This window comes from Chanodichthys erythropterus, chromosome 10 (assembly GCF_024489055.1).
Source record: "Chanodichthys erythropterus isolate Z2021 chromosome 10, ASM2448905v1, whole genome shotgun sequence".
In the NCBI taxonomy this organism is placed as follows: domain Eukaryota; kingdom Metazoa; phylum Chordata; class Actinopteri; order Cypriniformes; family Xenocyprididae; genus Chanodichthys; species Chanodichthys erythropterus.
The window spans coordinates 38344287-38474860 of NC_090230.1; the positions used below are offsets into that span (position 1 = coordinate 38344287).

Below are 130574 nucleotides of genomic sequence, written 5' to 3' on the forward strand. Positions count from 1 at the left end.
TCTGTCTGTCTGTCTGTCTGTCTGTCTGTCTATCTATCATTTGTCTGTCTATCTATCTATCTATCTATCATTTGTCTGTCTATCTGTCTATCTATCTATCTATCTATCATTTGTCTATCTATCTATCTATCTATCTATCATTTGTCTATCTATCTATCTATCTATCTATCTATCATTTGTCTGTCTATCTATCTGTCTGTCTATCTATCTATCTATCTATCTATCATTTGTCTGTCTATCTATCTATCTATCTATCTATCTATCTATCTATCTATCTATCTATCTATCTATCATTTGTCTGTCTATCTATCTATCTATCTATCTATCTATCTATCTATCTATCTATCATTTGTCTGTCTATCTATCTATCTATCTATCTATCTATCTATCTATCTATCATTTGTCTGTCTATCTATCTATCTATCATTTGTCTGTCTATCTATCTATCTATCTATCTATCTATCTATCTATCTATCTATCTATCTATCTATCTATCTATCATTTGTCTATCTATCTATCTATCTATCTATCTATCATTTATCTATCTATCTATCATTTGTCTGTCTATCTGTCTATCTATCTATCTATCTATCTATCTATCATTTGTCTGTCTATCTATCTATCTATCTATCTATCTATCTATCTATCATTTGTCTGTCTATCTATCTATCTATCTATCTATCTATCTATCTATCTATCTATCTATCATTTGTCTGTCTATCTGTCTGTCTATCTATCTATCTATCTATCATTTGTCTGTCTATCTATCTATCTATCTATCTATCTATCTGTCTGTCTGTCTGTCTGTCTGTCTGTCTATCTATCTATCATTTGTCTGTCTATCTGTCTGTCTGTCTATCTATCTATCTATCATTTGTCTGTCTATCTGTCTGTCTGTCTATCTATCTATCATTTGTCTGTCTATCTATCTATCTATCTATCATTTGTCTATCTATCTATCTATCTATCTATCTATCTATCTATCTATCTATCTATCTATCTATCTATCTATCTGTCTGTCTGTCTGTCTGTCTGTCTGTCTATCTATCTATCTATCTATCTATCTATCTATCTATCTATCTATCTATCTATCTATCTATCTATCATTTGTCTGTCTGTCTATCTGTCTGTCTATCTATCTATCTATCTATCTATCTATCTATCTATCTATCTATCTATCTATCTATCTATCTATCTATCATTTGTCTATCTATCTATCATTTGTCTGTCTATCTGTCTGTCTATCTCTCTCTCTCTCTCTCTCTATCATTTGTCTGTCTATCTGTCCATCTGTCTATCTATCTATCATTTGTCTGTCTATCTATCTATCTATCTATCTATCTGTCTGTCTATCATTTGTCTGTCTATCTATCTATCTATCTATCTATCTATCTATCTGTCTGTCTGTCTGTCTGTGTCCGTCCGTCCGTCCGTCCGTCCATCCAACCGTCCGTCCGTCCGTCCGTCCGTCCGTCCGTCCATCTATACATTCAAATTTGAAATGTAATTCTGCATTCTATATGCTTCTGTACATTTCTCAAATCATCCTTAAAATGTTCAAAGCAGAAAGTGCATTTATCGAAACAATTTGCACAAACAGCACCACACCATGGATTACCTGCAAAAGCCTGTACGTTTTTCAAAATTCTTAGTTATTATCTCAAAAGTAAATATTGTGCCATATCAGTGCCATCAGAACGAGAAGTCCTTGAGTCATTGTTCACAAAGTCAGTCAAAATGCTTTGCCAGTTGTACTGTTAGTATTTCCTGATGTATAATATGAGTATTGTTTTGATGACAATATCTGAAAATGCACAAGATTGCACATTTTCTGTGACATATGTGGGATATTGATTGGACAGGATTCACATTTACTATTGGTAAACTTTTACTATTGGTCTGTCAGCAAGTTACAGTACAATGACAATGTAATACAGAAAAGAAAAAGATAAGACTATTTTACAGTACACAGAGAAAAAAAATAGAAAGGTAAACTTATGCCCCTAAGGCAGAACAGATTCTCATCCACATCACAACCTTGCAATGCAGCGCGGAAAGCATCATTTAGAATGTCTAATCGGCCACATTCCCCTTCTTTTGTGAAAGTCAAGATTAACTGAGAGCAATTCATCGATTCAGGACACATTTACAAAAAAAAAAGTCTAATAGGAATGTATAGACATAGATCTCAATTCAAACACTCATCCACGTGCGCACGATTTATTAATTAGTTCCCTCGATTTATAAATCATGCACATGATTTATAAATTGAGGGAATTAAATAGTAAATCGTGCGCAGAATTTAGTACATCAAGGGAACAAATTAGTAAATAGTGTGCACGATTTAGCCTACTATTTTTTTTCCTGTGTGTCATGTGTAGGGCTCTATAGATTTGAGATCTGAGAAATGTACCTAAGCGACTGAGAAAAACTGTAATTGATCTGAAAGAAACTGAAGGTAACTCTATCGCCCCCTTGAGAACTGGAGTATATTACTGCCACAGTAAATAAGAACAAGTATGCAAAACATTCAGCCTTAATATTAATTATGTTGCTCAGCAACATTTAACAGTCCATATTTAGGCTAATGAATTATATTAGGCTACTTTGCAAAAGCATTTTTGAAGGGTTATTTTTTGAACAAGAACCTATGTTTGGCATTAAACTGAAGTTGCAACAGTCTTTTCTTCCGTATTGTGATGTATATCCGAGTTAAACAGCTTCTCGAACAAGAAAAAATTTAGACTTAAATTTTGTCCATCTGGAATTGATTGGATTATTGATTGTGGTTTGTGACAGGTTGCCCCGGCCTCACGCCAGTAAACACATGATCAGAAAAGAGAAAAGATGAGCTGCAAGAGGGAGGGAAAGTAATTTTGATTAAAGATTATGTGGGAACATTCATAAAAAAAAAAAAAAAAAAAAAAAAAGATGTACACAGATAAATCGCTTTTAATAAATACTGTAATTTTCTCTAAAAAAAAAAAAAAAAAAAAAAATGATGACTGAAACTTGCTTTGCTTTGAAGCAATTGTGAAAAACACTATATAAATAAAATTGACTTGGCTTGATTATATGAGCAATAAGCCACTAGATACTGTGCTTTACAGAGGTTTTTCCACATCTAAAGAGGTTTTAGGCATTTCTCTGCACATCATGCCTAACAAACGCCCATTAACTGTGGTAAAATCACTATAACACATGTCTTCGTGTGGCCTATTGCTTTAATCAGTGCTGTGTGCTGGAGATATTCTTTGTTTCCATTGTTTTACCTCCTCCTCTGTGCTGGATGCTGGTGAAGGTGAGCTTCTTGAAGTCTGTGCCAGTGCCTCAGGGGTTGTGACCTTTGTCTCTCTCTGACATCTTCAGCTCACTCACTGCGGTTGATCTGCAGTTGCCCTGCAGCTGTGACCCCCCTCCCATTTCCCAGCAGCCCCCTCTTCAAAGGCCACCAGAAATGTGACAGCTGGCAGAAGAACTTCTCCTTTCATTAAGAGCGCTCACTGAGCCTGTTGTTGATCGCGGGCAACTGGTGGTGTGTTGACCTCGTGCCACAGAGCATAAAAGAGCTTAAAATTGATTCACACTTAACTTATGTTGGAGTTAACGTTTCATGGGCTAATGACACGATAAATGGACTGATATTTCAAGTTCAGTGCTGGAACAGATGTGGTCCCATGACCTTTGGTAATATAAGGGTTTTGTGCATGATCTGAGAAAATCTTGAAAATGCAAGTTTAATAAAACTAGTTTTAGTTCTCAGTTTCACACATTAAAAATAAAATGTGTTCTCTGTTCATGGATGATTTTTTTCAATTAACTTCAACAAATAGAGCAATTAAGTGAATTTTCATTGTTTTTTTTTTTAATTATAATTTATATTATTTATATTTATAATTTATATTCTGTATTATAAAATCTTAATGTAACTATGTAACTTTTATTTAAATCTGGAAATAAAATGTTAGAATTTAAAACATATTATTGCATTTTATATTTTGTCTTTACTTTGTACAATATTAATAAATTAATAAAAACAATAGATTTTTTTAAAAATTCAAATTATAACAAAACTTAATATGTATATATATATATATATATATATATATATTTTTTTTTTTTTTAAGAAAAATTAGAAAAGAAAAACAAACTTTTTCTGCAACCAAAAAAAGAGAAACATTTAATATATATATATATATATATATATATATTTTTTTTAAAGAAAAATTAGAAAAGAAAACCAACTTTTTCTGCAACCAAAAAAAGAGAAACATTTAATATATATATATATATATATATATATATATATATATATATATATATATATATATATTTTTTTTTTTTAAAGAAAAATTAGAAAAGAAAACCAACTTTTTCATACCAAAAAAAGAGAAACATTTTATATATATATATATATATATATATATATATATATATATATATAAATATATATATAAATATATATATTTTTTTTTTTTTTTAAAGAAAAATTAGAAAGAAAACCAACTTTTTCTGCAACCAAAAAAAGAGAAACATATATATATATATATATATATATATATATATATATATATATATATTTTTTTTTTTTTTTTTTTTAAAGAAAAGAAAATTGAAAAAGAAAAACAAACTTTTCTGCAACCAAAAAAAGAGAAACATTTAATATATATATATATATGTTTCTCTTTTTTTGGTTGCAGAAAAAGTTTTTTTTTTTCTAATTTTTCTTTAAAATAATTAAAGTATAATATAATTTATAACTATAGTGTATAGTATCTAATTTGAACTAAACATAACCCATGTGTCAAAAATATCAAAAATGTCTGAATAATTTTTGGTTTGACTGTATGTATATTAGATATTTTGTAAATTGTACATTCAAAAATGTATTTTTGTGAGTTGATATGCATTGCTAAGGACTTCATTTGGACAACTTTAAAGGTGATTTTCTTAGTATTTAGATTTTTTTGCACCCTCAGATTCCAGATTTTCAAACAAACCATACATCAATAAAACATTTACACTTATGACTGGTTTTGTGGTCCAGGGTCACATATATACATACAATATTTTATATATACTATAAAACTATTTTTTCTTTAAATATGTTCTATGCATGACCAGCTCAAATCCAGCTTCATGGGTCATGGACCTTTAGTGCAAACATTTCCACAAATCACTTTTAAATGTGAAAGGGCACTTTAGTGTCAAGCAATCTCACTGAGGCCAGATTGAGATTAGAACTATCGGTTCTGAGGGCAAAGGTCAGAGAGTGACCGCCGTAACTTACGCATTAGTGTGGAATATTGCCAGAGATTCATTTCCACTCCCAAAATTTTTAAGAGAGCTGGGAGAGGGGTAGAGGTCAGATTTATTTAGTTTGATTAAAATGAATTCTTTACTGTGGATTCTTTGTGAGTAACATGCTAAGTGAGTGTTATTTTTAATTTAACCTCACAGATAACAGCTGTAACATGAACTCACATGTGCTTGCCATGGTGGAGCCAAACTACATTATAATCTCATCACATTTAGTGACCTCTGACATGTAAATCTATCTTGTGTAATCAGAGAGAGCTGTGCTTAATTACTGTGCAGGAAACATTTTTGATATTCCTCAGATAAATATTATAGATACACACATGCAGTGAAATATATATTACACACTATAACTATCACGAGAGACCAAACTCCATATTTACACAGCGTTCCAGGAAAAATCTAGAACAGGGATACAAAACAACACATTCAGCGTCATGGTGTTGGTAAATTGACACCTGGAGTAAAACCCTAGTGACGCAGATACTGCTGTTTAGGTCGTGTTCTCATTTGGGAGACTCATTGAGTGACTTGAAAGGAGAAAAGGGTAAATTCACAGCAAAAATGTACTAAAAACCTCTGATCGGTGACTTTTTTGTGTCCTTTACTCTGCTGCCTGGGTCAGAGTTTATACAACTTTTAATTGATTGAAAGCATGTACAATAGCGCCACCTGCTGGCACAGCATTATCTATCTATCTATCTATCTATCTATCTATCTATCTATCTATCTATCTATCTATCTATCTATCTATCTATCTATCTATCTATCTATCTATCTATCTATCTTAACATCTTAATTAACAACTGAGGTTTTAATATTCATAAAAAGGATCAATAACAACCAATATTAAGACGCAGAGGCGAGACTGCACACCATGTTTAATTCATTTAGTATTTCACACTCAGTCTCTGCAGGTTCTTACTTGCACTTTCGCTGAACTGAAACAGTTTCTTCTGTGAGAAAACTTTCACTTTCGTTTCATGGATGTGCGTTCAAGTCATGTCGGAAAGATCGTATTTACGAGCAGAACTGACATGAATGCCACCACAATGTCGTAAATACCAGTGGGAAGCTCGTAATTTTCTTTAAGCTCCGATCTGTACGAGTTGGGGGCGTGTCAGTCAGAAACATGGCGAAATACCACAATATTACAGGTATTTAGCAGTGAATTGTCAGGCTTTTCTATTTACAACAAAGTAAGCTGATTCCCAGCAAAAAATACAATAGCATCACAGTATAAAAATGTAATATGCAACAATAAAGTTTACAACAGCTTCATAAATTAATTAAAAAACATAAAAAAGCAACATACAACTAATGTACATTATTTGCTCTACATTTTCTAGAAGCAGAAGTGTTGTAATTTTGTGTAATTAATTTAGAGAAGGCACACCGCCATCATACTCCGACGAAAGTGACTTGAACGCACCTACCGTCGTACACACGATTTCCCACCTCGTAAATACGAACTTCCCAGGAAGACTTGAACGCACCACAAGAACTCACAGTCAGCTGACTTTGGCCTGTTTGTATGTAGCATTGATGCTATCACGCTATTATTACATGTTATCGCGTTAAAAAGCAATACAATTAAAATAGACTAATATTTGTTGGCCAAAAAAATGTATATTAAGTGTTACATTTTTGTTGTTTCGTAAATTGTTTTGTGTTTTATAATCGTTTTACTGTTTACGTTTGCTGGTTTCCATAACAACATAACGTTACTCCACACAGTATATATAACGTTATGCTATCTGTGTGTATTTTATTCTTGGTAAACAACAATGGATTTTTTTTTAGTCAATTATTTATTAATTATATATTTTATTGCTTTGTTTATGTGTGAATTGTTTTGTTTATACATGTTTATACACTTGTTTCAATGTGTGCGTGTTTACACAATCACTATGACGTAAGGGCGCGCGCGCGCGTGTGATCCAGACCCAGCTAATGGATGTCAGAGATGTCAGATGTGCTGCTCGTGTTCGTCATGGCGCCTTTGCAGAGCGGATGAGTACAGGGTTTTTCTTGTTTAAACTCTCCCGTATTCTACTCCTCTGACTCCTGTATGCTCCGTTTTTACCCTCGAACCTGAGTCCATTTCGTCTGGATCGGAACCGGCCATGACCGTGGAGCAGAATGTCCTGCAGCAGCACTCTCAGAAGGTAACGCGCGCGCACCGCCCGAACACACAGACCCGGTTCGGTCCGGTTCGGCCCAGCTCGGTTCGTCTCGGCTCGGTTCGTTCGGTGTCATAAGGCGGTTTATGGTGGCGTTGAAAGTGCCAGTGGCTCAGTTTGATTGCTGCGGCCTAGTTATAGCATCACATTAGCCGCGCCTCACGTTTTAGTGTTTGTTTTATTTATTGGTCCATCTTACACACTTATGAGTTTTAAATCAATGAAACAGTTTAGAACAGTTAATAATTGTAAATAAAACAACATAGGCCCGTATAACTTACAAAAGCTGCGAAACAGTAGCGTTTGTGCTAACAGAGCTAAACCTGCTAAACTTACCCATCAAAACACACTGAAATCTCAGTGAAACTCTCTTAAATCTTATTAAATACCCCGCAGAGTCTCTGTTTGAGTGTTCAGAAGTGTAATGATACCTCTTGTTGGGTTTGTGTTTGGTGTAGCGTGTTTGTTTATGGTCTGACACCCACACAGCTGCTGTAAAATGTGTTTGTAAACATTAGGCATTTCATATTCATTTGTGCCATATATTTGCGTTTTTGTTAATTGTTTTCATCTGTTTTTAAACATTAAACTTTTTCTTGTTGGGTTGTGTTTATGTGGGATTCACCTTCATCTGATGGGTATGTGATATATATTTGTGCTTTGTTCATAAACATTAGTTTTTGTTTTGTGGGATTATTTCCTTTGTAAACATTAGGGCTTTCTTGTTCTTTGATTTTAATCTGTTTTGTGGCATTTTAGCTTTTGTTCGTTTAATATATAAGGTTTAGATGTTTTAAATAACATATGCTTGTAAAGAAACTCTTGAATTTTATGGGTTTTATTCAATCTGTTTATAAATATTAGGCTTTTCTTCTTAGTTTGTGTTACATATTAGCCTAGTGTTTTTGTAGTTTGAAATTGAATCTGTACATTTTTTTTCCTACAGGTTGCTTAATATGATACATCTTAAGTGCACATTGATGTGTTGTTTTGGCTTTTAATAGTATGAGGATCACTTTAGTTAAATAGGCAGATTATTCATCAAGTTAATATGCAGTAACTGAAGAAGCGATTTTGTGATCTTAATTACACAAGATGAGTTTTCAAACCAGAGTTGCAGCAGGTGGTGGGGAATATAAAACTGTGTATTTCACATAAACTGAAAGTGAACTGGCTATAAGTTTCAGCAGCTCTTGTTTGGCATAGAGCTTGTGTTGCTTTATCATGTTACTGTTGAGATATGTGTGTTACTTAGCCCAGCGCGTCCATAGTATACCACGGGCAGGGAGGGGTGTGCCACCTTCAGAGTGTTGGGACGTGCGCGCTCTGCACATACCACGTTTCATGTCATATCTTGAACGGAAAGGCATGCAGTGCATTAGAAGGTCAGTGCAGCATCCCTTAGCCACTGGCTGTTAGTTTATGTAATGCTGTCAGTAACTCAAGGCTTATTATGAGGCAAGCAGAAGAACATTTGTAAATGATTCGGTAGAGCCCAATCTAAAATGGTCAAATGAGTAGAAACAGATCAGTCATACTGCGTTTCGGTCTTGGGAGGAGCGCTGTTCCTCCCTCTTCGGCTTGGCACAGGTTATGTTTGTCTCATGCCATTCCTGATCAGAGCCAGGACTGAGATAAAGGGCCAGTACTCTGTGTTTCCCTTCCAGAGGTGTGAGATGTTGTTCTGTTTGCAGTGTGTCCTGATGCTCCTGAGTGGTGCTGATCCGTTTGCCACATTATTTATGCCAAAACCTGCCCACATAGACAGGAAGAGACAAAAAAAAAAAGTAAAATGACCAACTGCAGGTCGCTTTTCTTAATATGACATTTAATGTTGGGTAAATGAATATCATGTTTAGGGCTGTTTAACGATTAATCGCGATTAATCGCATCCAAAATAAAAGTTTGTGTTTACATAATATATTTGTGTGTACTATGCATAATATTTATTTTGCATTTATAAACATACACATGCTTGTATATATTTAAGAAATATTTACATGTGTATATATTTATATATAATTTAAATAGAAACATTTATTGATATAAATACAAAATAAATATAGGCTACGCAGTACACTCCTATATTTATACAAACTTTTATTCTGGATGTGATTAATCGTTAAACAGTTTTGATAACACAAACAACATACTAATATTTTGATGTTATGGTTCTGAACTGATATAAGCTTGATATTAATATTCTATTAAATTTTGTCTAATTAAAAAATAAAACCAAAAACTAAACCAATCAGTATTAAGTGCTGCACGTGAATTTAGGCGTCACAACAAACAGTATAAAATTGGATAAACATTTAGAGATTTGTTAAAGATGACATTTAACAGTGTTATTAAATTATTAGTGTTATTAAAGATTAACTTTAAGTGAGCGTTAGATGACTGCAAAGCTAATCTCAGTGTAAAAATAGGGGAAATAAGCACACAAAAAATAAACGGTATCAATCGATATGAAGTAGTATAGAGAGGATGTATAGTCATATGAGTACAGGAAAGATTAATTTTGATTCACTTAACAATTGTTAAATTTTATAAACCCATACATACATGTATATATTTAAGAATATATATATATATATACTGTGTGTATATATATGTGTGTGTATATATATATATATATATATATATATATATATATTTTTTTTTTTAAATATAAAAAAAATAAAGATCAATAAGTATTCACATATAATTTAAATTATACATAAATATATACATGTAAATATTTCTTAAATATATGTATGTGTATATAAATACAAAATAAATATGCAAAGTACACATACTACATAAACACAAACTTTTATTTTGGATGCGATTAATCGTTTTTAATCATTTTCTTTCTCAGCTGTTTATGTTCACTTAAGACATAACCGACTGTTTTCATGAATACTCACCAAGACAGGCATTTTGACATAATTTTGTGTTTTTTGGCCATATAAGCTGCGGAGGAGAACTGAATTCGGGATCAGGTGCTGTCCGAGACGCGGCTTTGTGTGCGTGCGAGTACCACATTGAGTTCTTTTCCGTGGCTTATTGTGTTTTTATATGTGCGTCAACCTAAAGTTTAGAATTTACGCAACTTTTTGAAGTATTAAAATCATTCATTTATCGCAAACCATTGTGTATATATGTACATTTGCGATATTTCAATATATTGTGCAGCCCTAGTTCCCAGTTTCTGTTTAAAAATGTGTTTTCTCTTGTGTTTTCCTCACAGCACCAGCAGACATTACTGAACCAGCTGAGGGAAGTTACTGGAACTACAGATGTTCAGCTGTTACAGCAAGCACTGCAGGTGAACTATCAGTTTCTCTATAAACAGTATAGTATGACTCATATGCTTTATTTGCAGCTGATTTGATAGATGGACTTTAAATGTTATTTGCTCAAAGACAAGTTAGTTTCTTAGTGCATGCAATGAAAGGTGTTTGTGTTCAGGTCAGTAACGGCGACCTAGCCGAGGCGGTTGCCTTTCTCACCGAGAAGAACGCCAAGGTCCCGCAGCAAGATGAAGCCACCTATTACCAGACGGCCCAAATCACCAATGATAGATACATCAGTGTGGGCAGCCAGGCTGACACAAGTACGTATTTAAATCTCAGAACAATGATTGGCCGAAATCCAGGGAAAGATTATGCTGCTCTGTGATGAAGCACAATGAAATGCCATGACGCAAAGGAAAGCTGAGTGTAGAACCAGCTTTAAATGCTCTGTTCCCAACAGCTAGCAAAACTGATTTCTAAGCAGTTCTAAAAAATACAATTTCTTTTAGATTTCAGTTTGTATTTCGGTGCCTGAACTTGATAAGTGGATTGATTCATTAAATTCTAAACTGCAGTGAATTAGCACTGCTGTGTCAAACCAGAAAATTAATCTTTTTGCCACACATGCTGAAATTCCTCTTTAGGAAAGAGATACTGAAATGAGAGATCATGTGACTCATAACAGTGGGAGTTCTGGCAGCTCTTTTATAAATGCATGCACATCATCTCAGAGAGCCAGAACTTTAAAGATCCAGCCTGCTGATCCTCCCAGCTTGTTTTAAATGATGATGACACAAACTCCAGTCCTACTGCTGAGAAAATGCTGACAGAGGGAATGTTAGTTTGGCATGCCGCCTCATGTTTTTATTTGAGCTCTCGACATGCGTTTAAGAGATATTCTCTATATTCTCTGTCACTATGACAGTTTGTTGTAACCTGTTGATCTGTCTAACTAACGAAATATCAAACAGGCTGATTAATCGGTATTTGAGCATTTTGATATTCTTGGCAGTGGCTGATTAACAAAAGTGTTCAATGTTACACTGTTACACAAACAGTTTGTGTATATTTTATTTGATGTTAAATTTTAGTAATTAATAAATTGTATTATTTTAAAATATTACATTTAAATTTGGCCTGTAAATATTCAAATATTATTTATTGTATTATGTAATATAGGTTACATAGTGGGTTATATATATTTGCCTGGCAAGGCCAGACTGATTTATCTTTTACAAGATATATCAGTCTGGTCAGTCCGCCCTCCGTCGCGATTCGAGTCAACTCCAAACTGTACCGTGCGATCAGATTCGTTTATTTCAGTGACGCAAAAAGCGTCACTCTAGTGCGGCGAAAGTCCCTTCAATATCAACAAAGATTGTGCACGGGAGACCCGAGAGTTTGTTCTATTCAGTCGTGAATTCAGTTTTAAATGACCAAAAACACATTAATTATTTACTTTTCTCTGTTGACTCTCTTGTCGCTTTGCTAACGTCATATCCACCCTTCTCTGATTGGTTTACTCCGATTTGTCCTAAAACCTTCCTAGGACAGCTTAGTTCTTAGGACAACTTTGGTGAACTTTTTTGATCTACTTCAAATGTTGACTACTGTGTGTATATATATATATATATATATATATATATATATATATATATATATATATATATATATATATATATATATATATATATATATATATATATATATATGGGTCAGGGATGTATAAGGATTTTCAACAGGCTAATTTTAAAATACAAAAAAATAATCTATTGCAATTGTTCAAACATTAAGAATGTAATGTACATAAATACATATTAAAATGTTAAATTAAGTGATTTTAGTGTTTTAACATGCTTTTTTTTTTTTTACATGTTCTCAGTATTTAAAGTGTTAGAAACAGAGTATTTGCAGTTCTTCTGAGATTCTGTAAAGAATGACTTTATATTTTTGTTCCATAACTTCTGAGTTGCCTTCTTAAATGTAGTTAAGAGACTTATTTTTCCTGTAAATTGCATAAAACTGATAAAAAGTTTTAAAAATACCATTCATTTAAGCATACTGTATCAGTGATTTATATTTCAGCCACAGAAATTAAATATTTTATTTTTAATTTAATACAGTTATTGCTATTATTGGTTGCACAACATGATGTATATATGTATGTGGTCACCCATTAGGACATCCATCGTTTGCTAGTAACCCACTTTTGAATGTTTCTGTGATCGTTTCAGATGTAATTGATCTCACTGGAGATGATAAAGATGACCTTCAGCGGGCCATCGCTCTCAGTCTGGAGGAGTCGAACAGGGCCTTCAGAGAGACAGGCATCACTGATGAAGAACAGGCTATCAGCAGGTGGGGTTTTAACTGTACTTTTAACTTTTTTCCTGCTGAATATTTTGTATTACTGTAGATTTCAGTATAAAATTAGTCACACGACAAGCAGAGTTATAGCAGAACTCTTTCATACCTTGTGCGACCAGACAGAAGTGATGTTTGGTGTCTTTGTGCTTCAGAGTCCTGGAGGCCAGCATCGCTGAGAACAAGGCCAGTCTGAAGCGCACGCACACAGAAGTATGGAGTGATTCACCCAACCCTCACGACAGGAAGAGGATGGACAACTGTCCTGTAGGGCTGAAGAATGTGGGCAACACGTGCTGGTTCAGTGCAGTCATACAGGTCAGTGTCAGCCGCTGTGATTACTTTGCAATTACAAACACATTTGCTTAATTAATGAACTGAAAGCAACTAATGACAGTTTAATTCATTAATTTTAATTGCGTTTTATTTGATTTTATAATTCCCCAGACAGATTGATTATGTTAGTCTCACATGTGTTGCAGATCTAAATGAAGCCGAGTGGACTTGCACTGCAGTTATTTAATAATGAAGAGCTATCGCTGTAACAATGCTATATCAATGCATCAGTATATTTAATATTTATTTATTATTTATTAAGAAAATATATAATGAATAAACACTAGTTTGGGGTCAGTAAGATTTAAAAAAACAAAAAAAAAAAAAACTTTTATCCAGCAAGAATGCATTAAATTGATCAAACATGTCAATAAAGACATTTATAATGTAAAAAATATATATATTTTAAATAAATGCTGTTCTTTTGAACTTTCTATTATTCAAAGAATTAAAAAATGCTATCAAAGTTTACACAAAATTATTAAGCAGCACAACTGATTTTAACATTGATGATAATAAGAAATGATACTTGAGCCCCAAATCAATCAGCATATTAGAATGATTTCTGAAGGATCATGTGACACTGAAGACTGGAGTAATGATGCTAAAAATTCAGCTTTGCATCACAGGAATAAATTACATTTTAATATATATTCAAATTGAAAACTGTTATAATATTTCACAGTAATACTGTTTTTTTACTGTGTTTTTTATCAAATATATTGGTGAGCATAAAATCTTACCAACCTTTAAACTTTTGAATGTTAGCATATAAAAATATAAAAAACAACCACTTTTCCCTTTATTATTCAAAAGAATGTGTAATTATATTGTTCACAGTACTGTCCAAGACTTATGTTACCATCTCAAAAACGACAATTGTAACGTCTGACCTCAAGTATTTTATTGCTTGTTTTACATTTTATTGTATAAATTATTTATTTATTACATTTAATATTGTTTACTAGCCTAACTGTAGGCTATTTACTATTACCAAGCAACTTGATGTATTAATATAGCCCTCATTTTTATGTGCTTGAATGTGACTTCAGGTCCTACTAAGGCCTGATTGTTTGTGTCTGTTACATGATGTCAGAACATGAACCATGTAGAGAGCTGAGTAATGATCGCTGAGTACTGTCACATGCTGTTTACCTCTTGTGTGTAACCTGATGCCTGAAGAAGCCCCCGCTCATGTAAGAACCGCAGCCGCTCTGGCGCTCAGCGCTCTGTGGATTTATAGATCTGGACAAGGAGACTCTAAATGTGTGAATCTGTCACCAAAAACAATGCGTCAGTCATTCACACAACGATACTGTAGTGACACTTCAACTAAGCATGAGAAAAACGCTAAATGTGTTTGTGGGAAAAATGTGCAGTCTTTTTGTGTCATCACAAGGTTGTGCTGACATTCAGTGCTGGTACACACTGTTTTCAAACACTGATATTTATCTTTTTTATCTACATTTTTCAGTCTCTTTTTAACCTGCTGGAGTTCCAGAGGCTGGTGTTGCATTATTCCCCCCCTGCACGGATGCAGGACTTGCCCCGCAATCAGAAGGTGAGATTGCCGCCCGATACCCATGTCCACCATGGTTAACAACAACTCGCATGCCATAAGAGCTTCCATTTCTCACCGAGACACACTTCCAGCAACTGTGACCTTGCTTGACCTGGTTTGAAAGCCTCAGTTGCATGCTGTGACATTATCGTGCTGTTGCGAGCAGTGATTTTCACCCATCTGACTGGCCTGTGACCAGAGGAGGTGAAGCAGAGGAAGTGCTTTATCAAAGTCTCTGTGTTCTAGCTGTTAAACTGTCACATGAGCTGCTCCAGACTGCGTTTTAAAGTGGAAAAAGTAGTGGACGGTGTCCGGCTCAGCAGGCCAACTGCTGTCTGTGTGATTGCTGTCTTCGGGTCTTTCTCTGAGGACCCTGAGCCTGCGAACGGGGTCAGCAGACATGGCCGCTAATCTGAGCTTAACCTCATCCACTGATAGAAGACCACAGAGCCCCGGATTCATTCTTTTCTCTCTCCTTATTGCTTGTACTTTTCATCTGCTGGGTCGGCGGAGAAGCTCTTTCTAGACTTTAATCTATTATTATTTAGGACTGAGGAAGAAAATCCAGTTGATGTGATCAGGTGAAGGTTTTTGACCTCTGTGTGGCATTGAGATGTTTTTAAGGCAAGGATCTCCTTAACTGATAGCAGACAGACCTAACTAATCAACTCTCATCATTCAGGTTCACTTAAAGGGATAGTTCAATTAAAAATGAAAATTCTATCATTTACTCACCCTCATGTTCCAAACTCGTAAGACTTTCGTTCATTTTCAGAACACAAATGAAGATCTTTTTAATGAAATCTGAGCGCTTTCTGTCCCTCCATAGACAGCTATGCAACTGACACTTTGACGCTTCAAAATGTTCATAAAGAGATCGTAAAACTAATCCGTATGAATTGAGCAGTTTAGTCCAAATTTTCTGAAGAGACTCGATCGCTTTATATGATGAACAGATCTGATTTAGGCTTTTATTCACACATAATGCAAACATGTTTGAGCTTCTGTTTACCACAACTGTTGTTTGAGTTTATGAATGTTTATATGTGAAAAAGAGCCTAAATCTGTTCATCACATAAAGCGATCAAGTCTCTACAAGAAGTTTGGACCAAACCACTCAATTCATATGGATTTTTTTTTACGATGTCTTTATGAACTTTTTGAAGCGTCAAAGTGGTAATTATGTAGCTGTCTATGGAGGGACGGAAAGCTCTCAGATTTCATTAAAAATATCTTCATTTGTGTTCTGAAAATTAACGAAAGTCTTGCGGGTGTGGAACGACCTGAGGGTGAATAATTAAAGGGATAGTTCACCCAAAAATAAAAATTTGATTTTTATCTGCTTACCCCCAGCGCATCCAAGATGTAGGTATCTTTGTTTCTTCAGTAGAACACAAATGATGATTTTTAACTCCAACCGTTGCCGTCTGTCAGTCAAATAATGGGAGCGAATGGAAACTCGATCAATAAGAGTCAAAAAAACTTGCACAGACAAATCCAAATTAAACCCTGTGGCTCGTGACAACACACTGATGTCCTAAGACACGAAACGATCGGTTTGTGTGAGAAACCGAACAGTATTTATATCATTTTTTACCTCTAAAACACCACTATGTCCAACTGCGTTCAGCATTCGCTTAGTGATGACTGATCGTGCTCTGACAACGGCAGTGATGTCTTGCTCTCATTGAAGTATATGCGCGAGGCATCACTGCCGTTGTCAGAGCAGAAGAAACAAAGTCACCTACATCTTGGATACGCTGGGGGTAAGCAGATGAACATCAAATTTTCATTTTTGGGTGAACTATCCCTTTAATGACAGAATTTTCATTTTTAGCTGAACTATCCCTTTAACAATTTGCCATCATGTCTGATCAGTTAACAATTTATGCATTTGGCAGACATTTTATCAGTTGTGTATTCCTTGGGAATCAAACCCATGACCTTCGCATTGCTAGCGCTATGCTCTGCTGTTTGAGCTGCAGGGACACTGTTTTTTCTCTGTGCCATTAAGAATTTGTTCTTCATTTGCATTCCCACAGGAGCACAGGAACCTGCCCTTCATGCAGGAGCTGAGGCGCCTCTTCTCCTTGTTGGTGGGATCTAAGCGGAAGTATGTGGACCCGTCCAGAGCCGTGGAGATCCTTAAGGATGCCTTCAAGTCCAGTGAGTCTCAGCAGGTAAGACACTAAAAAGACTTGCTCTTTTCAAATAAACTAGAGGGCTTCTGTGTAGACATATTCTAACTACAGAGTGCGAAATTTGGGGTCCGTAAGGTTTTGTAATTATTCTCTTATGCCCACCAAGACTGCATTTATTTGATCAAAAGTACAGTAGAAACAGTAATACTGTGAAATATTATTACAATTTAAAATAACTGTTTCTATTTAAATATATATTAAAATGTTGTTTAGTCCTATGATTGCAAAGCTGAATTTTCAGCATCATTACTCCATTCTTCAGTGTCACATGATCCTTCAGAAATCATTCTAATGTGTTGATGAAAAATGATTATTATCATTGTTGAAAACTCTTGTGCTGCTTAATATTTTTATGGAAACTGTGATACATTTTTTCAGGATTCTTTGATGAATAGAAAGTTCAAAAGAACAGCATTTATTTGAGATCTAAATCTTTTGTAACATTATAAATGCCTTTAATGCTTCCCTGCTGAATAAGTATTACATTTTTTTTTTTTTTTTAGAAAAAAATCTTACTGATCCAAAGCTTTTCAATGGAAGTGTACAATAGTCAGTTTTGACTTCAAAACAATTAACATGTTAGCATATGCCCTCTGACATTTATTATTATGTTATTATTAATATTTATATTAATGCATATTCTGTATTCAGCAATTTGACTGGAGTCGTTACTTATATCACTTGCAAAGAGGATAGCTAGTAATAACAGAACTTATTTACATAGAGTATATAATATTAAATGTACAGTACATCTTAAAGTCTCAGAGAAACACTAGCAAAAACAGTCTCTTTCATTCTAAGGTTCAGCAAATGGGTCATGAAATTGTGACATTTTTACAAGAAAACTAGATTAACATAAGTGGGCTTTAGGGAAAAACTAAATGCTACAAAAATAGGGACCTATTTATAGAGGTCTAAATATTTGTGTCAAGGGTCAATCTGTTTTATACCCTCTCAGCATCACAGATAAGCCTGACCTTTTGATTAATATGGTACATGTGATCGTTCTTAGTTTGGACCCATTTTTGGCACATTTGCACTTGGTAAGAGAACAGACGTGGGCAAAATTGTTTTCTAGGACCAATTGAGACCAGTTAAAACTTGAATACATTTGTTCACGATTTGAATTGTTTTGTTTTTACAGCAGGATGTGAGCGAGTTCACCCATAAACTCTTGGACTGGCTGGAGGACGCGTTTCAGATAAAGGCAGAGGAGGACAGGTGAGATCCTGTACATCCTACCAAAAGATTCTCTGTAACTCTGTGTTCCTTGCTCATATCATTCAGAATGATGTATGACCACATGACAGATTCAGCTGGAACAGGCATTAATGATGATTAATGTGGTACATTAACCTGCGTGACTTCAATTAGCACCGTTAAATACCTGCTGAATACAGTCCCTGTGTGACTCCTACAGCCAAAGGACACTGACTCCTCTAGTCCTGAACATTTCCAGCCCCATGCAACTCCATGTTTGCTCTTGTTCTACACAGGGAGGGAGAGAAGCCGAAGAACCCTATGGTTGAGCTTTTCTATGGACGTTTCCTGGCTGTGGGCGTCCTGGAGGGTGAGTATTCATCGGCTGTATGAGTCCTCTCTCCTAGTTAATGAAAGTGACCTTGTGTTAATGTGATGTGGAGTACCCAAGATGTAACGGTCATTGATGTGTGAGTGGTGTTGGGTTTATTAAACATGACAGCACTGATCATAGCTGGTTACATGCAGACTGTTTATTAGGTGACCTTTTTACCTTCTTTTGCTCATTTGAGCACCAAATTAATCAAAATATCATTATAAATCTAGTAAAACCTCACAAAAAATGTCTGATTTCTTATTTAAAATGCAAACGTTTAGTGTTAGGAGGAGTGTTTAGTATATATAATTAGAGTCCATTAATAAGTACACTACCTAAATTTCATTAAACTGATCAAAAGTGACAGTAAAGACATTTATAATGTTGCATTTTTTTTTTTCAAATAAGTCTTTATATTCATCAAAGAATTCTGAAAAAAGTATCACAATTTCCACAAAAAGAATAAGCAGCACAACCGTTTTCAACATTGATAATAATAAGAAATGTTTCTTGAGCAGCAAATCCGCATATTAGAATGATTTCTGAAGGATCATGTGACATTGAAAAAAGAAATTGAAATAGAACACAAGTATTTTAAATTGATTTGATCAGTATTTGTATGTGCGAGTGAATGTAAGGCCATAAACATATTCTGTGCAGGTACATTAATGCAGATGATTCATGTAGCTCTGCTGTCTTGATTTTGCATGCATTACGAAATATTTCAGAATGCAACTCAAGCACTCATTCCATTCTCAGAATTGCCACAAGGGGCACTCTTGCATACATTAGTGTAAACCTTCTATGGTTAATTTTAGGCCCACTACTTTTATGATGATGCAAGATTTTAAACTGACCAAGTTAAAGTTTACTTAACTACTTAGCTACTTGAATAATAACACATCTACTGTAATTCTAGTGTGGTAAAATTCACGTTAAGTATGTACAAAGTCCCTTTAAGGCAAGTCATTTCACTTGGCGGCCATCTTTTTTTGTTTTTAAATGCTCGAATCATGACAAAAAACTGCATTTTTCAGGCTGGATACGCAGTCCTAAGTGCTTGTCTCTATAGGAAGTGCGCGTCTGAGCTTCTGAAGTCAGCTGAAGTGACGCGATGACTTTAACAGTTGCCAGTTGGCTCTTATTGTCCCGCCATATTGTGTGTTGCACTTTCTCCCATTCATAATAATACAAGTGCACCGTCTTTCTATATATAAAGTCTTTGGTATGTATAATGGGACCACGTGGTTATTCCATAGCCCACGTTTCTGGCCTAGCCTGGTTCTGGCAGATTTGCATGTTTGTTGGTTTATTTTCCCTTGTGCATGACATACTTTCACTGTGGTGTATCCATATGATGCCCACTAAATAAAGTGGTTACATGGATAAGATAAGAGATCGTCATTATACGGAGCACATTACGGAGAGTTTTTAAAGTCAATGATGTGAGCATGTGTGTGTCCACAGGAAAGAAATTTGAGAACACTGAGATGTTTGGGCAGTACCCTCTCCAGGTTAATGGCTTCAAAGATCTGCACGAGTGTTTAGAGGCAGCCATGATTGAAGGAGAGATCGAGTCTTTGCATTCTGCCGAGAACTCCGCCAAATCAGGGCAAGAGGTTTGTAGAGACGTTTTCTTTCCATCCGAGTGCGCCACAATACCTTCAAACATCTAAACCCGTTCCCATATTCCTTCTGTTGGCTGTCCAATCACAATCTTTGAGGTGAAAGGAAAAAAAAAAACATGTGACCTCTGACCGAGATGTTACATAATGGCTTTTCAGTCATCAGTGCCGCCCTGGGCAGATCCCTTTGCAGCTGCTTCCTGCTAATTACTTCAGCTGAGTGCAAATAAAGGAGGAGATTCTCTGGTGTACATTATTCTGGGCACCAACAGGCTGGGATGTTAATGAAAGCCCAGCACACTGTGTCTCTCTCAGAATGTGATCAGGTCACCAGTGTTCATTCCAGCTGTCAGCATGGGAGGGCGGAGCTGGGATGGGTCACATGGACGGGCCTCTCATTGAGCACGCTGGGGTTAAAAGACTACTACAGACAGATTTTTGGAAAATACTTGATATCAGATCAATCAAAATTCATTTAAAGACTTTAAAGCCATTTTATTCACTTGTTTCTCACTTATGGGTAAATGAGAAATGAGGCTTTAGTATTCTTATATGCCAGGGATGGACAACTCCGGTCCTGGAGTGCCAGTGTCCTGCAGAGTTTATCTCCATCCCTGATAAAAACTCACTTGCCTGTAACTTTCTACTAATCCTAAGGACCTTGATTAGCTGGTTCAGGTGTGTTTGATTAGGGTTGGAGCTAAACTCTGCTGGACACTGGCCCTCTAGGACCGGAGTTGTCCATCCCTGCTATATGCAAATGTTTGCTGTTTTTTCCAGCACTGGTTCACAGAACTCCCACCGGTTTTGACCTTTGAACTGTCGAGGTTTGAGTTTAATCAAGCCTTAGGCCGGCCTGAAAAGATTCACAACAAGTTGGAGTTTCCCTCCATGCTGTACATGGACAGGTTAGTGCTATTTACTTTTTTCAAACTACTTCAAACTAAAAACCTTCAAACTTGCAGTTTTTAAAACTACTTCAGACTTTCAGGTCAGGCTTTCTCAAGCCAACATCAAAGTTTGTTTTGGCAATTTTTAATCTAATTTCATAATATTCTTTTTAAGAGATTATAGTTTGTTTGTTTTTTTAAATATAGCCTGCATTTTCTAAAATGGGGGGAATTTCACATTGACCTGCATTGTTCCCAATTCAAAATATAAACAGTATCAATTACATCATTGTAATATTTGATAACTAATTATTTTTCTTGCATTTATTTCATACTGAATTGTGATTCTTTCTTGTATTTATGTTGTATTTTGTGTTTTGCTTTGCTTTGGGTTTTTGTTTAGTTTTGTTTCATTTTGCTTTAAGTTGTTTCTTGACGCCACATCAAATAATAAGGATTATATACAAGCAACACAAATTATTTCCAGTTTTCAGTGAAACTGTGTGATATGCGATTGATTTCAGGTACATGGACAGGAACAGAGACATCACGCGGATAAAACGAGAGGAGATCAGAAGACTGAAGGAGCACCTGACCGTCCTCCAGCAGCGACTGGAGAGGTTTGTTAACTCTATTTAACCTCTGCTCTGATCTAGAGATAACCTGCTGTTAACTTGCATAGCAGGAAAATCTCAGCTTTCAGCATGAAGGAAGCTGTTAAGGGAAAGATGAAAGTCACATGCTTAGTTTTGGCTGTTATTTGCCTGAAGAATCAGTAAGAGGATACCAACTGACTTTCTTTATTCCTATTTCTGCTCTCAGTCTAAAAGACAACCAACACTTTTTCTTATTTGAGATCTATTTTTCCCAAAACGTTCTCTGTGCCAGGTACCTGAGCTATGGCTCAGGGCCCAAGCGGTTTCCTCTGGCCGATGTTCTCCAGTATGCCATGGAGTTTGCATCCAGCAAGCCTGTGTGCACGTCGCCTGTGGAAGACATTGATACAACAGCACCACCTGGTGGCATGACTGCTCAGCTGCCACCTCCAGCAAGGCAAGTTTTTTTTTTTTCCAACTATCCAAAGAGGGAAATATTATTTAGAATAGTTCTGAGATATTAAAGTGTTTTCTGCTTGGATTTCAGCACAGGGGATCAGCCGGATGCATCTGTCTCACCCGAGAGCTCCTGCTCTGGTATACAGGCCCAGCAGCAGCAGCAGCAGCGGGTTTCGATCCATAAACCATTCACTCAGTCTCGCGTGCCGCCGGATCTACCCATGCACCCCGCCCCACGACACATCACAGAGGAGGAGCTGCGGGTACTGGAGGGCTGTCTGCACCGCTGGAGGAGTGAGGTGGAGAACGACACCAGAGGTACAAACATCCATCCATCCATGCATGCAAACAAACATGTGCTCATATTGCATACAACCTGATTTCAGTTTCCTGTTGCTTTGGGCTTTGTAAATTTACATGTTTCTGCTTGATCTGTGTCAGATCTGCAGGCCAGCATATCCAGAATCCACAGAACCATCGAGCTTATGTATTCTGACAAGTCCATGATGCAGGTAAGAAGCTTTTTGAGATCTCTGATTGTTTTCTGTATACCTCAGAAATTACCCCAGAATGAGTTCATTTGTACTTGATGCTGTGTTTTAGGTGCCATACCGGCTGCATGCTGTTTTGGTCCATGAGGGTCAGGCTAACGCAGGTCACTACTGGGCGTACATCTACGACCCACATCACAGACAATGGATGAAGTACAACGACATTTCAGTGACAAAGTCATCCTGGGAGGAGCTGGTGCGAGACTCGTTCGGTGGATACCGCAATGCCAGCGCATACTGCCTCATGTACATTGATGATAAAAAACCCTTCCTTATTGAAGGTAACCTCATCTGCATATGCTAATTTTTGATACTCCTAGGAGTCAACACAGTTGAGCCAAATAGTGAAATCTAAAATCTTTTATTTGCCATTTAAAAATAAAATGAAGAAATCAATTATAATTAAAAAAATACAAAAAATAAATACTTTTGGCAAAAATGGCAAATAAATATTTTTATGTAACTCATTATTTAGTTAATATTTAAATAAAAAAAAATAAAATAAAGGAATCAGTTATCAGTTCATTAATTCAAAAGTGAAATATACAGTAAATAAATAAATTTGCCAAAATTGCCAAATATAAATGCATTTAAAACTGTTTATTGAATTACTGTTTAAATTACATTTTTATAAAGTATTTATTTATACATTTATTTTTGTTTAGCCATTTGCCAATAAACTGGTCTTTATTATGGCATTATTTGAAAATCATTTGACAGTCGCATGATAAGCAGTTGTCTTGCATTGTGCAATTTAAACCACAAAATGTTTTATTAAAGGTGCTAAAGAGGATCTTTTCGTCAACCGAGAAACTAAAGACTGTTAGTGAGTTTTTGAAATGAGCGCATGCGTAAGAACAACCCCCCTCCTTCACAGCTCATTTCGAGGGAATGCCTCATGCACGAGTATTGGAACACGAGTGTTTACCACCGGCATTCGCTGTGTCATGTTAAAGGCATCTTTACACAGCCAATTTATGGCTGTTCTGAAGCGGGTCTGTACCTGGTCAGAATTCAGTGTAAAGACGCAATGCCGTGTTAAAGAAGACCTAAAATAGCCGGGTCTGACCCACCTCAGCCCCTAGTATCAAAGGCGACGCGACGCTGTTTTGATTCAGTGTAAATGAAACGCGAAACAGTGCCGTTTTAAGCAGCGTCGTTGTCATGACAACCCAAAGGACGCCTGTCAGTTCGAGGCAAAAACATATAGCCTACAGCCAGCTCCATTTGTTTTATCTAACGTTAATTTAAAAAATGTCTACCAATAGGGGAAACAACTGGTCCGACATAGAAGTAAAAGAGCTTCTTTTAATAAGAGCAGAGGAAGAAATTAACCGGCAAATTGACGGAACTGTAAGAGACAGCAATGTGTACTGTACTATTGCTGAGAGACTTAATCTAATGCCGTTACATTTAAAATGTCTTGTTTTTATTTATTTCGTGTTTTATGTTATTTGTTATATTTCTTTTTTATATTTGTTATTTAATTTTATAGCATTTGTTTTTGTTAAAACTAATTTTAAAATTGTAGTTATTTTAAAAGGTATATGTTTCCCGCAATTTTATTTCCTGTGTAAATGCGTTTATGCCGCTTCAGAACAGCATTAAACGTTCTGTGTAAATGCACATTTTTGTGATTCTATGCCGCTTCAGAATTGGTTTCTGTGCCGCTTTTTCTGTGTAAAGATGCCTTAAAGGTGGATTCATTATGTCGGACTCACCACAGGTAACTCATAATCTGCAGTTGTTACTCCTGTCTCCTGACAAAAACATTGCATGCAGTGCCTGTGGAGTGTGGAAAGAGTGTGGAAAGCCGCGCTCGTCTCTCACAAGGAACGTCACGGCAGTGATTGACAAGCCAAAAGGCCAATCGTTTACGCGATGATTGGCTGATGTTTTTAAGGCCCTACCTTGTGCACCGATGATGTACATTAATATTATTCCCTTCAGTGCATCTAATAAATAGTCTTTTATCAGTTAGTAAAGACAGTTTCAAGTAATATTGCAAAAATGTATAAAACAAAACATCCTCTTTAGCACCTGTAATGTATTATTTTATTGTTACGGATAACATTTTAAACATGAATTAAACTGTTTTAAATGTTTTTATTTTCTTCAATTTGAATAGTGAATTATTAATTTATTATTTTTGTCACATTGCCAGTTTGAGAAGTATTTACATTTTTATTTTTTAATGAATAAATTGATCCTTATTTTTAAGTGGCACTCCAAGTTCTCTATATAGTTTGTTTATTTAGCTGTTTTTTGAGTACAGAATTGTCCCCAGAAGTTTGCTAGATGTGACAAAACATCCCGTTTAGTTTGTTTTCAAAGAAAGAATATATATTAATAGTTTTTTTTTCCCATTTAGAAAAGTCTTGAATGTGTAGGGATCAGTTTCAAATAGTCTGTCATACTTGTAATTGACTTTATATGAATAAAACCACAGGTAAGATATGTTCTCATTTAAATAGATGGATGTGTGTGAAATGCTGACTGTCTACTTATGTGTATCTCAGAGGAGTTTGATAAAGAGACAGGACAGATGCTCAGCGGCTTGGACAAACTCCCCCCTGATCTAAAGGAGTATGTGGAGGCAGATAACAAGCTCTTTCAGAAGGAGATGGAGGAGTGGGACACTCTACAGGCCCGCAAACTTCAGCAGGAGAAATTGGCTCTGGCCGCTGCTGCCGCCAGTGTGGCCGCCCAGCCCATGAGCACTGAACCCAGCCCTCCAGACAATACTGGTGAGCCTAGTCTGTGGACATACCGTCTGAGACAACTGTCCTTAATTCAAGGAAACTCATTCTCTGCTCTCTCAACAGCCCCTCAGCATGACCCAGAGTACATGGAGCAGCAGTCGCCCACCGGAGACTCCAAACACCTGCAGGAGGACACGGAGAGAGCCATCAGCAAAGCTGCAGCTGAGCATGATGAGAAGAGTCCAGAGGCCCTGCTCAATACAGTAAGACATACACAAACTCATGATGAACCAGATCTGGGTCCTTCAGATGATTCTGGAGACTAAAGGGTGTGTTTAGAAAGAGCTCTTTTCTAGTTGGATGTAGGGCAATCCTTCATGTCTACAAAAGTCATGGCAGTAGGTCTTATTTGTGTGGTTTAGTTTCCAAGATGTGAAATATGTTAGTTTTCATCTCATACTATTTGTGTTTTTTTCATCTGTCTTATGAACACATTGGACTTTGGGTATTTGGTTCTGATCACTCAAATATCCAAAAAAAAAGCTCTTTATATCCATGTTGTGTTGCATTCACGCTTAGCTTCATCCATCTGAATGTGTATTTTCTTTTTTTCTACGCTTAAGTGCTTTCCTATCCAAGTTTAATATGCAGAGTTTAATAGTCAAAGGTTGTACACTCTGAAGGTCGCATGTGTTGGCCACATATGTCAGAGCATGTCTCATTTCAGATAAATTAAGATTTATAAAATGGATTGTTATTCTTCATGAGGTGTAAATTACTGTAATTTCTTTCTTTGGAATGTAATGGTTACTTTTCTGAATCGAGGCAGCCCAAAAGACATATTTGGCTGACAAATGTGACCTCCGGAGGGCGCAGCCTTTGAAATGAGACACAGTGGTACTTTCATTATTGCTTCTATTGTTCTCCTCAGTTCAAAGTCGCTTTGGATAAAAGCATCTGATAAATGATTACATTTAAATGATTTCCCTGAAAAAGCAAAACTGTTTGGGTGGAGCTATTTGTTTGCTCGGCCGATCACAAACATAATCCCAATTCAGTTTGGTGACACTAGTGGCTAAGTGTGCCCAAAGTCCCTTTCAAGGAAAGTCTGTTCACTCGGCCATATTTGCAACGCCCCTGGATAGCTATTTCAGGCATCCAAGACCAAGTCCTATCTATTTGAATGGAGGAATCCTAAAATCTCAAAAACTGCTTGGCGAACTCATAATTAAATAACATATTTCAAATCAGCAACAAAATCTGACACGAACTGTCCCATAAATGTTGTTTCTTATGCTCAAATACGTAAAAAAAACCATATTTTTCAGGCTAGGTGAGCCAATGCGCATATGCAGTCCTAAGCGTGAGTCTCCGTTTTCTATGGGAACCTTGGGACTTTATCAATCAGCTTTATCAATCGGCGATTGGCTCTTTTACTTAGAAGGGGGGACGTATTCTGCCATATTGTGCGTCGCAGTTTCTCCCATTCATAACTAATTGGAGTGAATTGTCTTTCTATATCTATAGTCTTTGGTGTGCCACACACGTCCTGAAAAGTGAAGCCAAATCATTTATTCTCCCCCTGCAGTATAGGTCATAGACCCCGCCCTCTCCATGTAATCGAAAGGGACACGAGCCAAACTAAAAAATCCAATTGCACTTAAAATATTTTTTCCCAGAGATGGCTTCTGTCCTTTTGGTTTTAGTTATTTGATGCTATAAAAACGGGGTGTAATGTCATGATTGACAGCTGTGCTTGCGATTGAGTCTGCGGGAGTGGGAGTGTGGACGGGACCTTGTGGCTCCACCCCATACTGTGCACACTCTGGCTCTAAATTACATAATCGGCAAGGACTATTTCTGGGATATTTTGGCTTCATTTTTCTACAGTGAAAGGCAGTGGAGACCCGTCGTACATCTTTTTTTACAATCTATGCTAGTGGTGTATAAACGTCACACTTTAGCTTTAAGGTAAAACATGTTCTCACTGAAATACTCACTGATTTACTCACAAGTACATGCTCTGTCAGTTCTTCTGGTCCACTTTCTTTTGCGGCAAGCTTTTTTCCCCTCTCTCTGTCTTTCTTAGTCTCAGTCATCTCATCCCGACAGCGAGGTGACCTCTGACCCCTGCCCTCCCCCTGACCCTGAGCAGGACGACTCTGCCTCTCCGCCCGCACCTCAGCGGGTGGTGGAGGTGGCCATTCCTAATGTAGGAACCTTCGTCATTCAGTCGAAGGAGGGAGGTTATGATGATGAGGTAGAGTTCTTGGAGGCGTTTGGTCATGAGAGTGCAGCCCTAAAAATCCCAGCATCTCTTTCACAACCTGCTCTGGCTTGCCAAACCCATTTCAGATTATCATTATTTGCAGTTTACTCCCACAGGACTCCCAAACCACTAACGTAGTCCCCTGTAAAATGTTACAGAATAGGAAATATCCTTCCATTTTGCCTGATTTTTGTCCTTCGTGAAGCATGAAGCACAAGCTTCAGATCATTGTGCTGTTTATTTTCACTTTAATTTAACGTCTACACAGCTGACTATGGTGTTCGTAGCTGATTTAAAGAAGCAAAAGACACATTAACCTGCATGATGGTCCTGTTTTGTATGTTTAATCATCCTCAAGTGCTGTGGGCATGTTATCGAATTAGCTTTTCTGTACCAAGCTAATTTGTTTACTTTAATGGGTTGGCTCAAATTCTTTCGCTGGTGGCTGAGCTGTGGTGTGATTGGCATGCGGACTGCCCAATGAGACTTTTGGAGGTGTGGCTGGTGTAGTAATATCCTTCCCTCCTTGGGCAGGCAATGATGACCCCAAACATGCAGGGTGTCATAATGGCCATTGGCAAATCCAGGAGTGTTTATGACAAGTGTGGGCCTGAAGCAGCGTTCTTCAAGGTACATGACCTGCTGCATGCCACACCCCCTGTGCATCTCATTAGCTATTTGACCACACCCCCTCCCCCTGAGCATCTCATTATCTTTGTGAGCTCACTTTTTACACCACAGGCTATGGAAAAACCCTCTGCATCCTGTTTTAATATGCAAATTAGGTTCTTTATTCTTTATATTACTCATTGTCCAGTGTAGATTTGCGTCTGAAGTGTGTGTGGTTTTGCTGATGAGGTTATGTAGGTGATGCTGACATATAAGATTGGATAGATACAAGCTTCAAGTACTAGTATCGATACTGATGAAATTACATTAGTGCTGTCAATATATAATTCAGTGTAAATTATTCATTATTAATTTATTATCATCTAGGTGATTAGCACAGTTCTGTTTAAAGAGAAACATAAAGTAATTTGTAAGAACTTGTATTTGTTGGGTTTGGCAATTAATTTTTAATTAATGATTAAATTAAAATATTTATGTAATATTTTAATACTAAATAATATATAAATGTACTAAAATAAATACTTTTTATATAATTTTTTATTTATATTATTTAAAGGGGCTATATGTAGAATTGTTATTGGCAACACCGGTGGCTGTTAAGTGAACTGCAGCCAGCAACTTGGAAAAGACTGAACGTGATTCGTTCTTTGCTTAGAAGTAAAAAGAAGTTCCCTTTACAGCAATATTCTTTTAATGAACATCCAGAAGCTGTAGATAAATTAAAACAAAACAAAAATGACAGTGGTGAGAAAACATCAGTTAATAAAGCATCTGATCATAGCAACATGTCGACAGAGTTATGATAGTTTGATTGTAAAGTGTACTTGAAACTATAGACTATATAGATCAGACTATGTGAGATAATGTTTAAATTAATCCCTTTACATTGCATGATACATTGACATTATACAGAAAGCATTCATTTCATCTGTCGTTGAACGGAAGAGACGCTCTCGGGAACGCGTGTAAACATCACGTTCTTTTGAATTTCCCGGCAAAAATGTCCTGGGTCCTTCACATAAAAATCAGTACAGGTTTTCATAGTCAACCTAAGAAGTCGGGGAAGGTCTCGTTTTTGAATTTTGTTACAAGCTTTTCACACATTGGCAATAATTAAATAAATATATGAAAAATCTTACATATAGCCTCTTTAGTAATTCATATGTTTATTTGTTCTATTATTTAATAATTTTTATAATACATGTAGCAACTTCCCTCACACTTTAATGTGTTAAATGCTAACGATATACATGTATAAATATATATTTAATGAATTCCATATCATTGCATTATGCTTCATGTCACACTGCACAGTTTGGGTAATGTACTGACATTTTTCAAAATGATGATATTGAGGTAATGCAGTACTTTTTTTTTTTTTTTTTTGCTATCAGTATACTGTGCAGTACTACTGTCACCATCTGTTGTCAGCTAACTGTAATTGCTGCTGTGTGTTAAGAAGAGTTTTTGTTTTATAAGCATCAGTTTTGTTATCTTAGGCAATGCTGTATTGTGTACTTCACACAACATAGCAAAATAAAGTGAGTACTAGTTAAAATCTGTGCTTTTAATTCCATTAAATGATTTAAGACAGTAAGTGGTAAGTGAGAGTTTTTTTAATTTTTTTTTTATTAGCAGATCTCTGTTGGCCTCTGTTGTTTTGTGTCTTCACTAATGTCCAGCTGTGTATTTTCACTCTGCACGCAGGCTGTTATTTCTACAGCTAAAGATGTTTGGGCCACATACATTACAGTCACATGCGCAAAATCTATCTTGGCACATCTCAAACTCTGGTTTTATTTCTTTCTGGCTTCTTTCTCTCTGTAACAGGCAATGAAAGTAGAGTACACACGTTTACTGAGGTTTGCTCAGGAGGACACGCCCCCCGAGAGAGACTACCGGCTACAGCACGTCATTGTTTACTTCATACACAACCAAGCACCCAAGAAGATCCTGGAGAGAACTTTGCTGATGCAATTCGCAGACAGAAACCTTGGCTTTGATGAGAGGTACAAGTTATATGAACCATCTCTCTACGAACTGCAAAGAATCTCTATAAAATACAAGCAAATGCAAAATGAAATAACTGCTTTTTTGATTGCTTAATTTAACACAATAGCTGGGTAGCTCTTAGAGAGAAGTTTATTTTATTTTATTTTCATTATGTTGTTGCTTGATTCCACATTAAATCATAAGGATTGTATACACGCAACACAATATTTGCATTTTACTTAATTTAAATTTAATTTACTCACCCCCATGTCATCCAAGATGTTCATGTGTTTCTTTCTTCAGTTGAAAAGAAATGAACATTTTTGAGGAAAACATTCCAGGATTTTTCTCCATATTGGGGACTTCAACAGGGTTCAACGGGTTGAAGGTCAAAATTACAGTTTCAGTGCAGCTTCAAAGGGTCCCATGCCGAATAGGGGCTGAATAACAGAGCAGACGAGCATTTATGGTAAAAAAGTATATACATTTTTATTTTATTTTTTAGAAAATGGCTGATCGTTTCGCTAGATAAGACCCTTATTCCTTGGCTGGGATCATGTAGAGTCCTTTGAAGCTGTTTGAACTGTTGAAGTCCACTATATGGAGAAAATCCTGGAATGTTTTCCTCAAAAACCTTAATTTCTTTTTGACTGAAGAAAGAAAGACATGAACATTTTGGATGACATGGGGGTGAATAAATTATCAGGAAATTTTAATTCTGAAGTGAACTAATCCTTTATTGGAAGTTAATAAAATCTGAAAAAGACATGGACATTTAAAGATGCCCTAGAATTAAAAATTTAATTTATCTTGGCATAGTTGAATAACAAGAGTTCAGTACATGGAAATGACATACAGTGAGTCTCAAACTCCATTGTTTCCTCCTCCTTATATAAATTTAATTTGTTTAAAAGACCTCCGAAGAACAGGCGAATCTCAACATAATACTGACTGTTACATAACAGTCGGGATCATTAATATGTACGCCCCCAATATTTGCATATGCCAGCTCATGTTCAAGGCATTAGACAAGGGCAGCCAGTATTAACGTCTGGATCTGTGCACAGCTAAATCATCAGACTGGGTAAGCAAGCAAGGACAATAGCGGAAAATGGCAGATGGAGTGATAATAACTGACATGATCCATGATATCATGATATTTTTAGTGATATTTGTAAATTGTCTTTCTAAATGTTTCGTTAGCATGTTGCTAATGTACTGTTAAATGTGGTTAAAGTTACCATTGTTTCTTACTGTATTCACGAGAACGAGCCATCGCTATTTAAATTTTTAAACACTTGCAGTCTGTATAATTCATAAACCCAACTTCATTCTTTATAAATCTCTCCAACAGTGTGTAATGTTAGCTTTAGCCACGGAGCACAGCCTCAAACTCATTTAGAATCAAATGTAAACATCAAAATAAATACCATACTTACGTGATTAGACATGCTGCATGACGAACACTTTGTAAAGATCCATTTTGAGGGTTATATTAGCTGTGTGAACTTTGTTTATGCTGGTTAAGGCAAGCACGAGCTCCGGGGGCAGGGAGCATGAGATTTAAAGGGGCTGTGGCCTGAATCGGCGCATATTTAATGATGCCCCAAAATAGGCAATTAAAAAAAATGAATAAAAAAAAATCCTATGGGGTATTTTGAGCTGAAACTTCAGACACATTCAGGGGACACCTTAGACTTATATTACATCTTTTAAAAAGATGTTCTACGGCAACTGAATGCAGTTTTAAAATTTTTTTTTTTTTTTTTTTTTTTTTTTTTTTTGTTGTTATGCTCAGCTCTAAAATATTTTTCTCTTCAGTCTTTATAAAATGTGTTAAATACAGTAATCATTTGCTACTTATAAAAATCCTGGAAATTCATTGGTCAAAGGATGTGGAAACTGATTAAAAAAAAAACACAAAAATAATTTTTGCCTATGTTTTTATTCTGTTCAAAGTAAGACAATAGGTACATTGATATTTTGTGCAAAAATTAAATTTAAATATTTAAATACTTTTGATGCCACTGTATTTCTAACAAGTTTGGCTCTAAATGCCCTATAACTTCACTTATTAACGGCGATTGTATTCTACAGCTATTTGAGCATCACATCGACATATATGATAGACAAGCATTAGCCACACACAATGCCGCAGCTTGACAGAACCGCCTCACTGATAACTGATTGATTTTAGAAGAAGGGAACCCTATTCCAAAGGCCAGTTCCATCTCAAGCCTCCCAGACTGACACAGAGAGTGATTATCAGCTCGTCACAGCAGTCGCTGCCGTTTCTGATCATTGTGTTACCAAACAGCTTCCTGTCTGCACGCCCGAAAGGCTTTTGTCTCGCTACACAGTCTTGTGTCTCCAGAGCAGACTGCACGCTCCGGTGAGGAACGTGATCCATATTCATAAGCAAATTGATTTCTTTCTCCTCTATTTTGAGCGAGGTAATTAGATTGATGTGAGCGCGGCCCCAGATGCGACGCTATCTTTCCATTTTGTTTTGGGTAATAAAGTATGATTCATGGGCAGAGGACGCAGCTCGTTCCTGAGAGCATCTCATGAGTCACGCCTGAGCTCTAATGTGGCGGCCCTGTTCTTCCCTGCAGGTGTAAGAGCATCATGAAGGTGGCACGTGCTAAACTGGAACTCATTAAACCTGACGAGGTGAACATGGAGGAATACGAGGTGAGTAAAATGTTTCTTAATCAGGGTTGGGCTCTGTTTGGAATTGAATTGTGAGTGCTAAGTCAGTTTCTGAATTAAATTGAACTGAGGTGGTAAAACAGGACACAAAATCATCTAATTTAAATGATGTACTTATGTTTTGTCACACAACTTGTTGGACTAATGACTCTTTAATAAGTCATTTGTGTGACTGTTGAATTTCTTTAAAATTGCAATTTAGTGAATTCCTCTTCCTGTTGTTCCAATTACAATTCCACTTCAGCTTCCTGTGGGGTGTAGACAATTCATTTAAAAGTCGTTAGAATTAAAAATAAATATAAATATAAGTATAAATAAAAAAAAAAAAAAAAAAAAAAAAAATATATATATAATATATATTATATATATATAATATATATATATATATATAATATATATAATATATATATATATATATATATATATATATATATATATATATATATATATATATATATATATATATATATATATATATATATATATATATATATATATATATATATATAATATATATAAAAAATAGTATATATATTTCTTCTATTCTTCTATAAAATTCTACATTAAATTTTCTAAAATGACTTGCGACAGGGTTTGTCAAATAATGTGATGTTGAGGAGAAGGAAAAGTTTGCATGTTTTGCTGACTTTCTTTTTAACCATATTTCATCTTTTCAAAATGTTATTTATGCCCATTTTTTGGACACAGATGTGGCATCAGGATTACAGGAATTTCCGTGAGACGACAGTGTTCCTGTTGATCGGCCTAGAATTATTCCTAAAGAAAAGGTGACGCTTTAGTCATTCACTTCTTGTCTTTTCTTTTAATACACATTGTCTATGAAAACAATCGAAAAGAAGAAGAGAAGAGCCCTTACCAGAGACCTTTTCTACAATATCTCCACTAGATGGCAGCATATTCTGTTTTATCAACTTTAGCTTGCCACAAAACAGTACATGCTTCAAGAAACATTTAGCATGTAACCTTATAATTATTTCCTTACATATTATTATGATTGCACATGTATTATTTTATATATATTTCAATTACAATTCCATATTGTGCAGCATTAAGATGCTCTTTTCATTCTTTACTGCAGTTACGTGGAAGCGTTGATGTACCTGATCTACGCCTATCAGTACAACAAAGAGCTCCTGGCGAAAGGGCCGTACAGAGGCCATGATGAGGAACTGATTGCTCATTACCGCAGAGAGTGCCTGCTAGTGAGTGAATTAACCACCACCTCTTAACCCGCATCTATGACCGGATCAAACTGTGCTCCTAACAGCTCCAAGATCAGTCTAAAACACAACGATGCACACGCTTTCCTGTAAACGTTGTTTCTAACGCCAGTGACTGGAACAAGTCTGCTTAGCTTTTCAGTTCAGAGTGCATTAACGGCAGTAGTTTGCATATGTGTGGTTTTGCAAATACAATTAGGAATAAACATTTTATCTTTCAAGTCCAAAATGCTGTTTTCATTTCCTGTCGAATTTTCAATTAGGGGAAAGTTTTTCGTACTTTTATGGCATTTGGATTCACTTAAGATTTAAATGCAGAAAGCTGAAGCTTGAAATAAAAGTTTGCTTTGACTTTGCCGTTCACTGCCCTTCTCCCCGTCTAGTACGGCTGTACCCGGTGACCCCCGCACGGCCATTGTGCTCGTAATATAATCATCAGTCCTGGAATAGGAAGCATACTGCGCTCAGTGTGTAAACACATTAGCGGGAAGCACGTCGCTGTCCTTGTTTCACCTTTTGCGAGCGCTGCAGAGGCCTTGACTTCATCTCAAGCTGTGCTGTTTACCCTCTGCTCGCTTTAATTGAAAATACTGCTAACATTGACATAGCTAATGTACTGCAATGCCTTTTTCCCCCCGTATTCTAGCTAGTTGCTAATTCCAGCAGTATGGTGAAAGGGGTTAGAGAGTTTACCCACCGTGTAGTTTAAGAGCGTTTAATTGCTGTGGCAAAGAACATCAGCTTTTTACATCAATAAAAACAGTCTGGGATGTGGAGGATGTTTTTGTCGAAGGAACAAGGTTTTGCACACTGTGTTGATTTTTTTTTTTTTCTTCATTTTTTTGTGTGTCCCGCAGAAGTTGAATGAGCACGCAGCCACCCTGTTCGAGACAGGCGAGGAGACGGAGGTGAATGCAGGCCTGAGCATCATGAACGAGCTGGTTGTGGCATGTATTCCACTACTGCTGGTGGATGAGATGGAGGAGAAAGACATGGTGGCCGTGGAAGACATGAGGAACCGATGGTGCTCATACCTGGGACAGGAAATGGAGCGTAAGTCTTCAGGGTGGGATCGTTTGGAATCTTACGATTTGACTAGATTCCTGGGGGTCACAATCGAATCGATTCTCGATTTTAAATCAAATTTCAAACTTAATATAGTGACTATTTAGTACAAAAATAACATTTCTAGAGGTTTTTGTTCCACGTCTTTCATTTTTGGATCTTACCGTTTGATCCTAGTCTCAATTTTTTTCTAACTTCATTAAATGTATGCATCATCTTTAATGTCAAATTCTTACCTTTAATCAATTAGTTCAATTACACTAATAAGAATCTAGTGCTGCTGACAAATCTAATGAAACTAGTATTAAAAAGCAATCTTTGGCATAAAATCTGTAAAAGCCACATCAGGTGCAGCTTCTAAGGCAGGAACACACCAAGCCGACGGTCGGCTGTCGGGCAGTTTTTGTTCATCGACCTACTAAGTTTTCTCAGTGTGTTCCGCACCGTGGGCTAAAGTTGGTCCTCGTCTGCCTTTTTCCAGCCGATTCGATTTTTTTTTCTTCCTTTTTTCGAGCTTGTCGGGCCATCTGATTGGCTGTTCAGGTACTGCCACCTGCTGGTACGGAAAGGCATTTCTTCTTGTGCAGGCACAGAACGGATGTGCTACTTGGCCGTCGGCTGTCGAGCGTAGGTTTGGTGTTTTAGGGCAACTTTGGACCCAGACGCTGCCGACGTGAGCCAACCCCGCAGTCTGCTTTCGTCACCACTAGTTTGTTGGCGTCGGCTTGGTGTGTTCCTGCCTTTAGGGGTGTGATGAGATCTCGCGAAATTAAAATGTGACGAGATTTCTCATTGAGGTGAAAAGCTGTCTCGTGAAATTAGGATAGAATACATTATGGCTCCACTGTTTTTTATAAAAAATAAAAACCATTTAATTCATTCGGATAACGGTCACTTCAAACTCATCCAGCTCATCCAACACGAGCTACGTAGTGCAGTAGGAATTAGAGTTCACATGAAAAGAGTAAGTGAGGAGATGACTGACAAGACCATGGCGGAGGATTCGTTGCACAACAGAGCCTAAGCGTCTGATAAATGTCTGATCTTGTAGAATGCACACAATCACGGAAGCAAAAGTAAAACGTAAAACACGATTTCAATACCCCGCAATTTGAAAGCGGCTCCCCGATGCATGCAAATATCTCCCAAAATGAAAGCTATCTTAGGCTGGGCTATGTAACCGTCTTAGCTCTGTATCATGCTTGAAGAAAAATTTGGTCTCTATTTGCACTTTGAATATTGAGAGAGTACTTTGATTATGGGTTGCACTTATTGTTTGCACTTAAGAGAAAAGGTGTGTTTTTGTTTGGTTTTTGCAAATCTGCGAGGCGGATGCTGGACTGCGGTGGACAACATTATTAACTAACTAACATTTACTTAATCAAATTTTTTAAATTTGAGAATTTTCCTCCCTACCCCTAGTAAGTCCACCTTACAGATACTGTCTGAGCTTTTTATGTGCCACGCGCACTCAAACTCGTGTCCTTTTCTTCACCAGCTAATCTGCAGGAGAAGCTCACCGACTTCCTTCCCAAGCTGCTCGACTGCTCGACCGAGATCAAAAGCTTTCACGACCCGCCCAAACTCCCCTCGTACTCCACGCTGGAGCTGTGCGAGCGTTACGGTCGGGTCATGACGTCACTCACCCTGAGCCGGACCCCTGCAGACGGCAGATGAGCTGCGCAGACTTCATCTCTTCTCCACTAACACATGCCTTTCTTAAAGCAGGGCTTTCCCGAACCTACCGACCTTTCCTTTCTCTTTTGCTGCTAGAGATTTTAACTTTATCCTTATTGGTATTATTAATATTATTTTGAGGATTCTGTTATATTTTAAAGCTAATGCAACTGCAAGGACGGTGTGAAACTGAGCAGAGACAAAGAGGTTTAGTTCACACAAAAATAAAAGTTTGGTCATCATTTAATCACTTTAGATATGTAGCAGAAGGTTAAAGTGGATGGGGACCAGACACAAGCGTGGCCACCGTTTACGTTAATTGTATCGAAAAGAAGAACGTCATACGGTTTCTGAATGACATCAGAAATGATGGCAAAGTTTTCTTTTTGAGTGAACTATCTTTTCAAAGCAGTTCTTTAGACATTGGTGCATGCAGCTTTAGCTTTGTGAAACGAGGTTGAGGATTCATTTCAATATTTAGTTTTATTTTAGTTTTACTCCCCCACCCATCATCCCCTTTCACATCAGAAGCAGATCAACCTGCCACGCCGCCCTCAGTTTGTTACAGTGTTACTGCATTGTTTGGTTTTGTTTTTCTAAGGACAGTGAGACAAAAAGCTGGAGGTTCTCGGACGGGTCTGTGGACCTGACAACTGGGACTTTAACACAAGTTTTAAGTGCTGTGGTTGGCAGCCATGGGACATACTGTGGCTTGTTAATACATTGAGAGAATAAAGTTTTATTTATGGCTCTTTAGGCCAAATACATATTTTTTTAAATGTTCCTAATCTTTATTGAACTTCGCATTGATGAAATGAAACTGTGCTGTGCTACTTTGGGTATCTCAAAGAGAACAGAGTATGTTTTGCCCATGGACTCGGATAGATTTGACTGCACCTGAATCCTTTTTAGACTTTTCCTGAGTTTGTTTTACCATAAAGTTTCATAGCCACAGAAAAAAGCCAGTTATTGAGTAAAAAGGCACAAACACTATTGCTATCCCAAAGAAAACCGATAAGAACACAGTACTATACTATACTATACTGTACTATACTACAGTTCATTGCTGTGCATTCATGGTATAATGTGCAGAGTGAACATGCTTTGTTGCATTTTTTCAAGATCGCTTTAAGGGGGATTTGATGCCAAGCATCAACTAGAACTAAAAGTTTAGCGTTCACACTGGTGGAAAACTCCTGGATGGATGCACTCAGCATTACCATTGTACATACTTACACCTTTATGTTTGTGTCAAAGAGTGTGATTTTCTTTTTTTTTTTGATCAGAGCAGCTTGTTCAGTGCATTAAAGGCTATTAAACAAAGCTGACACAAATAAACAAACCAAAACTCACTGTAAATGCATGATTTTCTCTGATTTAATGCAGTGATCCACAAGTGAGTGATTTGGGGGAGGGGTGTATACAGTGACTTCACGCCTGCAAATGCCTGTTTAATGCCATTTTTTTCTTTTCATAGCTATTATTCTTATTCTGGACAACATTGTACAATACATTTGCACAAAATGGGTACAATTCTGAGAAGCCATCCTTAAAATCTAGGTTTTCTAGGAACTGTTTTATTGTATTAGGGTGCTTTCACACTTGGTTCGATTGCCTGGTCCGAACCCGAGTTCGATTGCTCTTTCTGCCAGAACTGTGTGTGCACCCAGTGACCCACTTTAGAAATAAGGTCACTGATGGAGAGATGCGGAACAGTCCTTATCACGAGGCTAGCCAAAGATCTGCTTGCTAAACAGAAAGGAACGAATGGAATGACCAAAGGCACTAAATACGATTTCTTCTAATATGTGGATTGACAGCATAGAGTAATCCGTCACCCAAATCCAGGCTTAAAAACCTGACTACTTCATGAAGGTAAGAACAAATATGTGTTCGGAGGATCAAGTTGGATTATTAGTATTATCTGTAATTTGGCGATGCTTTTTACTTTATTCAGGAAAAAAATAAATAATAATAAAATACACATAAACCCTGATTTCGATAAACTCATGCAGCGAGAATATAATTTCGTGATAATATTTTTGTGTTTGTATCGTGTTGTAGAATGGAGACGTTGCGCGTGACGTTCAATTTAGCGCGAATCGGCGCTCGCGGCACGTTATGACGCCTCTGAGCTCGCGCTCAGTTTTATAAATTCTTACAATGTTTGTTGTTTTGTGGCAACAAAACCGTTTTTAAATCCTTTCTAGACCATATTTAGTCCAAACGAGGAACAGTTCTGCCTTGATGTGCACATGAATTATACAAATAGGTGAGTGACATTTGACGTTTGTTTACGTCACATCAAACTAAACACTGATAACTTAATTAGTTACTTAACTGAATCATATCATTTAAAGTCCGGTCATTCACAAATATGAATATCACAAATATTATATTATTGTCATTCGGTGTTTAAAGACATTAATTTAAAGTCTATTTGCTGCTGTCATAGGATGCTAACGACACTTGAAGACTCGTTAATCTGTCACTCAGGAGAAGCTGGTAAGTTTGGGGCCAAATGTTGGTTTGTAGTTATTGATGATAATATTTTATCATTTTTTTCTTTCAATAACTTACTGCTAACAGGGTTGATTGGATGATTTTGAAGAATGAGATTAGCTACTTATCATATTTGTGGAATTAATAATAATAGTTTAAAAAAAACCTAACGTACACTTAGACATGAGACTATATGAATTTGCTTTAAAGGTGCAATATGTAAGATTTTTGCAGTAAAATATCCAAAAACCACAAAGCCAGTGTTATATATTTTGTTCACTTGAATACTAACAATATCTTAAATGTTTCCAACAATTTGTAAATCGTAAGAAAATTGCAATTTTAACCAAGGCTCTGGGACGTGTGAGGAGTCACCTGACAATTGCGTCATAACCTCGGTTTCCGGTTTTATTTTGTAAAAACCATGGAAAAACCAAAGATGCTTTTATATTACATGTTTTAATAAACAAGGCAACAACTGTTTGGTTACATTTATAGACAGAAAAGTAACTGTTTTATATAGCTCAACACGTTTACTCTTATTGTTTAAATCTAATTTTCTTGATTTTTTTGCGAGTACCATGCTTTACCATGCCTCGGAGAAAAACACAATTTTGTCAAGTAGCTAACATGGCATAATCAGATGCAGCTTTATTTTTAGTAACAGTAATACATCATTTTCTCTATCTTACAATACGTTTTAAAATTTTATCAACACAAGCCCTCCAGCATTAAATATAATATTCTAATATCGATCTCACTGCAGTGTGTCTCAAACAAGTGTCTCACAGCAGCCGCGGAATGAACGCACTGAGTAACATTGTAACATCATTTTCAACACACTCAAATGTATCTATTACTCAATGTATCTGCCTGATTGACACTATTCTTTAAGAGCTGCTGTGCAGCCAAAATAATGTACCAGTTATCAATGTAAAGCTGCTTTGACACAATCTACATTGTAAAAAGCGCTATATAAAATAAAGGAAACTTGACTTGACTCATAGCTGGAAAAGCGGAAGCGGTGACTGCAACTGTGGCATAATAAATGTTCCTCTGCTCCCGGCGTGTGTTGTGCAATCGCCTCGTTCAGCTCCCACAACACTCGGTCCTGCTCTGCTTCATACTACAGTAACGTTAATAATCGCATCCATGAACATGATTTCTTCCCAAGTCCTATCCCGATTATTTCCACCGGCTGTGATGTGAATACCACATGTCCCAAGATTCAGCGCTCAAACTTGCCTTCATCAAGCTACGCCTTTGTTTTGAATAGGCCTCTAGCGACCTCTAGCGAACAGAAAATCTTACATATTACACCTTTAGCATTATATAATGTAATAATGTTTATTAATATAATTCATTAATCATTAATGTGTTACCCTATTCATTTTTTTTTCCTGGACAGCAAGTGTAGAAAACATATACATTTCTGCTTATTTTTCCCCCTTATAAGTTTTGCAGTTTTGCTTAATGCCATTTTAGGTATGGATTAATCCAGGGCCTTAACCACCATACATATTCCCCCAGTAGTATTCATAATAGTGGTCGACCATAATGGGTTCAGTAGTTGATTCTTCAATTATTAAATTTGTTCACTGCTGATCCTGAATATGTGCGTTCAACCTTGGATTAGTCTTCAAAATGAATTTCCTGCAGAGCTGGTTTACTGAGACCATGTTAATCTGTGAAGGGATTTATCTGCTTATGTCTCATTATCTAACCACGTCCAGACAACCGGAACTGTTGCTTAACTTGTAATTGAGTTTTTGTCCGCTCGTCTTTCTTCTTCACTTCAATGAATCATTGCTTTCTGATGCCTTAGGGGGATTTTTTTTTATTAGTTTGTCTTCAAAAGGTCAGGCGGTGTATCTGTTAAACATGACTTGTCCCAACTGTTGACTGTCACACTCCGCTGATAACAGCCTGCCCGTTTCCATGGTGATATTTCATTGTCTGACTGTCTAGACACCCAGTGACACCTGACACGTTGAGCCCGGGGGTCGCGGTTGGCCGTGCGAGTCAAAAATCGAAGGCTCAGCTGCCCTCTGCGTCTGTTGTAGGTCCACAGAGACATTAGCAAATACATCACAAAATGCAGGGGCCTGTTTAAATCACTGCTTCTTTTAATAATGTAAGGCCATTTTTCATCATTTTACTGAATGATGTGGTTGTTCTTTTGTGTTTGAATAGATTTTTATTGTCAGTTTAAGTTTTATTTTGTATTTTTGTCATTTTTATTAGTTTTTTTTATTACATTTCTGTATAGCTTTAATTCATTCTTAGTTTGATTTTAGTTTTAGTCATTTTAGTTTTTTTAAACTTAAATTTATTTCAGTTAGATGCCAATGTAACATTTTTAAGTTTAAAGTAGTTCTGCATGATTAATCGAAATTAAATCGCATGCAATTTGGCAGTTGCTATTTTTTTATGCGCAGCTTGTCAGTGAAGTACGCCTAAATGCTGCTCCATCTGAAAGCCAGAGGGCGCTTTCGCACAAATATGCCCCTCAGGAGAAAGATAACACAGGTCGTTCCAGGAAATTCCTATGGGCATCGCTGTAGCCGAATAAACAGAAGATTGAAATGCTTTGATTGATTAAACATGACTAATAAACACAGGACTATCAATATATCGTTTATCTGAGTTCTTCAAGCCCTCTTGGGTATTTTCATGATAATAAAGTATTTTTATAATGCAATGCTAATCGACATAGCCTTTATCATTGTATAGAATAATATGAAATAATATGTTGTAAATATTGAATTTATATTGGCATAGTTGAATAACAAGAGTTTGTTTAAACATTTGTTTAAAAGACCTCCGAAGAACAGGCAAATCTCAACATAACACTGACTGTTACGCAACAGTCGGGATCATTAATATGTACGCCCCCAATATTTGCATATGCCAGCTCATGTTCAAGGCATTAGACAAGGGCAGGCAGTATTAACGTCTGGATCTGTGCACAGCTGAATCATCAGACTAGGTAAACAAGCAAGAACAATAGCGAAAAATGGCAGAAGGAGCAATAATAACTGACATGATCCATGATATCATGATATTTTTAGTAATATTTGTGAATTGTCTTTCTAAATGTTTCGTTAGCATGTTGCTAATGTACTGTTAAATGTGGTTAAAGTTACCATCGTTTATTACTGTATTCACGGAGACAAGAGAGCCGTCGCTATTTTCATTTTTAAACACTTGCAGTCTGTATAATGCATAAACACAACTTCATTCTTTATAAATCTCTCCAGCAGTGTGTAATGTTAGCTTTAGCCACGCAGCATAGCCTCAAACTCATTCAGAATCAAATGTAATACATGCAAATAAATACTATACTTACATGATCCGATGAAGAAGTTCTAGGGCACCCAAAAAATAAGCAAATGGATCAGCATTTACTACTGATCACAGAGCTGGGCTTCAGTAACAAGCTGCGCATAAAAAAATAATCGCATTAAGCCAAACGGTTTAAGCGCAATTTCAGGTTAAAGGGATAGTTCACCCAAAAATGATCCCATGATTTTCTCACACTTAAGCTATCCTAGGTGAATATGTCTATCTTCTTTTTAGACGAACACAATCAGAGATATATTTAAAAATATCCTGGCTCTACCAAGCTTTATAATGGTAGTGAACTGGGGGCCTCTGCAAACGTTCCTGAGCATGTTTACGACAGTCTGCAGTGCGAGCTTCCTGTCACGTAATGACGTATGCACAGGAACTCAAATGTTGGGAATCTTCCTGTCAAAAAGTTACAAGTTACAAATTCCAATACGACTTAAGTAAAAGTCTTAGGCCTGGTCTCACAGACAGGATTTAGATTAAGCCAGGATTTGGCCTTGATAGCTTTTATAAGTATGCCTTAGCAAAAAAACATTACTGATATACGACTTGAGACAAAACAATGGCACTGACATATTTTAAGATATGTCAGTGCAAATTGCTTTCAGTTAAAACAGCTCAAACATGCATTTTAGTCTGGGAGTACAGGCTTAAGCCTTGTCTGTGAAACCCTGGGATAGAGTATCTGATTTTAAGAGTACTTGAGTATTTTACTCATACTGAATGTAGGCTTAAAGATGCACCAGTCCTTAACCCCTAATCGACATGCCAGAGTAAACAAGAAACAGTTAATTTGTGAGGAGAGCAATCACATTTATGAAAATCAAAATAAAACTGAACAACTCAAAATTGCAATAAATCAAGGTCAACACAACAACCTTTTAACACTTAGTTAAGCTCAATTGCTCAAAAATGGAATAAGTAAACCAATATCCTTCAAAAAGGTCTCATTATAACAGATAAATAAAATAATGTTAAGTAAAATTAAATAGTCAAAGGCTGCTTGCACTGGACGTGCTGGTTTCAGTTTCATCACCAGCTGCAGTCATGTCCTCATCTCGTATATAAAACACCTGCGATTCACAACTATCAGCTGATGCATTTGCATTAAAGGGTTAGTTAATCCAAAAATGAAAATTCTGTCATTAATTACACACCCTCATGTCTTTCCAAACCCGTAAGACCTTCCTTCGTCTTCGAAACACGAATTAAAATATTTTTGATGAAATCTGAGAGGTATTGTTTATTCAACAATATCTTCTCTTCTGTGTCATTCTCATATGTTCTTTACGTTCAGCACTACTTGGTTCTACGTCAGAACCAGTGTTCGATAGGGTTGTAACGATTCACTCGTTTTCTCGATGCATCGATTATAATTCCTGACGATGCATATGCATCGATCTTGAAACATGTTTTTTGAATCGTGAATCGGATTAATCGCGATTATATATTGATTTAGTGCTTTAAAATATATAAACATTAAATTACTACATGCGCGATTTGATGGAGACGTTGTGCGCTGTCATTTTGCGCCTTCCCTCACAGCTCTCCTTCACAGACACGCGCTGCACTCTTTACCGCCTCTCACTAGACTGCGCTCGCGCTCAGTTCGTAGTCCACGTTTGAGTTCTCCTCAGGACGACCACTGCTGTTCACATGAGCATAGGACAGTTCTATATTAAGACAACAATAGTCCTGAGTCAGACTGCTCAAGCCATTGATAAAGCTGCCAAGTCATTGCGCGGTCACTATTGTTGAAATAAAACGCTTTTATTGCATGGTTCATGCCATGGTTCATTGACATTACCTGAGCAGTTTCAAGGCGCGCATTTATTGCATGATCGGAGCAAACACATAATGTAAGTGTCTAAATGCATACGCACAGTTCAATGAATGATAAATGAAATGATTAACTTAATGTCATTAAACTGAATGTGCGAGGAAACTGCTGAAATAACTACAACACTGACATAAGAGCGCGCGGTTTATCAATCAGATGCACGTTAAAGTTGCGTTCGTTACTATAGCAACAGAACTATAGAAACCCAGCGCGTTTTCTTTCAGAATTACCATAAGGAAAATGTTCCATATAAAGAGAACAAAGATGGCTTTTATAACTAATTCCGTGAAGAAAAGTTAGTTTAAGATTAGTTGGGAAAGTGCATGATAGTCTCTCCATGTAAGCATTAGTATGTTTAATGTACCTGGAACAGTTTAATAAGGTTGTGTAGCCTTTAACAATATCCTCCACTATATTTAACATGAACTAGGCCTAAAAATACTTTTAAAGCCCTTTTAAAGTTTTTTTTTTATGTAAATTTCCACAAATGCCAATTTTTATAGGCTGTTAAAATAAAGTTATGTTGCATCATTGAGAACTAACATGATCCAACATTAACGACAGACAAAAGGGTTTTTCTGTTTGTTTGTTTGTTTGTTTGTTTGTTTGTTTGTTTTTGCCCTTACTCTCTGACCCCCTGAAGGCTGCTGTGTAATTCACACCCTGACTAAGACACATTGAGGGAAGCATTTCAATGTCATATGTTCAATGTCATATCAAAAAGCAGAATCGAATCGTGAATCGAATTGAATCGCTGTCTACCCAAAGATTCACAGCCCTAGTGTTTGAACTATACCGTGGACATTGGGCGAGCCCACTTTTTTTTTTGCATGTGCGCTTGTGCTTAACTTACAGCGAGTTACAAAGATACATAACAGCTACGACTGTGTACACTACTTGCTTTATGCAAGTATTATATAGGATAAATCACTATACAGGATTTGCCCTGTTATACCTTATTGACGCAAATTGATAAGTGAAACAACAAACAGCTACCCACACTATTTAATAGTCTATAAACAAAGAATCAGGCTGTCACTGTTACTGTCTTTACTGTCGGTTAAAGTTATTCGTCAGGCTACAGAAGAATACCAAAATTCCTCTGTTCAATTGGTCTAATACATCGAGAGTCACGCAGACCTATAACAACTTAGCCACAACACGTAATTGCGAATAACATGCGTTACCTTAACACAGGCCTGAGGTCAGCTTCCTTTGCTGTTCGAATTAACATGTACTAAACATGAGTGGAATTTGCACCTCAGCCCCCCACACCTTGATGCTCATGACAAGAATAGCATGTATAGTTTTCTTTATCGAAGTGAATTAGGTTTAAATTGCTGTCATGCATGAATGAATGATATTTTTGCAATTTTACACATAATAATCCACAATGATAACATTACACAAAACTGAAATTGCATGTCAAAATAACACATTGTCAAATTTTTTTTGAGACCCCCCAAAATCTCACAAATCACTTTTTCAGGGGAGCCCATGTCTTATTAAGCTGAGCCGAGCTCTTCCTAGCTTCCCCATATTTCGCACCCTGGTCATAACGGCGACTCATTATTGGCCGGCTCCTGCGTCAGCATCACACGCATGCATCGTGCTGCTCTCGTGATCAGCTTTGGCCAATACTGAGGTGGCATTCAGGTGTAAACACGAAGCCTTCACTGTGCTTACTGCGTCACCTGCGTAAGGATAATGACAGGGAAGAGAATTGTTGTTGAAAAATTATTGAATAAAGTCGTTATTTTTGTTTTGTTTCTGCGCACAGTATTCTCGTCGCTTCATAACATTAAGGTTAAACCACTGAAGTCACGTTGACTGTTTTAACAATGTCTTTAATACCTTTCTGGACCTTGTATCTTGTTGAAATGTTGGGATGAGTAAGCAAAACACACAAGATATAGTACCTTCAATGCCTTATTGATTGTGATATCACTTCTTTTGTGTCAGAAATAAACTGCTGCAGAAAATGTTAAGTGTCTAGTCCCTTTGACAAAACGGCAATATGATTTTTTCTACTGGCTTTTGGATGATTGCAGTAAATAAGCTCTGTAATCAACAAAATTGTATGATACTTATAAAGTTTTGTTCATAAAAGTAAGCTTCACAAATTAACACAACTTGAATTTTGAAGCCTTAATACAATTGTCAAAATAAAGCTAAATTTAGGTTATAAATGAACGATACCACATTTGTAGGAAAGATTGACTTAGAATACTGTAAGAATGCGAGTATAAACACAAACGAGGCTGCGAAAGTAAACTTGAGTTTTCCTGTTCGGCTTGATGATGTTTATTGTCCCAGGCAGCCTCTGTAGTCCCATCTAGCCAGTTGTTACTGCGATATCTCTTGTGTTTTTTACGTCACAGAATAAACCGTGAACATAACTTGAACTTGTGTTATCCAAAGACTTTATTTCAAGCATTTAAAGTCAGTATGAAGTTGCAATAGTTTTTTCTTCTCTATTGTGACGCATTGACAAGAAAAAATGTAGGGCGGGACTTGATTTTGTCTATTAGAATGTTGGATCGTTGTGATTTGCTATTGCTGTGATGTCATGTGAGTGACAGGTTGTCCCGCCCTCACGCCAGTAAACTTGTCATCAGAGAAAAGAAGAGATAAGAGTGAGATGATGTTTTCAGATAAATCATTTATTATAAATACTGCAATATTCCATAAAGACTAAGAATTGTTCATTTTGATTTCATGGTGACTTCAGCTAAACACACATTCAAAAATGTAATTGACTTTGAGACAGTGGGAATGGAAGTTCAAAAATACTAACTTAATTTCCAGGTTTTAGGACAAATTCCTGCAACACTCTATTTAATAATAATTTTTATCCAACAAAAAAAAGAAAAGAAAAATAATTTATTTTTTGGGGGAAACTATCACTTTAAAAATTTGGCCTAAATGTTTTTGCTTGGCTCTTGGTCTTCAGCTTTTATTTTATTCAACTCATTCGTCTTTCTCAGTGCCATATGTCTAACACAACCCCCGATTGTCTTAATTTGCTGCAAATCTAGTGTTTTGTTGTTAAAAATTCTGTTTAGGTAGAATTCTTAAGATTTGCTTAATGATCTCACTCTGAATCAGCAGTAAAAAAGAGAACTAAACAAATATGGCCGCTCTATTGTCTTTTTTGCTGCACTGAGTCCCGTGTGATTGGCCGATTGTCGCAGCACACAGTGTTAGATTTACTCTTTGTTCTTTTCACTGGTACAGTCTGTTTCGTTTATTATTATTTTATTTCAGACTGTCCAGAATGATCTTGTCTGACAAAATTGAGGACCAGGAGTGGATTCAGAGCATAACCGTCTGCTAAAATATCCAAGGTCCCTTGAGGCAGCCAGAGGCTGTTCTCTGAGAACCCGGCAGAAGAGGACATTCTGTTCAAAGCTATTCAATGGAGATATTTTTTGTTCAAGAGTTTTTTCCCTTCCTGAACTGAATATCAATCAACGGTCGCCTCTTTAGTGTGCTAAAACTTGAGAAAAGTATCACGCCACTACCAGAAAAAAATAAATAAAATAAAAGCATGAAAGAGCGAGAAAAATTAGGTGATATTGCCAGCCATCGTGTTTAATGATGCTCTCTCCGAACTGCTGCCGTCTAGAGACCGAGATTTTACCACAAACACTGCAGCCCAGCGGGGTGCACGGTTATAGCGAGACGGGTCGGGACGGGGGCAGTCAGGTTGAGAGGGTTAGGGGGGCTCGGGGTGGTTTTGGGACCCTCTCAAGGTGCCTCTTCCATGGAAACGCAGCTGGCTGAACAAGATTCCCATCAGTCGACAAATAAGAGACAAGCTGGTCTCTTTCTCCACACGGGCCACACTGTTACCAGGAGCCGACAGCCAATCACAGCACCCCAGCGGCCTCGTTTCGACAAACGGCTCTTTTCTGCAACCAATCGCAGGTGAATAGCATTGTGACATCACACGATAATGAATTAGACTCATCGTAAAGCTTTTCAAAGGCTGATTGGCCCTCCAAATGAGTGATTCTGCCTCAGGAGTCAAAGCAGCATCGCTGATGGAAGGCCATCTCTCTTCACTATCTTTGTCCTGGTTACGGGATTGCACGGTTGGGGCCTTTTGAGCGGTCCCCATGTTTCCCAGCTCTGCATTTGGTTTTATTGTGCATTAGTGCTGACCCTGACCAATCACTTTCAATCACCATAATTCTCTGATTACAGGAAATATGCCATGAGATGGATGAATAGCTCTTAGGTCATTTCAACCCTGGACGGGTTCCAGAGTTTCACTTACCTCTGACATGCCGTCAATCTCTCACTCTCTCTCTTTGTCTCTCTGTCCCTCTCTCTCTTTTTCAGATGCATAGATGGCAATCGATTTTTCACCAAATGACACTAGAGAACTTAGGGACACTTTATATTGGCATCGGCCAATATCTTTACCTGTTTGCAAGTTTAACAGAAGTGGTAGTTTCCCCTTGAGTCAATTTCAAGAGTGAATAATGTGCACTTTCCGTTTTTTCAGTACTGTTTAGAATATATATTGTGTGTATGTGTTATATCAGGCATACTGTTCTCTATATGCATTGTTTATTGAAACTTACATCCATCATCCGCTACTGAACATCCTAGTTTATAAATGTATCTGGACTTGGATCTTGTCTAAGCTATCAGCTAATCATAAAAACATAAGCGTAAACCATAAATCTTTACCTGATTTCTGCAAAACATCTGTTTTGACTAAATGACAATGTATGTACTAATGCATGTCAATTTAATGTTGAAACTGGTATGCTGAACAACTTGTTCAACAAAGGATAAAGGGGTTATTTTTTGTGGCATAATTTCCAACTTTTTAACATAAAATCAATTAAAAATAGCATACTTGGAAGTTGGGATTGGATTCGAAGACAAAATCTAATCTGGCTAGATAAATTGCATGAACTTCCGGATTTTCTAATTCTGTGATTTTCTTTTTCCTTTTTGCACCTCGTTTAAAATTTGGCTTTAAGGATATTTTTCAAATACTTGTCAAGTGCTTGCATGGCATGTCAGTGAGCAAAGCTGTAAATTTTACTGAGAGCTACATCAGGGTTTCTGATCGTTGCTCTGCAGACTGCAGTCTGAATAACCCTTATCTATATTATTCTGACAAATGCAGCAGAAACTAGCTCTGGCTCTTAATATTTTAAAAAGTGGTTTGAAATTAATGTATCCAGTCCTGCAGTCTAGAGGAGTAGAGCTTGAACATATATTAGATGTTTATCATGTATTAGACATATATTAGATGTTTTGGTCCTTAAAAATAGTTTTAACTGTTTTATGTAAATGTTGGTCTTACCTGCAGATTTAAGTACAAATGGTTTTGTATTTAATAATTATGGTGTGGTTTAAGTAGTCTGTTTTAAGATGCTTAATTCTCAAAGTTATCTCATTTTGTTCACATTTTAACTTTTTTGATTCAATCTTTATTACCTCAGTTCTGTTTAATTGTCTCTAAACTGACCATATATAGGTAAGGGTTCAAAGTCAATTAAAATTATTGATATTAAAGGTGCCCTATAACTTTAAAAAAAAAAGATGTAATATTAGTCTAAGGTGTCCCATGAATGTGTCTGTGAAGTTTCAGCTCAAAATACCCCATAATTTTTTTTAATTCATTTTTTTACTGCCTATTTTGGGGCATCATTATAAATGAGCCAATTCAGGGCTACTGGCCCTTTAATTCTCGTGCTCCACGCCCACGGAGCTCGCGCTTGCCTTGAACAGTGCATAAACAAAGTTTACACAGCTAATATAACCCTCAAATGGATCTTTACAAAGTGTTTGTCATGCATGCGGCATGTATGCGTCGGATTATGTGAGTATTGTATACTGTTATATTGTTTACACTGATTCTGAATGAATTTGAGGCTGTGCTCCGTGGCTAACGGCTTATGCTACACTGTTGGAGAGATTTATAAAGAATGAAGTTGTGTTTATGAATTATATAGACTGCAAGTGTTTAATAATGAAAATAGTGACGGCTCTTGTCTCCGTGAATACAGTAAGAAACGATGGTAACTTTAACCACATTTAACAGTACATTAGCAACATGCTAACGAAACATTTAGAAAGACAATTTACAAATATCACTAAAAATATCATGATATCATGGATCATGTCAGTTATTATTGCTCCATCTGCCATTTTTCGCTATTGTTCTTGCTTGCTTACCTAGTCTGTTGATTCACCTGTGCAAATCCAGACGTTAATACTGGCTGCCCTTGTCTAATGCCTTTCATAATGTTGGGAACATGGGCTGGCATATGCAAATATTGGGGCGTACATATTAATGATCCCGACTGTTACGTAACAGTCGGTGTTATGTTGAGATTCGCCTGTTCTTCGGAGGTCTTTTAAACAAATGAGATTTATATAAGAAGGAGGAAACAATGGAGTTGGAGACTCACTGTATGTCATTTCCATGTACTGAACTCTTGTTATTCAACTATGCCAAGATAAATTCAATTTTTCATTCGAGGGCATCTTTAAGATATTTAGCGTTAAAGCTCCCTTTATTTACAGCACTCTTTCAAGTTACTTCACGTGTTTAAAACTGGTTTTGTGCCACAAGTGTCAGTTTCAGTTTGACTAATTTGTCATATACGTAATGCTCTGACTTCAGAAAAACATTTTAATTTTTTTTTTGCTGCAGACACTTGAAATGGTGATGTGAGTGAAAAGATCCACAGCCTCGTTAAACATGATTTGAATTCTCCACATTCTCAGCTCGCCTCTCCTCAAGTGACTCAGCCAGCGCAGCAGCTGATATCTGGAGTTTAAAAGCTTCTGGAGAAGGTGACAAAAACACTGAACACATTTCCTCCACTGTTACGTTTTTACTAGTTCTGTTAATTTTATAGTTAACATGAATGGTGGCCCTTCTTACTTCTGTAATGTGTTGAATTTTCAAGTAAAACAGAGAATGTAGGCGCAGAACTTTTATCCATTCTAAAATTTATGGGATTTTGAAAAACTATGTGGCTCTGTTCAGAACAGAATGCTAGCATACTGAATACTGCACAGTATCTTATACAATTTTTTGAAAATAGTAAATGAAACGGTAAACATTGCTCCTCTATAAACTTTTTAAACAGTGGAATGGTACAATGTAATCAGGTGACCTCATCAAATTGCAATAGTGTGTTCCTGTAGCTCAAACAGTAGAGTATTGTGCTAGCAACGTCAAGGTCATGGGTACCCAGAGAATGAATGAACTGTTGAAATGTTGAATGCAGTGTAAGTCACTTTGTATAAAAACGTCTGCTGAATGCAATTTTTTTTTTTTTGTCATTTTGCATTTTTAATCCAATTTGGTGTAACGTTTAGCAGTCTGTCAATAAAATAATGCCAAGAAAGAGTTTAAAATCACAGCTGATATTACTTGCAGTTCATCTGTCACATTATTCAAGTGCACAATATTCAGTGTTGAATACTGCTCATTTTCATAAACGTAGTAAGCAATACTAGGAGTAGTATGATAGTACAGTATTCTGATGGGTGGTTGAAGAGGCGGAGTATAAAAATAAGAGGGCTTGTTGTCAGTTGAAAAGAAAACTTGTTTCAGAGGCAGAGCAAGTTGATTTTTGATAAAAGTTTACAATGACCAATTTTCACAACAAGATGAATTGGTCACAAAAAGAATGTATTAGAAAAGGAAATGTTGTTTTCATGTTGATTGTAATGTTTTATAGAAGTTATCAAAGAAGAGTAAAGCAAATTCTTATATACACAAATCTTTTAGGAATGTTAAAGGATTAGTTCATTTCAGAAGTAAAATTTCCTGATAATTTACTCACCCCCATGTCATTTTTTTCTTTCTTCAGTCAAAAAGAAATTAAGGTTTGTGAGGAAAACATTACAGAATTTTTCTCCATATAGTGGGCTTCAGTGGTTACCAACGGGTTGAAGGTCCAAATTGCAATTTCAGTGCAGCTTCAAAGGGCTCTACATGATCCCAGCCAAAGAATAAGTGTCTTAACTAGCAGAACGATCAGTCATTTTCAAAAAAAAAAAAAAATGTATATACTTTTTAACCACAAATGCTTGTCTTGCGGTGCTCTTTGATCTGCCACACATTGCGTAATCATGTTGGAAAGGTCCTGCTTGACGTAGGTGGAAATACAATTTTTTTTTTTTTAGAAAATGACATTGTTTCACTAGATAAGACCCTTATTCCTCGTCTGGGATCATGTAGAGCCCTTTGAAGCTGCATTGAAACTGCAATTTGGACCTTCAACCCGTTGAACCCCAATGAAGTCCACTATATGGAGAAAAATCCTGGAATGTTTGCCTCAAAAACCTTCATTTCTTTTTGACTGAAGAAAGAAAGACATAAACATCTCAGAAGACATGGGGGTGAGTAAATTATCAGGAAATTTTACTTCCGAAGTGAACTAATCCTAATAATGAATAGCATAAAATCACAAATGATTGTCTCTCTCTTCTCTGCTTTCAGCAGTGTTGTACTTACTCTAGACACACGTCTGTTTAGTGGTTATGCCTGCTTAAACACACACACACACACAGGCTCTCTTACACACACTTGCCGTGTCTGACCCCCAGGTCACGCTGAAGTGACTTTGTGCCCTGTTTGTAACTGGGCCTCTTTGAAAGTGGGCCTCGCATTCCTGCTCCCTCGGACGGGGGATGTCCTGCTTATTACAGCAAGTAGGAAGTTTCTGCCGTTAGGGATTATGTGCCGTTTCCTCGCCCAGAAGCTTTCGGCTTGTCCCCTCCCACTCTTGAAAAAGCAGCGAGTCCACAAACTAGACAACGGTGCAAACTAAATACCTGCCTCTCTGACCACCAGCCTCAGCCTTTCAGCCCCGCTCGTCTGCGCTTGTGCGATTGCTGGGAGGAGGCATCCGCGTTCTGTCCGCTTTTGTGTGGTTGTACAGAAGTGCTGCGGTTGGGAGGAGGAGGAGGTGGAGGGGAACAGCTGCTCCCCACACAGAAGCCGGTTTCCTAGCCTGACAGGCAGTGAGAGGCAGTCAGCGCCGGGGCTTTTTTCCCGGGGGCCCTAGGGTTGGTTCACCAGTCTCCGCAGCTCCGGCTAGGAGGGAGATTTTTATGGCGGCGGCGAAACACGAAATGGACCAGAACAAGTAGGATTCTGTCCTTCACAAGGCCGGCGCTCGTGTTCAGCGTGAGTACTCTGCTGTTTTTTTGTTTTTTGCTAAAGTTGCATGGACAGAAAGGATCGTACAGTCCTCGATGTCCTTTTTGTGCTGTTTTGTTTGGCTTCTCTCTGTCTCTGTGAATCGTCAAGAACTCAGTTTCCTGTGAGAAACAACTCGGGCAGTTTGTCACTCGCGTTGAGCTGCAGGTTTTCGTGAAAAGAGAGCTTTGTGCTTTTGAATTGCAGCTGGGCTAAAGGGTCACGGCCAGAGGCATCGGTGCTGTGTGTGTATGTACATACCAAATACGGATTAGGATCTAATAAAGACCGTTTATGAATGTTTGTAAATCCTCTGGTATTGCTTTTGGAAGTTATGGAACTCGACAGCATGCTTTGAACTTGGCAGAGAGTGAGAAACTTTGCGTTAACTGTTGGAAGGACTGTACGGAGAGACGCTCTCACTGTTACATACTCATGGCTGCCGGGTTTTGAATCAGTGTTGCTTTCACACAGCATTTCACAAAGAAATCTCTGAGCTTGTTTATTCATTTTGTTTGCCATAATGTTTTTTAGGGAGTAGCATTAATCTTAAAGAAATTATATATATTCTATCTATATATCTACCTATCCATCCATCTATATATATATATATATATATATATATATATATATATATATTGTCTAAATCATATATTGAGGCCCTTTTGTTTACCTTTCTAAGCAGCGATTTCATTAACAGAGGCTAAATTAATAGACAATATTTAGCGGAAATGGGCAATTCGAACCTCTAAAGAAAAAAAAAACTTAGTTAATTCTGGAACTTTGGGAATACATCAAATCTGCTTTAGTATAAAATACATATTTGTACTAATGAACGTCTGCTTTATTATGTGAGGTGTTTTCCAGTATTCAGTAATTTCTTAGTCTAATTTTTTTTTTCAGTCAAAAGTATCTTTTGTTTGGTTCTTATGAATCTGAAACCTGGTGGTTATTCACATTATTTAGTTATTTTTTTTGTTTTGTTTTTTATATACAACCTTCTGATGCTATGGTACCTGTTCTTTTAAAGCCGGAGTCTTGTAAAATATCTTTTTCTTTAAGAAAAGCCTCTGTTCACCTTTTCTGTTGCCCCCGTAGACGACCTTGTGTCACAGGAATGAGATGTTTGGACAGGCATTATCGTACGGCTTTCTCTTCTAGAGTGCTTTTTCAAAGCACGGCCAGAGGCATGGAAAAGACGGAATGCACAAAAAGAAATAAGCAGGAGGACAAAAAGGCAAAGGAGTCGAGTAGTTTTGGCTTAGCTTGGGTTATGGTGCTGCTTACGGTTTCCAGGGCATTTTGTGTGTGTGTGTAAGGTGGGATATTGCTGTTTAGTTGTCAACTTAGCACAGAGAGAGAGAGAGCGAGGGGCCACCACTGAATCTAGTTCTCTATTTTAGGTATGTAGGTCACTATCCTCTGAAGTAGCAGATCTGCACACCTTCTTAATGAGGGCTTCTGAAGTCTTTGTGGCAGATGGTTTATTTTTGGTTCTTTGCTGTTCTATATTAAAGTTTCTTCAGGGCACATCAAGTTGATGGCCTGGCTTTTAAAAAACACAGAGATCTCGTCTCTGATCTCCTCTCTTCTCCAGTACTCAGTTTAGACCAATCTAATTTGAGGTTCATCCTGTTTCTATTGGCTTGACCTTTCAGTCACCTGTAAAAAAATATTTTCATAATTTATCACACATTTTTTCTTTTGTCAAATCAAATTCAGTTATTAATGTGGTTAGGTTAACATAATATTTTGAGTTTCTGTTGATTAAACCATTCGCCTTCATTGTTTTAACTCTAATTTTTTATTTCATTGAACTCAAAATTGTAATTAGTTAACTAACTTTTTTAAGTTAAACCAACAATTCATTTTTACGGTGCAGAAATACCTGCACAGCAACTACATACCTAGAAACCTAAAGGGAAAAATACATGTACAAAAAAAAGATGTACAATATCAATTTTTAGATAGAATATATCATGTCACACCCTAGGAAATCTATTTTTTCCCTAAAGTATTTAATGTCGGCTTTCTTTATCTATATCTGTGTCCTTTGATATCTATATCTATATTATATATAGTCTAACTATGGCAGGATGATATGCTACAGTTATAGTATGTGGTAGCATTATTGCCTTTGTTTTTGTTTCGTTTTATCATGATAACTTTTGAGTTGAGATAATAGCCTATAAAAAAAGAGAAGAAAAAGAAAGTGCATGACCTCTGTGGGCTTCCGTATGTTTAGAGACAGTCATTACTTTTGCAGTTTTATTTTGTACCACTATGAACTTGAACTCTTCACACTGTGCTTTAAAGGATGTAGTCCTTGTCTCATGAATTAGCTAGTTTCCACAAGATTTGTAATGACTTTAATTTCATGCTCAAATTGAACTGTAGAAACAATGTCCAATTGTACAGCCCTTGTTTTAAGTCTTTTGTCCACACATTTTGTTCTGGTCTGCGTTGGAGCAGCATCAGAAGTGGCGCAGCTCAGAGAGAACATTGGTTCAGCCTCTAATGAGCAGTGCTGCTCTTAACTTAGTGATTTTGACAGGAAGGAAAGGAGCACTGTTATTTTGTGTGTGTGTGTGTTCTCATCGCTCTGCTGCGGTTCTAACGGGCTAAAAGGTGGATGCATACTTGCTCTCGGTTGACAGGCAGAACGCCGAGTGCCGAATATGTTTAACTGCCTCGCAGGCTGTAAATTTGTGACACTGTCATTTGCCCAGAGGAGAGTGAAAACCGCAGTTTGCCACAGAGCTTTATGAGCTGTGAGTTTCCAGATGCTGTGTGGTCAGACGGTTCTGGTGATCAGGATCCGGGCCTGAGACGTGTTTTTCTAGGTATTAGGTTTCCTCAGAAGCTTATATTATAAAGATCATAATTGGATGGATATGCATTGTGCAGTTTTAAATCTTTTTGATAGAAACTCCACCGTCTTCAGATTAACTTTACTTTCTGTCTGCTTCTTCTTCTTATTATTTTTTTTATATATTTCTTTAGTTTATTATTTATTTATTTTTTTTAGTTTTCATATTTTTTTCCATAACATGGATTATTATTTCACTCAAATGAATAATACATTTATTTTAATTAAATTAAAACAATTTTAGGCAGACTGTCCAGCTTTGATTCTATCACATAGAGAATTTTTATGATTTAATAGATAATATTTTTTATTTATTTATTTATTTATTTTATTATGTTTGAAATATTAACATGTATACATTAATATTATAATGATACATTTTTATCCAGCATTTCTTGGTTTAACTTAAATATAATTCTTTATGTTTTAATTTAAGATTGCAAGTGTCATGACATTGTCTTTTAAACATAAATCTTTCCCTCATTCCTTCAGGCTTTAGTTCATTAGTTTAGCCGGATTCTGACACTCCACAAATTATTAGTTTGACTACAGTTGTCAGTGTAAATGTTTTCAATCCCTGGTTTAATGTGATTTATAGAGGGAAACACACACACACACACACAGGTTTTGTTACCAAGAAATGCCACTAAGAATCTTTCTCTCTCTCTCTCTCTCTCTCTCTCTCTCTCTCTCTCTCTCTCTCTCTCTCTCACACACACACACACACACACACACACACACAAAATGTGTCCTGGAGAGCCATAAAAGAGATGATGTCATGTCTGAACTGGAGACTGTGTGTGTTTGCACTGATCCGTTTCTCATTCAGAACCATTGAATGGGCCAGATCGCTCTGAAAGAGGACCAAAAAAAGCCCTGAAATCCCCAGCAGACAGCCTGAAAGTTCCCTATTCTAGTCTAATTTAATTTAACTCAATCTTCTATAAAAACGTAGACCAGCTTTTTTGTACATTTAAGGGTTTATATACCTTTTCCATGAGGATTTATGATGATTGTAAAACTGAACAATAAAAGAATTTGAATGAAATATGTCATAATCCCTCAAAACGCCTATTGGAAGTGTTTTTTTCTCTGTTCAGTTTGCTTTTTGTCAGGTTACTTATTTTAACATTGAAAGGCTACATTTGACTTTCTGTATGGAAGGAAAACGTCTATAATAAAGTTATGTGATTGTATTGCTATTACAGTATTGTTTTTGTTTCAGGGAGATATTTTGTTTGACAATATTTTCTATAGGCAATATGATAAATCTATTGTGAAAAGCAGCGGAGGGCTATTATGTCTGTGTATGCATTTTTATCTGTTTCCACATATTCTACATAGAATCCTGACAAACTGTTTGTGCAGGTGTGATAGTTGTGAACCTTTTACTGATATTTTTAGTGACCTTTCAGAGTGTGTGCATGTTTTACAGAACAAAAGAAACATATCGTGTTTGGTTAATGTTCACTACAGTTCCCGAGTTCATATGGCAGCACTGGTGACAGTGCTGTAGAGGTGAAACCCATATCCTTGCTTTTACGGCTGCCTTGTTTTGTCCTTGTTTACTTGTTAAATGTCCAGCAGTCTTTCATTCTTGCCTTTCTGATGTCCTAAAGGGACGGGGTGGGACTGCGTTGAGAGCTGCTCTTCATCAAGGGCTTTTGACTGCAGTCTGAAGAGAGGGGACTATTTCAGGCACAAAAGGCAAACACACATATTTAGTGTGAGACAAAGGCTGTCCTGGGCAACTCGGTGAGGGGTTAAACTCTCCTTTTGTTTGCATGCAATTAGAAGATCACTAGCTTGTCTTGTCCTGTCATCATCAAGACTTTAAGGTTGATAAGAAATGTATAAATGTATAAGAAATGAATTATTTGACATTTTCATGAGAGTTAAGCACATTTTACCCCCAAATTCCTACTTACCAATTACTGTACTGCAAAAAAATCTCACGACTATAATGTGAAAACAATAATGTCATATTTAAATTGTAAAATATTTATAGATCATGTTTTTTTGTAATGCTTAATATTTTTGATTTAAATAAAAATAGCTTCATGAAATTTATTTTTTGTAATAAAGTAAAACATTACTATAATGAGAATCACCAGAATAATGGGAATTAAAATCAAGTATAATGCCTGGAAGCATTACAATTATTGGAATGTAGTTGTAAAATCTGACTAATTGACATTATTTAATGTCACAATGCAAATTATGATTTATTATCCTTTTGTTTTTCTGGTGAAATGTGACTCATGAGATTCATTCTCAAATACAAAGCCGCTGTAGGTTTCAGAAGCATGTCAGTCTCTTACAGTTGTTAATGAATGTTTGAGTGATTTACTTTCTCTCTATTATTGTACAACTATTGTGTTTTTTTTTTTTTTTTGTTTTTTTTTTTGGCTGTCTAACCTTTAATTTTCTTTCTTTTTTACCATCTGTATCTTCAAAACCAACCTCTATTGAGTTGTGAAAATGAGAATGCTAACAAATATTTAACATCTTTTAAAGAATGGGAGGATCCCTTTGTATTTTGAGGAATTCTCTTTTTCCTCTCAAAAATTCAAATCTAAAATATGCTTAACTATTTTAGATGTGAATTTTTGAGAGGAAAAAGAGAATTCCTTAAAATACAAAGGGATCCTCCCATTCTAGGGCAGACACAGGGGAATGCATGACCAAAGTGTGTGTGTGTGTGTGTGTGTGTGTGTGTGTGTGTGTGTGTGTGTGTGTGTGTGTGTGTGTGTGTGTGTGTGTGTGTGTGTGTGTGTGTGTGTGTGTGTGTGTGTGTGTGTGTGTTTGTGTGTGTGTGTGTTGGACTAAAGCGCCCTTGAGAGGCAGGTTTAGAGGCAATAAAGGGAGATCTGGGAAGTGGAAACTCAATAGCGGCAGGGGCTTGTGTTGCTATTGTGCTCATGAAGTCTCCAGCATCTGTAGACAGCAGCCTGTGAAGTAATGAGTTGTCTAGGTTTATATTGACCGGTCTGGTGCGGTGGCCATGGGGACGATTACATTTGCTATTGAGAGTGAAAGGATTACACATCTAAAATAATTGAAATGCAGGGAATGAATAGATGGAGGTGGAAAATGAGGCCATCGCTCTGCTAACCAGGCTCCCTCCTTCTCCCTTTCTGATTTTTTTTTTTCACCCTTATGTGACGTCTCAAGATTCAAGAACATGACAGTGGAGATTATAGCTTTTTTCCCCCCACTTTTTCACAAGTGCAGGTGTTTTACCAGAAAAGGCACAACTGAACTGGCTTATATTATATTATATTATATTATATTATATTATATTATATTATATTATATTATATTATATTATATTATATTATATTATATTATATTATATTATATTATATTATATTATATTATATTATATTATAATTTAGTGCTGTAAAACAATTAATCGCATCCAAAATAAAAGTTTGTGTTTACATAATATAAATATATAAATATATAAATACACACACATACATGTATTTATTTATAATTATTCATTTTGATTATTATTAGAATTTATTAATAGAATAGAAATTTTGCGAACATTTTACAATAAGGTCTTATTTGTTAACATTAGTTAATGTATTAACTAACAATAACTAACAAAGAGCAATACATTTGTTACAGCATTAATCTTTGTTAATATTAGTTAATAAAAATACAACTGTTCATCGTTAATGTCATGCATTAACTATTGTTAACAATTACAACTTTTGATTTTAATAATGTGTTAGCATATGTTGAAATTACACTAACATTAATAAATGCTATAGAAGTATTGTTCATTCTTACTCCAAGTTAACTAATGTAGTTAAATAATTAAACCTTATTGCAAAGTTTTAACGATTTTTTAAATTATTTGACATTTTGATGGTTAAACTGTCTACATTGCAAGACATGTCTTTGGTTTGGTTGCAATGCTCAACTACTGCAAAACATATATATATTTTCTATGTAACGGGACATAAACAAATATAAATTGTTACTTTTCATGATAGTTCATTGTACCATCTGTAATCTTAATCTTAATTATTTATTTGATTAATTGTGCAGTCCTAATATCCTTTTATTCATTTTAAATAGCAATGATCTGGTGAATGTGCCAATCTTTAATGATTCTCTGACTTTACATTTTAAACTGCACAGAATTGGATTCCTCTACAGATGAAAATCCTCTCCACTAGGACGATACATTAAGGCTTTCTCTGTGAGCGGGAACCCGATCTGGGCTGGGACCGGCCTTCAGGGAGCGGGGTTGGGTCTCTGTTTACAGCCTCCGTGATTGGTTTCACTTACGGTCGGCCGGAGAGGCAAACATATGCGTGCGCTCGTGAGACAGAAAGCTCTTGAGGGGTCCGACGGAGCAGAGGGCGAGCGGAACACAGCTGAGGGATTCAGAAGTATGAACCAGAGCCGTCTGCCAGCAGCCGAGCGCGGTGAACCCTGTGCCCTGGTGTCGGGGGGGGGAAAGGAGGGGTGTGGGATGCATCGGTCGAAATCCCCAGACCACGCTGTAATAAGATCAGACCTTAATGGTGGTCAGGGTATATTTGAGCTCGGGTCCATATTGGCTCTGTCTGGAGTGTCAGTTGCATAAGTCTGGGCTTTTGGGCAGCAGAGGTTTGAGTTTATCTTTGGAATAACCGAGCACTGATGTCATGTTGTTATTTTGTTTTTGTATGCAATATCGGACCTGTTCCACATCAAGCTCAGCAGAATATTCAACACAATCTCAGGTCTCTTTTCTTTTGGAACGGCATCTCCACAAATGTTATTAATGTTCCTAGACCACAGAGCTGCCTTTGGGATCATTTACTATGATTCAATTAGACATGCATTGTGTTCTGGAATTCTTGATTGTATCTCACGTTGATTAGTTTGGTCTGCTGGTTACATTCAGCATTTCGATTAAAATGGAATAATTCTAAATATTCCGAACAGAATTATTCCACAGTTGTTTGTTATGCTTAAAGTTCTAAAAAAGAAAAATGTGAGCATGTCATTGTGAAATTCTTAAATCTGACATCTTTTGCAAGGTTGTTGTTGATTTTAATAATATCTTTATTAAAATTTCTTATAGTATCTAATTTAATAAGCATAAAAATTTTTGGCAGCTGAACAAAGTTGAATTGGATGACTATTATAGTATTTAATAATGTGAGTTTCAGTCAATTATTTCTTACCTCATACACACATATATTAAGTGAATTCAGGTAAATCGGGTCACTTTTGACAGTCATCTCAATTTCAAAATGTTCCTCAATTTACTTAAATTCTTCCTCTATAAAATGTATGTTTTTTTATTCTCATTGTATAGAATAATAAATATGTACTTGGGTGCATTTTTTTAGAGGGAATCAAAAAATTGGATAATTAGAGGCAAAGAGAATGTTTGGTCAGAAGAGTGAATAAATATGCAACAGTAAATATTGAGGCTTAAAGGGATAGTTCACGCAAAAAAGAAAATGTTGTCATCATTTACTCACCCTCAAGTTGTTCCAAACCTGTATGAATTTCTTTCTTCTTCTGAACACAAAAGAAGATATTTTGAAGAATGTTAGATACCGAACAGTTGATGGACCCCATTGACTTCCATAGTATTTTTTTCCATACTATGGAAGTCAATGGGGTCCATCAACTGTTTGGCTACCCACATTCTTCAAAATATCTCAGCAGAAGAACAAAATTCATACAGGTTGGAACAACTTGAGGGTGAGTAAATGATGACAACATTTTCTTTTTTGCGTGAACTATCCCTTTAATATATAATCCCTGTGTGAAGGATACTTAATTTTTTTTTATATATATTAAATATGTCACAGATTTACAGAATAGAACTGTTTTTGCTTCTTTTATAATTGCTATTCTTTTTGAAAATTAACTAATGGTGTGACAAATGTCAGTAAATCAAAACTAAATGAAAACAGAACATAAAATGTCTACACATATAAATGTGGAGATATCTTAAAATTGTTATATTGTCATATTGTTTTATATAAAACTTATATAATTTCTAAATGTTTTGAATAAAAATGAGATGTCAGTTTTTTTAGACCTTTTTTCTTAAGGTATACATGCTTAAACACTAATTTCTTGCTATTGTTGTTTGAGCTCTGTGTGTTTGTTTGTGTGTCGATCCTCACTGTAATGGCATTCAAGCAGCTTGTCATCTCTGTTTAATGTGGACGTATCCCGTCTTTCAGTTCCACCTCTCCTGCTCCATTCTGTTTCCATCCTGCTCTGGATGGGGTCCATGGGTCCACCTTAAAGAGCAGAGGCTGTGTCTGTTTTGTTTTTTTATCTCTGCATCCCCGTGTTTCCGGGTCTATGAACGTAGACATGGCGTCACAGGAAATGAGGTGTGTTTCGTATAACCCGGACAAGCCCACCAGATCTGTGATGGTACAGCCTGGGTGGAATATCAATCATGTGTGTTTGTGTTTGCACATGCGTGTGCACACGTTTGTGTGCATGTGTGTTTGGGTTGACAAGCTGCTCTGCTTGACATTGGGGTTGACCCGTGTGTGGCAGGCTTACATATGGAGAAGGTGTTGTTTAAGAGAGTGGGGGTTCAGGGGGTCTATTCTATATGAAGAGACACAAGGCAAAGAGGGTTTTTTTTTTTGTTTCTTTCACACTCGGCCCCTCTGTTGACTTCCACTCTGACAGGATCTTGCACTTTCAGGCGCTGATGTTATGAAGCATTCAGATGGTAATGAGGGCTGAGATGGGGGGGCAGATTCTCACATAAACTTGATTTGTCCATGAATAGCAGCTTGTGTTTGTCCTGACCTCTCTACTGCCCTGAGACACCAACTACCCCGACCCGTTCAGATTCCCGGGACACACACACACATTCTCTCTTTCTCTCCCTCACACACACAAACATTGTCAAAGAGAGACCACAATTGTCAGCTCTTAATATATTGTTTGTTTCATTTTTTCATGTTTTGTGGGATCTGATCAGGTTTCTTTCTTTTTTCTTTTTTTCCTTGCCTTCACTCCACTTTTTGTTGTTCGAATTAATTAGATGCTTGTTTTGAACTGATCCCTTATGCTGACTGACAGTGGGAATTTAAAATAAAATAATAAAGTTTTCATAAAATATATTTTTTATATTAATTAAATAATTGTGTACTTTATTATTATTTTTTTTTTTACATATCATTTTAGCATTTTATCGACTGATTGACTATTATAAAATAAATATTTTATATGATCAATTATTAACTATATTTTATAAAATAATTCTTTTTATATTTTATATATAATTTATTTATATTTTATGTATAATTTTACAATAAAGTAAATAACAAATATATTAGTTAAAATGTTTTTTTGGGGGTCACTGTTCAGTCATTGTGTTCTGTTGTTATAATATTCTGTTTATTTATCTATTCCAAACACATCTGGTACAGAAGAAACAAATATAATTTCATTGGCAGTTTCTGCTGTTTCTGCCATAGATACAAAAAGGTTTCTAGAATAATGTCCCTCAGGCTATTTTTTTTTTTTCTAAATAACAATTGAAATCTTCCTCCGATCGACTCTGGTCTGCCACGTCACATTACACTTCCTGATTATGTGTTAATCAGAGCCCCCCACACAAACACACACAGTTACTGTACACATTTTATTGCCTTACTTGCCTTGGTTTTTCCCTTCTAATAGTCCTCATTATCACTATTAGTTACTTCCTGACTGTTAAACTCATGAAGTTTAGTGCATCGGTTGTCTCTTTAAAAGCTTTTGTGCATTTCTTACTTTTTAATCATCTGAATATCTTTTATTATCTTTTATATTTTTAGCTCAATCAACAGTACTGATGATTAGAAAACAAATTTGTAAATATTTTGTACATTTTGTTTTTATAGATTTTTTTAAAACCCACTTTCTTTAAACATTAACATATCATTTTCAGCAAAACAACAATACTTATTTATTTTGTTATAAGATTTAAGGTGTAATCATTTTTGTTCTATAATTTTTTTTATCAGTCACTTACAATAAGTCTTGAACTTATTTTGTGATTTCAACCAATGATCTCATTGGGCTTGAAAAATATCTGTTAAGAAGCATTTGTAATATTTTTGTAAGTATGTCCTTTCTCAGCAGTGAACAGACTGCTTATTATTTCTCATTGGTGTTGCCAAGGGCTGAACAAGATATCAAATATGAATCTGTAGGTCAGGACTGCAGGTGACCCCAAACACCTAACTCATTTTCTTCTGGCTGCAGAGATACAGCTGACCTTTCTGTAGTTATATCCTGACACACCCCGTGCTTAGACAGTGAAGTGAAACCACTGGAATTTCCCTTTAAATGTGACAGTGACATCATATGTGTCATTTGGCAGAGGATATCTGGGTTGTGTCACTGGGATTTTTGGGTAAAAAATAAACAAACATTGGTAACACTTTACAATAAGGTTTCATTTATTAAAATGAACAATACTTCTACAGCATTTACTACTAACATTTACTACTAACATTAACAAAGGTTAATAAATGTTGTAAGAATATATTGCTAACAAATGAGACCATAGTTTAAAGTGTTACCAAAACAATAAATGAGTCAGTAAAGCAGACGTCATGAACATTAGCTCATTCTCATGTGCAAAGCTGTGTGTGTGTGTGTGTTTCTCAAGGGAGAGACCTTTGCTAGAGCGTTACTTCGTCCTTAAAATGTGGGTGTTTAGACACTCCAGGAGCTCGAGCATCCCGCCGCCATACAGACAAGCATTTACTGGTCTGCACATAATTAAAAGCTCTTTGTGCTGTAATGATAGAGCCGCTCTTTTGTTCCTGTTGAGCTGATCTGAGATCTGGAAATGTTGAGTCTTTATTGTCTCAGCTTGCACTTTTCTGTCAGTAAGATTGAAGAATCTCATTCATGTGTTTTTGCATGTAATTTGCATTAAATATTATCATTAGAAACTGCTCGATGGTTAAAACAGTTGCAAAACTTGACAGCAGTAATGGGTAATAAAGCTGTTAATTAGCTATTGTGTACCATTAAGTTAACAATAGGGTCGTTTTACAATGCATTAAAGAACAATGAGTCTGCCACGGCAGCGTCTGAAAGCAGGTGAGTGTGTGTTTGACCTATAGGGGGTGGGAGGGGATCTAAATGTCAAGCAAGAGAGCTTTTATAAAGTGAAAGAGACGCTGGGGGCTCTCAGTGTTGCGCCTTTCCAGCCCAGACACATTCAGTACATTCAGTTGTTCTTATGGATATGGAAGCTTGTTTCTGCCATTAAATAGAAATAAAATAGGTAAATGTGACTTTTTATCTCACAATTTTGACTTTTTTCACAATTGCGAGTTATAAAGTCAGAATTGTGAGATATAAAGTCAGAATTGTGTGATATAAAGTCAGAATTGTGTGACATAAAGTCAGAATTGCAAGTTATAACGTCAGAATTGTGTGATATAAACCCGCAATTGTGAGAAAAATGTCAGAATTGCGAGTTTTTATCTCGCAACTCTGACTTTATAACACGCAATTCTGACTTTATATCTCACAATTGCAAGTTTAAATCTTGCAATTCTGACTTTTTTTCTCAGAATTGTGAGATATATAATTCGCAATTGAGTGTTATACTGTGGAGGGGAAAAAGACTGACGTTTTTTCCTTTATTTTTTTATTTAGTGGCTGAAACAAGCTTCCATTATTGACGCTATAAACATCTTTTAAAGGCAGTTACCTGTATTTTGTGTTTATATTAATGATTCTAATGCATTTTTATGCCATTTATTAATTGCAATTTCTGTTGGCAAAATACAATTATTTTTTGTATTTTGACTTTAAATTTAATATGGACGATTTTAATATTAATGTTGTTGTTATTATTAATTAATTGCTTTGTTCTTCCTAATTGCTTTTAGTTTAATTTTTGCAAAACATTCTGCAATAGGCTGTATAATGGCATTTATTGTGAGTTAAATGAATGCTTTTTGTCCTTGGCAATAATGGTGTTAAATGTTAAATAGCTTTTTTTTGTATTTAATGTTTATGCCTACTCTGAATTTGACTTTCAGAAATAAAGCTAAGCAGAGAAATACTTAATGGAATGAAGACAGTGACAACTATCCCCGGTCTCTGCTGTTTATTATTTGTCAGAGTTGTTTATTTCAGCAGGTACATGTATTGCTAACAACACAAATTGTAAACTAACATAAAACCATAGTCTCTCACTGTTTATAGCAGGTTTATGGTGCTCTTCAAAATGTCTCACTTTGACAGTCTGCCTCTTCTCTCGCCGCACCATTTAATCAGTTTTGTCCTGGTGTCATTCAGTTACGGCACAGATGTGATGGATGAATGACAGCCCGTATAAAGATGTAGATCAGTATTCGGACTGGGGATTATTTTGGTCTGGTTGATTTTATGAAAAGCTTCTGTTGTGTTTTTAATTTGCTTTAGATCATTTGTTTAATTTCCAGCAATCATTCCACAATTCAGTTAATAGCAGTAAGGCTCTTTCAGACTTAAACTTGAATGTTTTTCTGTTACATGTATGAATGGTTAGTTGTGGTTGTGTCGGAGTGTGGTCATGTGAGTTCAGTGGCTCTCTGGAAGAGATTAAGCTCTCCGTCTCCGTGCTGCCAGAGTGTTTTCTGCCGTCTTTCCCACCCAGGTGGATCTCTGCATGTGGTCTTCCTGAACGCCCCATTTATTTCTCACAAACTAGCAGGAGAATTCAGCTTTGCATCTTGCTTTTTATATTCTAAGCTTTACCTTTAAGCTTTACTGTACATGCAACATTTTATTCATATTGAGAATTATTAAATATTTCAAATTAGTAAATAGATGTTCATATGGAAATAGAAAATTAATAATAATTAACATGATGCTGAAATTTAATTGGAATTTCAGTTTTGCTATATATTGAATACAGAAAAGAAAATTAGTTTTATTGTGTTTGAAATGCCTGTATGGGTGATATTTTGCCTCAGGGTTTTCTCTATGTATTTTTTATGTAATTCAGTAATATTTGAAATAGAAATATTCTTTTTTTCCTCTCTAATATTTACATAAATATGCACACAGACTCATTGTTTTGTATTAACCTGCTGTTGAACATTCATAGCTGATTTAATCATTAAACATACAATATTTAATCTTATTATTGTAAATACTATTTATAATTGCTCTTAACAATAATAATCAGCATCATCGTTATTAATATTATAATGTATTAGATTGAAGTGTTTATTATATTTTACTACACAGTCAAATTTTTTAATATAAACAGGCTTATCAGAACTATATATAAATTACTGTAATGCAAAATTTAAGCAGTCTGAAAAGCAGCTTTTTAATTGTAATATTTCTTTTTAAATTATTCATACAACATATATTTTTGTAGCCTATTCTGTTTACGATATCTGCAAACCTGTATCAAATAATCGGGTTAGTGCATATAGAAAATGTAAAGGTTTGCAATGCTTATTAATAACATCCACAGTATGTCTACAAGGCAAAACCTTTTCAGTTATCTTATAAATCACCTTTCAGAAGCATCGAGCTGCAGATTTTATGTAAAAGAGCACATTTTATTTCTGCCGTCTGCTCATATCTGAGAGAGCTGCGGTAAAATTGCCCTGCTCTTTATTCGGAATGTGTGTCTCTTCCTATAGAAGATCTCATTTTTTTCCTTTCTGCTTTTACGCCATTGATTTTCTGCGTCCTGACAACAATGACATTGTCTTCTCACTTGGCTGATCTCTTTCCTTCCTTTGCCTTTGAATTTGCTCACTTTCTGCTGTGGTTTTGTCCGTCCTCCACATCTCTGTGTCAGATGGACAGCGAGTCTCTTCATCTCTGTGTCTAAATCATTTGAATAAGAACAGAGAGAAACATGGATCTTTAAAAATGCATTTCACTGCTGACTTTTTACAATTCTTTAAAGAGAAATGCAATTGATTATAAAATAACTTCTAGAAAGCTTAAATTATTTGATGACATATTTCTTTGAATAATCGATTTAATGTTATTAAATAATATATAACAAATTAAAATATAGTCAAATATTTTATTTGAAATAAGATATGTTTAAAAAAAAGAAAGAAAGAAAAAAAAAAGCTGTTCCTGCTGAAAGTATTGGCATTTGTGAAAATCAATTTAGTGTCATTGTGTCACAATTAAAATATAATTCTTATAATTCTAGAAAATATATAATATAATACTAGATTTAGGTCTTAAAACCCTGTGATCAAAATCATGAAAAAAGAAAAGACATTTATGGAAGATATTAAATTAAAAATGAAATTGTTTGTGCATGTATTTCTGGTCTGTATTTTACATTAATTATGGATGTTTAATATCAGATTGAGCCTCACATTTGAATGATAATTTATTTTTATTATTTCATTAGATGTGTGTGTGTGCCTGCCTGTCTATGTCGTCCTTCACAGCAGAGAAATGTTTTAAAGATGACAAAAAGCTCTGTACTTTTCCAAGGACACAAAAACAGACTCTTCATAATTAGTAAGAAAATGTGTTAATTTATTTTATCATTAGTTCATGTAGTATAAATTTAAATTCATCTGTAAGATTAATCTGGATGAATTTGCAGTTGAAATAAAAAAAGAATTGAGTTATTTTAAAGGTGAATACACCTGACAACATTTAGACTGTTTAAATTCATTTTTTTATTTTATCACTGCAATCTCATTTAATTTTCTTGCTCTCTTTTTTTTTTGTTAATTGGCTCTTTACTGTAATATTAAAAAGGGGGAGAAGAATAGTAGTACAACAAAACTGTATATATATATATACAGCTATGGAAAAAATTAAGAGACCACTCCAAGTTCAGAAATCAATGTTAAGTGGTCTCTTAATTTTTTCCATAGCTGTATATATATTCATTAAAAATGTTTTTAATACATTGAAAAAAGAGACCTTAAAAAAATTATGATCATTAAATGAAATTAGACATGAGAAAGGAGCAGTCAAGTTTGACCAGAAGGAAAAAAAATGCTGGCTAAGCTAACTGTTTCACACATGCACCGACAGAAGGTTCGATATGCATTCGATCGATGAATGAAAAGGCACAATGGCAAAATCGGACGGGCTTCTTTTCAAAACCACGTCCCCAGCGTTCCCCGCAGTCTGCAGTTCCACGGCAGGCAGAGAGCAAGGGTTACATCAAGGCTGCTCTGTGGACCGTGCAAACAAGTCTAGACCAATGACCTGCTGAATAGCCCCCTTTGAAGAGCACGCAAGTTCGGTCGGGATGAAGAGAAATTGAGGCGGACCCTCTTTTGAGTGTGGAGCAGCCCGTGGCCGCTGGGAGGTAAGGGGCAGGGGAGAGCGACAGCATCTGCTTCCATGGTTACTGGCCGGGCATGGAGACCTCGCTATTGTGGAGAATCGGTTCTCATGCTCCCACCAAGGAAATGTCACGCATTTTAAGAGCGGCCGGTCCGGGGACGCTCTCTTCATCAGCCAGGCGCTTTTTCTTCCCGACTGTAATCAAACGATAGCACATGGCAGCTTAGAAGATGCAAGAAACTGAGGGAGGGGTGGGAGCGGAGAGGAAGAGATTTTGTCACATGATCGCAAATCAAAATCTTATTTTGGAGTAAGATATTTGGAGCGAGATTTCTGTCTGGGGGTGATCCGGAGGGGGTGGGGGGGTCCGCCTCATGTTGTGATGATGGATCGCCGTAGAAAGGGCCAAAGGTCAAGGTTTATATTGTGAAGTCGGGGGTCTTTTGTTGTGTGGGGGTCATATTTATGTAATTCGACTCGTTTGAATACTAAGAAAGTTTGCTGGTCTTTTTTGTCCTTATTTTTGAGGTTTGCACTTTTTAATAGTTGAGTTTTTTTCACTATAATGTTATTTTTAATTGTACACTATGGAAAGACAGGCGAATGTATTTCATGATGGTGGATGTCGGGTGTGTGTGGACGGTTTGCTTTCTGTGGGGGTTGTGGTGGAACGCAGAATTTGGCCGTGCAGCTGACGCCTGCCCTCCCAGTGAGAACACAGAGGGGCCAGATGGCAGCAGTCTACCGAGGGTTCAGGGCAGAGGATTTGCCGGAGGATCGTGGGAAAGTCTTAGGCTCAGTTCACCTGCTCAAAGAGCAGCATCAGGATTAACACCAGCCTAGATTTAACCCGCAGTCCTGAACACAAATAGATAATCAAAACCCTGGAATATATGCGTCTCATTTCAAATCATGCTACCTGGATTTTCTTTTATGAGTATCTCTTTCAAAACACTCTAGAATAGAGAGTAGATCTGATGAACAGATTGCTTTGACTCACATTATTTCTGTGAAGAATTAAGTTTTGTGCAGCAAGATCAGTTTAGTAATAGAAATAATAATAATATTTATACAGTAATGAAAATACTGTATAATACAAGTTTTATCATATTACAGATCTCTTTCTAGATATAGAAATTAGAGTTGAAATCATTAGTGAAATGGAGAATTTTAGGACTTAAAAATCATATCTTTTTTTGTAGATATTTCTAATAATATATAGTGTATATATAGGCTTTATATATGTTGGTTTTGTATTTTTTCTGAATTGTATTTCATTTAAACATGAGGATATTTAAAATTCATATGTTTGAATTGTAACAGATTGTTTGCTTTGTCTGGATTTTTGCGCTTGTGTGTGTATGCGTGAACACACACACATTCACATGCAGAGGAGAAATATTTAAAAGATGTCACATCATTTAAATCACGCCCACTTCTCAAGTTTACAAATACAGACTGTTTGTGTTTAATGACAACATAAAAAAAAACATGCATTTTGGCATTAATTGAACTGTTTGTAAATGCATTTGCAGGGTTAATTTGGGAGCTTCTAAATTAAACATCCCCCAAACAAATAATCAGTTTTTATAGTCAAAGAATTAAGGTGCACCTTCATATGATTTATGATATTGCCAACCATGTAGATAGAAATAGCAGAATAACAGTAATTTGTGTTAAAGGGATAGTCACACAAAAATTACAATTCAGTCATCATTTACTCACTAATATCATTCAAAACTAGTAGTATGTTTGAGCGGCTCTTCCGTGCATTAAACAGAATGATGACCTCGACTGTCCAGCAAAATGTTTTAATTTTGTTTTTATTGAATAATGACTTAGATTTCAGTCTTTTCCTCACACTAAGCTATCATATGTCTTCAAAAGACTTGAAATATAGCATAATACTGCTTTTGTGATTTTTTTTTTTTTTTTTTTTTTCTTTTTGGAGCTTGATAATCCCTGTTTCATATTAACTGTATGGAAAAGATCAGCTCAGACATTCTGCTGAACATCATTTTTATGTTCCACAGAAGAAAGAAAGTCTGGCACATTTGAAATAACATGAAGGTGAGTAAATAATGACAAAATATTATTTTTTTGAGTAAACCACTCCTTTAAAAGCCAGACGAGCTGTTTTCCTGTTCAACCTCAAACCTGGAATCAAGCATCAGTTTGATTGCACCATAAACCTAAATGTGATCTGTGGTATTGTCAGAAGCATGGTTCAGTAATCAATTACAATCACATTTTCAATATTTAAAGGGGTCATGAACTGCATTTTTATAATGTTCTCTGAGGTCAAGATTTTTACCTCAAAAAAAAAAAAAAAATTTTATCCTGTTTTGACCCTCTCTTTTGAACACTCTGTTTTGATAGGTGTGCCGCAAGTAAACGCCCACTGCTATGATTGAAAAATATCTCTTGCATAGTTGAAATATTTGCCAACAATGTAAAACATTTATGCGTATTACCTATGCTTTGTAAGTCTTGGTTGTGACAAATAAAATTAAAGTACCAGTTAAGATCAAAATTAAAGTTGTTACCAGTTATAGCTGACAAAGGGTGGCTTACAGTGTTTGTCACCCTGTCGTTCTTATAGGCTTTTCATAGTTCATCTTTAATGATAAAGTTAAAAACGTCATTTGCAGTGTTGTGTTTTAAATAAAATGAAACATGTTGTAATGTCTTACTGATGACAAAACAGATGATCTCGCTCACTAAAGCTTTTATTCAGGATTACAGGGAATGGCTTACATCAAAACAATAACACAAGCAGCATTCTCTACATGCTTTCTTCCATATCCGATAATCCAACACATTAACCCCATAAATGCTGCAGCAAACGAAAGAACAGCAAATCACAACTATTCAGTTTGACTATAAATGCTCACTACATATCAAACGATCTGTATCGGACAAAGCAATAGTGACACGTGATAAAAACACTGGTACTTACACTTGTTTGTTGCGACCTTACTGTTGATCCAATGTAGTCGGCACTGCATCATCTTTTATTTTCAGTCTTTCTAAAAAGCCTGCGACAGACTGCGTATTCTTGTTTAAAAACAAATCCACATTAGTGAACAAACAAAGAGTGTCTTAACTGACGCGATCTGACTGGAACTTTGTTAAAAATAAATATCATCCACGCTTACTTAAAGGGATAGTTCACCCAAAAATGAAAATTTGATGTTTATCTGCTTACCCTCAGGGCATCCAAGATGTAGATGACTTTTTTTCTTCAGTCGAACGCAAATTATGATTTTTAACTGCAACCGCTGCCGTCTGTCAGTCAAATAATAGCAGTGATTGGGAACTTGAACAATAAGAGTCGAAAAAACTTCCATAGACAAATCCAAATTAAACCCTGCGGCTCGTGACGGCACATTGATGTCCTAAGACACAAAACGATCAGTTTGTGCGAGAAACCGAACAGTATTTATATCATTTTTTACCTCTAATACACCACTATGTCCAACTTCGTTCAGCTTCCGGCTAGTGAGGTCTGATCGCGCTCTGACAACGGAAGTGATGTCTCGCGCTCATTGAAGTATATGCGCGAGACATCACTTCCGTCTTCAGAACGCGTTTTTTGACCTCACTAACAGGAAGCTGAACGAAGTTGGACATAGTGGTGTATTAGAGGTAAAAATTACATAAACAATGTTCAGTTTCTCGCACAAACCGATCGTTTCGTGTCTTAGAACAGATCGTCACGAGCCGCAGGTTTTAATTTTGATTTGTCTAAGCAAGTTTTATTTACTGTTATAGTTGAAGTTCCCATCTACTGCTATTATTTGACTGACAGAGGGCAGCGGTTGCAGTTAAAAATCATAATTTGCGTTCGACTGAAGAAAAAAAGTCACCTACATCTTGGATGCCCTGGGGGTAAGCAGATAAACATCAAATTTTCATTTTTTGGATGAACTATCCCTTTAATTTTAGGATCACAAGTATGGCAATGCAAAATCTTGGCAATTCAAAACATCTTGTAATCCTCAGAGGCATCTCTATAATTTTTTTGCTGGAGTAATCCTGTGTATTTACTACTACATGACATGCACGAATCGGTGGGTGGAGCTAAAGAGGCAATGATGTAGATGTAGGCATTTATTTTCTTCTGCAGAGGCGGACTTTCGTCACATTATGACATAATAATGTGACAATCTGAAACGAGTTGTTTTCTGAGCTTGGTTTCAATAAAAGCTGTTTTTGGACTAAAAAGGAAGTTTTGAGTTGAAACTTAAGGCCCGTTCACACCAAGAACCTTAACTATATTTGCATCCACACCATCGAATGATAACAGTTTGTTTATTCTAAGCTCACGCACTGCTTTTTCAAAGTGTGTACAACATGCATTAGCACGGCTTTAACCAGCAGTGGTCCCTTAGCATGCTATGTTTTGAGTGAATAGCTAGTGTAATTGATCTAATCTAACTGTGAATTAAGTTGACAAAATCAATATAGTGGAATAAAAACAACTCCTGTCTTTTTAACTGCAACTTTAAAGGAAGCAAGACAATGTTGTCGAAACTAGCGCTGGATACCTGAGGTAATTTTATGTTACACTGTTTTCTAGCCTGACATAACCATTTAATTCGACGGTATGACCGATTGTTTTTCATATATAAGTTTTCTTTAAAGTATTCTTGAAAAGGGGGTTTACCTTGTCAAACTGTGGGGCTTTTTCTGGACCTCAGTTAACTTCTCTGCAATGTCGTCTGCCTTTTTAAATGCGCAAGCCCTTAAATTAGAATGGATTCTGATTGGCTGTCAGTGTTTTATCGTTCAACAGCTGGGGAAAAAAAACGTTCTGAAAGATCCCAATGATAATGTTTCTCTATATTGTTATCGTTATAGCTGTGGTGTGGACAGTGCTATTCTTATATATTTTAGAACTATATCTTTATCGTTATCTTTATAGTTATCATTCTTGGTGTGATCAGGCCTTTACAGGATATTTTTTATAGTACAATGACCTCTTATATATATCAAAAGATCAAGGAAAATTTGATTTCTCAATTCATGACCCATTTGAACAGATGAGAAAATCTAAAGGTTTGTATAAAATGTCTGTCCACAGGTCTATTAGCTGTTTGTGTTGTGATTGGCAAAAGCAGTGCTTGAAAACACAAGTCACGCATAAGCTGTCTGTCGTTTGACTAAAGAGATACAAGGACATGTCTTGTGTTTGGTCTCATGCTGAAGCTGATTTCTTCAGCCATTCCTCAGGGTTCTCCGTCATTCTTCGGTGTGAGAGGTGGATCTTGGCGTGCAGTCAGAAATTTGGGCCAAAAGGGATTTGAGGTGAAGACAGAGAGCACTCTGTTAGCAGAGCCACGTGAGGACATTCATCTTTGTGCATTTCGTCCAAGTCCCTCATGTTTCATAAAAGCAGCTGAACGCAGAAGCCGTGAAGGGGCGTTTGCCTGCTGACAGCACAGGGGCATCGTGGGTCAGACTCAAGAGCTCTCCTGCAGCTGAGAGATCAAACACATCCACATGATGCTGAGTAATGATGTACTGCTTGACTTACACTTTGAACTCTGGGAATGTTTAAGAAGCCTCTCTTGAGTTGTGTCATACAGGCGTTAGATTTGTTTGACTTCTGCTGTAGTTGATGATTCTGTTTACTCTCTGGTTTTCAATGTCAAGTTATGTTGTTGACGTAAATCAGTGTGGAAAGTTTTTTGGTTTGAAATATTAACTTTTTTTATTTGTTCTCTTTGAAATTGCATTCCTCTTGTTGGAGTTGAGCTTGAGTTTGTCTAGAGTGCTTCAGCGACCACTAGAGTGTTGTAAGTATAACCAGGCACAACATGGTGAGTTTCCAGTGATAAGCAATTTGTCTGTTCACACTGCAGGGTTGTGCTAAACTCAGAACTGGCTCCCTTTTGTGTGAATTTTAATTGAATTAGCCACACACCACAGGAAGTTGAATTGGAATTTGAATTGGTAGACAAGAAGAAGAATTTGTAGAATTTCTTTGAATTGGAATTCAATAAGTAATGCATTCTGGCAAATGACGATCTTCCACATCCATCCATCCATCCATCCATCCATCCATCCATCCATCCATCCATCCATCCATCCATCCATCCATCCATCCATCTATCTATCTATCTATCTATCTATCTATCTATCTATCTATCTATCTATCTATCTATCTATCTATCTATCTATCTATCTATCTATCTATCTATCTATCTATCTATCTATCTATCCATCCATCCATCAGTCTGTCTCATTCGACTGTTATATTTATCCTTCTGTCTATCATTCTATCTATCGTTCTATCTATCATTCTATCTATCCTGAATTTTTAGATTTTCATGAAATAATGATTTGTTCATTAAAAACGATCGACAAGTTTCGATGTGCAATGTGTTATTTCCAACCTATCATATGGCTTCAGAAATCTTCAAATTATAATGCACAGGCATAAGTACTACTTTTATGTTTCCCTTTTGTCAACTTGACAACCGTCATCCCCAAATTCTGCTAAATATATTATTTTTTGTTAAATGGAGGCGAGAAACAGCATGAGAGTTGACAGAAGTTTACATTTTTCAGTATAAATGGCAATATATATATATATATATATATATATATATATATATATATATATATATATATATATATATATATATATATATATACATATAATTTTCATTTATCTTTTGTGAAACATATCTACTTTAGAATAGTTTGTAGTTCTACAAAAATACTAAGTAGAACTAAATGACAGAAAAGTAAAAAAAGTAGTTCAAGTCAAATCCTCATAATGGAGCACATCAATGTGCTTGGAAATCAATGTGTGGCTGCCAACTTGAATTCACCCCTGTGACAGACTCCTGATTCTGGGTAAAGCAAACAGGAAGTGACTAGGTTGAGATTATGGCTGCCTGGAGTTTCCACAGGGCCCCCTGCTGAGTTACATGTTCTCAGTTTCTTTTGTTTGCCGTTAACCCGTTAAACCCCTCATGAGAGGCCTTTGAGAAAAGTGTCACATACCCCGGGGGGTCATTTTGTTAGGAACAATGATCCTAAAGGAGTTACACACCATTGCAATGGTCCGCTTCCCAAAGGCTGAGACACTTATGCTCTAAAACAAAACAGGTAATCCATTCACATGCAAGGAAACTCTGGCTTTAGCATCAAAGCTATGAGTGATCAATACAGACAAACATTGACCTTAAGCAAAACATTGGTGCTGTCAAGAGCAACCCTTTAGTTGTCAAATCAAATCCTGAGTTTGTTTCTATCAAGATATCTGCATTTACATGAGCTTAGTTGCCAGCATGCATAATAATAATCACAGCAGAGCTGTGTCTGTGTGATGAATGATTCTGAGCTCAGACATCGGCATAAAATTACAAAGAGGTCAACAAAGACTCCGTAACACAGGTACGGTGTATATTTATATATTGGGTTGTGTCAAATTAAAGTAAAAAAAGGTCCAGTAACCAAGTTAGCACCCATTAAAGAGTAAACATGTTCTGTTTGTCTGCACCATTCATAATTTAATTGAGAAATTCTAGTTCTATTCCTGAATGTAAACTGAATTTGAATTTAGGTAGCAAACAGGATGCAGAATTTAAATTAAATGAACAGAAATTCATATAGCTGTAATTTTTAAGTAGAAATCCAAAGTATGCCCAGACAAACTTCGAATGTTAGCTTGAAAAAGCCTTGTGTAAAGTTTTGAGAAAAAAAACTGAAAAGCTTTAAGGTTTGAAGATTTATAGGCATAATGGACAAAAAAATGATAGATAGAAGGATACTCTGTAAAATGATCTTTGAAAGTTGCACATTTTTTTTGTAAATTTTTACAAAAAACTCTTTCAGCTCTTCTACTTCAAATTTTTACATTAAAGGTGCTGAATGCAATTTCTCAAATTCGTTGTTGAACACTGTTGATATTTGAAATCAACCCAAACAAATCCACCCCTCTCTTAATTGCTCCGTTTCCAAAACTCACACTCTAATCCTAACCACCCTGCTCCGAGTTGGTGTTAAACCCCGGCCCGATCGCGGCTGGCAGGCGAGGCGAATGCACTACTAATGACGCTAAACACCGCAATCTCTAGCGGTCGTCAGTGTGCAGTGGTTTAACTGCAAAACTATCACTATCTGGCCTCTATGACACATTCAATGCGAGTGGATGTCTGACGCACAACAAAATGCTTCACGAAAAATAAAGCGCAGATGATGAACGGACAACAAGGAGGCACAAAAAATGAACGTACAGTACACAAGAGTAAATACAAACAAGTGTTTGTTGTTAGTTGCCAACAGTACAACAGCTTATACAACAAACAGTACAACAAACAATCAAAACCCAGTGTTACTTACATGATAATCAAAGCAGCCTCCACATCTGTTTTCAGGCCTTATAGCTCTCTCTCTCTTCAGACTTAGCTCTCTCCAGTGCTGGAAAGCTTTCTTATATAAAAACACGAGTCCTAAAGCACTTGCCCAGTCATAAACCTTCATTCCAGTGATATTCTTTTGAGCTCTTTTGTATTGTGTCCCATCTCTCGTTCTGCAGTTTTTTTTTTCTTATTTTCAAATCTCCCTCTTGCTCGTTCTCTCTACTCGACCGTCATACACCCCCTAAAGCTGACTGGTTATGTGTTTGTTGTTGGTATCGGCCCGACTAACTTCCAAACAGTGAAAAAATTTGAAAAAATACTGAGTCCACTTTTAATTCAATGTGTTATTTACCATTTCTTTATAACTGTAAAATTTACTGAATGAATTTCTTAAAACTTTATTAGAACTAAAAACATGAAGAAATAAATAATTATTACCTTACAATCCATCTGTTTTCAAATCCACATCATTTGAATATCACAACATCATGTCTGTCAAAAATAACATGCACAATACACGGTAGTATTTACGAGAAACTAGAGGTCCTGTGAGTACAAGCATTTCGTGGAAAATCCACACTACCAGGCGTTTTGAATGCGTTATCACTTTCTGAGAAGAGAGTGAAAATGGCGCCATGAACTGTCTGTCATGTGCATAATACATAACGCATGTGAGTATAAATTTGTTCTTTACTCACTGAAATTGAATCGGAATGATCTGGGAACTGAGTGAAATATGCTAAAGAGAATAAATGGCAATCCAATTTGAAAAACTTTGCCGGGTTAGTGAACACTGTTAAACGTGATGGATATTTTTCATGCACAAACTGAATTCTGATTCTGACATTATTAATTTGAACATTTTCAATAATTTTCTATTCTTGACTGATCATTTTTTTCATAACTTTGGCAACAGATGAACTGTTAAATGAGTAATCTTGAGATGAGTCCCTGTAGTTATCCAATTTGACTCTCATATGCTGATGTAATATATATTATAATCTTGACAGGTGATTTTTATAAAATCTAGTTTGATCACTATCTTCTCACAGTTGTTTAAACGATTAAGGCAATTATCAAAGTTATATAAAATGCTGTTTAACTTTCCAATAAAAGATGATTTTTTTTTACATGATTTGCTACATTTCATTACCTCTTAGCAGATTTTAACAGGTTTAATATTTCAGTCCGCTCCTTACCCAAATATATTGTATAGCTGGAAAAGACTTATGGGTCACTTTTATGTTGGTTTGTTATCATATTTGGAACTTGACAGACCCCATGTACTTCACTGTGAAAAGGCCAGCTTAAACATATATTGCAAAATATTTTCTTTGGAAGAAAGAAAGTCACATGGGTTTGAAACAATCCTGCCCTTTTTGTGCATAAAATTGCAATAAAGAAGTTTTAATAACCTTTGTCACGTAGAACGGTTTCTAATTAAAGAGGTGATGCTGATTATCTTGTTTGGATGCCCATCCCATTGACTTATTGTAAAAGTGCCACGGAGAATCCCTGATTTCCTAAGCTTCTCTCACCTTCATATGGCTTATTCAATGATTTTCAATGCCCTGTCAGTCTAATGATCAGTAATCATAACGTTCTGAGTGTCATGTTTGCAAATTCTGTTATTATCAAAGAAATTAGTTTACTCTTTGTATACAAATGAGCACTCAGTTTCACTGTCTTTGTTCAGTCAGAGGAGGTGGTTTTTGTGTTGCGCAAAAATGCAAAACAATTTTGGTTCAGCAATTTACTGCACGGTGCAGGGGTGAATCATAATTATGCCTTTCCGTATCATTCCTGCTGTGCCCTTCCAGTATTCTGCTGAATCAGCAATGGATCAGGCAGCATAAAATGCCATGATTTTCACGCTTAACTCTTTTTATCATGGCTGCAGAAAAATGAGCTTAAGAACAGGACAGACGGTGCGTGCATGTGTCTGTATTGCACCGCAGTCCATACAATTGTATAAATTTCACCCAGTTAAGTTTGTTTGTCAGGCTGCAGCTAAACGTCTAGAGCTAGAGCTTTATTTTCTTGGTTTATGAAAGCCTGAGATGATGTTAGAGATGTCAAAGAGCAGGACTCAATAAAACATCCTTTTCATGGTGATTTTAGAAGCATAGAATTTAATATATTCAACTTGATTGTGAAGACTAGCTTTTGCCAGCCTCTATAATTGTAGATGATTGCCTCAAATGAGCCTTAAATGTGTATTTTAAGTGTGTAATTTTTTCTAAAAGCTTGCACACATTTGAGCAGTGTCTGTGGTCTCCTGTTCATGTCTGCAGTGTATTTTCTAAGACAACAAAAACCAGACCAAGGGAGAAATCAGAAGGAACGTGCTCTGAAAAGACAGGAAGCAGAAAGGCAGGTTAAAACGACAGTCTAATTCCCCAATGCATGTCACATTACGAAGCTGGAAACATTTACTAAGCCATAAGCAAACATTTTGTCATAATTATGTATAGATGTAATACAAACTAATATATAGAATGCCACATTTGTTCAGAAGATTCAAGTAGATTCTTAATAAAGAAGGGATGGAAATAAAAAATAAATACTGGAACTGAATGATTTTCAGGACACTGTGCTCTGTTACACCATACTAATATACTCAGAATGTGTTTTTCGCACTGCTTATTATGAGTTGAATGTTTGAATCACTTCAATGACTCACTCACTGATTCATTCATAGTGGTTCTTGATTTATTCATGTATACTTTCATCATGTTCAACTCAAAAGGAACCAAGAACTTTTATAGTGTGTTGTCTGTACTTAAGGTCAACATGAAATCAAAATGGAACCTATTCACTTTCTTCATTACTTGCTATTTTTTCTAAAACTTCTTAATTGGATAATGTTTTTTTTTTTTTTTTTGGTCATTCAACAATTTTTTTGGTCTATTGGATAATGTTAACCAAAAGCCAACTATCTTTTTAAGCACTGCAATTGTTTTAGAAATTAAATTCTGTTTCATTCTGTTAAAATGCATCACAATGCAACAGTAAAGTGGATTGCACTTAGCAATTCCTGTTGAATTTATGGCTTGTTAGTCTGTCAGTACTGGCTGCTCGTTTGAGAATGTGTAGTTAAAAATACACATTCAGATCAATTTTGGCACAATTAATGGTACTCTGAAAATAGACAGATTTTAAAATATATTATCAAAAAGTAGTATTGTTGTTCATTAAAGGGATAGTTCACCCAAATATGAAAATTCTGTCATTAATTACTCATCCTCATGTCATTCCAAACCCGTAAGACTTTCGTTCATCTTCAGAACACAAATGAAGATCTTTTTGATGAAATCTGAGAGCTTTCTGTCCCTCCATAGACAGCTACACAATTGACACTTTGATGCTTCAAAAAGTTCATAAAGAGATAGTAAAACTAATCCTCATGAATTGAGCGGTTTAGTCCTAATTTTCTGAAGAGACTCGATCGCTTTATATGATGAACAGATTTAATTTAGGCTTTTATTCACATATAAACATTGATCAGCGAACATAAACAGAAGCTCAACCAAACCTGCTTGACGTGCAAGAAGAAACCTCTTGTGCGAAGCTCCAACGTGCTGCGTAACATAAGAATGAACCTCAGTGGTTCTCGCACGCATCAAGCAAGCATGCCTGAGCTTCTGTTTACCACAACTGATGTGTGAGTTGATGAATGCTTATATGTGAATAGAAGTGAAACGGAACGAAAGTCTTACGGGTGTGGAACGGCATAAGGGTGGGTAATTAATGACAGAATTTTCATTTTTGGGTGAACTATCCCTTTAAGAAACTGAATCAAAATCTGAACCAGAATAATTAAATTCCTTACAATTCACTCATACTTAAGCAAAAGTTGTTCTCAGGACGTGTCTGATTAGCTGAAATCAGTCTGACAGCCTCCTTTGTGTAAAAATCTCCATCTCTGTAGTTATAATGAACATGAAATCCTATTTTTGTTCAGTCCAGTGAGTTTCAGAAGAGTTGATGAGCTATGCTGAGATTCATTTTTTCCCCTTGGCTTGTTACCTGGGGGTCCTGAGAGTAAGCAAGAGTAATTATGCCTGAAGTCATTTAAATTCATTTTAATGGTCTTGGTCAATTAACATGCTGCTTTCTCAAGTCTTATTTAATGCCATTTTTATTGACCGGCTCCTGCGTTGTCACATATGGAATACTTTTTACTCTGCCAAAGTTTAATATTCAAAAGTCTCAATGCATTGATTGGTTCTTTGTGATGGTAAACAAGATCTATGAATGCTTGTCGCTCACGGTTAGCAGAGTTTCAGTAATCGATGTGCACTGTTCGCGCATTACGTCATTTAATTAAAAGCCCTCTTAAGGTTTCTGAACTGCTCTGAGACTAAGATTTTGTTATTGACCATAATTTAATAGAGAGCTCAGCCAAACGTTCCTCTCAAAATGGAGTACTGTTGCATCTCACTTTTAGATTTAGGCCGATGAATTGTCATTCAAAGGGGAGTGGGAAAACTTTTGATGCATTTCACATGATCTCTATTCCGCAAATCAGCAAATTAGAGTTTGTGTTGTGATTGGATGACCTATCTGACGGTAATAAAAGCTGCCCAGCAACATACAACAGTTATGATTTCTTATTCTATGTAAAGTCTTTAAATTAAGAGTATTGATTAAAGTTTAAGCCTGCACCCATAAATAAATTCATGAAATGAGCTTTAGTTTAATCAATGCCTTTAACTCTTTTTTTTTTCTGTGCGTTAGGTTGCTCTGCTCCCATTGGCTGTCGGTGTGCTCTGCACCAGCTCTGCTTCCCTTTTCCCCGTCAACAGCCTTGTTTCTCAACCTGTCTCCGCCCCCCGGGAGGCAGCTGCGGCCAATAAGGCTCGCTGAAAAGGTGTCGCTGTTTAATACAGACCCACCCTGCTGAACTGATTGGCAGTTGGGTCAAACAAAGTCATTTTCTTGGCTCGTTGCCTGGCAAACTCTGTGAGTGTTTAAGGGAAAGCAGAAGGCATTTGGTCTCTCTGCACTGGGATACCTCAAATCTCACTGCACAAAACCTATTTGTGCCTTTAAGTTTGTTATTCTTTTAGTTGGCTCATTCTCCCGAGGGTCTAAAGCAAACGACTAACTGCGTTGAAAGTAGCAGATCTGTTTGTTGTGTTTGTTTAATCAGCCTGCAGATGCATTTCATTACATTTACACAAATCTGTTTGCATATGCATACCTCTGATTTTTTTTCTGTCACATTTTAAAACTCGTGTGCTTAGACAACTTTTTTTGCACATATACACTAAAGTAAATTTGGTGTTGGATTTCCTTTGAAACAATTTTCACTCAGAAATTGCTGGTAAATTTCACAAATAATTACAAAGAAACAGCAAGTAATTAAACATGAAATTTTAATGTAGAAAGACTGAAGTAGTATTTTCTTGTAAAACATACTCCAATAACAACTATGAAAAATATTATATGTCTGTATTAACATGTGCAGCGGCTCCTTTTGTGGCTTGAGAACAGTTCCGATGAAGAGCCGTCGCACGTCTTCTTGGCTGTAAAACAAACTATCTGCCCCTTGAGCTTATAGTCAGTGGTGCAAGTTTGCAGTGCCGATTAATAAGGCATGTAGAAATAATGTGTGACATTTTACTTTCGGCAGTAATGACTCGGTTCGCATATATGGGGAGGTCAGTGGTTTGAGGAGGGGTCTGCAGTACAGACGAATGCTGTTCTGGTTTCTCATATCATATGTGGAAGATTAAAGTCAGACTATTCCGTCACCTTCGCTGACATTGTTTATAGTGTCGATGAATAATTGCCATTAAGAAGAAGAGCACCCAGTGTTGATTTTCCGTAGCCATCTGGTTCCTTCACCCCTGTGAGCAGCGCATGCAGTTGGTTCGTCCCGCTGAAGGGACCGCATTACGACTGTTTCACATTACTGCGACGTCTGTCTGATTTTCCCCCCTGTCTGGTTTTCAGTGGTTCGATCTGTCTTGCGGGAAAACCTCTCTCTGCTCTGTTTTTTTTTCTCGTCCAGACTCAGTTGATCTTTGACCTCAGTGTCCTGCTTCTCCGGATATGAAATTGCCCTTCTGTGAGGTGATAAGATGGATAAACTGTTTATATGTATCGTTCACCCAAAATGAAAATTCTGTCAATACTAACCTTAATGTTGTTAGGGTTAGTAATGTCGTTCCAAACCTTTGGACTTTCTTTCTTCTGAAGAATACAAAAGGAGAAATTTAGCAGAATGTCTGAGCTGCATTTTCAAAAGTAGATCAGGAGGAGCTGTGGTCACCTTCCATTTTGACACATCATATTGTCATCATGGTATGTTGGACATGTACCATGGTAATACCATGTTTTGCTTGTTTTTTGGGGGCACATACCATGACATTCTTTGATGTACCAGTAACACTTTATAATAAAGTTCAATTTAATTACATATTTAATGCATTTAGTATCATGAACTAACAATAAACAACACATTTACAGCATTTAATAATCTTAATGTTAATTTCTAAATTTGCCAATTATATTATAAGTTTTTAAATATAAATGAACAAGCATGATGTATAATGAACCAACAAAACAAAATCTATGAATTAACATTCGTCTAGATGAATAAATGCTGTAAAAAATCATGATACATTAAATAATGTTAACAAATAAATTATTAAGTGTTACTGTCATACCATAGAGCATTGTGTAAACGCATTGGTACATAAATATAAAAATTACTAAAAGTATCATTGTATATATCATAATAAGCAAGCTGAAAGAGCAAATGATATGCGACAGACACGCCTACCTCATGCATGTTTTTCAATCATGCATGGAGCTGACACCGCCTGGCTAAATGATGTGAGGAGAACATGCGTTTCGCTGCATAAATTTAATTCCTTCCCCTGTTGAATGCGGGCTGTGTTGTGCTGTGGTGTGACTGTCTGACTCAGGGTGAGGGGAGCATCTCACACCCTGTGGCAGAATTTATTGGTCCTGCTAGTTCAGAGTGACGTGAAAATAGTTTATCCTCACAGGTCTGCATCTTCAGGGAATGTATTAGCCCGCTCTGCACCATCAGGAAACACACACACACACACAAACAGACTTAACGTTGTATTATATAGTTTATGGCACAGATTCTTTCTGTAGTTTAGTATGAGGAAGAAACTCAGACTCTTACAGATGTTCTCTGCATGTTGATCGCAGATTTGGACAGAGGTTTGTTTAAGAGATCAAGCTTGCATTGGCAGTGTTGCTGAAAATTCATTTTTTAAAAGACTTGACATCATGTCAGTATTTGTACATTTAATGCAGAAATGTCTTTAATGTCTTTAAATCTTTTTGATAGCAATTTAAAACAACTTTTATTGATAAAATTAATAATAATAGTTATTATTACATTATATAATGCTTAACTAACTAGTATTGCAGTCAAATAGAATGAGCAAATATAAATGCTTAACATATTAGTAGCACATGCACCTTTGAATATGAAGATGAATGAATATATACACACTCTAAAAAATGTTGTGTTAAAAAGAACACAAGTTGGGTTAAAAATGGACTAGCCCAGCGATTGAGTTGTTTTAACCAAGTAGTTGGATTAAATGTTTGACCCAACCTGCTGGGTAGTTTTATTTAACCCAACTATTGTTTAAAAATTACTATATTGCTCGCTTAAAATGAACCCAAAATAGGTTGGAAATGAACATTTATTTACATGTTTAATAAATGAACATTTATTAATAAGTTTAAAGAATAATAATATAATAATTAAATAATACACATTTATTAAATCACTTATTAATAAATGTTCACCTTTTGATTATTATTGTTGCCTTTTATTATTATTACAACCTATTTTGGGTTAATTTATAAGCCAGCCATGTAGTAATTTTTAAACAATAGTTGGGTTAAATAAAACTGCCCAGCATGTTGGGCAAACTCTGGGTTTGTCCATATTTAACCCAGCTTGGATCGTTTTTAACCCAGCATTTTTAGTGCACACACACACAAATATATATATATTAAAAAACTACTGTTTGGATTTACTAAAGACACGCAATGCAAAATTAGCGCTGAAAAGGCGTGGACTGAATTGTTTTTGCGGCTGACCTTATTGCATATGCATTTGTAAGAGTTTCCTTTTCAGATGCAAACTTTATGGGAGTAGAGTATTTAAATGAAACACGCAACATGATTTACTAATCTTTGTGCTCGTCAATTTACTGGTATTTGCGCCATTATTTAACGGCCAAAAAAAAAACATTTTGCGACATGGCTGCATGGCACAGAGAGCGTGTGGTAGAAGGGAGAAAATATTTTCCCCTGATATTAATTTCTTTGTAATGCCAGAGTCGTGTTTGTTATCCGAACATATCGTTTGCCAAATTATTCTAGACCTATATGTGTATGCGTTTATCAGCTTACATGTAACAAGTTGCGCCTGTGTCGACCATCACCTGATGAGAGCATTAGCTCTGCTTATTTGCGTCCCAACGCTAATTTAAACTGCTCTTCTTAGATTGCGTTGGTCATTATGTAAATGATTGTGACTGCGTCTTTGTTCTTTAATTTGCGCGTCAGCAGTAGATCACGCGCAAAACTTGCCACTCCCATCTGCGCATTTGTGGAATTGCGCTCACGCTAATTTTCCCCGTTTACTAAATCTGGCCCTATGTTTTATATAATATCTGTTTAACTTATAACATGAAAGTAAGGTTAATAATATAACTTAAAGAACAACATTTTCAGTTTTACTCAAATTCGGGTGATGCAAAACTGAGTACACCCCACTGAAAGTCTCTGGAGCAAAGCTAAATTTTAGACTACAAATATCAAATTAAACAAGAATTCAACCACAGGTGAATCTAATTATTCATTGCACAGGTGTCCAGCAGACAGCTCACTATAGAAGGGTGTTAAAACCCCTTCCCATTTCATGCTGTCAGCAATGGCAACACATGGAAGAGAAATGTCACAAGACCTGAGGAAGAAAATAATTTCTTTACACCAGAAAGGTGAAGGCTACAAGAAGATCAGCAAAGCTTTACTTATCAGTCAGAATACTGTAGCAAAAGTGGTACAAATATTTTAAAAAGATGGAACTGCAGCCATCTCACAGAGACGTCCAGGTCGTCCATGGAAGTTAACTCCTTGACAGGAGCGTCTTCTGATGAGAAGGGTTGAAGAAAATCGGCATGCAAGTTCACTGCAGTTATCTAAAGAAGTAGAAAGCCAAATGAGGGTGACTATTTTCCATGACACAATACGGCGTACCCTGCAGAGGAATGGCATGCATGGGTGCCGTCCACGAAAGAAGCCTCTTCTAAAGCCCAGGCACAAAAAAGCCCACCTAGAGTTTGCTGGGGTCCATGCTGACAAAGATGAAGACTACTGGGACTCTATACTCTGGAGTGATGAGACCAAGATAAATGTTTTTGGAACTGATGACGTCAAAACTGTATGGTGTCGCAAAGGTGAGGAATACAAAGAAAAATGCATGGTGCCTACATTGAAACATGGTGTTGGCAGTGTCCTTATGTGGGGCTGCATGAGTGCTGCTGGTGTCAGGGAGCTGCATTTCATTGATGACATCATGAATTCACAGATGTATTGCTCTATACTGAAAGAGAAGATGCTACAATCACTCTGTGCCCTTGGTCGTCATGCACTTTTCCAACATGACGATGATCCTAAACACACATCTAAGGCCACTGTTGGATTTCTGAAGAAGAACAGGGTGAAAGTGATTCAGTGGCTCCTGATCTGAACCCAATCGAACACCTAAGGGGAATTCTGAATAGACAAGTTGAGCATCACTCTTCATCCAGCATCCAGTCTCTAAAGGAGGACATTCTTGAAGAATGGAAAAAAATAGATGTTGCAAAATGTCACCAACTTGTTCATTCCATGCCTAGAAGACTTGCAGCTGTCATAAAAATCATGGAGGCCATACAAAGTACTAGATATAGTAGTTTCTGTTGTGGGGTGTATTTTTTGCATCACCCTTATTTGAGTAAAACTGAAAAATGTGTAATCTAAGTTATATTATTAACCTTATACAGAGGTCGCGTTAACCGAAAATGTTCCGTCATTGACGGAATTTTTTTATCAATGACGGAAAAATCTGAAGGCCGTCCGTCACGGTGACAGATTACACTCAGGGTGATCTACTGTAAATTGTAACTGTAATTCACACCCCTGTCCAGTTGGTGGCGAGTGCGCTCCAATGTAGCAGCAGAGCACTGGATCCAGAACAAAAAAAACTGGCACGAATCTTTTGCTATGCGTTTGATACTGATAACGCACAGGCGAGTACCCAGAAGCTACAACTCTCTATCACGCCACACTAAAGAGCGCCAAAACGGTATTTATTGCTTGAATTTCTTAATGAAATGGACAGAATTTGAAATCTGAGACTTTTGTTCCATATCAAAAGCAACACAAAGCGTTAAGCCTATTGCGATTTATTGGATGGGAGGCGCACAATGCACTGTTTAATCATCAACTGAAAACAGCATAGCCTACCAAGAGATCGACTATGGTTTACGAATCGATATTGGTCTCATGAATGCGCAAAACAGCAAGGAGACATTTTAATTGTTTATTAATAAAGTAATGTTTTCTGTTTTCTGTAATGTCGGCTGCAAAGATGAAGTTGATATTGACTCTCATCATCTATGGATGCGCTAGAGAGAGAATGCACTTCATTCGGTTTAGTCTACATAATCAGAGTAGCCTATTTCTTTTCGTTTTGAATTAATTTGTTTTCGTTAAAGTAGGTATTTAAAGCTTTCTGTAGATATATTTCTCATGTATGTGAGGCAAGCAGCCGCTGAGTTTCGTTTCATTTAGCCTGTAAGACGCGCTCCAGTTCACGCGCCAGTGATCGCGCCCGCGCCTCCATGTCATGATTATATTGTCTTTTATATTTGCTTCTTATTTATTACATCCAGGCAATTGGTTAATTGAAACATTGATTAAAATTAAGATACAATTTTTACAAAACGAAATTCACTTTAAAGAAAGGCTTTCTAGAAAATAAAACTTAATGAAGTGTTTAAAATCATGTCTGACATGTCATGTCTCCGGATATACTGCGCATCTCATGATGCATCATGTTGTTAACTTTTCATAATCAAATAGATGAATTTAAAATATAACATAGGACTATTTAAACATAAATATGAAACTATGTTTTCTTTAATGGCTACCAACACATAGCCTATACAACAGTCACGTTACAGAGAAATTTCGCGTGTGAATTACCAGTCATATTAATTTTCATATTTTAATTATAATAACACATTTAATTGCTTTTATTTTTGTTCAAATGTTATAATAACACATTTAATTGCTTTTATTTGTGAACAAAAATAAAAGCAATTAAATGTGTTATTATAATTAAAATATGAAAATTAAAATGACGGGTAGTAATAGATTATGACAGAATTTTTACGACCCTGTCCGTCAAAATGACGGACAATGTTAAAGTCTAACGCAACCTCTGACCTTATATTATAAGTTGAACAGATGTTATATTAAACTTAGTCTTGTCAACATTTTGGAAATTGTTTCTGTGTTCATTGAGATATTGTTTAAAGTGTTACTTTTCATTTACGCTGAGCACTGTATATAGATGGATGGATGGATGGATGGATGGATGGATGGATGGATGGATGGATGGATGGATGGATGGATGGATGGATGGATGGATGGATGGATGGATGGATGGATGGATGGATGGATGGATGGATGACGGATGTGGCCCTGAACTGCAACAAGTTGTTTTATGTTGAGGAAGTAATTAAATTCTGCCTTTAACCTATTCTATAAATTGAGATTCAATTTGCAGACAAGGACTAGATTTAGATATCATCTTTTCCCAGTTCATTCTTTTTGTGTGCACAGGGCCACACCAATATATACTCACATGCATCAACTTGAACAGATCATCTCTTGTGGTTTGATGCAGATCTGCTGACTGTTTGTCTGCTGTCAGAGTGTGTTGAGAAATTCATCCATCCAGGAACAAGGGTGGATGAGTTCATGGTGATCAGATCGAAACATCTAGTAATATGAGTGGAATTGTAGGCGATTCAGGGTTGTGTGGATTTTTGTGTGAAATTTTCCATCTTGGTCTGTTGCTGCTCTGGACCGAGAGATCATTAGGATGTCATGACATATTTTATGTTCAGTTCAGTGAGGCACTTTTAAGTGCACTTGTGTGTCCAAGAAAAGATTCAAAGAGCTGTGACATGGCCTTTAACCGAATTAGTTCCAGCAGGTCTGATTTCTAATCTAGAGTTCTTGACGTTTATGGTGAAGCTTAAAGTGGACCCATACAATATTCGAACACTTAAAGGATTTGTTCACTTCAGAATTAAAATTTCCTGATAATTTACTCACCCCCATGTCATACAAGATCTTCATGTCTTCATTGAAAAAGAAATTAAGGTTTGTCAAGAAAACATTACAGGATTTTTCTCCATATAGTGGACTTCAATGGATACCAACAGGCTGAAGGTTCCAATTGCAGTTTCAGTGAAGCTTCAAAGGGCTCTACATGATCCCAGATGAGGATTAAGGGTCTTATCTAGTCAAATGATTGGTCATTTTCTAAAAGAATAAAAAATATATATACTTTTTTAACCATAAATGCTCATCTTGCACTGCTCTGTGATGTGCCACGCATTACATATTCACATTGGAAAGGTCACTTGTGACGTAGGTGGAAGTACCAAGCAAGTATTTACAAAGTGAACGTGCAAAGACTAAGTCAAACGCCCTTTACAAAAAAAGGTAAAACAATGTCAGATGATTTTGAAGTTGGAGAAGAAAATGAGACAGTGTTTTACACCCTACCATGGTACTTTCGCCTACGTCACGCTTAACCTTTCCTATGTAATGCGTGGCGCATTGCAGAGCTAGTGCAAGACGAGCATCAGGTTGCCAATGTGAAAGATAAGCAGACCAGGACTAAGGGTGGTTTCACACTTGGTTCGATTGCCTGGTCCGAACTCGAGTTTGATTGCTCCCCCTGCCCCTGCCCCTGCCCCCACTGGACTTTGTTCAGATTAAATTATTTGGTTCCGAACTGCGGTGCATTTGCGTCATCAAAGCAGCAGCTGTTTACCCTGTTGCCCGGTAAAGACAGCGCAGGAGAAGGCAGCAAAATGCATAGTGGTGCTCACCTCATTTTTATATTTTTGTTTTTGAACCATTGGTTTTGTATCCAAAGCTTCAGTACAAAATGGCACTTGCGCCTATCTGCTGCAAATGTACTGCAAATGCTCTAAAGAACGTGGGAATCCAGCAGAAATGACATTCTCTGCTTGCATCAAATCATATGTCAATAATAGCGGTTCACTTCCGTAATTTAGTATGATTGCATTCATATCAGCAGCGAACCATACCAGAGTTCACATTAACTGTACCCCAGACCACCCCTTTTAAAGGAACTAAGGTACGATTCACAGGTGCGCACCCGAGTTCGGAAGACAGTGTTCATACCATCCAGTCGACCAAAGGGTGTGCACCAAAAGTGCTAGTGTGAAAGCACCCTAAATGTTTTTTGTTTTTGGTCCAGACCAAACAAACCAAGTGAACCGAACTACAAGTGTGAACACACCCAATCTATCTGTCGATCTGTCTGTCAATCAATCTATCTATCTATCTATCTATCTATCTATCTATCTATCTATCTATCTATCTATCTATCTATCTATCTATCTATCTATCTATCGTTCTATCGCTTTCTATCGATCGATCGTTCTATCGCTTTCTATCGATCGATCGTTCTATCGCTTTCTGTCGTTCTCAGTTGAAATTCAGGAATTTGAGGCATTCTTAAAGGTGCACTATGTAGTTTTTTAGTCCGCTAGAGGCCTATTCAAAACAAAGGCGTAGGTTGATGACGCCAAGTTTGAGCGCGGAATCTTGGGACAAGTGGTCTTCATCTCACAGCTGGTGGAAAATAATCGGGATAGGACACAGGGGCAGAAATCACGTTCATGGATGTGATTATTAACGTTACTGTAGTATGAAGCAGAGCAGGGCCGAGTGTTGTGGGAGCTGAACGAGGAGCTGGAGCGATTGTTAATGAGAGACTAATGCAACACACACCTCATGAGCAGCGGAACTTTTATTATGACACAGTCGCTGTCGCTGCTTCATGAGTGTGAGGTAACACAGCTCTGTTTATCATATTAGATACATTTGAGTGTGTTGAAAATGATGTTATAACGTTACTCTGTGCGTTCGCTCGGCGGCTGCTGTGAGACACTTGTTGCACACTGCAGTAAGATAGATCGATATTAGAATATCATATTAAATGCTGAATGGCTTGTGTTGATAAATGGTATGCGATTAATTTTAAAACGTATTGTATGATGGAGAAAATTATGTATTACTGTTACTGAAAATAAATGATTATGCTATGTTAGCTACTTGACAAAAGCATGGTACTCGCAAAAAATCAAGAAAATTAGAATTAAACAAAAAGACTAAATGTGTTGAGCTATATAACAATAATTAGTTTCTTGTCTATAAATGTATCAAAACAGTTGTTCCCTTGTCTGTATTCCCACATGTAATATATGTTAAAGCATCTTTGGTGTTTCCATAACGCGGATATGACGCCATTGACAGGCGACTCACTCATACGTCCCGGATCCTTAGTTAAAATTGCGATTTGTCTCATGATTTACAAATAGTTGGAAACATTTGGGATATTGTAAGTACTCAACTGAACAAAATATATAACAGTGGCCTAGTGGTTTTTGGATATTTTACTGCAAAAATGTTACATATTGCAGCTTTAATTCAATTCAAACTCTGGTATCCAGACCTTACTCTGTAGTGAAATTATAGTAAGTTCCCCTGTTAACTGTAGTTACTTCCTCTTGCTGTCACCTCATTTTAACTCTGAGGCTGTAGAGATTCTATACAGAGGTCATCTGTGATCTCATGTGCGCGGCTTTAACGAGATGCAGGAAACGCCCACATATGTGCCCCCCCTAAGTCTGCTATCACACTTTATAAAGCCCTAGTGGGAAACTTCATCAGCCCACTACAATCTACAAACTACAATTATGACTCACGGATGGATGATGAATCGCTGTCTGTGTGTTTGAAATAAAGCTTCACTGAGTCACTCCATTCACACGCACAGGAGACACGTAGTCTGATGGGGCGTTTTTTTCTGAACTACCGTCTGCAAGCGAATGCACTCTTCACTGCATTCCAGTGCAGCTTCGGTCAAGAATTACTCGAAAAGCATCGTTAAAATATTAAGACGTTTCCTCATCTCTTATCTTCCGAGTGACTTAGCATCATTGTTTGAATTCAGCTGATTTCCATGTCCTCTTGTCCTTACGATGGGCATCGTGCCAGGTAGAGGTTGCCATGACTTCCAACGCCACCCCTTTTCAGCCCCCCAAGAAGGTATTTTTTTTGTGGAATGCTCGGCGAAAGGTTTTATTTTAGACAAAAGATGTCTACTCAACATCAGCTGAATGCTTCTGGGCTCGAGCAGCGTCATGTGACCCGCTGGTGAAGGTTTTGTGAAGGTGCCAGGACAGAAAGGGAGAAACTTGGAAAGCGATGCTAGTGAGAGTTCTTTCTCTTTTTTCCTCTCTTGTCTTTTCCTTGCTGAGAAAATGGCGGACTCCGCAGACTTTCTGATTTTTTTATCGAAATTATTTTGGTATCAGTGCCTTTTGTTAATTCTCACAGGTTGTTTTTGGTGGAGTAAAGATGGTGCACAAACTGTTTCCGAAACTCCAAAAAAGTCATGATTCTGAGAATGAATGGGTGTAAAAACCACCGCCCACTTCGGCATGGCTCAAGTGTACTGTGAGTTGAGCGTTTACGTCTGATGAACATCAGTAAGCAGGTGAGGCAGTCAAAGGACAGCAGTTGTTTGTGAAACGCTCACTTTTACCACCTTAACAGCTTTTATGTTGTCTTTTAAAACCACTGTGTTCTTGTCTAAGCTCACCCTGATCTAGCAGACAGTCACGCATGGCGTTCTCTTGCAGGGATGTGTTTGAACAAGCTGTTTCTGCCAAACTTTTCAATATTTTCTAGCCAGACTGTTTGTGTAACCATCTAATTATTCACTGTTTGACTGAAGTGAAAATATGATGGGTGAAGCATTATCTTATGATTTATTTAGATTCCTTTGTGTTAGATGTTTGTCTGATTGTTCAAACAGAGTACCTGTCCTAAAATCTAAAAATGGGTTATTTTAACCCAGCAAACCAGAGGTTGGGTTAAATGTTTGTCCAACATGTTGGGCAGTTTTATTTAACTCAACTATTGTTTAAAAATTACTGTATTGCTTGCTTAAAATTATGTTGGAAATATATGTCTGATTTTAGGTTCTTCTTAAGCCAGCCATATAGTAATTTTTAAACAATAGTTGGATTAAAAAAAACTGCCCAACATGTTGGACAAACATTTATCCCGACTGCTTATTCTAAAAAAAATGTATTCATCAAATTCATCAAAATGTAATGATTTGCTCCGCCTCTGAAATGACTTTCCTTTTCAGGTGACATCAAGCCCTCTTATTTTTCATCTCCTCCCCTGTAATAACCTGTACTGTAGAAACCACTTTTCCTCATTCAGTCAATTCCTGATGGAAAAAATAAGGTCCCTCCCTACCATTTTCTCAATAAATATCACTTTCACTTAGAGATATTTCATACTATGGAAACAAAATGTATTCATTTAATTTACATTTTCTGCAGAATGCTGAATTGAATTACTGTATGTATGAGCTATAGACTCTTAACTGTGAAGATGTTTCCTAATGTTGTGATTTCTTTCTTTTCCCAGTACAAAAAAAAAACAAGAGCAGATATGCGGATACTCCTCCACCACTGAAACTCAGCCAGGTCAGTGGATGATGTTTTTGTCTTTCTCCCATCTCTATATTACACTCCATTACAGTGTTTTGTTCATGCAGGGGAATATTGCTGTGGTTTATCTGACCTGATAGCTCATCCACAAAGAAACGGGAACATGAGTATGACCCGGGATTGGGTTTCATGAGAAGCTTTGACCACTTGTCACAAACCCGTAGATCCGATCTTGTGGCGTAATCGGCAACCCAAGCTCGATTCTGTGGGTCTCTGTCACTGTGGTGAACTCAGCGCACTCTTTGAACTCGCCAAAGCAGTGGTTCTCAAACTTTTTCAGGCCACAACATTAAAAGCATGCAGAAACCACCAACTGCCTAAGGGTTAGTTCACCCAAAAATGAAATTTCCATCATTATGTATATTTCCCTCATGTCATTCCAAACCCGTAAGACCTCTGTTCATTTTCGGAACTTAAATTAAGATAGTTTTGATGAAACCCAAGAGTTTTTTGAAAGCAACATAATTACCATCATTCAAGGTCCAGAAAGGTAGTAAAGACATTGTTAAAATAGTAGTCCATGTGACTACAGTGGTTTAACCTTAATGTTATGAAGTGACGAGAATACTTTTTGTGTGCAAAAACAGTATTCAGTATTAGACGATTCAGTATTAGCAAACGCTGTCCACATGAGCAGCACGATGCATCCGTGCGGTGCTGACGCAGGAGCCGGCCAATAATGAGTTGCCGTTCTGTCGTAGAACCTGGGAGCGCTGCAACGTAAACAATGTAGGGGAATGACAGGGGAGAGACTAAATTGTTGAATAAAGTTGTTAATTTCTGTTTTGTTTTTGCGCACAAAAAGTATTGTAGTCACTTCATAACATTAAGGTTGAACCACTGTAGTCACATGGACTATTTTAAAGATGTCTTTCTGGACTTTGAATGTGGTACATACGTTGCTTTCTATGGGAGATAAAAAAAACTCTCGGATTTCATCAAAATTATCTTAACTTGTGTTTTGAAGATGAATGAAGGTCTTACAGGTTTGGAACGACATGAAGGTGAGTAATTAATGACAGAAATTTCATTTTTTGGTTGAATAACCCTTAAAAACAGCTACCAGGTTTGGTAGTGCACAAATTACGCTTAGTTTATATTTTATTTTTAATAAATAGCCTCACTTTTACCAATCCATAATTTTGTCAGACATCTGTTTTTTTCTTTTTCTTTTTTTTCTTATTAAATTGGAATGAATCAGACTGCTACTTTGCTAACTAAAATTATCATACACTTCTTGCATGCTTTACTACATGGGACAGCAGAAACATCATTAATGTTAACATCAGTCCATGTATTGTTTTGGGCTGATTAATCAGTCTATAAATTCAGTGTTGGTGCTTTTTATCAATTTTACTTCTTTATAATCTATTTTATTTTTTTAATAGCAAATAAAATCATGGACCATTCAAGGTTTGAGAACCGCTGCTGTAAATGGATAATGCATTGACAATTTGCAAATGCAAAACAAACAAAAAAAATGAATAATTCCTTCTCTGAAAGGACAGAAGATGTTTTTTTTTTTTTGCTCCCGGAGGTCCAGAGGAACAGCAGTGTGGACGTGTGCATCCAGGCTGAGGTAGTAGGTTGTATGGTTTCGAATGACACCATGGGAGTTAACTGTACAACCTTCTAGCTTTCCCTGGAGTACACTCAATTCATCAAGCAAGACTCCTCCTTTCCACAAAGTGGGAACCTTCTAAATGGTATCCATTGGATTATTACAGCATATCTTCGCTTTTTCCACTTTTGAATACATAAATTCAAGAGATAGATGCAGCAGCCCACAGATGATTCAGAGTCATACAGATAATTGATGTTTCCTGTTCCTCCAGGATGGGACAGGCTGTCAGTTTCATTATCATTTACTGTGTTGTTCGTATCTGCTGTTGGACAGAAGACATGCAGCATATTTTTAGTAATGTAATACACCATCACTAAAATGACAGCAGGAACCACCACAGAAACCACCCAGTATCCCTTTCAGCTAACAGTGTGATGTCAAATTGTCTTGTGTTTTATCATCACTGCTGCATATCAGTCTTTTTTCCCCTGAGACGCTTGTGATGGCTGTTTATAATCAGACTGCATTGGATATTTGGAGAGAAAAAAAACAACAGGGATTGGTCGCAATTGTTGACTATTCAACTGGTTTATCTAGAATTTCTTTTTATCTTTTTATATTTTATGTTTTTATATTTATCTCTGATATTTTTTGTAACAGTGTTTTAATTAGTGTGTTGACAGCTGCTGTGCTGTAGCTCTTGCACTGAAAAATGCTCTTGGAAAAGTTGCATCTTTAATTCTTTACTACATTTAGACTCATTAATTGTTCAGTCAACACAATAACTAGTTGAAAATGTAGTTCTGAACATGCCTTGAAAGCAGGAAACCTGTATACTCAAATTGAACCACATTTAGAGAACAATAATTGTTTGTTCTTTGGGTTATATATAACATGAGATTTCGGCTGTTAGAATGAGAAATTCATTTCCTATGATCTGTCATCCAGGTTTAATTTTGCTTCCTGGATCGTTGAGGATTAAAGGGATTTTTAGAGGGCCAAGACATAAATAGTGTGAAATGGAATTTCTAAACTGTAGTGTACAGCATCAGTGTTGTTGGTTTCTGGATCCGGTGGCCTTTCTAATAATCAGCACTGATGTCACTTCCTAAAAATTGAAGAAGTGGTTGATGTGGGCTATGTTTGGAATACTAGCTCACTGTTTCCTAAAAACTGCAAAGTTTATACTGTATAATGCATACTGTTTTAAAATAGGAAGTGAAACAGTAAAATTATTATATTTTAGGTTATTTTAACTAGTTGCTTAGACTGGACATTTAAAAGTCATTTAATGCTTTTGAGTACAGGAGAATATTGCAGAATGGCTTGCTTCCCACAAATAAAAAGTTGTTTTCTAAAGAGGAATGATCAGATGTTATTTTTCAACAAGACAATGCTCCTTCCCAAATTGCAAAGACAACCAACAAGTGGTTTGACAACACGTCCATCAGGCTCATGTATTGCCCTGGTCAGAGTCCAGATTTGAACACTATAGTGGATATTTGGTCAAACTCAAATGAACTTTGAGACATTTTTTCAACTTCTGCCATTTACATTGAGTGGAACAACACTGACTCTTCTTCTTGTAAAAAGTTGTCTGCAAGTTGGTGAAGTCTATTCTGTGCTAAGTTACTTTACGTATCTACAGTATCTGTGCAATTCTTGCTAATTTCCTGACCAGTGATTTGAGATTAAAATGGTTAAGACCATTAAAAGATCACAAATTTTTTTCCCATTTTTGGCTAGGCCTTTTTTTCTTCTTCTTCTTTTGCCCTGGAGTATAGTCGTAGACAAGAATCCAGGTTGAGTGGTTCCAGACCTACTAGTTCAACAGTTTTTATACACTACCGTTAAAAGGTTTTGGATCAATACGTTTTTGCAAGTCTTTTATGCTCACAAAGACTGCATTCATTTGATCAAAAATTCAGTAAAAACAGTAATATTTTATTTTATTATACTGATATATTATTACAATTTAAAATAACTGTTTTCTATTTTAATAAATTTTAAAATGTAATTTTTTTCTGTGATTTAATATTTAATATTTGTGTGGAAAGATTGATGCAGTTTTTTACTAGATTTTTGATGAATAGAAAGTTCAGAAGAACAGCATTTATTTGAAGTAGAAATATATTGTCACTTTTGATCAATTTAATGCATCTATGCTGAATATTATCATGTATCAATTTCTTTAAAAAAAATTCTTGCAGACCCCAAACTTTTAATGGTAGTGTATGCCTATATAGCATCTTTGGCCAGTTAATGTTACTGTGAAGCTCATATTTATGAAGTATGTATGCGGTTGTAGAGCCCTGTATGTCATAAAGCAACTTTAAGAAATGGATTACCTCTACATAGCTTGTCTCAGATAATTTAGTATTTTAGAAATGTGATTAATCCATTTAAAAACTCAGAATTCCTTGCTTGGGAATGTTCACAAGAATTGTTGAGTATCTGGCAGCAAACATTTCTTTGGCATTCAAAACTCAAGAATAGGTTTTCCTATGAAGTATGCCCCCAAAATTTGGGTTTAAAAGCTTTTGTTCTCATTTTTCAGTGGCGTGTTGAAGCTATGCAGTTTACAGCCTCATATGTCTGTCCGGCGTCTTGTGTTGGTGGGTCTCCAGCATGAACGCCTGCAGTCTGTGAGGCCCAGTGTTCATGAAGTATTTTAGTCTGGCCTGAAAGCCCCTGTAAGCACACATAGGCCCCACAGCAACGCAGCCAACATGGTGAAAGGGACTTAACTGCTATCAATTAAGCACAGACAAATGAGCAGTGAAATAAACGAGGATTCAATGGGCAAGCGTAAGAGTCTCCGTCATTGATTCCCCTCTCACACGACGACAGGGTTGGAACGAGCTTAGCGTGGCCCCTCTAAAGCTTGAAAAGACGCGGCTCCTCTACCCAAGGCTTAAGTCCACTTCAGCCCCCTTTAGTCGGGTGTCAGCTGTCTTTCTCTGTCAGCCAAACCTTCATGCAGCTTACATCTGAATTCTGCTTAGGCTTTTAGGATTTAATTTATAGAAAACAGCAGTCGAAACTCTTTAAGGGATAGTTCACACAAAGATGAAAACTCTCTTTTAATATAACAAAAGTCAGTGAGGACAGAGACTGTCAAGGCTCAAAAAAGATGCAAGAAAAGTAGTCCATATGACTCTTGCAGTATATTCCACATGTTCTTAAGTCATATGAAATGATTTATGTGAAGAACAGATTGAAATGTAAAGGGATAGTTCACCCAAAAATGAAAATTCTGTCATCATTTACTCAACCTCATGTTGTCCCGAACCCATAAGACTTTTGTTCATCTTCGGAACATAAATGAAGACATTTTTAATAAAAGCTGAGCAATTTCTGTCCCTCCATTGACAGTTCATGCAGCTACCACTTTGACGCTTCAAACAATTCATAAAGAGATCGTAAAACTAATCCATATGAATTGAGCTTTTTAGTCCAAATTTTCTGAAGAGACACGATGGCTTTATATGAACAGATGTAATCTAGGCTTTTATTCACATATAAACATTGATCAGTGAACATGAACAAACCTCATTGGTTCTTATGGAAGCTCAAATGTGCTGCGTAACACAAACCTCATTGGTTCTCGCACATCAAGCAAATATGCTTGAGCTTCTGTTTACCACAACTGATGTGTGAGTTGATGAATGTTTATATCAGAGTAAAAGACAGTAAAATTCAGTCTGTTCAGCGTATAAAGCAATTGTGCCTCTTCAAAAAATTTGGACTTAACCTCTCAATTCATATGAATTAGTCAGAATTTGACTGAATTTGCATTTTTGGGTGAACTAACCCTTTACGTTGTTATTCACTAATAATGTTCCCTTCCAGTGAACTGCTGTGATTGGATCTAGTCAATGAGTTGAATCTGAAGAATGAATTAATGAATCATTCAGATTACTTCTGTGAACTAGATCAACTGATTCATTGAAAAAAATCTGACTCAAAACAATGATTCATTCATGAATCAAACATCACTACTTGAACTCAGGATTTTCAGTGATTAACAACTTCAGTTTCCATCTGTTGTTCAAACAAAGCTATCATATGACTTCAGAACACTATGCGAGTTGTATGAAGCACTTTTATGGTACTTTTGGAGCTTAACAGCCCCGGTCCTCATTAATTTTTTTATTAAATTCAAAAAAGTGTCTTGGATGTTCTTCAAAAATTTATATATTGTGTTCCACAGATGCAAGATAGTCATTCAAGACTGGATTGGCATGAGGGTGAGTAAATAATTTACATTTTTGGGTGAACTTTGGGTACGTTGAATTGAAGGGAAAGCCCGTCGTTTTGTTTTCCATACTTTCCTGTTTAAACTGACAGAGGGAGTCGAGCTGCTTTTATTTTAGGAGGGATTTTTCCGCCTTCACCTCTGCTCTCGGATGACTCTTCCAGATGTAGCGGCGCAAACCCGGCTTGAAATCCTGCTGGTTCAGCAAAACCAAGTCCAGCTGGCAGCCGAGTCGAGCTGCAACTCGTTGGTTACAGCTGTGCTTAGATTTATGCGATGGCTGAACAAATAAATTAGTGGATTTGATCGGGAGAAAGCTGAAGCTTTTGTTTCAGTGAGGCATGGGTCCGGTGAAAGGCAGAGAACACCAGTGTCCTGGAGGGTTTTCTTAGTCAGTTCAAGCGATGAACTGTTGTTGCGACATTCTCATTTGAGGTTTCTGCAAATCGCCAGAAACAGACTTTTTGCTTTTGTTTATGTGCACAGTCTTACACCGATTATGCTCAAAAAGCTGAAAACTTCAAGTAAGATCATGATTGTCTTTAAAATGTTCTTGCTTGTCAATGATTTGACCAACACACCTAGATTTCTGTTACCGCTATTTTGCTCTATATGTACAGACTTGTATTGCCATTCTTTCAGCTTATTTAGTCTGTACATATGTTACCTTTTGATGTCAAGACAAACTGATAATTTCTCGTGTAAACATGGTTTTCTTGCATTGTTGGGTTGCTATAATGAGTACATTTTCCATCATTATCAGCATTTTGCTGAGCAAACACATTTATCATAAAATGTTATGCTCAAAGCTCAAATTACTTCTGAAGTAAACAAATGTGTTTGCTTTGTTTGCAAAAATGTATTGCAATATGTAATTCACAGATTACCTTGAAATGACATTTGCAATCCATTTAACTTCCAAAATATTCAGTGGGAAATTACATAGGTCAGGACTTAAAGGGTTAGTTCACCCAAAAATTAAAAATATGTAATTAATTACTCACCCTCATGTCGTTCCAAACCTGCAAGACTTTCGTTCATCTTCAGAACACAAATTAAGATATTTTTAATGAAATCTAAGAGCTTTGTGTCCCTCCATAGACAGCTATGCAACTGAAGTTCAAAAAGTCAAATAAAGTTCATAAAGAGATCAGAAAACTAATCCATAAGAACTGAGTGGCTTAGACCAAAATTTCTGAGGAGACTCGATCGCTTTATATGATGAACAGATTGAATTTAGGCTTTTATTCACATATAAACATTTGATCTAAGACATTTTTTTGTGTCCAGAAATAATGCACTGACGAATCGTGCACATAACGAAAATATAATATTGTCTTTAAATTCATCGTTGTGCCATAATCTAAGATGTCTTTTGTCATCCAATTCTGTCTGATTCTTCTAGACGTGTGACCAAAGCCTGCTCATTGATTCTGATTAGAAGGTCTGTGATTGGCCGTCTACCCTTTTGCCCCTTGTGCACTGGAGCAGAGTACTGATGAACCTGACCTACTGGTCCCAGACCGCTGTCGACCTTAACAGGGTCACAGCTGCATCAGGAGCAGCCAGACGTTACTGTAGTGATGAGGTGCTGAGATTTATGACGGATGAATAAGAGTAATCTAAGCGTAGCAGACAGAGGTGCTATTGATCTGTCTGGAGTCAGGGCAGCGCTGCTGCTGATGACACTTTTTCCAGTCAATACGCATTTGACCTCTGACCCTGCATGAGAGATCAATGAGTTTGATTCGGATAGGCGGGGCCTTTGCGCTGGGCTGCTAGCCAGTCAGACAAGATGTTATAGCAGTTAAAGACCTGCGTTCAGCAGACCTGAATGCTGTGTACATATGTGTGTCTGTGCACTTAGATGTTCTCTGTAAGGGTCTTCTGGGTTTTCATGATTTAAAGATGTTGGATAAAACTTAACCCTACTGAATTGTTCTGGATTTGTGAGTTTATCATCATTACATGATACATAGTATTGAGGTGTTAGCAGATTTAGATTTGTAATTAGATTTGTATAAACCCCTAACACTAAGTATTACAGTTCAACATGTAATTCATCCCACATTGTTTGTGCTACAGGTATGAATGACATCTTAAAGGGATAGTTCACCCAAAAATAAAAATTCTGTCATCATTTACTTACCCTCATGTTGTTCCAAACCCGTATGAGTTTCTTTCTTCTGTTGAACACAAAAGAAGTTATTTTAAAGGGTACATAACACACACAGTTTCTGCCAATCTCATGTTAATCTTGAGTACCTATAGAGTAGTATTGCATCCTTTATATCTCTGAAGAGTCTTTAGTTTTATCAGATTTATAAAAGGCAGATATAATCAGATATAATCGTTCTCGCTCTGGTTGCTGTGTGCGCGCGCTCTTCCAGGAGAAGTGCCCATACAAGGAATTCTGCCCTTTATGATGTCATACAGGGCCATACTCAAAAAAAAAAACTATGCGAAACTTATACGAATCCTGAAGGATTGTATTTGGCACAGATGACTCCATCAAACGTCCAACTCATTTTTTTGAAACTTTGGCCATGTTTAGTAAGAGAATCCAATTTTTTAACAGTGTAAATAAGTCAGAATGCATGAAATAGCATTAGACATCCCCTTTAAAGAATGTTGTTAATCAGTTGACGGTAGCCGTTGATTTCCATAGTAGGAAAAAAAAATAGAAGTAGAAATCAAATAGAAATAGAACCATAGAAGTCAAAGACTACTGTCAACTGTCTGGTTACCAAAATTCTTTAAAATATCTTCTTTTGTGTTCAACAGAAGAAAGAAACTCATACAGGTTTAAAACAACATGTGGGTGAGTAAATGATGACAAAGTTTTCATTTTTAGGGGAACTATCCATTTAAATTACATTTTGGCATTTTGAGGAGAGATGCCGTTTCCTTTTCTAAGCAACCAGACGTATAATTTTTAACTGCCGGACAATAAACCGGGTGAAGAAATTCCATAGATGTACATTGAAGAAAGGACCGAGCCATATAGACTTCAGGTTGGCGTTTATTACTTGAGATAGTAAGAAACCACCCAAAACACCTTGGCTACACTCAAGTAACCACCACATACCCCTTAGCAACACACTAGCAACCATCCAAAACACTTCAACAACACCCTAGCAAACACCCAAAACACCTCATCAACGTCCTAGCAACCACTCAGAACACCTTAGCAGCACCCTAGCAACTACCCCCCCCCAAAAAAAACCTCAGCAGTGCCCTAGCAACCACCCAGAACACCTCAGCAGCTCCCTAGCAACCACTCAGAACACCTTTAGCAACTGCATAGCAACACCCTGGCATAGAGAAGGTGAGTTTTGCACAGGCAATTGCTACTCACATTTTCTTCACAAGATGTAAAAGCTGTAATTTAAAAATATTTGGCTGTGAATTAAATGAATCATTGAGTTTGGAAATTGCTAGATTTGTGTTCGAAACTAGGAGAAATAAGGGATTTCTAAGTGTGCCTGAAGGCTTGTAAAGTCAGAGTTTAATTAGAGACGGATGTCAAACTTAATATGTTTCTCTTAGCATAGTGGTTTATGGTGTTTTCACTTCTGTCTAGCATTCATTGTGTCTTTTACATTTGTGTGTGTGCTGTCTGGTACTGTGTGGTGACAGCGCTCTGCTGATGGCTTCTGTGTGTGTGTGTGTGTGTGTGTGTGTGTGTGTGTGTGTGTGTGTGTGTGTGTGTGTGTGTGTGTGTGTGTGTGTGTGTGTGTGTGTGTGTGTGTGTGTGTGTTGATTGATCACCATCATTCCCTTTCGGTCCCTGCTGATCCCACCAACATTCCCCACACACACTCACAAATACATGCTTCTCCACGATAGGATGTGATAGACTCGAACCTGTACACTGCTCACTTGTATCGACAAACCTGTGTTCAGATGCTGCCCAAGATGGTGTGAGTTTAAAACACTGAATCTATGTGGATTTGTGAGCTCTCACGCTTTATGTATGTGTGTGCGCATTCGGAGCTCTGCATTGCAGTAGAACAGACGTGGCAAGTTTGTGCATTAAGCTCGTAATCAATGGTGTATGTGGTGGGCTGTCGCCGCCCAGCACCCCTCTATGATAGGGTCACGACTCTCACACACCCCCCAGTGCAAGGAGAGGGGTCAGAGGTCATTCAGGGCCACTGCCAGACAAATAAAGATGCGTCTGGTGCTCAGAAAGCCACACAGCCAGTGCATGTTGTCATTTTAAATTTTCGTTTAATACTTTTCAGTTTTAGCAGTGCATATGTTTTTATCACTTATGAATCAATCTTAGACGTGTATGTGTACATTAGACCTGATTCATGAAATACAATGTGTACGCCATTCAATACAATTTACGTGAGAATTAACTAATAAACTGAATGTGTCATGTTTTTCTATGAATGATTTATGCAGAAATTTGTTCTGCTGAAGTTTCATGAGACCCATTATCAAATTGAGACTTTCAGTCAGTTGCATGATTATGTTTGCAAGGTGCATAGTTCACCTTGTTATGTTCGAGTTTACATTGTTTTTCATTGTTTGTTGTTTCTTATTTTGTTTTCATTTACATCATTTTATTTACATCATGTTGTTTCGTCTCCTTGTCTTGTTTAAATTGCCATTGTTTCCATTATTTTGTTGTTTTGTCTCCATGTTTTGTTTAATTTGCCATTGTTTTCATTATTTTGTTGTTTCATCGCCTCATTTTGTTTAAACTGCCATTTTTTTCATTATTTTGATGTTTGTCTCCTCGTTTTGTTTAAATTGCCATTGTTTTCATTATTTTGTTGTTTCGTCTCCATGTTTTGTTTAAATTGCCATTGTTTTCATTATTTTGTTGTTTCGTCTCCATGTTTTGTTTAAATTGACATTGTTTTCATTATTTTGTTGTTTCGTCTCCATGTTTTGTTTAAATTGCCAGAGTTTTCATTATTTTGTTGTTTCGTCTCCATGTTTTGTTTAAATTGCCATTGTTTTCATTATTTTGTTGTTTCGTCTCCATGTTTTGTTTAAATTGCCAGAGTTTTCATTATTTTGTTGTTTCGTCACCTCATTTTGTTTAAACTGCCATTGTTTTCATTATTTTGTTGTTTCGTCTCCATGTTTTGTTCAAATTGCCATTGTTTTCAATATTTAGTTGTTTGTCTCGTTTTGTTTAAATTGCCATTGTTTCCATTATTTTGTTGTTTTATCTCCATGTTTTGTTTAAATTGCCATTGTTTTCATTATTTTGTTGTTTGTCTCCTCATTTTGTTTAAATTGCCATTGTTTCCATTATTTTGTTGTTTTATCTCCATGTTTTGTTTAAATTGCCATTGTTTTCATTATTTTGTTGTTTGTCTCCTCGTTTTGTTTAAATTGCCATTGTTTCCATTATTTTGTTGTTTTATCTCCATGTTTTGTTTAAATTCCCATTGTTTTCATTATTTTTTTGTTTGTCTCCTCGTTTTGTTTAAATTGCCATTGTTTCCATTATTTTGTTGTTTTATCTCCATGTTTTGTTTAAATTCCCATTGTTTTCATTATTTTGTTGTTTGTCTCCTCGTTTCGTTTAAATTTCCATTGTTTTCATTATTTTGTTGTTTCGTCTCCATGTTTTATTTAAATTGCCATTGTTTCCATTATTTTGTTGTTTTATCTCCATGTTTTGTTTAAATTGCCATTGTTTTCATTATTTTGTTGTTTGTCTCCTCGTTTTGTTTAAATTTCCATTGTTTTCATTATTTTGTTGTTTCGTCTCCATGTTTTGTTTAAATTGCCATTGTTTTCATTATTTTTTTGTTTCGTCTCCATGTTTTGTTTAAATTGCTATTGTTTGATTTTGGATGCTTTTATGTTTTGTTTGCTTATTTTTGTCATTGTTTGCCTTTTGTTTTTTCATCTCTTTTTTTTTTAAAGATGATGTATTGCTTGCTTATCCCTAGAAGTTTTATGGAATTATAATTTTTGCTTTTACAAAAATGACAACAAATTGCTTTATCGTGACGATCAAATGTTTTTCCGCAGCTTTGGCGGTGGGGTGGTGGATGACCCTCCTCAGTCAGTTGTGGAAATGTTGTCACAATATTGTGACAGACAGATTGTCATGTGGCTGCACAGAGCGCTGTGGAGAGCGAGACGCCATTTCTGGCTGCTGGCTGGCTGCGTTTTTTCGAGCCTTCGGAGAAAGTGAGGGATTGATCAGTGCAGAGGGGAAGCGGAGCTGAGATGAAGAGAGGGAGGGAGGAAGAGAGACGGAGGGGAGGGCGGGTGGGTGGGTGGGGGGGGAGCGCTCTCGCTGCAGAATCTGCTGCTCGCTGGCACTCAGTCACACCGAGAGAGCGAGAGCGGGTCTCACAGACGGCCCAGGTACAGGTACAGAGTCGCCCGGGACAGGTGTCCGGACCGGAGGAGGATGAGCGGGTGAGTGTGTGTTGCTAGCGTAAGGTGTGTGTCAGACTGACGAGGAGGGTGACAGTGGCAAGAAGATGATGGTGTTCTCACAAGTGTCTACTTTTGGTCACATCTCACTATCTGACGAAGTCCAGGATGTTTCGCTTGTCCTCTTTTTCTCTCACTTTCTTTTTCTTTTCCTTGAAGATGACAAAGCTGACACAGGTTTGAAGGTAGACATTTTGTGTGTGTGTGTGTGTGTGTGTGTGTGTGTGAGGCACGTGGCAGCCGCTCTCATTTCCGGGAGTGTCCACACACCGTCTTGTCCCTAAGGATGAACGATGCTGCTTATTTGTGGGGGGAGGAGGAGACTTCAAGGTGTGTGTGTGTGTGTGTGTGTGCATTAGATGTGCCTTTGCAGTGTGTAAATGACATGCATGTTTTGGCTGCCATGTGCACTATTGGATTTGCTTGCGGTCAGTGTTGTGAGGTTGCATGATCTCGTCTGCACTCAAAAAGTCACAAAAAAGACAACTTATTGCAAAAGCCGTCAGGGAAAATTGCAGGCGATGCGTGTTTGGGTTGGTGGGGGTTTGTCTTGCGGGGAGCTGTGTAAGCCGGGGACCAGTTTTTGTTCATTTTGCCCCAACGCCAGTTTACCGGCTCCGATTGTGGCTGATCAATTGCCGCTACACGTTTTTCGGTGTAATGGAGTCAGTGGCGGGAGATGAGACGCAGACAGACAGACGCACACACACACACACGCACGCACACATACAGACATTTATATCTGAAGCTGCAGTCAGAGGCCAGCGGTTCTGCTCACCAGAGATCCTGAGGATGAGAAACACAGGACAAAGAGAAAGACTGACCATCTGACTGGAGGCTTTTCTCGACCAACAAAGGCTTTGCCTGCCCACTCGATGGACAGCTTCAAATCCGTCCGCTCGTTTCCTCATACCTGGCGTTTTTTTGTCCGTCTGCTTTTGTGTGCATGGCGTTTGGTGCATGACATACCTGTGTGTTGCATGTCTGTGACTCTTAACTCTGAGAGAACTGCAACGAAGGCACATTTTATTTCCATAGGCCGAACGTTATTAGCAGAATAATATTCGTTACGCCGGACAAAAGAGGACGTGAGGGTGCAATATGTATGTGTATGTGTGTGACTAACCTGTGCGGACACCGCTGCACTCCTCCTGGTCCCTGAGACCCTAACTTGTGAGCTTTGTGTGCTAAAAATCACAGGTTAAGCTCTTGGGACCTGGGCAGAGGGCAAAAGCACTCGATCCTATGGACGTGTCCCGACAGAGACGGACGTGGGACGGATGTCTGAGGGAGATAAGAAAGAAACGGTGGAGGACGAGAGAGGATGCAGAACTGGCGTGTCTATGAGACTTAATGTTCAATATGTTCACATGCCTGTGATGATTGGTATCTTCTTGTTTTTAAATAAAACTCAATCTTGTATGTCTGCTGAGATGTTTTTCTTTGGGGTGAGGGGTGCAGGAGAGGGTCGTCGTGCTAATCGCTCCGTCTGGCTGTCTGGTCACTGCTGCACCTCATCTATAACCGACCTTTATCACATCGGCAGCAAGAGGAAGGGCCGGGATTATCAGTTATCCCATCACCGCTTTGCTTTGGTTGCAGTCAAGAAGTCTGCGATTTAAACATACATATTTCGGTATCTTCTGCATACAACAAAGATTTTCTTTTTAATGAACGTAAACGTACAACCATTTTAACGGTGACGCCCTTCATAGAAGATCTCAGCACCTGCACTGTTACGTCTGCTTGGCTTTATCCTCATGTATCCACCAGATGTAATGTCATTTTTTGTTTAATCCAATAATGTAAGATCCGTCTGATGCATAGCCAAACAAGTCTGTGTAAAAAAACGAGCGACATATTGAACCAACATATGCTGACACCTTCATTTACACAAAAACGATTTCTATGAATAGACTTTATTACCTAGTGAAGCCCAGACTTTGCGTTAGCAGAACATGAGGCTAGCAGATTATTGCGCTTGTAGGCACGGCACGCACAGGCGTCCATGTTTATATGGTTCTCAATGTGTCATAATGTTGTTTTTGAGCAGAAATGACATTGAACTCCAGACGGGTGGTAGTTTATGGGGTCCGGTTGGCACGGAGCTGTGGGCTCCTTCCTGTTTTAAAGATGTGAGCTCATTAAGTCTTACGCCTGGCTTTGTTCTTTATGTCCCTGGAGTGTTTAACTTTTGAAAACCTAATTTTACTAAATTACCCACATTAGAAATGTAGTTTCAAAACAATTGATTTCTCCCTATTGCTCTCTCTCTCTCTCTCACTAATTATATTTTTCCCCTGCTTGGTTTCGCTCTGAACAATGGCGGATGCCAACTAATCAGCCTGGGTCTGTGCCACAAAGCTCCCAGCAACAGCTGAAGCTCTGCCATGCTCTGTGCATACCAAGCAGTCAGCCACGACCGACGAGCGCCAGCCTGGTGCCCAACGCGGGGTCAGACAGTTTTATTAGGATCCGTCTGACACTCGGCACAGGCTGGCAATGCCAACGCACAGATAAAATCTTGTGTGCTGCTCACACTATTCATCCGAGCTAGCGCATAAATACTCCCTCATCCCACACACTCTCACACACACGGACCATTTCATCAGCTAGATGATAAAAGGAACAAAGACTTGGAATGTCAAGCCAGGAATGAAGATTTTGTTTTTTAATAAACGACCCGACTTCTGAATGGTCCAGCAAGCATCGGGCTCTGATGTCTCTGCCTCACTGACGTGGTTTCATATTTACATTTTTGGCTGACAGCATATCGGACGGTTTCATTTGTGTGTATCAGAGCAAAAAATGGTTCGTTTTCTGCTTGATAAGTCTGACCAGCATTTTCAGACGGACACAGACTTCCAGAAAGACAGATAGACATGCAAACAATAAATGAATCTATGTGAAATAGTTTAAGATCAATAACATTATATACAATTTCCCCATAATTTCCTTGTTTTAAGGATATTTATGTGGACTGATAAAAGTTACACACATATATGTTTGTGCTGTCAAAAAATGATTCGCAATTGATCGCATCCAAAATAAAAGTTTGTGTTTACATAATGTGTGTACTGTGTATATTTATGTTTATATAAACACACACACATGCACGTATATATTTAACAAAATTATATTTATATATCAAGTATTTATATTAGGGCTATCAAACGATTAATCGCGATTAATCGCATACAAAAGAAAAGTTTGAGTTTGCCTAATATATGTGGGTGTACTGTGTGTAATTATTATGTATATAGAAATACACACAAATTAATGTATATATTTAAGAGAAATATGTTATTTATGTACAAAATATTTTTATTTATATATAATATAAATTATATAAAAATATAAATAAATAAATATTCTTGTAAATATTTCTCAAATATATACTTGAACGTGTTTGTATTTATATATACATAATAATTACACACAGTACACCCACATATATTAGGCAAACTCAAACTTTTATTTTGTATGCGATTAATCGCGATTAATAATTTGACAGCTCTAATTTCTATATAAAATAAATTATATATAATATATAAATATACATGTAAATATTTTTTTAAATAAATACATGTATGTGTATTTATATATACATAATAAATATACACAGTACACACAGTTTATTTTGGATGCGATTAATTGTTTGACAGCACTATATATATATATATATATATATATATATATTGCATTTTATGTATCAAATGTGTATTAAAGGAATATACATAGAGAAACAGTGTTCACTTGTAAATGATAAACATTTTGAAATATATAATATAATATATAATAATATATTATATATAATAATACATAATCTGATATTGAATAATTTTTATGGACTGCAAGAAAGATTCCACTGATAAATGTCAGGAGATAAAGACCGGCCACTGAGGAATTAAAAGAGCCTGCTGATGGTGTGTGTTTGTGTGTGTGTTTTCGCTAACTGTGTGCGGTTTAAATAAACTTAACATTTGTCTGGGATAAAGGTACTGAAAGTAGATTAGGCACTGAGAGCTCAGGCGGGAGAAACTGCGGGAGCCGGGTGAATTTACAGGATTACAGGAATCTTTCTTCCATTGGTTGTCAGGGATTGTTGTTGTGCATGTTATCGGTGCAGGTCAGAGGAAACAGTGGGCCCTTCTCACTGCTCACTGCAGGTACAAATAACAGGTGTACACACACAAAGAGTCTCCGAACATCTGCCTACATCCAGACACAGGGAGAATGATGAATACTTAAACCGTATGAGAGCAAATGCCACAGAATTCACTTATTTATGAAAATAAAAATGAAAAATATATCAGTGTCTAAATATTAGTCATCTTTTTTTAAGCAGTTGAATTTCAAATAATTTAATCTGTGCTGTACATTAAATTATTTTGATGTCTGACTTCACTTTACACAAAATTAGTATAGAGTTTTAATATTGGCTATGATAGCAGTCATCAGACATCATGTGTTGAACATTAGCATATTTCATCACTGTTTGTTGTTGCCATTTGGAAGTCAATTTATTAGTTTCATGTCATATTGAGCCTATAAGAAATCCCTTTCCTTATTGTTTAGCCACTTTATCACACAACTTTTGTTGCCTTTACCTTTAATAGGCTATTGTTATGGACCTACATTTCTATTATATGCTGGTTCCCAACCCAAAACCAATTCTGTATTGTACATTTGTGTTGTTTTGATGGTTAAACCAGCTTCAGCACTTAGTAAGAGCTCAGCGTGATGAATTTGAAATTTCAAAATGTGCTGTTTTAAGAGTTGAGGCCTGTTCACACCAGTGCACAACATCACTCTGTTTATTAAAAGGTCAAGTCCACACTAGTTTTAAAATGAAAATCCTTTTCCATACTGCCCTTTCCATTGCATTTCAGAAAAGATCTCTGTCCACACTACACGACCGAAGATGACCATTCACGCACACTGGGTATGTGCATACAAGTGTAAACAGTTGCCGACTGTTGAAGATTGCTCTAATAATAGCTTGCCTCTATGTATGGCTGCTAAAAAGGACAAGTTAGCAAGGCTTGCAGTTCCGTCTCCATGTTATTTGTTTATATGGTTGTCAAGGCTGGTCTGTTACTGTTGTGTTCTGGTTGCATAATGGCCATATGATAGGGGCTTTACGAATCTGGGAAGGATACGCAATGATCCAGAAGACCCAATCGGGGCGAATGTGGGCAGCCACGCCTTCCCTTTCAAAAGTCTCAGTTTTGGTCCATCTGCACTGAAACAAAACCCCAGGGTTTTCAATCTAAAGCAGAGTCTTCAGCATTTCCAAAAGTCTCAGTTTTCAAGGGTCGAAAACTCTGGAGTAGTGTGGACCGCAGGCATAACTGTAGTAAAAGTTCTGCTTTTTTAAACGAAAACACACTAGTGTAAACGGGGCCTAAGGGCGCGCTGCAGTTTTGTCAACTGCCGTTTAAAATGCTCAAGCTCGTTACAGCACGATGGATTCTCAATGTTATCATTCATCAAAAAAATCATTCTGAAAGTGATTCCAATGATAGTTTCTCTGTGTCGTTATCGTTATAGTTGTGGTGTGGACTATGCTATTCTGTATTTATATCTGTATCTTTATAGTTATCGTCCTAGGTGTGAATGAGCCTTTACACTTCATGGACATGTGGATGTCCAATCGTCACATGCCAGAAGTGCTGAGAAACCTAAGTTGCGTCCCAAACGACGCACTATACACTATGCACTTATACACTATGTACTTATGCACTATGTACTCATCCATGTAGTGCGTGAATTGTATAAGATTATTTTGTCATTTAACAACGGAGTCCGATACCCGCTCCCCCTCCGCTACGTAATTAAATCTGCGACAGTCGAGTGCACGAAGTGTCCAACATTCCACACTTCGTTTTTTCCGTTAATTTAGTGCACCATCCGGGTATTTAAAGTGCACTTTTTCTTTTTGGAATTTTCAGTGTGAACACACTACTTGCACTATTTATACTCAAAAACGTCAAAGAATAGTGCATAAGTATGCGAATTGGGACGCACCTCTAGAGTTTTTTAATTTAAAAAAAACATGCTTAACATTCATGTATCAGATTGGTACGTTATATTTTTCACTAATTATAAAAAAACGGATTCTAAACTTGATAACATGCAGTAAACATCAATTTATGGTCTCATAAAACAACGGTAAGTAAAGTTTTTTTAGGGTCTTTTAACTAGTTTCTTATTAGCTTACATATTACTAGAATATTGGCTGTTTATTAGTACTTATAAAGCAGATATAAATGCCTTATTCTACATTTTTAATCCTACCCATTACCTAAACTTAACAACTACCTTACTAACTATTAAGCAGTAAATTCTAAGCTTATTGAGGGAAAAGTCATAGTTAATAGTGAGTATGTGTTCCCCATACTAAAGTGTCCCTATAGTGGACAACAGTTAAATTTCTTAAAAATGCTCGTCTACTTAATGATTCAAGGGTTAAAGTTACCATAATATATGTCTGCTGGGGTCTGATTAGGTCAGACAGAGATATTACAAGAATTTGAATGGAAAATAGGAAGTCATTTTGAAAAAGTCATTATTTTTATACATCTCTGGGACCCCAAACGTAAAGAAAGTAAATCAATCTCAGCAGAGAGTAATGGCCTATAATTGGCCTGCATCAGTCTAGAGGACGTATCTCCACACGGCCCGTCACTCAAAAAGTCTTTCCTCCCCGATTCATCCTGCCCTGTGTACCCTGTGACCGCCTGCCTTTCTCTGTGATGTCTGCAGCACTGCTGTGGAGGCGTTGCCAAGGAAACGCAGTATCTGGCTGGCAGCGTGCTGGAGTTATTGAACCACAACTGGCTTTTTGCTTTAGAGGATAATTAGCTTCTGTCTCACAGGTTTCTCTCAGCCGATGGGACTCCAGTGGAACCTGCGGCTGCTCCGAGCGTCTTCCTCCTGTCAGAGCTTTTAACCCGTCGGATGGCGGTTAGCGATAGCCGCAGGTGCTACCTTTACCTGCACGAAAAGCTGCGTGAGCACTCCAGAAATCCTCAAACACACACACAACCCAGACATCTTTTTGTTCTTCAGCACACAGTGAGCTCTGGCAGAGAAATAAACCTGTCTGTATCATAAAATTAACTCTTTGTCTCCCTCACAAAAAAAAGTTGATCCCTGTTGTGAATAAGTATCCCAACATAATACCTCAGATTTATTTGATGTTATTTTTGTATTAATTGGTTGAATTAATGGTTTTAATTGCTGTAATTCTTTTCTTTTTTTTTAGGTGTAGAAGAAAGAAGTTATTTTCAGCTTGCAAGTAAATCCCAATTCATTTCGTATCATTATACACATTCTTACTAATTACTAATGTATGCCATACAATGATTTCATGAAAAGCAATAGATATTAAGCATAAATACTGACTTTTCAGCAAATTTTATATATATATATATATATATATATATATATATATATATATATATATATATATATATATATATATATATAAAATTTGCTGAAAAGTCAGTATTTATGCTTAACATATATGTAAAACCAATGCTAAATTTCTCACTCGATACCGATAACCAATTATTCAGTGATATTTGCCAATAACGATACCAATAGTTTGGAGGTTCTGCCTTTTATACCTTTTAAATTAATGATAATTTCATTATAATTAATAATTATTCATTTTATTTTAAAGATTATATTTTGAAACAGATGCAAATAAAAACTTTATTCTTTCCATTTCCTCAACTTGTTTCACAGTAACTGGTATCAGTTCAAACACATTACTCAAATTAATATTAACACACATTAACTAAATACTGAAGATTAAATTAGTAACTTTCTGAATGTTATTAATTCATACAATTACTATTAATATTGAACATCAAACTGGTTTCTTAGCGTTTTCTTAACACAAAGCACAAATTCAGTGCATTTTTCTGCCCTCTTTTGATTGACAGGATATATCAGCCCTGACAATCAGCTGTTTTTAAACTGAAAATTTGCTTTTATCTGTCGATACTGATTATTGCCAACTGATATATATATATATATATATATATATATATATATATATATATATATATATATATATATATATATATATATATATATATATATATATATATATATATATATATATAGGCCAGTAAAAGCAAATTTTCAGTTCAAAAACAGCCAATAGTAATTAATATTTTTATTGGAAAACAAGTGTATAACTAATGAATATCATTTTTCCCACCCATGTGTATTGCAGAAATGAAGCAGTGTGTATGTGTGTGCAGTGGCAGTTTCAGCAGGTGAGTCTGACACACAGATACACTCCTGCATTAAAGGAGGCGGACAAGAGAGACAGATCCTTTGACATTCTGCTTTCACACACTGTCCAGTGACACACACACACACATATGCATGCGCACACACTCTCAAACCGCAAACACCTAATAGTCTGTCCTCTTGCAGGTTTGTATTTTCAAATGCTGTCGATTTTTAAGAATTTCTAATAAATTCTGTTTATATTACTTCATTAATTCTTGCCTCCTTTTTGGTGTCCCTCTCTTCTTCTGGTATACATTACTTATTTAAACACCCGAATACAAGAAATCATTACCCTAACACACTTTTATATTCTCCACCATATGTATTAGTGCAATATTTTCACAAATGAAGTAAACAATCATAAAGGCAGGTGGCTGTGGTTCTTCTTTTGTGTTACACGTTAAAGGTTGTAGCAGCAGCACAGCATTAGTTACATGTGTGAATGTGTGTGCGCACAGCCTTGCTGGCTTTAAGAAGTGTGTTTGTGTGTGTGTGCGACCCTGTGCACTTGCAGACGTGTGTGTGTGTGTGTGTCCTTACCCAGAGAGCGGCCGGCCAGGCTGCAGATATCATCCATCTCCTTGTCACAAAGCGCCGGGGTTGCTGGGTAGGCAGCAGACAGCCGCTCGGCGCTGAGGATGGGAGCTGAATCCTAATTCTGCCGCTCCTCTCCCCCGCCTCCCACGACGGAAAATCGTTAACCTCAGGATTGGAGAACAAAGCAGAGAGCTTTAGCCAGCTAGCTGCTGTTAACGCAAAACATCCCAACACAAGTCTCCAAGAGAAATGCTGAAATCATGCAAAGTATGTTCAGATTTGTGGTTTTTGAAGAGTATCTCAGTTCCAAAACCTAGTGAGCTGCCTTTTAAGCATTGGAACCTTATAAGTGGCCTATTTTGGAACATTTTACATTGCAAATCTGTGAGCATCTCACATATGCTAGAGGCTGGATTTGGTATTGATTTCAATACAGTTTGCTGCTGAACTAATAGTGTGCTACTCTGATAAAAATAAAAATACATGGCTAACACAAATATACATTCAACTCCCAACTGATTTCAATAGAGGTTGTCATTAGCATGTTGCTAAGCTAGCAGTCTTACCCTAATTAAAAATAAAAATACACTGCAAAAATGTATTACACTAGTGATTAATTACAACTATTTTAATTGATACTGTTAGGTATATATCAAGAAATAAATTATGATTTATAATCAATATTTCTCTTGTTTCATCTTTCATTTTTTTATTCACTGAGCTTGTTGCAGTACGTTGTCTTCTGTGTGAAGGATACATGCAATGCTGCCATATCATTTGGCTATAATGAGGTATCATAGAATAGAAATGTGTAATAAAGTTATAAGCCATTAACCAAGCCAATCAGCTACGAGGTGAATCAAAACACTTCAAACTTTGATTTGAAAATCGGACAAAAAAACAAAGGTACAAGACTGTGTACTTAAAGGGATAGTTCACCCAAAAAGGAAAATTTGATGTTTATCTGCTTACCCCCAGTGCATCCAAGATGTAGGTGACATTTTTTCTTCAGTCGATCACAAATGATGATTTTTAACTGCAACCGTTGCCCTCTGTCATTCAAATAATTGCAGTAGATGGGAACTTCATCTATAAGAGTGAATAAACCTTGCTTAGACAAATCCAAATTAAACCCTGCGGCTCGTGAAGACACATTAATGTCCTAAGACACGAAACGATCGGTTTGTGCGAGAAACTGAACAGTATTTATATCATTTTTTACCTCTAATACACCACTATGTCCAACTTCGTTCAGCTTCCGGCTAGTGAGGTCTGACCGCGCTCTGACAACGGAAGTGATGTCTCGCGCTCATTGAAGTATATGGGTGAGACATCACTTCCGTCTTCAGAACGCGTTTTTTGACCTCACTAACAGGAAGCTGAACGAAGTTGGACATAGTGGTGTATTAGAGGTAAAAAATGATATAAATACTGTTCAGTTTCTTGCACAAACCGATCGTTTCGTGTCTTAGGACATTAATGTGTCGTCACGAGCTGCAGGGTTTAATTTGGATTTGTCTAAGCAAGGTTTATTCACTCTTATAGATGAAGTTCCCATCTACTGCTATTATTTGACTGACAGACGGCAGCGGTTGCAGTTAAAAATCATCATTTGTGATCGACTGAAGAAAAAAAGTCACCTACATCTTGGATGCACTGGGGGTAAGCAGATAAACATCAAATTTTCATTTTTGGGTGAACTATCCCTTTAACAGCTTTAGTGAGGGAAAGAACTACAATCCCATGAAGCATTGTGAACAGCATAATCAAATTAAAGATGATGGAGAGCTAGAAAACTACTTATTTACAAATGTTGATTATATAAAAAAAAACTAGAGATGCACCGATACTAAATTTATCCACCGATAGCGATAGCCAATTATTCAGAGTGATATCTGAGAGTGATATCCGATACCGATAGTTTGAGGTTTTGGTGCATTTTCCTGCCCTCTTTTGATTGACAGGATATCGGCCCTGACTCTCGGCTGTTTTTAAACTATACCGATTATTGGCCGATATATCGGTGCATCTCTAATATAAACAATATTTTTTTAGGTTGATATATATATATATATATATATATATATATATATATATATATATATATATACAAACATTTAAGTATTTTGATAGTGTAGAGAGATCAACTCGATTATCAGTGCGTTCCAAAAGGGATATATCGCCCTCAGAAGGGCACTTCGGAGTGAAAATAATCATGGCCGCCATATTGAAGGGTCGTTCCAAACCAAAGTGCTCAAAACTGGCCACTTCAAAGGGCCCTTCGGAATGAAGGATTTCGAAGGGAACAACTGATGGACACTTCGGGCCCCCATGATCCTTTGCACAGGGAAGTTGTTTGACGTCACAGAATGGGTACAGGAGGTTAGGAGTTCGATTTTAACTATAAAGGTATGTATAATATTTTTCTGTACTACTGTAATATTTATACGAGTTAGATTTGGTACATTATTATGGTCAAAACGACATTGTACTTCAAAAAAAAGATACTTTACAGCTCATTTATCAGTCCATTCAAATGTTTCAAATACATAGATACAATATAGCCTACATGCGGTAAACCTAAAATAAATAAATAAATAATAACGTTAAACAAAAGGCGCAGCTTGCACAATTTATCATCCTTGATTGTCTCGTTAAGATGACGCTGAAGTGCGTTCCAAAAGAACAGTTTTTTTTACCCCTACACCCTTCATCCCTTCGAAGCTCTCACTCCGGAGGGTAAACCCTCTGAAGGGATTAGGGCATAGGGATGAGCCCTTCCGAATGGAACGCAGGGTTAGTCATATGCAGTGCTTCATGGGAGTGGGCGGAGCTAAAGAGCTATTTCATGTGTTGCTTTTTTAGACTCTGATTAGTTTAATTTTCTATACAGCATCATGGAAACTAGTTTTCACCAGGAACTCTGCTGTTAAACAATTTTAAAAATAAGATGAAACAATGATGGCAGAAGCAAATACCATGGATTAACAACCTCATAGTTCATGATAGGTCTGTCTTTAAAGGTTTAACAGTTATCGTTCAAAATCTATTTCCCCATGGAGTGTTTACTTCGGGAACCCCACTGTTGCTTTCTATTACAATACCTATGCCTAATTAAGATATCTATTAAACCTTAAAATGCTGCTTTAAAATGTTTTTCACTGGTAAGAAGATCCAAAAACTGCTCTTGTATGGTGTGGGCTGATGTTGCTCAAAATGAAATTGAAATTTCATGTCACTGAAATAATTCCTCAGATGTCCTCTTGCTAATTTTGAACCTATCTTTAACTATGAAAATGTTTGGTCGCCTGACCTGGGTGAATTACTGCAAGTAAAGCAAGGCAGTACTATTTTTGAAGTATGCAATTTATACATACTATGCAAATATGCACATTTTCTCTATGCATAGAATATCCATATGGAATATAATTATAAATATATATGAGTACTATTTCCCACAATGCAATATTCTCAACTTGACCTGTACCATTGCCAGTGTAACCCCTCTACCCAGGTCCTACTCGCCCCGCTCTGTGTGGGCCTCGAACCTGGGTCTCCGGCGTCGGAGTCGGATGCTCAAACGAGGAGGATAAAGGCTGCAACCTTAAGCATCTCTTAAGATTAGAGGAGTGAGGTTTACTTGCACAGCGACTACTAGCTGGCCTCCGTTACACCAGTATGCAAGGATGATATTCAAAATGACCACGAAGACAGCGTTAATATGTTTAGTGTTAATGAATATTATGAATTACATTACATAATATCCAATCTTAGACACTGCCCAGCCAGCTTTGTTTTGGAGCAAGTGAAGTCCTTTTTTTCACAGATCCAGTGATCTGTTTACTCAGGCTGTTGACCATCTATCTGCCTGTAGCTCTGTATGCGAGGACAGGCGATTCTGTTATAGCTCTTGGAAGTCAGCCTCTTTGTTGTTTTGAACTCAACAGAGTCTGCAGGCCTGGGAAACAGATCCGGTCCCACACACAAAGGAAACTTTGATTCAAGGGTGAGTAAAACAAATGCTCTGCTTGTACATTATCAAAATCTACTGGCCTTTCTTCTGAAGTTCGGCCTCGAGGGAACTGGCATGAAAAAAAAAAAGAGGAAAGAAAAACTGAATTATCTTTTATGCAAACTAAACATTCATCCCCTCAGAGTAACAAACCCAACACTTGAATCCTGGAGTCCAAAGTAAACAGCGGCGAGCAGGAGGAGGAAGATACAAAGCATGACAGCAACTCTTTTCTGTGTGTCTTATCTGGAAGTTCAGGTCTGAGTAAACTCTTTAACCTGAGAGTCTAAATGGAAACATGTTTAAGGTAAAAACTACTATAATCTAATTGCATACAGAGATGGGAATATGAACATGAAAATATATCAAAATAAAGTACCAAATACTGTGTGGACAATATGTTTTTAATACAAATACGATATTTTGTATTTTGAAAATAAACAAAAAAATACATGTGAAATTGGCCATTCAGTGAAGTATCCATATTAAGCTGAAATCTATCTGGACATATTCTAAATGCAAAGAACATTTTGGTGTGTGCAACTGCTTAGAAACTATAGTTTTCATTTCACCTACCTCTACTGCCTACTTTTCAAAAAGACTGGGTTTAAGGTGTCGTCTGTGTGCCAGTTCTACTTCTAACCAGGTTTTACTGCAGCCTATTGTGAACACTACTAAATAAATCACAAGTAAAACTGTCTCTTTTTTCTGGAAATAAGGTTGTTACGATACCAAAAATTTTAGAAACCAGAGAAATTTCACTATTCTAAATACCAGTTTCGATACCACAGCAAAAACTAATGCTAGGCTAACTAATTTAAGTAAAAAGTTCAAGCAATTATTGAAGACAAGTAAACAGTAAGGAATAAAATAAGAAAAAAAGAAACAAATGACAAGCAATAGGACAACTAAATACAATAAAACAAAGAAAATAAATAATTAAAGAGAGCTAAGTTTTAGCTAACAAAAGTAAGAAATACTACAGTACTTGAATAAAGTAATCAAATGTAAAATAAAACTGCATAGTCTTCACAGTATAAATTAAATGCTCAATGATATTTATTGAAGTTACAAAAGTGATTCAGTCATGCACAGTGAGTGATTTTCTCTTTTTCTTTTGTTTGATTAACATTAATGATTAATTAATAAACCTGCTGCTTTCACTTTAAAAGCTAATGCACGGACCCAATATACTGATACACATCCGACAGTTTACCTTCCCTTAAGACATAAAGTGACTGTGTTTAATTGAATATTCAAATTTTGACATATTTTTGTATGTATTTGGATGTTTAGCAGTGTACAGAAAGCTGCCTGTCAGTGTGTGAATACTGAATATGAGTTAAAGGGTTAGTTCACCCAAAAATGAAAATTCTGTCATTTATTACTCCCCCTCATGCCGTTCCACAGACCTTTGTTCATCTTCAGAACACAAATTAAGATATTTTAGTTGAAATCTGATGGCATAGTGAGGCCTGCATAGGGAGCAATGACATTTCCTCTCTCAAGATCCATAAAGGTACTAAAAACATATTTAAATGTGAGTACAGTGGCTCAATATTTATATTATAAAACGACGAGAATATTTTTGGTGCGCCAAAAAATAAAAACAACGACTTATGTAGTGATGGCCGATTTCAAAACACTGCTTCATGAAGCATCAGAGCATTATGGATCAGTGTGTCGAATCAGCTGTTCGGAGCACCAAAGTCACATGATTTCAGCAGTTTGGCGGTTTGACACGCGATCTGAATCATGATTCGACACAGAAGAATAAAACAATACGAAGCTTCCTGAAGCAGTGTTTTGAAATCGGCCATCACTAAATAAGTCGTTATTTTGTTTTTTTGGCGCTCCAAAAATATTCTCGTCACTTTATAATATTAATATTGAACCACTGTACTCACATGAACTGATTTAAATATGTTTTTAGTACCTTTATGGATCTTGAGAGAGGAAATGTCATTGCTGTCTATGGAGGCCTCACGGAGCCATCGGATTTCAACAAAAATATCTTAATTTGTGTTCTGAAGATTAACGATGGACTTTCGGGTGTGGAACGACATGAGGGTGAGTAATAAATGACAGAATTTTCATTTTTGGGTGAACTAACCCTCTTTTTTTAACATCAAGCACATCCCTCTAAAGTGTAAATAACTCCTGTCCACTAAAAGCTAAACAGATATATTTGCTTACCGCAATTTAAACTATATCAAGTTACATTGATTGACGACTGATATCACCACCAAAATACTGCATTTCACTCAGTCCTCCAAACAAGCTGTAATGCTTGCTAATTGATAAAACCAACAACCGATTAAGTATCACTGATTGGCTAACGCTATTTTCCCTTACCAGTGATCTTTTATTCCTCCATGTTACCTGAAGGCAAATCTGAATGATATTCCGTTAACCTTAACCAACAAGTAGAATCGACCATGACATTTTCACCTTATCTTATTCCCTATTAATACAGAACATTCTCTTACCTAAGATGGAGGCGTACAGCTGCAGCTCACGTGCATGATATAGGCTACCTGAACTAGTTAATACAGGAAATCAGCAGCCAAATAAAGAGGTTGACTGGCACCAAGTATTTTATGTATTTTTGTCATGATTTGACTGAATACAGTGTTGGCTAAAGATAGTATCATCACATCAGTCTCACGCCTGCATGTGAGACTGCTAATGTTAAAGTGTCATGGTATTCCTTTAAAAACAGTGTGACAGCTGATGATAGCATCGACATCCACAGCTGGCTGGAGGAGGGCTTTCCTGCGCACCGTAGAGAAGAAGAGCCGCTCAGAGTCCACGTGTCTTCTGTCGCTCAGATGCTCAGCGATGCTGTTCTTCTTCTGGAGCTCATACACAAACACTCATACAGCTGTGTGTTAGACATGAGCGCGCCTCTGTCGCAGACCGGGATCTGACAGCAGAACCCAGCCAGAACACGAGGGGAAATTTTATAGCATGCAAACAGATGGAGCCGCCCAGCTGTGGCGGGTGGGCAACCCGTCTGACGGACACGAGGCTTGTTGGAGCGAGTGTCCCGTCCACAAGACAGCTGTGAGAGTTCAATGGTCTGTGCGATGAAGTCCATCATCTTGTTGACTCGCACCTTCGCTTTGAAGAACAAGAGCTACCTCACATCAGACAAAAACAGGGCGAGATATGGCATATAAAGCTAATTGACCGATATTAATTTTTGTCTAAATCAAAAATACAATACTAAAAAAAAAAAAAAAAGATCTTTAATTTTAAATGTTACAAGTGACATCACAACACTATATACAGTATGAAAATGCGTATTTATTTTGATATTAGCTACAAACCCGATTCCAAAAAAGTTGGGACACTGTACAAATTGTGAATAAAAAAGGAATGCAATAATTTACAAATCTCATAAACTTATATTTTATTCACAATAGAATATAGATAACATATCAAATGTTGAAAGTGAGACATTTTGAAATGTCATGCCAAATATTGGCTCATTTTGGATTTCATGAGAGATACACATTCCAAAAAAGTTGGGACAGGTAGCAATAAGAGGCCGGAAAAGTTCAATGTACATATAAGGAACAGCTGGAGGACCAATTTGCAACTTATTAGGTCGATTGTCAACATGATTGGGTATAAAAAGAGCCTCTCAGAGTGGCAGTGTCTCTCAGAAGTCAAGATGGACAGAGGATCACCAATTCCCCCAATGCTGCGGCCAAAGAAATGTAGAGCAATATCAATATCAGAAAGGAGTTTCTCAGAGAAAAATTGCAAAGAGTTTGAAGTTATCATCATCTACAGTGCATAATATCATCCAAAGATTCAGAGAATCTGGAACAATCTCTGTGTGTAAGGGTCAAGGCTGGAAAACCATACTGGATGCCCGTGATCTTCGGGCCCTTAGACGGCACTGCATCACATACAGGAATGCTACTGTAATGGAAATCACAAGCTCAGGAATACTTCCAGAAAACATTGTCGGTGAACACAATCCACCGTGTCATTCACCGTTGCCGGCTAAAACTCTATAGGTCAAAAAAGAAGCCATACACTGTAAAAAAAATCCCGTTGTTTCTACGGAAAAATACCGGCAGCTGTGGTTACCAGAACAATACTGTAAAAATGACATCAAACCGTAAACATACTTACGGAGTTACATGTGAATTTTACATTTTAAATATGTATATTTAACATTGGGTTTCAGTACACTGTAAAAAAAATCCCAGTAAAATTTACGGTAAAATAACATATTTCATTAACTGATATAATGTTAATTTACCAACATAATGAAGTTCTAATATCTGTTTTGTATCTTTATAATACACTGACTGTCACCAAACACAGTGGTGATAAGAGTCACTTGATGAATCAAAGTTCATCACAAGCAGCTTTTCCACAAGCTGAGGAAAACAATACTAATATATAGAAGGTGCACACAGTGTCATTCACACACACACTAAACACCATCATGGTAACATGCATGAAATTTTAAAAATGCAATAAACAATAATTTAACAACATTAGATGTAACATAAAAACCTAATGTACATAACTTATTAGAAAAAAATGAGAAAAATGAGTTATTTCAACAAAAATATATCAAATGTGAAGTGTCACGCAGGGAATTGTGGGAATGTCAATTTACGTTTTTTCACTGTAAATTTTACAATGAATTGTTATTTTTCACTTCCAAAAACTGTGAATTTAACGGTATTTTACCGTAGAATTACATTAAATGTACCGTTAGATCTATTACAGTTATTCACCGTATATAGTACGGAAACTTTCTGTAAACCAATTAACAGTTTTTCACCGCAGCATTTTTACAATCTTTTACTGTTAAAATCACAGTAATTTTTTACAGTGTATCTAAACATGATCCAGAAGCGCAGGCGTTTTCTCTGGGCCAAGGCTCATTTAAAATGGACTGTGGCAAAGTGGAAAACTGTTCTGTGGTCAGACGAATCAAAATTTGAAGTTCTTTTTGGAAAACTGGGACACCATGTCATCCGGACTAAAGAGGACAAGGACAACCCAAGTTGTTATCAGCGCTCGGTTCAGAAGCCTGCATCTCTGATGGTATGGGGTTGCATGAGTGCGTGTGGCATGGGCAGCTTACACATCTGGAAAGGCACCATCAATGCTGAAAGGTATATCCAAGTTCTAGAACAACATATGCTCCCATCCAGACGTCGTCTCTTTCAGGGAAGACCTTGCATTTTCCAACATGACAATGCCAGACCACATACTGCATCAATTACAACATCATGGCTGCATAGAAGAAGGATCCGGGAGAACTGAAATGGCCAGCCTGCAGTCCAGATCTTTCACCCATAGAAAACATTTGGTGCATCATAAAGAGGAAGATGCGACAAAGAAGACCTAAGACAGTTAAGCAACTAGAAGCCTATATTAGACAAGAATGGGACAACATTCCTATTCCTAAACTTGAGCAACTTGTCTCCTCAGTCCCGAGATATTTGCAGACTGTTATAAAAAGAAGAGCGGATGCCACACAGTGGTAAACATGACCTTGTCCCAACTTTTTTGAGATGTGTTGATGCCATGAAATTTAAAATCAACTTATTTTTCCCTTAAAGTGATACATTTTCTCAGTTTAAACATTTGATATGTCATCTATGTTGTATTCTGAATAAAATATTGAAATTTGAAACTTCCACATCATTGCATTCTGTTTTTATTCACAATTTGTACAGTGTCCCAACTTTTTTGGAATCGGGTTTGTACATTTAACTGTTAAATATTAATGTTATTTAATTATTATCACTAAATGAGCCTTAGAGCCACTGTAAACATAAGCTAGATTACATCACTCAAGCCTGGCCAGACAGATAAGCCGATAATTATTTTATGATTTATCATCAATAAAGGTAACTGGCCGATATTAAAAATTGTATACTATATTATATAACTAAATTTTAAAATAAACCACAAAAAAAAAAATTAAAGTACGAAAAATGGATATTTATTTTGAGATCTGCTTAATATTGCATTTGTGTTAATAAATTATTCATGTTTTTAAATATCTTTAAATGAGCACTGTAAACAGATCACATAAAAAAATAGCAACGTACTGGAGCGAAATTACATTTTTTGGCCAATAAGCCGATAATTATTTTCACATTATGGCCGATAAAAAGAATTGACCGATATTTAAAAATATTATACTATTTTAAATAAAATAAATTAAAAAACAATATGCTAAAAAATAAAATCAATATTTTTTTAAATACTACAAGTGATTTTACATATTACAACATTATAATGATATTCATTTTTATATATTTATTTTGAGATTTGCACATTTAACTGTAATAAATGTAACTGTTTTTAAATATTATCTTGTTTGATGACAGATAAGGTAATCTAAATGTAAAGGAGCGCAGGAATCTTAACATGCAGGAATACAAGACGTGGGTTATTGTAGCCCGAAGATTGTTGGCCTACGCTTCCACTTTTCCAGAATTATTATTATGAAGTTTGCATTGCCATGGCAACGGATCTACTGCGGCATTGATGGTCAACACAGGTGAGTTATCTGACCCCAGGCTCTGGCTGACCACTCATACTGATGAGAAATGAGCTCTTCAAACTCCAGCTGAAACACTAACCTCTGACCAGTAACGATGCTACAGAGATCAGCGGTAATATGGAATTACAGCCCAATCGTTCTCCTGTTTAGTGGAGTGACATTTAATAAACACTGAGCAATCATTCTTATATCTATCACCTATCGCCTCATTTCGTAGACATCTGAGCTCTTTGAAATATACATTAAACCTGTTTTCTGGAGACTTCCTCACAGATGTCCCTGGTATTAGACAACCTGCATATGGCTTCCTAAAAAGGCAGCAATTATCTTTAAATGACATGCTGATTGTTATAAACCTGCATGGTTATTAATATGTCACAGCAAAAATGTGGTAAAGCAGTCTGGCTGTCATATGTTTGCAGAAAGTAATGCTGTTTTATTAAATAAAGTCACAGATGTTGCACTTAAAGATAAACATAGGAAAAACCCATGCAGTAACTGCTGAAATAGTTCAAATTGAGACCTTGTCTATGAATGGGACATAACAAATAGTAAAGAACGTCTAGACAGATTGGATCTTAGTCCACTGCCTGGGCTGCAAAAGTAACTATATCAAGAAAAAAATAGTAGCAACTAATATCCAGAGCACTACAGTTTAAAGGGTTAGTTCACTCGAAAATGAAAATTCTGTCATTTATTACTTACCCTCATGCCGTTCCACACCCCTAACACCTTCGTTAATCTTCAGAACACAAATTAAGATATTTTAGTTGAAATCCGATAGCTCCGTTAGGCCTCCATAGGGAGCAATGGACACTTCCTCTCTCAAGATCCATAAAGGTACTAAAAACATATTTAAATCGGTTCATGTGAGTACAGTGGTTCAATATTAATATTATAAAGCGATGAGCAAAAACTAAATAACGACTTATTTAGCGATGGCCGATTTCAAAACACTGCTTCAGGAATCATCGGAGCATAAATGAATCAGTGTGTCGAATCTGCTGTTCGGAGCGCCAAAGTCACACGATTTCAGCCGTTGGCAGTTTGACACGCGATCTGAATCATGATTCGATACACTGATTCATTTATGCTCCGATGCTTCCTGAAGCAGTGTTTTGAAATCGGCCATCACTAAATAAGTCGTTATTTTGTTTTTTTGACGCTCCAAAAATATTCTCGTCACTTTATAATATTAATATTGAACCACTGTACTCACATGAACTGATTTAGATGTGTTTTTAGTACCTTTATGGATCTTGAGAGAAGAAGTGTCCATTGCTCCCTATGGAGGCCTCACGGAGCCATCGGATTTCAACTAAAATATCTTAATTTGTGTTCCGAAGATTAATGAGGGTGTGGAACACCATGAGGGTAAGTAAATGACAGAATTTTCATTTTTGGGTGAACTAACCCTTTAACTCTCCAGTGGCTTGTTCAGGGCACTTGAGGGTTGATATTCTTTTAAAAAGAAACACTAGGGACATCTAGTGGACAAACTTATAAATACTTGGGGTACATTTTCTAAGCACACTTAAAGGGATAGTTCACCCAAAAATGTATTTCTTTCTTCTGCTGAACACAAAAGATATTTTGAAGAATGTCAGTAACTAAACAGTTGATGGGCCCCATTGACTTCCGTAGTATTTTTGTCTTCTCCATACTATGGAAGTTAATGGGTCCATCAACTGTTTGGTGACCAAAATTCATCAAAATGGATTCAGCAAAAGAAAGAAATTCATACAGGGACAACTTGAGGGTGAGTAAATGATGACATAATTTCCATTTTGGGGTGAACTCTACCTTTAAGATCTACAACATCTAAAGATTTTCATAATCTCTGAGTCATTCTGTGATCTTGGTCATTAATAGAGTAAATTAAGTTAAATTGGGCCACTTTTTACCATTTATCTCTACTGACAAAGAGTGGCTCGACCTGAATAAAAAATATAGCTGGGCCTTTTTAAAATGAAATTTTTTTTTTATGTAATTATCAAAATTGTTTTATTATAAATTATATTAAATTATTTATTATTATTTAATTTTTTTAGCTTTAAGTCTGTGAAATCTACAGCTCTAAACATTGGCTAAATTCAAATCTACAATGAAGAGTCTTTGTCTTCTTTGAAAATGGAGTGAAATGTTGATGACTCATCTAGCACTGCACAGATTTTTGTCCAATGAAATGCTGTCTATTTCTGCCCCTAACAGACGGCAGTAGAAAATCAGAATCAGAATCAGAAATTACGCTCTACATCCTGCCCAAACTTCCTCTTGTCAACAAAGATTAGCATTCATGTTGCTAACTTTCGCCAGACTTCCATTCTTTTAACCTAAACGCCCTCCAGTGAACAAACTCGAATGTCGCGTAAATTAAATTACAGGTAGTGGTGACATTTTCTTCGCTATACACTAGCATAAACTCTCTGACCTGATGTGATTTGGTGCCGCGCGCACTCCCGCTATCCAGAAGGGGGCATCAGCGCGTCAGTCTTCAGTAATTAATATAATGTAGAATAATTTCTAATCTGAGAAACCTGACAAGAAAAACATGTTCCGCGTTCCCCATCGTTGATAATGTGACACTAATGTTAAAGGATGGTTTGATAAAACAGAATCTCTGCATGGATGAGACACTTAAATGGTAAAATTGAAACTGGTGATGAATGGCCAGCAACCCTTCACACACAAACACATGCAGTTCAGATACCACACATACTGTCTCATCATTTCATCAAACATATTGCTCAAATTTGATCTGCCGTTTATGTGTCCCGTGAGGCCGCTGGCTGCATGAGAAATGCTAAACTAATAGGAATTGATTAGAGACGGATCTCTGGGGCTGTTCATTCCCAGCGGTTGTGCTGATTTATGCAGCCTGTCAGTCCGTCTGATGAAGACAGATGCACTCAGAATCACTGCTGCACAACTTCACTTCAGTTTGCTGCATTTTAATGGCTTTAATTCAAAGAGGAAATTATTATTATACAGGCTGATTGAAGTGGTGGCAGATGGAGAACACAAGTTTGTGTGTGTGTGTGTGTGTGTGTGTGTGTGTGTGTGTGTGTGTGTGTGTGTGTGTGTTGGTTTGTTCCTGTTCCCAGTATTCAAACACACAGGTGTCACACACCACAGCCAGCTATCCTTCAAAAGAAGAATATAGCAAATACATGAGAAAAAGAATGACTGTTGAACAGGACTTTGCATTCTGTCCACACATATCTCACTTGCATATAAATATGCCGTTTTTAAGTTCTGTGAAGAGTAAGAGCAATAGGTATTTAAAAAGGTCAGCAAAATTATCATCTATTTGCAAAGAAGTCTGGAAATAATAAAACAAGATATCAACAAATTTAG

The 130574-nt window shown here is 36.7% G+C and overlaps 1 protein-coding gene and 1 long non-coding RNA gene across 5 annotated transcripts; both read left to right on the forward strand.

The window, feature by feature from the left end:
- The first annotated feature begins 7214 nt into the window (after nucleotides 1–7214).
- On the forward strand, nucleotides 7215–38639 carry usp25 (ubiquitin specific peptidase 25). Of its 3 annotated transcripts, XM_067397642.1 has the most exons (26): nucleotides 7215–7487; nucleotides 10735–10812; nucleotides 10956–11100; nucleotides 13015–13138; nucleotides 13300–13462; nucleotides 14955–15041; nucleotides 17084–17221; nucleotides 18387–18463; nucleotides 18739–18812; nucleotides 20286–20437; nucleotides 21224–21351; nucleotides 21858–21953; nucleotides 22222–22386; nucleotides 22477–22706; nucleotides 22830–22900; nucleotides 22992–23220; nucleotides 25459–25686; nucleotides 25765–25904; nucleotides 27731–27901; nucleotides 28445–28540; nucleotides 30371–30549; nucleotides 33148–33226; nucleotides 33953–34032; nucleotides 34344–34467; nucleotides 35343–35538; nucleotides 37049–38638. In XM_067397642.1, exons 1-26 carry the CDS (start codon nucleotides 7446–7448, stop codon nucleotides 37225–37227), a joined length of 3471 nt encoding a protein of 1156 aa, XP_067253743.1. In that variant the 5' UTR covers nucleotides 7215–7445; the 3' UTR covers nucleotides 37228–38638. The 3 variants fall into 3 exon arrangements, with proteins under 3 accessions (XP_067253743.1, XP_067253744.1, XP_067253745.1); XM_067397643.1 differs by lacking the exon at nucleotides 27731–27901 and having other exon boundaries at nucleotides 37049–38639; XM_067397644.1 differs by lacking the exons at nucleotides 27731–27901; nucleotides 28445–28540 and having other exon boundaries at nucleotides 7217–7487.
- A 14887-nt stretch (nucleotides 38640–53526) lies between these two features.
- On the forward strand, nucleotides 53527–117238 carry LOC137028625 (uncharacterized). 2 transcript variants are annotated; one of them, XR_010896182.1, is made up of 7 exons: nucleotides 53527–54098; nucleotides 95478–95536; nucleotides 101338–101374; nucleotides 114684–114817; nucleotides 115073–115105; nucleotides 116054–116096; nucleotides 116660–117238. It is a non-coding gene; the product is annotated as an uncharacterized lncRNA (long non-coding RNA). The 2 variants fall into 2 exon arrangements; XR_010896181.1 differs by having other exon boundaries at nucleotides 114684–115105.
- The last annotated feature ends 13336 nt before the right edge of the window (nucleotides 117239–130574 follow it).

Excerpts from the sequence above, each read along its gene's own strand:
- usp25 (XM_067397642.1), top strand. The coding sequence starts at position 7,446 with ATGACCGTGGAGCAGAATGTCCTGCAGCAGCACTCTCAGAAG. Across the intron at positions 17,222-18,386 it reads AGTCCAGTGAGTCTCAGCAG|CAGGATGTGAGCGAGTTCAC; the intron begins GTAAGACACTAA and ends TTGTTTTTACAG. Across the intron at positions 34,033-34,343 it reads GAATTATTCCTAAAGAAAAG|TTACGTGGAAGCGTTGATGT; the intron begins GTGACGCTTTAG and ends TCTTTACTGCAG.